The sequence below is a fragment of the Botryllus schlosseri genome, chromosome 2 (genome assembly GCF_051294905.1).
Source record: "Botryllus schlosseri isolate E-star chromosome 2, Bs_hap1, whole genome shotgun sequence".
Classification (NCBI taxonomy): domain Eukaryota; kingdom Metazoa; phylum Chordata; class Ascidiacea; order Stolidobranchia; family Styelidae; genus Botryllus; species Botryllus schlosseri.
Window position 1 is genome coordinate 11470750 of NC_137237.1, and position 131323 is coordinate 11602072.

The following is a 131323-nucleotide window of genomic DNA, read 5'->3' on the forward strand; positions in this document are numbered from 1 at the left end:
TAAATTATTCTGCAACGAATCCAGTATCAGAAGCCATAATCGGGTGTAAGTTTTTCCATTATTTACCACCCGCGTCTTTTTCTATCGCAGGCCAGCAATCACCAGCACGACCCAACCGCCGCACGTGATAGCCGAACCAGGCGACGGCCTGCTATTTACCGAGAGGGTCACAGAGGCGTCGTTGCAAGACAGTAACAAGATCATCCTGAAGTTTTCCAAATCGGGGAGTTCCGACGGTGACCAAAGCGTGAGTTGGATATTTTGGAATTGGGGATGAGGAGGTTTTTCTTGTGACAGGGAGGGCATGTGTGTGACATGTTGAGTAGGGCTGGGCACAATGATTCTAGTCTGAATCGAGTATAAATTCTAACGAGTCGAGTAGTGACAGATGACTTTATCGAGTACTGAAATTATACGCTCCTTCCCACTAAAACTTAATTAATCAGCAAGAATTATAGCTTCAATGCCATTTCCACTGCGGAACACCTAATTGATCGCATCCTAGAATACGAAGCATGTAGTACAAAGCTACGAACATTGGTATAAATGAGATATCTGTGAAGTAGTGTACAACCCACAGCATCGTTATTAAGAGTCAATGAAACAGGTACGCTCGAGAAAATGCCAAGTTATCTTTAATCTGATGTAGAACTGGCGTTATATTCCTTGTGGTCGCATATGAGGTACAAGTCTGAACTTTCGCATCTTTTATATTGTCATGGCGTCATCATGAGTGGTGCTCGAATACACGACTCGAAGCCTTATGCTCGATTCAGAATTCAATCACTCAGGTACTCGATTTACCTAAGAGCTCAGCTGAAATGAACCTGATTATAAGCTTAACTGGAAAACTGGAAAGTAGTAAGTGGCGGTCTAAGCAGCGAGATTGCAAAAAATTAGCATTTTGATCTCGTAACGAATATCACTTGTGACCAACTTGCAACGAACGACATCATAATGCCCGAGTAGAAAATCGGCCGGGTATTCCCTTCATCTCCTCATTTCGACGAAAGTAAGTGCCATGTAATTTCATTACATCACGCCTGGTCTTGCAATCGACCAACTGCGTCGTGTGGCTGATGATGCAATTTGAGGCGGTGACATCATTTACTGCTCAGTATTACTAGCGACGTATTTCGCTCAGATGGACATGCCGCACATATTCGCGAACAGCGTCGACACGTTCATGAAATTGCGATACATCGAAAAGTTTGCGAGATGCAAGGTCTGCGGCTTCGCGACGCCCGTCGACACCGTTTCGAACACGGACGCGCTGAAAGCGCACGTCATGGAGCATTCGCTGAAGGAACTTTTGCAAGCCGGCTGCAGTCCGAAACAATTATGAAAATAGTACTTGATCTCTCCACACGTGTTCCATTCTGCGAGTATTTTGCCTAGGCGCAAATCGTCTGACCTACGCCTCGTAATACATCTTTATAGCGGCTTCTTTACGTATTGTCGTACTGCTACGTGTGCCTTCGATATCGGTACAGGCCTGATTGGGTAGTGGCTTCTACAAACTCTACTGCCCGTTTTCATCCATTACTTCGAAACCGACTGATTTTTTTGCCAATTTGATCATTTCCTTGTATTTCTAATTCTATAACTTTCGCATATTTGAACGATTGAAGCGGTGCAGTACGTCGCCGCTTCGGAGTTTAGTCGATTTATGCATCTGCTTCTATGATATTTGAATATTAAATTATAAACCTATTGGCGATTCCGCCGCGGATATGTACTTCGTATTGTGTAATTGTAGCGTACATGGGTGTTTCAGGATAGGATTGTTTGAAGCGCTGGGACATCGACAGATTTTGCTGCGTCGACATCAATTTCGTCAAGGGGAAGTTCATCATGGTTCTAGTGCGCAATAGCAATGCGTTATGTTGAAATAGATTTTCCAACGTCTGCTTAGCGTTTGCACAGGCCTAAGTCGCACGGGACTTGACTCGGTCGCAATATTTTATCCCCTCGTTATATTACGCGGGCTGCACACGCACCCTTAATTGGATGCAAGTCGATCGAATCGTATTATCCGTATCCAATACCATGCCCCTATTGGTATCTATTCCTGATAAACCCATAAGCTAACGAAACATGTAATTTAATTCATTGTAAGAAGTTTAAATGCCGATGCGAAGTGTTCAGGCAATTATACTCCTGGTTTTCAGTCGACGATACACGCGCGAATATAGAAAAGAACAAACGGCAAATACCTGAGCTCTCAAGTATCGTGCTGGTTTAGTCTGACAAAGGGCCGTTCGCCGTAGAATGCGCATCATCACATTGGTATTGCACCGATTACATTACAACAACAGATAGGCTACTATTGTCATTCTTAGGGATGCAGATGATGGAACTCCAGCAACTCGTCAGTTGGCTTCTGACACAACGGAATCCATGGAACTATCATGAAAGTGGAAGAAATTAATCTGTTTTGTAGAGAACCTTTTTTATGAATATATTTATGAAGTTGCGCAGTTAAATTCTGACGACTATTTCGGTTTAAATTCCAGCGACGGATTGTAACCAAGGATGGGCGATACTGGAAGTTCTTGTCTTACATAATAATGTGACGCGCGGTCACTATGTGAAGTAATCTCTTATTGGACCTACTTGCTAACGTCATGTGATTGTAGGTCCTCGTTATTTTGTTCTAACTATACGTTTGCTTTCGGCTCTTAATCCGGTCTATGCTATGTAAACAGCAGCCTTTCCAACTGAATTGTAGTCACTTGATGGAATCTACTCCAGTCTCAATCTGGGACAGAAACACTTTCCCATTAATTTTGCAAAGAAAAGTAAATTTTCACGGAGAACCCGGAATTTCCGGAGACAGCAGAAGGCCCCGTTCATATTTATATCTGGCTATTACTGTAGTGAAAGGAGCTGCGTGTCCGATAGTACACTATATACAGCGAGTCCGTCTGCTACGGATAGCGGCTTACAATATACTAAACTGGCAGGAGCTGATACGAACGTCCTTCGTAGTTCTTGACTGGCAGTTCAGTAGACGACAATTGCCTTTCCATCATAATTGTATCATGTATTGTACGAAGAGTCACATTCAGTCGCAAGAGGAAAAATTATCACGGAACTGTGATCTGTTCTACAGCCTTATGGAGACTACATGCCAGTCTCGGTCCTTCTGATACTCTCTAAATCATTATTCCAATCAAGGTTAGAATATGAATATGGCATCATCCGTTGGGGGCTGCCAGTGATAGCGCACTGAAGCCACTGCAAAAACTACAACGTCAGGTCCTCCGTATCATAGACACGGGCCCCAAGATGTGTGTCCAACAAATCATTGGTCAAAAGATTCGCTGTCCTAAGCATAAAAGATATATGCCGAAACTAGAAATTCCCAAGTAGGCTATTTGTATCAGTGCCACTGCCCCGAAAACTTCAATGACTTCTTTACCTCGGTATCACAAGTGCATAAGTAGCCTACCTAGTCCACATCGTCCTAGACAAAAACGATCATCACTCTATCTAACATACCGGATCTGATTTGTGGAACAGTATCTCGCCGCCGTCGCTGGCAATCCAACAGTCATCGAGCATGCCCAAGTCCTATATCTATAGCCATTGTCCACATTAAAGTCGAAATACAATCAATTTCTATTGAATCTAGTTAGCCCTGAAATGGCGCCGTTGCACCTGTGCTCCTCGACGTCATGAATGGCGTCCTAGAAGGCGGCCCGGTGCCCCCTGAGTGGCTCGAGAGCGAAATCGTCCCAATCTACAAGAAAGGCGCTGCGAGTGACCCAGCGAACTACAGAGGCATCTCCCTGATGCAGAACGCTGCCAAGTTGTTCGGCCGAGTATTGCTCCTTCGCATGCGTGAGCAACTCTCTACCAAGCTCCTGAATGCTCAGAATGGATTTCGACCATCTCGCGGTACTACAGAGCACATCCTAGTTAGCCCTGCGCCATTGGTGGAAGGCTGCAAGGGGGCGGGAAAATGTGAGGTGATTAGCTATACAAAACATGATCGAATGGATGTACTAAACCCAGATTCCGAAATAAGCTCGAAACGAGAGACACAGACGGACCGACCTAGCCTCACCATTGATAACGCAATTCATCCCAAGTAGCTTAGAATTCATTATAATATAACTGATATTAATCGAATGCGACTGTCACACTGATTCCGAAAATATAAATACTTATCAACTTCTCAGGGTATTCGGCGGTAGCATAACATTGCGCTTGCTTACTTACCAATCAAGAACGCGGATAGCTATGGCGTTGTTTGTAATAGTGAACGTCGCATCCGCAACAATTCATTTCGCGCCGTAGATCAGGAAGGCAAGGTGTGTTTGAAATCTGAGTTTTGAAATGGGCGTCGCCGTGTCTGCTATGCTCTTTGACTAATCAACGTATCGCACAATTCAAGATTTCGAGTCGGGTAAATAGAACTAGCGAGTGATGATTTTAAAAAGAGGGGGTCCGATCCTAAACCCGAAGACGGCATTGTCTTTACCTCCCAAAGACATGTTTACACTGCCACAAGAATAATTATTTTGGCCGTGTTGAAAATTCACCAACAAGTCGCTACAATATTGATCAATTCAGTACAAAAATAAATATTTGGCAAAGAGCCGTATCTTATATCCAAAACAGCGATATATGGCATGCGAGTCATAGGTTCCACACCTACTGCGTAATGCAACCGCACGCGGGAAACATCCAGAAAGGCGCCTCTTGCAACAAGGTAAGCGCCCGCGACTGCTAACAAAATATCGAATACCCCCGTGAGCATTTGCGAACGATTTTTAAGAAGTAAAATTTATTTCGTCGAGTCGAAGGAAATGTTGACTTGCGCGAATAAAATCCAGATTTCACGAACTCCCAAACGTTCACACGAGAACTAGTCCCGAAACTACCACCGCCCTTTTTCGAGAATACAGCGCGCGCCACGGTCGCCGCTGGGTACAACAACACCATTCAAATCTCAACAGAGAAAGGGCATAAAATATATATAGTCTGTATAGCCAACAAGGATTGGAAACTCGATAAAACACGCTGATATAGCTGGCGTGCGATATTCCCGATGTAGACATTGCGATCCCGCCGCCCGAGCGCCGCCGTCTGGGCCGGTTCAAACTCTCGCCAGAGCGAACTTATCCCATATGTCGAACTGCAGGTTCACGTTGACACGGCCGACCGGCGAGACTACCCGCAGGACCGCATCGGGGAGTCCCCGCGCCATCTAAAACGCACAGAGGTTCTTACCACATCGGCCGAAAAAATCGAACCACGGCCCGTCGACATTCATACCGAAACGGTAAGAACCGGCGCGCACCATTGCGCCAGTCTTTAAAACCAGCGCGTTTCACGACTCCATGCCGTTCGAGTCAGGATTTTCGTCGGCAGGCTTCGACGAATTTTGGTTCCCGCGTCCCAAGGCCTGATTCTCGGCCGCAAGCCTGCAAGTCACAAACGCGAGTTGAAATCTAGCCACACGCTCATGCCGTCATACCATACCTCTCAATTTCACGTTTCAACTCTTCTTTCTCGCCGTCAAGCACCTGTACTTTCGCTTCGAGCGCCCTGGATTTTTCCAACAACAATCGGTTCGTTTTCGACATACTCTCCTGTTAAAAACAATATTACGATACAGAATTGTATGACATACTCATATTGAAAGAAACCCGAATATTTTCGGCTGAAAACTAGTAGACTACGAATGTTGATATACGAAGTTATATAATTCTATACCTGCAATTGGTTGAATTTATTCTCCAGGTCCATATGTTCTTGAAGTAATTCTTCGCGTGTCATCGTGTTCAGGCTTTCCTCGTGCACTCTCTCGTAAGTTTCGGTAAAATCCTGAAAATCGATAACTGTCATAGTTACTCCTCGCTTCTCTATAATTGATGTATTCGCGGCGGGCAGCTTGGGATTTTGTTTGTTGCACGCGCGTGCATGACCTTCCAACGTAATTGTATGTAACTCGCGTTCAACGACACACACTTGATTTCTTAAAAATCGTTATGTAATAATGACAGGGTGCTGACAAAATACGACGATTCTTCCAAGTGTATTTTTACGTTCGAATACTGTAGGGCAGGAGAATACGGCTTAGCACTTCAAGGCCTGCGAGCGCCACGATATTCTCAATGAGATACTTGCGTCGAAAATTTGCGAAAATAACAACCACGTACTTGTGATATAAACTCGGAAACCATGTGTGGCGAATCAGTATACGCTGTAATTTGTTCGTCGGCGGCGCTATCGTCTTGGTCGTCACTACAGGATTCGCCTTCGTCCGTACCGGTGGCGGTGTTAAAATTACTGAAATCTGCGATTTTTTCGAAGCACGATCAATTAAACTGCAGACAATATCCGAGAAACGTCTACAAAACAATGCGATACTTACCGGAAGGCTCGAACCGCCCGTCGTAGGGGTCGTGTTCATTCATCAAATACTGCGTCGTGTTGTAAGGCGCGACCGGGCGGCCTGAAACAATTCGATTGACGAGAATTGCTTGCAAGATTAACAGCCGAAAGTACTCACCCTTTTCTTTCATTTCCTGCCGTATCCTAACAGCCTTGGATTTCTCTCTTTCTTCCAAAGCTTTGCGCTCCTAGAAATAATTCGTCGGATATTAATGTTTGTTCGATTGCGAACAAATGTACTGCTGGATCGGGGTATCTTGGATATCCCCGAGCTGGATCTACTCACCTCCCAAGATAGTTTGTTGTAGGGTTTCCACTTGCGTTTTTTCTTCGAGGGCTTTCGGCGATGCGCTTTTTTCTGTTGACTGCTGGCAATGGTTTGACCGGGTTGTTCCTTCGTCCACGGACCAGTCATACCCTGACATCCTATAAAATTGCGGAAATGAATAGACTTAGCATACTATCTTATTACGATGTCGCTAACCAACCATTCTCCGAGTCAACATCCAAGTTCGGACTTCCCAGCGAAGAGGTCATGACTTCAGCGGCCATCATTATAATATATATAACTAACAAAATACTCCTTGATGACGGAGCGAGATGGGTAAGAACGATGAAATGCTACAGTGCGTGCGTCGCATGGCTATGCGGTAATAGAGTACACACAACAGAAAAAGGCGCGATCGATGAAGCGACAGTCTCATTTCAAGCCCTGTGATGCTCTCCATTTCCGCATCGGCGAGCAATTCGGTAAACGATCTCAACAAACTAATTTAGCTAACACAAGTCAATATCCATAATACGACTAAATTATGAATTGCTGCCTCTTGAGATTGTGTCGCTATTGCATTTATCGCGAACACAGAACCAACTCTTTTCCCTGGCTAAGTCCTGTGACGCCTCTCTACGTAAGGGTATTGTGCTGAAGTAATCCTAATCCATTTTGACCTCCCTTTTTCAGGTCCAGTTATAGACTATAATTGATAGATAGGCGCGCGAGATCAACGCGCAAACCGACCCAAGGAGCCGCTTGGCTGAAATCTGCCGTTGCAGATACGTTCATTAGTTAAATAGTGAAAAGCTTCGGTATTAGAAAAAGAGTGTTTCGCATCGTTAGTTCTCTCGTTCTCGCCGGCGTGTTTTCCATCGCAGCCGGCCATGCCCAGAACACGCCCGAATATAACAGATCAACAAAGAATCGAGTCGTGCATGCCGTCGACAACTTTTTGCAAAATTCGTAATAACAACGACTGCACACATTATATGGCGTACGGTTTTGGTTACCGGTCTACCCTGTCAGACAACCAAGTGTAGATATAAAGGGAATTACATGTAATAAAATCTACAGAGCGTCTTCGATTATGTCTGCGTTTCAAGTCTAAATACAACGAGTCTCTACTTGAAGAGCTTTTTGGAGGTACAGAATTGTATATTGGAGTATCTACTCGTCTCGTCGGTCCTTCTTATAAGCTATTTCTAGCTCATTTTGTTTCTTTATCGGTTCTTTTTTTATATACAACAAACAAAAGAACGAACGAATTAACCGAAATACCAGAATTGCATAACGATGCAGTCTTCGCTGCATACACACCGCGGTGCTAACGTCTGACTGTGACTTCGCATGATTATCGTAGTATATGACATTATTATTATCTGTGTAACGGCTGTCTGGTAGTAAATCTGATGACATAAACACCATAGCTTTACATATATAGGCAACGATAGCATGATCGAGTTTTTGATGTTTAGTATGGCGTTTAATTTATCGGACAAAACTTGACCAAATATTATGCATATTTTATTCTAAAGTAAAAATATTTCGTGTGGTTTCTATTCCAACAATGCGATTTGTGTATAATAACTCTGTAGGTTTGTTTGCATAGAGTCAAGTTGTAGTAGTGTGTACCTGTTTGATGCGGGTGTGATCAGACTATAGTTGACCTTCACGATCGATCATTCCTATCTGATACAGAATACTGAAAGTGCATGCATATTTTCTGTACCCCCATCATTGCCGTCGGTTTGTTATGTATTTTAGTTGGTTGAAAATAAAGACTCTCTCTCTCTCTCTCTCTCTCTCTCTCTCTCTCTCTCTCTCTCTGTGTGTGTGTGTATGTTCAGACATATTTTATTACCATATTTTGGGAATCTGAAAAGAGGACACTTTTCAAAATTTTCCGACTTACAATACCGGAGTAAAATCCGGAAGAGTTTGTAGTTGGTTGACTAAGAAAGGCCCACTTTTCGGCTCAACTCCCGAAATATCCGCTGAAACGTTACTTCAGTACTCATTTCCTACATCTGAGTCGAATTTTCACATATATTTAATCAGAAATTTCAAAAAGGGGTGATTCGGGCGTCCTCCGAGGACACCTTTTAAAAAGAGGATAAATCCTCTTAAAAGAGGACGTGGTAACCCTATTTTAGTGCAACAGTTGACGGGAAAGAATCGGCGATAATAGTGTCATTCAATCAAATGTATCTCCAACATTTAGATGCATCAGAGTTGTAGGCTATATCTGAATCCATTCGAAACGTTGAGTTTTCCTAATCTTTTTCCTTTCTATGGCATCATGAATCCCTACATTCGAATATACCATACAACAGCAACGCTGTTACAGTAGAGGTGTTGGGCTGGAGCGCAATCGAACGAGACTGTTTACTTTCGATTGCAATATCATAGCATATATTTCAGGCTTTTCTTTATGATTGCTGTTTCTACCACCTCGTAGATCAGTGGTTCCCAACCTTTTTTAGACACGCGCCCCCTTTATGATAGTGAAGAATTTCGCGCCCCCAACCGGGATCCTAGCAACCTCAACAGATTGTTTGATGGCGTATGGAAGGTTATGAATGTGAGAGAATTAAAAAATATGAAATGCGGTCTATATATAGAGAAACCCGCGTGAATTGGAGGTAAATCGCGCAGCGCGCGAAGATTTTATTCAGTTGACCGCTTCTTCGTGCCCCCTTCAGATGCTTTCACGCCCCCAGGTTGGGAACCACTGTCGTAGATAATGCTCTTAGTTCCATTGAAGACAGGGCTAGACGCCTTGACCCTATCTATGGAGGAACGGAAGTACGATGCGATCGTACCATGTGACCCGTAACGCATTTGTACAATATTTCCAATCCACTTCTTATACTATAGAGATCCTACAATCTCTATACTGATACCACCGTAGTTTGCTAAACCTATACGATACTAGACGTAGACGTTCGAATTGACCAATAAAAATATAAGACCGTTTTCTATACAGGCGCCAAGTAAACAGCATGGGACACTAATGAACGACTACATTTAATTTCACGTTAACGCCAATAAATTATTTGTTTTGGCAGGGCTCAGAAAGTAAATGTTGGTGTGACAAGTGACACGGTGACTGTGAAATAAATGCAAGGTGATCCGGGGGGGGGGGGGTAGCTCCGAGCCCGATGGGTCAATATTTTAATGCAATATTGCAATGCATTTTCAATTAGGCATTGCGTGCTTCCACGATGTCTTCATAATTTATGGTTTAACTTATGATGGGGGCCTGCGGCTGCCACACTGCGGTCACACCTGTATTAATTGTTATATTGTTTGTCCTCTGTAAATCCAACGCTAATAATAATACTAAGGGGGTCAAGTGTAGAATAAGGCAGGTGATGGAAGAAGACTCAGGAAGAGTTATGTTGATGACCTCTTTAGTCAACACAAGATTCCCAGTAATGTTTTTTTAAATCGGCTGTTTTCAATTCCGGCAATTCAACTTTAATGATTTGTAAATAGTGTCCTCCTTTCCAGAATATGGTTTCAACCCAAATCTAGTAGTGCTGTTTTGTTTCAAATTCAAGCCAAATGTAATATGGAATCTTGAGATTCACAATACATTAGCTATACGGTACCGGTACTTTCGTTTCATCTCGACATATTTACGTTATTTTAGTTTTGACTTTTGAGCGGTTAGCCTACTGCCTGCTGCCTAATGATAACGTATTGATGGAAATATTATTAATTTAGATATTTCCTATTCAATAATGGATGCAGAAGAGACAAAAGATATTGACGTGAACCCTCTAGAAGTACTGCTGTACGTAAAATGTTGTAGTATTGATATTGTTAGCAAACCACTCGAGCAAAAGTTTCTTCCTGAAGGATATAGTAATCTACCAGTCATAAGAAGTGTATCTGGTGTTGTGGCGAAAACCGGTGCATCAGTCAAACGATTTAAACAGGGTGATGAAGTTGCCGGACTACTACCACTTGATTTGGCTAAAACACTGCACGGTATCAGATTCACATCTATACCTGAGGAATATCTTATTCACAAACCATCGAGGCTTGGATGGGAGATCTCTGCGTGTTGCCTACTAGATGGGCTCACCGCGTACACCGCTCTTCACTATCAAGCTCACATAAGACCTGGTGATACATTGCTATTATGCAACGGATCTGACTCGACTGGAGTAATAATGGCCCAATTAGCGAAACATTGGGGGGCCAAAGTTCTTGTTACGGCTGTTAACGAGGAAGAAGCACAGATTTTGCGGATGATATCAAGTGACACGCCACAAGTGTTTGGAGGGCATCAGCTTCTTCACAACTTCGTCATGGATGAAACTGGCGGATTAGGCATCGACTGCATCATCGACAATGGTACATTGTGCAAAAACGTTGCCGACTCTTACGACGATGACTTTTCAAAGCCCACAAAACACGATATCATATCATGTTTAGCTGTGGGCGGCAGATGGGTCACGAATCAAAGCGATCTACAGATTGACCCTCCGGATTCGGAGGTGCTGCACATGAAAGGTGCAAGCATTTGCCATCTGTTTCCTGAAATGTGGATTCTATCAACGTTCCAACAGGGAAGGTATCTACACGTGTTGGAGGACATTCTTGATAAAGCTTGCAGCGGTGTTATTCGACCTCACTTGATGACTGTTTTGCCGAGCTCGGAAGTTCAGTCCCGCAGCGACTTATTTCCTTCGAAAAGTTCCATCGTAATCAAACTATAAATGTCTTTGAACAGAGCAGTGTTGTGATGGTTCGAGTACCTGTGATTGTTTTTAATTGAGCTGACTTGACTCGAGTCACTGCTATAAAATAACTCGCTATACATCGGACTCGACATAGCAGAAGTGTGACAAATTTTCAAATTAAATTTGAAGTCGTCAAATATTTTACTTTGCAAATCATTATGAACGTCGCACTCGCAGTCACACTAAAAATGGTCACGTCATCAATACCAATTTCCTCTATTTACTGAATTCCATGTACGTTGTCGAAATGATTCCATCAGCAGCACGTTCGTCGCACCCTAACTTTGTCATGATGGCTTTGATTGGCATCATATTATCATAACAACCATCATTTATAACTTACTCTTTGTAATTTAGAAATAGAATGGCACTTGGTTAGGCATGATCTGGCTTATATATGCATCTGTATCTGCATCTGTATCGAACCAAATAAATTGAAAATAGCCTATTTGGTGACATGGAGAAGTAAAATTTGAAATGACTGGACTTGCCTCGAGTCAAAATTTGCAGTGACCAGAAGGATGTGACTTGATCCCAACACTGGAACAGAGATATATTTATTATAAAATTGATTAATACTCTCTTGAATATTGATTTGAAACAACTAACATTTCTCACTTGAACCCATGCAAATTTCAACTCCTTCAAAACTATAATGTTGCAAAGTTTGTTTATAGACTGTATTCGAAATATGTTGGGTGCAAAAATACCCTGTGTATATGTGTTCAATTAGGGATGTGTAAATATGCCTCACCACCTCATCAACTTGAAATGACTCAGTAACAACAAGAATTATGAAAGATATTATTTGATGTGAGGAGATGGTAAGCTAATTCTGCCTCATCAACAGTGACGACCATTATGCTGACACAACCAATATATTTTATTAAGATTTACATATGACTATTTCGTCATTGTTATAATACGTGCAATGCAATTGACATATCATTGTCGTAGTGATAATGACTTGAAATTTCAATTTCTTGATGATATTCTTCTTTTTTTATTGCAGTTTGATCTCATACGAAGTATAGGCTATAGATCGTCCACTCATATTGGGGAATCATTAAATGTCTTTATCGGATGAATGGACGGTTGTTGACCGAAGATCCAAAAGACGGGTCAAGGTTCCTTCAAAATGTCATCTTGAAAACTCACTTCCCATTAAGGACGAATCTTTTGTGTTCTCTGACCTGAAGAGGGAATTTGAAAAAGTCGAGAAAGCTAAATGTGAACTCGGTGCGAATGGTTATAGCAAATCATGCTTTGATGCATTGGTAGAAGCACTTCGCCAATTGAAAAAATCTTTCCCTATCCATGAACTTATCTGCTACGGACTTGGTAGCATCTCAAATAGTTATACTTCAAGAATACAATATGCCATGCTCTTACTGCTCAAGGATAAAATCCAGTCTTTGATGGTAACTCCATTATCGTGTCATTCTTACGACCCTGCGTTCTGTAACTTGGACCGTGCTATAATGAAAGGTGAAGTATGGACTCGAGTTGAATGGTTCACACAAATTTCAACTGATTCGCATCATTTCAGAGCATGGTATTGAGGTTATAGCGAGTAACGAGGAAGGAAAGAGAAAGGTGGACGATCTGACAAGGAAATTATCAATATTCTACATGATACACTGCGACAAATTGTTATACGAAAATCTGCTTAGTCACAATAGTGACGAGGGACATGGCCAACTTGTCATCATTGGCAATTCGTTTAACTCCATGGTGGAACGCGCGATTGGGAATGATGTTAAGAATAATTTCAAACGCATACATGACGCTGTCGACAGTCTCAAAGTTAAGGAAATAACTTTTCCTTTGTGGAGTCGTGATAGTACAGTGTTCAACGACACTTGCATACATTATTTTCCCAGTAATGATCCAAGTTGATTTCAATCTAGGTTTAATATGTTGATGTGACAGTTAAGGTAATTATTTGACAAAACTGCCGAGTGCTCTACAAATAGCGACGATGGGGACTTTGATTTCGAGATTCCGGGTGAGTGTTGAAACTTTCGGTTTTACTATTGGAATGGAAATGAACCAACTTCAATAACTTAATTGGATTGGACAAAGGCATACAAATTTACAGACACACTATTGATTGAATCTGAGGTGCCTGACAAGGTTTCAGAGACACACAATAAGATTTAGTAACTGCAACGTTCTTTAGGTAATCACTCTATACTAATAGATTTGTCCGACCTAGAAATCAAAGACTACAGTTGAGGTGCTGGAAGAAATCGACAAGAGTATACTACATATCGAAAAATTCCGCAGGGCTAATCAGGAGTTACGTCAAAAAGTAACTTGCCATCTATTTCTGTAACAATAACAGGAATATCTATCAACGCTTTTGCCTTTGCAGGTCATTGGAAAGCTCATATTATATTCCGTTATCATATATATCGCTGGTGCGTTTTCTCTATATTTCTTCTTCATGCCGCAAGAATGGTCATACAGAATTTACGGATTGCTACCCTTCCTATTTTTTCCTTTTCTGTAAGTATTGCATTTATATGGCGACGTACGTATGTGATGTCTCTGTAGAAGTTTATTTTTCAGCTTTGATCCGATCGATTAACAAAAATAAGTTATAATATTTTTGTAAATATTGATATTTTTGTGAAGTCTACCTAGCAACAAGGACTCAAATTAGAGCAAATTATGGATGAACAGATTTGTTTCCAGTCTTGTATTATTTTATTCCTTTGTGTATCAGATTATGTCCGTTGCAGCATATTATCCACGCCACAGGTGTCCTGTTGCGCATTAGTGCAACCTGTGGCCCGCTGGAAAATTTTGTGCCGTCTGTGAAGAAGTGACATTTTGTAATGGTCTGTAGACTGCAAGATCAATTTCTAATCTACCTTGGTCTGGTACTTTTGAGCTGAGCTCAAGTTGCCTAAGAGAAGGTTCAAAATCGCACTCAAATATTGTTTTGCTCATGGTTATTTGACAAAATTTATTAAATAACTATAATATTTTGTATGTACCACTCTCCATTTAAAGGTATTCGCGATTTATATTTGGAGTCCTGTGGCTAATTTAATTGATATTCATCATTCCTGATTCCTAATTAGACTATTACGAGAAAGCCTAGGTGAAGCCCATGGTTTCACGGACCTTGTTGATATCTGGTCTGTTTGTCAAAAATGTTGCACACATCTGTGCTTATGCCTTTTCATCTTGGTCTGTTGTAAAACGTCTCTTTAGGGCAATTACATCTTCAAATAGTTGTCCAGGGTTTTGACTGAATGGCCTATATGCACACGGTTGTTTTTTGCGACTGGTGGTAGTAAAATCATTTGTTGATTTGCAGGACATTTTGAAATAATTTGAAATCTTCCTTTTTGCAGCGTCTACATATTGAAACGCGCACTACACTGGTTTTTTGTTCGGAAAATCTCACAAAATGGTGGGTTTATTGTTACAAATTCATGTTGATTGACTGTCTGACGTACATAATACCAATTTTGCAGAGGAAGAACTGCAAAGATTACGGGATAAACGCAAGGACATTGTGAGTTCATGTGGGTGTTTGTATATCGCCCTGTCGTGATTCCAAATCATCATTTCGGCAGCTTGAAAACGTAATGGAAACCGAGACTTACAAGAAAGCAAAAGAAATTCTAGAGAAGTTCGATCCTGAGACAAAGAAGAAGATGGAGGAAGAAAAAAAGAAGGAAGAAGAGAAACAGCAACCGAATCCGTCTACACCTCCATCGGGTATGTTATAGCTTGTAAGCAGCGACATGGCCGATGTAAAAAGGTGAGCCAGACGCTGTGATTTCGTCTATTGTCACTATGTTGACCGTGGCTTAGCATCCTGGCTATAAACACCCCCTAATTTAACTTAATTGACTGTCGCTGACGTCAGTGGGACGAGACTCCCGCTACAATGTTCACTACAAGCAGAGTTGGCCAGTGACGAAGTACTTCTGTTCCTTCGGAGTACTCAAGTAGGTTAAAACTACATAACCTTTAAGCTTTTGTAAAGTAGAAAGTAGTTTTGGAATATGCTGCTATCATGTTTATGAGTGAAATTGTCATATTGACTTGGGCCCAGGGGTTCTCAGCCGTTCTTTGCCCGTTGCCCATTTTCCAGTTTGGAAATGTTCTCTGGCCCACCTCTTATCCTAGAGTCATAGTGCCGTTCAAGACGTGGTCATCGCTTGCGCCGATATGTCTATTTCTCTAAAATCAGCGCATTTTTCTCTTACTCATCATTACAAATGTAGACCTTCATATTAATGAAATCGCGCGTAACGCGAAGAAAATTTTCAAGTTGAGTAATTCTCCTCCAACAAACAAACGACCAAAGCAATTTGGGCCCTTATGAGCTCCCAACAATTGGGAGTTTTAGGTGCGGCAGTTACGGTCCTGGTAGATCGTAAAACTCTTGTGTGCATTAATATGGCTGCTGTTCCACTCACGTCGCGAAACCCAATAATCTAATCCCTGCATCCACTGTGTGATTGCGGTTTTAGTTTCACTATGGTTCGAATTGGGGCTGGGCCAGCTTCAAACAATACTTTGGTGAAAGGGATACAGCACGGATGTGGAGAAAGAATATTTCAATGTTCCAGCTGTACAATGTAGGCCTACATATAGTATGTCCTGTATCTACTGAAGTTGCGATGTCAGAACATTTAATCCAATGGTACAATCATTCCATGTGACTCTTACATTATGTACAATGATTTCAAGGCGGGAAGTATTAAACCGACTCCAAACATTAATGTGCTGCTCTAAATCCTCAATGCATTACGATTCGTTTCGGTGGTGCCGTATACTTCGATAAAAAAGTTGAATTGATAATAAATTGCGATTATGGCTATTTTCATGTTACAATAATACGACCTGCCAAGGTACCGTAAATCTACATCAAATACACTTCTGTCCGAGTTTAATGCTCAGTGCACACCCCTTTCAACTGTATACGACCCTGCTGGAATACTTGGTCACTTCAGCACTAACTTCAAGTTAATGAATAATCGTAGTTATTTTCGTTGCCTTTATTAGCCGTAGGTTGCCGTAGCCGGGGAAAAAAGCCTCCGTTTCCCCACCCATTTTCGACTTGTCGATTGTGACTCCATACGTGCCATTACGTCCCATCAGAGTAGGATAAAAAACTTAATGTAGCCTATGTATAATTTGATAATGTGAATATATTTTTGAGCGGATAACATAACAAATATAACCAAAGTTCCACTAGTTCTACAATCTTCCAAATAGCTCTGTGGCCCACCTCAAATGCTCCTGTGGCCCACCCTTTGAGAACCCCTGGACTAGGCAAACTAGCCTCTCTACAATCTACATGACGTTTCCTGATTCTATTTCGTGCGAATGATAAAGTAGCTACTTTCGATAGCTACTAAAAGTATGCGATGTCTTGACAAAATCTACACTTTGAAACTACTCCCTTCAGTCCGTTTAAGATCTTCATCTTCGACTTCCACTTGAGATAGTTTCGATGACATGTCTTGGAAATCGCCACTTCTGCTTGTGATAGATCAGAAATATATGACGTTGCTTCTACCTCTACTCGCGTACCAACACTGACTACTTCGACCACCTCTGCATCGAGGTCATCGTCCTAATTGGTACGACCTCACGTTCTGTTTTATAGGTCTGCGTAGGAGGCAAGTTGCAGGTCGCTCCCCGCAGCCCGGGTCACCCCAGTCGGGGAACTCGCAAAGTAGCCCGAGGCCAATGCCAGAGCAAGGGGGCAGCCCGCGAAATGGTAAGCTGGCATAGTTTTACAAAAGTACACTCGGATATTGACTCTTCTACCGTTCCCAGGCCATCCCGGACCGTCTCAAATGCCTATTGTCTTGCCAAGGCCTGTTCTGCCTCTGAACAAATCAAATTTGGACAAGATCATGGATTACATGATTGGAGATGGAGCAAATCAGAGGTATGTCGTCTATTAGAACGCACTGAATTGCTAAGCACCGTCAAATGGAGACTGTATGCTGGAATTTCTATGACCGCGAACACTGAACAGGCATGACAATGCATCGTGCAGTATCCAGACGCATCATCGAAAGCACTAATTCTTTCCAAGTGTGATTGCTTCTTTACAATACTGAACCACCCCGTCCGTTGGGTGGTGTAGAATTGGAAGATTTTGAAATCAGGATCGACAAAATTTTTGGAAGCTTCGAAGGTTTTACAAGCTCACCGATATCTCAAATCTCAATCTTGGCCGCTTGGTGGACATAGATTCTTATAACACAGGGGTTCTCAACATTGGTGGATCGCGAGATGCTATCAAACTCAGATTTGGGTTGGGGTCTAAAAGATCTATGTAGACAACCGACATTATCAGTACGAAGCAACAGGTCTGTTACTTGAACACCAGCAGTATACACTGAACTTGAATGCTGCCAGCAAACAATTGATGTTGTTGAAACTTTTCTCTATTCTTGCCAAGCTTTAGCATGGACAGGCAGTTCCAACCAGAAATGTAAAAAAGTACTACAATTCGAAAATTATTTGCAACAATGCCTAATTTATATACTTGGAAAATTTTGTCAAACTCAAGCTTTAAGTGTCAGAAAATGTCTATATTTTTCATTTTCGATTGCAAAATCTTCCGTTGTTCAGGTAAACATTTAATCGCCTCGGTCATTACCTATGCACATCGTATTCAACTACTATATACAATATGCGTATATGCTTAGAAGGCAGTTACAGTACGGGCTCTTCGTACCTGGACAACTTTGTAAATACTAGCAGTAGCATACTAGTATATTTCAATGAATCCCAACACTGACGGAGTTATTGGCATATTGTTTCGCCCGCTGTGCTTACTCGGTTCGTTACATTCAGGTATGCATTGATCTGCCGACACTGTGCTAATCATAACGGAATGGCTCTCAAAGAGGAGTTTCAATATTTAGGTGGGTGATTGCCAATTGTTATAAGACTACCCTCGCTCGTTTCATCCTCACTTCCTCGCAGCTTTTCGATGTGCTTACTGCCGCTATTTTAATCCTGCCCGGAAGCAACGACCAAATGCTCCGCCACTGCCTGCTAGTACTCCGAGGCGGCCGTCAGAGGCCTCCAAGCCTCAAAGTGACAGCAATTCTGATGGCGATGATGAGCTTAACAAACCGGACACGGAAGGCTCTGCAGTTCAGGATGCGAGAGAGGAAGCAAGCCGGGATCCCGTGGCATCAGGTTTTTAAACAGTCGATACCGTAGTTTCATGGTGTTTCTATCATATTTTGAACTTTTATTTCAGATGAGAAAGGTGACAATGTCCGGGCCGAATCGTCGGAATCGTAACTTCGTGTTGTTCTTTGTGTGCTGTCACATATCTTGCTGAATTTTTTCGTTATTGAAATTCTTGATTTTTCTGCCCCCCTCCTTGTGGATATCCTCCGGAAGTACAAATAATATTTATGCCGGAAAAGCGATTTGATCACATGTAACTCTGGATCAGGGGTTGGGTTTCTAAAAGGGATGTTTTGCGCTGCAAAAATCCGAGCGTAAATTAATACATCCATGTGTCTATTTTACATGGATATGCGGGATCATCGGAAACTGCCACCAATGCCCGCATAAGACGTTCAATCGGTTTACAACCAACCAATCACCGAATAAAGTAAGATATCAGCAAGTCATGAACTGAACTCCTGTACAACTGAGATCATGAAATACGATACTTGCTGTGAAAGGGAAATGCCTTGCAGGATATTATTTCTTGATTCTGTCTCTGGGAAAATTGAAGTGCTATTACTCTGACATGGTGTATCGTGATGCCTGTAAATCGGACCAGCGTAAACGACAACTTGTTGCCTAGGGTTACCATATTTTGGAGATCTAAAAAGAGGACACTTTTTCAGACTAGCAAAACCGGAATAGAATTCTCAAAAAATGGTAAATGCAGTTACTAAAAAAAAAGAAAGTCAACTTTCCACTTCGCTCCTGAGATACCTGCCGGAGCGTCACTTCGGTGCTAATTTACAGCATCTCAGTCGAATTTTGCTGTATGACCAAATTCTCAAAAAGAGGACAAAAGGGCGTCATCCGAGGACACTTAAAAAAAAAGACAAAAAAAAAAGACAAAACTTCTTGAGAGGACGTGTGGTAACCCTATTGTTGCCAGAAAACATCCTCTTCTGCAGAATGGGCATTTGAAATACCGTGCCTCTCTTCCAGGGAAACAAATATAATTGTAGAACGGCTGCGTTCTGAGACCCTGTGCAAGTGCTTGGGTATATAATGATACATACGCATTAGTTTATTTAATATCCACATCTGGATTGACTACCAACCGACTACAGTTGTCCACGCAAGAGCTCCCAACCAGGCACCCAAGGACTAAAAAAGCACCGTTGCAGACTCATAACGAACACTACGGTTTCTTTGTATGTCATGCACCACAACGGTGCAAGCTAGAAACTATATACAGCTATACTTTCTCGTAAGCCTGCACCAATCATGTAAACCTAATATTCCGTTGATCACTGGCTCTCCAGTCTCCACATTTACCAGAAATCAAAGCTACTCTTACCAATAGTCTATCCCGACTGCAGTATCCTGCCACACCAACACTAAATCTGTTTTTTCGTATTTTTATTCACTTCAGTAAAGCGTTTGTATAAGCGTATGCTCATTCCCTCTTCAATGCCTCGTCCTCTTTGGCCAATGCGGATAAAAGCTCCTTGGTCTTGGCTTGGATTCTCTCCTCTCGGCGTCTTCTCGCCTCCTTGTTCTTCTGTCGACGAGCCTCGGCTTGATCGCTGCAAAATGCTCACAATTTAATACTGGAGAGTGGGAGGGTTCATATCGTGCGACTTACTAGAACATCTTGGCTCTGGATTTTCTGGCTTTCTCTTTATGAATGTGTTCCATTAGAACTCGCTTGTTTTTGAAGCCATTACCCTTCACCTTCAAGTAGAGTTCGTGGTACCTGGGTAGCAGACAAATTTGTGACATGTAACGATTTGTTAGTCAGTATGCTTTTATTCATCTCACCAACAAACACGGCATGTAAATTGGTATGGATTGGGAGACGACGGGGGACCGGAATGTCTTGGATTCACCAAATCTTACGTTACTTATGAAAGACGCATTGAACTAAAATACATCTTCAATATGCATTTCGGAATTGTGACAAATGCAAATTACTAGGATAAGGAAATATTCAATTCTTCAGTAATATCTTGAATGAAATTATAATTTTGTATTGGCGTTGCTGGAGTAACCATCTAGCAACGCCAAGTACTTTCAGGATAATCTAGTAAACTAGTGTTATGATGGAAAATTGTATTAGCATTGCTGCATCTATTGATTGTACAATGTACATGTACATGACAAAAAGTCACAACCGTGTGTGTTGACACTTATAATGGAGTTGTGTGATGCCATTCAGTGTGTATAATCTGTGTATTATATTGCCAGACAATTTGGTAAAGTCTATCTACTTTCAGAGCCAAATACAGGCTTGCGGCAATATCCATTTTTTTGCGGCCAACTGTAACAAGGAAAGATCTAACATTGGGCCGTAAAATCATGAATTGTGACCCTGGCGGTTGGTTCAGTTCAAAATTCAGTTACAGTACTGTTACAGTATTGAGATTGTCCTATTGCAATCAAGTGTGAAATGGTGCAACCTTGAGACTGTAAAATCCGAATACCAGTTGGTCAGCACAAGCTTCAGTCTTTAGATAAACCACTTTATATATTTCAGTGGCTGCTAGCAACAAATGATATACAATTGAACATGGATACATGCATCATATGGACGTTATCTTTCTGTGATTTCCTCGGTGACGGTGACAATATTGATTGAATCGAAGATAATATAAACTGTCTGTATAGTAAATGTTACTTACATATGCTTGTCAATTTTTTTTGATTCTCTGTATTTCCTCAAGAGCCGTCTCAGAACACGCATACGCCTGATCCAGATGACCTTTTGCGGCATACGCGCATTCGCAGTACCCTTCCTTTTACCTGATAAGATACGTTAAAACATATAACGTAAACTATGCAAAATCGCTTCACTAATGATCACTAACCTCTTCCACAATGTCTACCCTTGCGTCTTGCGATCGTGTTCTTCCTTACACGAGCACGGGAATGGACAGCAACGGGCTTTCGGATAATAAGACCATCCTTTATTAATTTCCGTACATTCTGACCTGAAGACGATCTTTTCGAGTTGATTTACTTCATATTAAATGCAATGTAACTTACGAGAATTGGCATTCGAAATCATAGAGGTTTCGTTCGGGTCGAGCCATACCTTGTTTTTGCCACATTTCATGACAACGGAGGCCAACCGTTTCTGCAGTCTTAGGGTACTGAAAAATATATTTGCTGATTATAGTTTGCCATCCAAAAATGAGCACTCGTAATGTATTCACGACTCTTACATATAAATCAGCACAACTCATGCTGTACTATAGAAGTATTTACAAATCATCCTCTTGATCAGATAAAGATGTCGAAAACAAACGTTTTTCAAGCGTAGAAGACTTTTAAAATACGCCATCGCATTTCCAAGCACTGTATCACATCGCTAGCGCACAATCATTCAATTATTTTCTAATGCGAAATCGAATTTTCTCACCTCATGACTGCTTATTCTGTCGCGTCCACGCTGAAAAGAACGAAGTCGGCGATCAACGCGTCATACATAGCGCCATCAGCTGACAGGATATATGTCTACTGATAGGGATAAATTAATGTATTTATAAACCGCAGATAGACACCGCACCATGAGTCTTAATCATAATCATCGTTCATCAGATTATATTTTCATCTACCCAAAACACACACAATGTGCAATGCGATATACAAGACACAATGCGACGTAATGAACAGATAGGGGGCACCGAACGACCTCGCCTACGGACAAATGCAGCATTAGGGTGGGGTGAAAATGACTTCATTGGTTTATTAACAATTTTATCAGTTCAATACACCACAAAAAAATGCGATACAATGAAAAGAAAGGAAGATGTCGAAGCGACTAGGAGTTGTCTATGGAATCGGACACCCACCCACCCACACACCCACTTTTTTTTCAAATCTTGAAAAGGGGATTCTTAAATTCCGACAAATGGTCTAAAACAGGGGTGGGCAAACTACGGCCCGCAACACCGTTTTGTGCGGCCCGCGAGAGTCTGAAGAAACTTATTACAAATATTGATAAAAAACGTACTAAAAATCGAATTAATGCAGGGACGTGATTAAATTTTTTCTTAGTATACTTCACCGTGATAATTCTAAGGCAGTGCATGGTTCTCAAACTGGGGTGGGCGCGGAGTGAAAACATCTGAAGGGGGTCGCGAAGCTGAGCGCAACTGAAATTGTTTTTCGCGCTTCGCGCGATTTACATTCAATTCATAGTTATTGCTCTATATTTATTCTGAATTTCATATTTCAAAATCTCTCATCCACAGTCGTAACCTTTCATGCCATAAAACTATCGGCTATGTTTGCTAGCATCCGAGTGTGTCCCGTTTTGTGATATGACGATAAGTGGGGCGCGAAATCTTTCACCATCATAAGGGGAGCGTGTCTTAAAAAGAACCACTGTTCTTAGTTAAATATATACTATATTATTTCTTATATTTAATTTCTTGCGCGACAGCCCGATCTCAAGGCCCACGAAGTTTGAAGGGTTACAACTGCTAAATATCATAGAAATCCTAAACGACATTGACATAATTCGGATCACGACTCACGAGTGTAATTTCAGATTGGTCACTCCAGTTTTAATCATTTCAGTGATGTGCTTATAAAAAATGATTTGCGCGTGTCTTAATTAGGTAGATTCGTTCTCTGTACGCGTAGAATTGGGGTATTTATATTTTATCTACACATATAGTAGAAGCGTGTTTGAAGCTACCGTGGTTATGATGCTGTCAGCATTGTGTGGCCTGGAACTGAACCAAAAGCGGAATTACTAAATCTATGAACAGATCGCTCTTCACAGATTCAAATTTCAATCTTGTTCTAAGATTCGGGATAACCGACTTTCATCTCTATAGTTTTGACAAATTGGTTTTTGAGGTCGGCCAGCCTATGAAATCTCGTCACTGTTTCTGACGTGTGTACGATATCATCAAAGCAATCTTTGGTTTGTTTTAAATAACCATATATATTATCTCCATGTCCTCACTACATAATCAAACACCAATATTGCGTTTTGGTTTGTAATCTTAATTTCATATAGTGCGGCCCGCAAATGGATTCATATGTTGAATGCGGCCCGCGAGCTCAAAAGTTTGCCCACCCCTGGTCTAAAACTTCAATAAAAATTGATTTTAGGGGATTGCCCCATTTCCAGCCGGCAACCATCCAATTTCTGCGCGAGAGGGGGTAAAAGTGCCCATCTCGACAACCGCTGGTCGTAGAGTCATGATATATAGCTCAAAAGCTACCAAAACGTCATGTTTCTAACTTTCTATCTGTATTAAGAAGAAAGTTTTCTCTATTGTGAACACAAAACGAGCTACAGCCAAAAACACTAAAATTATGAAGCGGGTAAACGACGGGAGTAACTATGGTACATGTTAATGTGGTTTAGGCTACATAAGAACAGCTAAGTAAATCAAGCTCATCAATCAAGCAAGCAAGCAGGTTTATTATTATTTTCATCGTTTCAAAACATCACAAGACTGCGGTACCATGAAAACATAGGAAGGTGTCGAAACAACTTGGGGTAGCCTTTAAGATCAGACACTCGCACCTTAGCCTAGGTGAAGTAAAAGAGGCATTATGTAAAAGCTAACTGTTTAAGACCTGTTACTCCATCTATTTTTAGAACAGGCCCGCGGGTGAGTCATCTGGTCCTTGCGGGCTACCTGTAGGGTTACCCAGGGTCGTAACAGCACTTCGTCAGACTCCCCCAAATGTTCGTCTTGGGCCCCCCATAGGGTGATAAACCTACCTACATTGGCTGTCCATTCAGTGTGTCAAATTTTTATAATTCGATGACTGAATCGGTCAATAATATCGGGAATTGCATATCTATTGCTATTAATTTCTTGTCCTCTTTGCTCACGTTATCAGATTTACTGGTAGAGCTGAATGAGGTGGCTTGGAAACTGTAGGGCCCGTAAATAGTAATTAAACATATTCGGGCGGGCGGACCCGTTAGTATGACTTCGTTTCATGATGTCATTTCGTGATCTCCTGTCTGTTATATCAAAAAATACAGAATCGCCCAAACGTAGCCTACTAAACTAACGATACACACGATATCAAATTGGTATTTCTTCACTGGCATATAATTTTTCCCTGCGGAATGGCATTTGTCTTCTGAGGTTCAGATTGCCAAGACAGGAACATTCGGCTCCAGTCATTTAGGCGCCTATGGCCAATTAAACCTATATGTATTTTGCATATATAACGAAGTTTTCGGTCAGCGTAAGGGCAGTCCTTTTAGCCCAGGTTTTCCCGCTGCCGATCGTTCTGGCACACTTCTTGGAGTCGCATGTTACATGTACTAACTAAAACCTTATATGTCCCACCGATATGTCCATTTCGATAAATCTTGCGTATTTTGTCTTGGGGAGAGTACCAAATAATTAAGAAACTTGGCAACTCGAAATCGCGAGCAGCGCGAAAATTTTTGAAAAAGTTCCATAAATTTTTGAAAAATACTGTATAATTTATGCTCATTCGCGAAATAATTTTGGGCCCCCTTCGAGCTCGCCCCCCCCCCCAATTGGGGGGTTTGGAGTGCGGCAGTTACGGTCCTGGGGTTACCATACGTTAGGGTACCATATTTGGGGAATCTGAAAAATCTGAAAAGAGGACACTTTGCCAGGATTTTCAGGCTTGCAAAACCGGAGGAGAATTCTCAAAAAATGGTAAATTTTTCCCACTTTGTGGTTGGTTGACTAAAAATAAAGGTCAACTTTCTCACTCGGTGCCCAAAATAATGTTTTTCTTGACTGACTACAAAAAAAGGTCAGCTTTCCGCTCAGCTCCCGTAATACCCGCCGGGGTGTCCTCTTTTCAGATTTCCAAAATATGGAAACCCGAGCTACCTGGGGCCCGTGGGCACCGCATTGGTGACCTCTGATCTAGAATATGGCTGTGGAAGGAGATCCTTAGTGGTCGTCGAACCCCCTTGAGTAAGGTGGCTGGACACAGTCGTAACGCAAGCCCGGACCCCTGTAGGCCATACTGGTTTCCGCCCAGGGCTTGACAAGTTTCATAAGATCGTAGGTAGTCCAATAGACATCCGACCGCGCCCATGCTCCGATACCCTCTAATGCAAGGGTCTGGTAGCTTTTTCAACCGAAGAGCCATATTGACCGAATATTTTCAAATGTAGCTCCCAAAGAGCCATACATGTCAATCAACTGTCACGTCACAATTAAAAACTCGTGACGTATTGGTAGCACTAATATATGGGATTCTGTGCACCATATTTTTGCCCACAGGCCGGACATGCGTATGTGTAGCCAAACATGGTCACTACAGCAGTAATTACCCACTGCAGGGTGTGATACGTCCGTGACGCGGAGTTATAGGGAGGCAAGTGCGGCAGTGCCTCACATGTCGTCAGGGATGAGTGAGGGAAATTGTGAAACCTTAAATGTGGTATTTTTTATCGATGTTTATGAATGATCAGATTTTGAACATTTCTATTCCCAAAATCACGGAATTTCCATATTCGATCATTGTTCGTAAATAAAGCGCCAAAGGATAGTTGAGGTACAGACTAGCCACATTCGGACCAAGTCACCTGTGATAGATCAACTCATCGTAAATTTTTCATCGCTGATATTATTCAAATGAAATTCTCCAACTGATTCCGAAAATCAAAATATTGATCGACTTCTAAAGTATTGATCGCTACACACCTACATTTTACGGCGGTTCTAGAAAGCTATACTTACGTTACCAATCAAGAACTTGAATAGCTATGCGTTGTTTTTGAATTGAATTTTTGTAATTGTTATTTTCACTTCAAAGGAAGTTTATTCATCGGCGTAGATCAGGAAGACCATGTGTATTTGAAAACTGCATTGTCCTACAAGCGTCGCCATCAAGGTATCAATCAAGGTATCCTGCAAACCAAGATTTCAAGAAGCGCGATTGCGGGTAGATCGAATACGCTAGTGGGGTAAGTCGCCGGGACTAGCCTACTTCATCTCGGAGTCAAAAGCGCACAAGTACAGCACACGCGCGCGTCAACGAAGAACAACTACCGTATGATCAGGACGGAATACAAGAAAACGCATTGCTCTATCAAGTATGTCGGACCCAAATTGTAGAACAGCATCTCGCCGGCTATCCGACAGTCTTCAAGCATGTCCGCATTCAAGTCGAGCATACAAGCAATTTCTTCTAAATGAATACTGGCCAGCCTTCAGGATTACCGGACCACAACCTAACATCGACCTCGTCTTCCGCTACATGCCACCTCCTTTTGTCGCTTGCGTCTTATTGTAGTCTCTGCATTACTTTTCATTTAGTGTGCATGCCTCTTTTTTACGTCACCTAGGTGGGTGTCTGATCTTAAAGGCTACTCCAAGTTGTTTCGACACCTTCCTATCTTTTCATTGTATCGCACTCTTGTGATGTTTCGAAATGATGAAAATATTATTAAAACTGATTGATTGATTCCTTTTTTAAACTAAGATTTTTTATAGCCAGACTGTATAGAGCAGTGGTTCTCATCCTTTTTTTAGACATCACGGCCCCCTTTATGATAGTGAAAAATTTCGCGCTCCATTATCGATCGTAATATTACAAAATGCAACCGGGATGCTAACTACCCCAACAGATTGTTTGATGGCATGGAAGGTTATGACTGTTGATGAGAGAATTCAAAAATATGAAATTCGGTCTATATATAGATAAACACGCGTGAATTGAAGGTAAATCGCGCAAACCGCGAAAAAATTTTCAGTTGACCGTTTCTTCGCGCCCCCCTTCGGATGCTTTCACGCCCCCAAGGGGGGCGCGTCCCCCAGGTTGAGAACCACTGGTATAGAGTCAAGTGTACCTGTTTGATGCTGGTGTGATCAGACTAGTTGACCTTCACGGTGGTATTGAATGATCATTCCTATCTGATACCAAATACTGTGCAATGTGCATGCATATTTTCTGTACCACCGTCATTGCCGTCTGTTATTAATGTATTTTGGTTGGATGAATATAAAGACTCTCCCTCTCGTGTGGTGCAAGCTGGACCGTAACTACCGCTCCCCGAGCTCGAAGGGGGCCCAAAATTATTTCGTGAATTAGCATAAATTATAGAGTTTTTTTTAGGACATTTGTGCAACTTCAAATATAAAAATTCCCCGCGCCGTGATTGGCATTGGGACGCAACAATGCTGTCTGGCGAAACGAGAGAGTAGCTCAAGAGAACAAGAGCCAGACAGCATTGTTCAGCATTGTTGCGTCCCAATGCCAATCTCGATAACAATGAAAAATTCGAGGCTGATTGTGGGAGTTCCAGGACCACGAGCGGAATAAAATTTATATTTTCGTAATCAGCGCAGAGTCAGCTTTCGATTGATACCCGTTTTACCAAATTTAATGCTCGGCAAGCCGGTCAAAAATGACCGTCAAATTGCCTGTAGCCAAATGGAAATTGTGACGTGATACAATTTCACTGAGGCGTGAGATTTGCCTGTGTCGACACCATATAGGACACTATGGTGATATTCACTGTTCATCTTCTTGATTAGTAAGTAGCTTGGTAGTATTGGCGTTAAAATGTAGGCGTGTTGCGCAACGTTATGTTACCGTCGAATAATTTGAGAATTGAGAAGTCGATCAATATTTAAATTTTCGGTATCAGTGCGACAGTTACATTCGATTATTATAAATTATTATAAATTTTACAATTTTCTTTTACTCATCCTGATGACAGGTGATGCATTTCCTCACTTGCGTTCTCTGACCCCACGTCACTGACGTATCACACCTCACAATGGGTATGTGCTGCTGTAGTGACCACGCTTAGCTCCAACTACGCATGTGGTCATGGGTCCTCAAATTAAAAAGGAGCACCAAGACGAGCCTACGATCTCGTATAACTGACGAAAGTGTATTCACACATTTACTGTTGTCTACATCTGTCGCAGATGGTACTTATTTTAAGTTTAGAGCCATATCATATGGCTTTCACTGTAATACAATTAAAAAGATGTAGGCTAACTTGCAAAAGATCTATGCGACTCAAGTTGCGCATGCTCAAATAAGGCAACCAGCATGAGTAGTAAAACTTTTTACAGAGAAAATGTGACGCCCATTACGAATCCCATGTAGTGAGTTCGATGCTGTGATGACATCACAAATTTTCAATTGAATTTTCAATTGTGACGTAACAGTGGATTGACATGTATGGCTCTTTGGGAGTTAAAATTGAAAATATAGGGCTAATATGGCTCTTTGGACGATAAAGGTTTCCGACCGCAGATTCCAACGGGTAGGCTACGTCCGCCCGAATATGTTTAATTATTATTTACGGGTCCTACAGTTTCAGCTCTACCGGAAAATCTGATTACGTGAGCAGAGAGGATAAAAAATTGAGAGCAACATATATGCAATTCCCGATCATATCGACCCAATCCAATCATGAATTGCTGAGATCTTTCTTCGTCGTCCCTTTTTAGACGCTATTTCCTGCATCTTTCTTTCTTTCTTTCTTTCTTTCTTTCTTTCTTCATCTTTTAGTGTATTTTTGTCGCCGCCGTAAGAACAGCGACACGGGAAACGAGGAGCGCATAATATATGAGAATAACCTCCGACTTGAACACTGGCCGCCTGCGTAGATAGCGCCGACGCTTATCACTACGATATATCCCCAATCTCAGTCACAATTTTCTTGTCGAGACAAAATTTTCAAATATATCAAATCTGATCCATTCAATGGATATGAACATTTAATCCGATACTATCGTAAAACAGCAGATCATATTAAAATTTCACAGCATGTGATCGCCGAAGCCGTATCAGTTAGTGAGGAATAGTGATATTGGGCACAGAAGAATAGCTTGCTTCGAACAACAACAACAATATGTTTAAACTGAAATCAATTTCAGCATTTCAAAATGCTTTACTAAGCGTTCTTCCGAAATTTCAAATCATGTCGCGGGCCGCAAAATATTAACTCGCGGGCCGCGTGTTGGTGACTCCTGTCTTAAACAATGTTTTGAACAAATTCCCTTTGTATTTTTTCTAAAATTATATGATTATGTCATAATTGTCAAAATATTTTCGAAAAAAACATGTATAGTATGAACGGTGGGACGATGTTAACATGATCGCTTTAAATTCACTTTTGTTTTAAATAGAACCCTATAGGTACAACTAAATCGGTAGATCAGGAATCATATATAAATATCGGCATGGAGAATCATTTCCCTCCTCGTTAGGAATATATAGAACATAGATACATTGATATATATATAATAATTATCGCCCTGGCGTAAAACGACCAGTGGCGCGACCGAAACACGATGAATTCCAACACAAAACAACTCTGGTAATATAAAGTGTGGGATATCTATTTAAGTTAAAGCTTCCAAAGAATAATACCGACATCGTTTGCGTATTATAATTAGAAAAATCTGCAGCAAAGATCTCAATTATAAATTTATATATGACATAGGACGCGCCAAGCTCATGGCCTGGCCAATAGTTAGGCCTACTTGATGGTCAGGGATTACGTGATATGCGAATATAGACGACTTTGTGTGTATTCCAAATCAGTCGTAAATCTTGACAAATGACTTAGCGTAAAATGAATCGAGTCGTTATATAGGTACAATATGAACAATGAGCAATTTATATGACAAAAGCTACGCTTTCGCTTACATGATTCTATATTCAGTCACCCTTATTCACTAGCCGCACCAAGTACTTCAACAATAGCTGAAGAATAAATGAATCTCGTCCCTTTGTTGGTTTGCCTTTATCTTCACTCCCCGCATTGGCAACTAGCTAAACAGATCGAACGGACTCTCGCTGCCATGTGATCTATCAACATTTGATGCTTGTCAAGAATTAGCTGTTATGTAGTGATTTAGAGAGAATCGCTGCTTCATGGACCATATATATAGGCTTCTAAATTTCGATCAATTTGCCAGGTTGTCGATATCAGTAGTCGGAAACCGTACACGACTCGTATATAAATCTCAGCAAGGCTACAACAATCCATTGAGCCTCGGAAAAAGACAGAGGAGAAGAGATGGCGGAAAATGTTAAAGTTGCAGTTCGAGTTCGTCCATTCATATCCTTTTTACATTGGAAACCTGTTAAGGATTACACATCCAATCGCCTCTTTATCCTTACGCTGTTATTTCGTTCTGTACAGTTATACAGTGCCATATCGAGTATGTTGTAGGCTTGTAGCTTAGTAAAATGAAAGTTGCATATTTAGACTGTTTCTCCTAATTTCCATTACAAAGGCCATATACTATATGTGTGTGCTGGACATTGTCCTGCTGCTAATACTCGATTGTATGGTAATCGACTGAATCGCTGATATATTGGAATCGATGCGATACCTGTATCATGGTTTATGCGTGTGTGATGTGAGTTCGACATCGATCGGAGTCTGCATGCATAGTTGCAATTTCGATTCTCAAGAAATCCGGTCTTCCAGTTAAAGTTACAGAGTCGCTACAATAAACAGAATAAGTTGTGGGTGAGTCGTAAATGGACTTCGTTAGCTTGTTAGACGTTGCAAACAGAGGCGGTAAAATCAGAAGTCATAACTGGAGTCATTGCTGTATTGTGATCTCCTAGTCACATGAGTCTAGAATTGAAACGCAGATATTACGCAACACCAGCTAAGTTCCTTAACTGTGAACACAATCAGAGGGAGAAAGACAGGAAAGCCACTTTGGTAATTGGTATGGAGGGTAAGAATTTGCTATTAACTCGCAAATACCCACTGTGTCGATCAGTTGATTACTTTCTCCAGGCAATACAACGCGCATCAAGGACCCAGCGAGTGGGGAAGAACGAAAGTTCAACTTCGACTTTAGCTACTGGTCACATGATGGGTTCAAGGAGCGTCCTGATGGATACCTGGAAAAGTCCGCGTCGTCCAGTAAATATGCTGACCAGGTCATAAATTCTTGAATTTAGCTTTCTTCCTGGCGTATAGTGAATCGCCAAATCGCGTGAATTACCCTCGAATATAAGGGCTAGAAACATACATGTGTATTCCTATATCTCATAATAGTGAGCCATAGCGGTTAGGTCCATGATGCGATTCTCGCATCAACAGTTGTCATTTTCTTACGTAAAATAGTCCGAATCTGGGGACGTAAAGCAGTGCGGATTAAACAATAATTATTGACTGAAACAATGTCCCGCTGCGCAACTCCGTCCGCTGCCTGGTCGCATTATTACATCACAATAGGAATGCGGTATCGGTATAGCGCAGTTTTTCGTTAAGCTGGGATTTTCTGCATCATTGCGTATAATTGAAGATTTGAAAACGATTTCGAAGGGGATAGCAGTAAGCAGTAAACTTACCTGGAAAAGTTTGCGGAGTTAAATTGTCGAGTCAATTTTCAAGTCATTTTGAACTTCTCAATCACACTGAGAACTAACACCTTAATCATCAATGCTAACCCCCCTTTGTTCTTGATTCCATTTCTATTTACGTTTTTGATATGACTAATTCCATCATAGGTGAAATCACAAAGAGAGCACTTCCGACATGCACCTACTATAGCCGTCATAATGACCTTGACCGGCAATATTATATCACTATACAAGAATAGACAAAATGCATTCATATTGTTCATGTAGATGTGGTTTCCCGAAGTTGAAATATACCCATACGTGTATCACACATCTTGGCTGTATATGTGACATTGCAAATCTGATTTATGAACAATAATGGGCAATAGGTTTGGAATAACAATATCCTAAGTATGCGGTTCCGGAAGTCGGTCATTGTTTTCAAATGCGCGTGTTCAGGTCAGAATAGATTCAGGACATAGGGATGCTTGCAACCTCAAACGTACATGCATTTAACATTATGTCGAATGGTAAAAAACTTGTGTTTCACTGACAACAAAAGTCGGTCGTTTCTGGTTCACCCTGATAAAAGGTGCAACAAATTTCTCATACACCCTGAAATCATTGTCATCACTATTACCTTCACATACAGCATCTCAGTCAAGAAGCATTGCCGACAGTCTTACAATGAATTATATTACCGTAATGTTTTGCTTGGAGTATACCCTGGGAGTAGTAGGCCTATATTTAGGCTTACCATATTTTGGAAATCTAAAAAGAGGACACTTTTTCAGAAATTTGAGACTTGCAAAACCGGAGAAGAATTCACAAAAACCGGTTAATTTTTCCCACTTTGTGATCGGTTGACTAAAATAAAAAAAAAGGTCACCCAGAGCTAAATTAACCGTTTTTAACACCGAAATACCCGTTAGAACGTCAGTTCTGTGCTAATTTACGCCATATCACTCGCAATTTGCTCTAAATCTGACCTACATTTTCAAAAAAGAGGACAAAATCTCAAAAAAGAGGACAAAAGGCCGTCCTCCGAGGACACTTTCAAAAAAGTCAAAAAAGAGGACAAATCCTCTTAAAAGAGGACGTATGGTAACCCTACCTATCTTCATATCGGATTACTAGTTTCGAAACAGCATGACAGCCATGTTTGACGCGTTTAAGCGCTAGCCCGCGCATTAGCACATTAAGACGCAAATGTCCTGAATTGAAAATATCGAGATGACAGATTTCGCAGACTCGGAAAGGGTCGCTCACATATTCATTTGTGTGCCTTGGAGTCGACTTTTATCAAAATACACCAGCCAAGGCTGTGTCAACAAAAAGAGTTCGTGTATCATCTAAAAATAGTACATTAAACGCTCTCGTATTCGACATTCCGTGCTGGTGACGTCATATTTTGTGTTACGATTGTTGATATACGCTGTTCCTTTGAATTCTCTACTAGTTGGTGACGATTACCCCTGACGAGTGTCAGCCGAAAATATTCGGGTTCATTTCAATATGAATATACTATTCAATTGTATATTGAAGTTCTATACCTCCAAGAAGCTGTTCAAATATCTAGTGTTAACTTGAAATTGAATTAAATAACGTGACTTGAATCGAGTCACTATCAAAATCGGCGTAACTCGACTTGGAAAGATTTGAAATGAATTGGCTCCAAGGTAATGACTTGATCACATCACTGGCGCACACCGCATAAAACTCGATCAACAAGGAGAAACATTCTGGTGGTGTAAGTGCTTTCAGTGTGTTTGAGAATCTATAACGCTGCCTTCTAGACACGTGTGTTCGAAGATCTTGGAAAAGGAATATTGAGTAACGCATGGGAAGGTTACAACGCTACATTATTCGCATATGGCCAGACTGGCTCCGGAAAGTCATACAGTATTGTTGGCTATGGAGCCAACAAAGGTGAGTAGGGTCATTTGGCTACAATTAATTTGATATAAGATATTGTATCAGTACTATTAGTATTACCAATCTTCAATGTTATTACTATTTTTACGAAATATATATTTATATTGCAAGTTTCAACGGCAACTTCATTTTTTGTCTTCCAACAAAACAGGCATTGTACCGGTTTTCGCCGATAAACTATTTTCTGAGATCTCCGCAAAACAAGGCGGCGAAGCAAATTACGAGGTAATTACTTTCGTTGCGTTGCATATGTCATGATATATATTGGGAATGTCAATTTTCTGGCTGAAAACGACCGAGGGTATTTCAGGTTGAATACAGCATGCTGGAGATATACAGTGAACAGGCAAGAGATTTGTTGAATCCTGCCACAATAAAATTGAAGGGAGGCCTGAAAGTACGGGAGAATCCGACGAGAGGCTTCTACGGTGAGGTTACATAATAGTCCTAATGTATTTGCAGCTTTCATACTTTGTTAGGTAATTGATAATACTATAGTCGCTTGACATCATAACGCGTGGACAAGTATGCAACTATAGTTTATACAATCTCTACAATACAGTGGTTCCTGGTTCGTAACCTTGTTCCCTTTGAGACAGGGCCATAACAACACTTCGTCAGCCCCCCCCCCAAACGTTGGTCTTGGGCCCCCCATACGGTGATAAACCAAACCCCCCTAAGGCTATACGCTGCTCACCGCTACTTATCTACTACATTGGGTGTCCGTTTAGTGAGTCAGCTTTTCTCGCCTAAACGCGCAAAGCTCGAGAAATTTCTGTATTTCATGGCTGAATCGGTCAATATGATCGGGAATTGCATATATATTGCTATCAATTTTTATCCGCGCTCTGCTCACGTTATCTGCTTTACCGGTAGAGTTGAATGAGCTGTGTTTGAAAATCAATCAATCAATCAATAATAATTAAACATCTCTGGGTGTATACCCGTTGGCAGGAACGAAACAGCACTTCGTCAGCCCCCCCAAAAAACTTGAGTATTGGGCTCCCACGGGGTGACAAACTGATCCCCCCATCACGTTGTTCGCTTTCGCCACGAAATTACAGTTGTATTGTTATGTTCGATAATTCATGATAAAATCGGTCATTAAGATCGGTAATTGCGTATATATTGCTATCAATTTCTTGTCCTCTCTGCTCACGTAATCAGATTTACCGACAGAGCTGAGTGAGGTGTCTTTGAAACTGTAGAGCCCGTAAATAATAATTGATCATGTTCGGGCGGGCGGACCCGTTTGTATTGCATCGTTACATGTTGTTATTCCGTGACCTCCTGTCTGGGCAAACGTACTAAACTGAAAGATCACACGATTTCAGATTGTAATTCCTCACTGGCATATAAGTTTTTCCTCCGGGATGGTATTTGTCTTGTGAGGCTCAGATTGCCAAGATAGGAACATTCGGTGGCAGTCATTTAGGCGCCTATATGGACAATTGGACATATATGCATTTTGTATATATAACGAAGTTTTCGGTCAGTATAAGGGCAGTCATTTACGGCAAAGGTTTCCCGCTGCCGATCGTTCTGGCACACTTCTTGGAGTCGCATGTCACATGACATGACCTAAAACATTACATGTCTTGGTGCGTCGTGGCGCGGTAATCGCCAACGCCGATATGCCCATTTCTATAAATCTTGCGTATTTTTTCTTAGGGGAAGAGTACCCAATAATCAAGATATTTGGCGACTTGAAATCGCGAAAAAATTTCAAAAAAGTTGCATAAATTTTCAAAAAATACTCTATAATTTATGCTAATTCACGAAATAATTTTGGGGGGTTTGGGGTGCGGCAGTTACGGCCCTGCTTTGAGATGCAAGTTAATAAATGCCAGCCTGCACCTTGGAAAGTGATATCGTATTGCTAGGCCAAAACACAACAGCGTGATACCAATTTATTAATTACAAATGACCAGCTGGCTCAGACTGGCTCGGGTTATAGGAATCACAGTTATAATGAAACTGTAATTGCGACTTAATGAAAGCGACTGATGTCACTATGCACAAGTATAGGAAGATTGGAGGGGGGCATGGGCGAAGCATTACGAACTTATTATGTCACAATTAAATGTATAGGCTATCGATTGACGGTTGTTAATGTGTGGTGATACGGTTTGTCTCCACCTGCATGGGCTCTCAGGTGTTTGAAATCAGGCTGGTATGACGTCAAAGCAGTGCGGAGCAGTTTTTTTAAGTGCTATTAAGCATTTTATGATGATTTCAGCTCGGTAAATCTGTCTTCGTAGGGTAACTCGTGTCAAAGTTTTGGTGTTTGGTTTCGTAATGACGTTTCAAGTTACTAGATTTGTAATGTATAGCAAAATGGCGAAACGCATGGGTAGGCTACTTACGGTTGTTCAAAAATAACTTTTTATTCCAAATTTCACTCGCTTAGTGATAAAAATGGTATAAATTTCAAGTTAAGATTTCATGGCATTTACTGGTCGGAATTGACCCAAATTTGGTGTGTAGCGTTTTTTTAGACAACCTGACGATTTTATAACCACTGATGAGTTACGCTGGCTGTCAAATCCCATAGGACATCCCACGACAAAAGATTACCATAATTTCTGAACTTACGGCTTACCACATCGTGACAGTTGAGGGACTGCAAACTGTTGCGGTGGAAAACTATAATGATATCGAAGCAAGAATGGCCGAAGGGACGAAAAATCGCACGGTTGCGGCCACGAACATGAACGCAACGAGCAGGTATATAGTTTGCGAGTTACCGGCGAATGATTTTAGAGTCACGCTGCATACAAACTGTTCATGGTTTAACAGTCGAGCACACACGATCGTGGGCATCAAGTTTGTGCAAAAGAGTAAGAATAGCGCTGGTGAGGAGATGTCGAAAACGTCCATCATCAACCTGGTGGATCTTGCTGGAAGGTGAATAATAAATGTTACAAAATATATCCACTCTATATCACAGAAATAATCCAAATCGTTTACGTCGCGCGCAGGTTCATACTAAAATGATTGGATCCCTCTGCATATGTGGTTCTCAAAATGTAGTACGCGTATACCATTATGGTGGTACGCGAGAGCTTTTTAGGTGGTACGCGAAGAGTGCCTCACCTCAGATTGGCGAGCTTCTGCATAACAAACAGTTGCAATGATCTCATTTAATGGCGCTTTCTTGCTATGCATTAGTGTTGCAGTATAGTGCTAACAATAAGCACCGGTACATTATACTAACATAAATAATTCAGGTGGTATACACTGTGTAGTGGAAACAAGTTAGTGGTACGCCGTGCGGTGAAAATAGATTAGTGGTACGCGATTAGAAAAAGTTTGATAATCACTGCTCTACATCGTCGTCAGTTCAGCCCTCAGCAGTGCCCGACCAACATCGTATCTTAAAGCCGATACCGATAAACCGATATCTAGCGCCTTCATTCGATACATTCAGCAGACATTAAAGCAAATATGGCATCTAGCTTAAGGCGCATTTCCAAGACTTCAGAGCATTTAATTGAAGAGCTCTTCTACCGGTGTTGAATGGACATTTACAGTGTTACTCCCACTTCTACTTGAATAGCAATGGAATACTTGACACTTATGCCTGCAAGTGATATGAAATATGAAATATACCGATAATCCCATTCCAGCAGTCGCAGATTGTAGTTCCCAGATTCCCTACTACCATACTATGACTTCACGAAAATAGCCGGTGTTTTTGCCTTTAATGGTCGATGCCGGACTTCTTTCAAAGGTCTTTAGTTATAACTTATATAATGCATATTACTTGAACCGAAGGGATGTACAGATGATGATACCCGAAGGCCGTAAAAATTATGCATCATTACTGGTCAATGATATATATTCTTTGATCTAAAAGACAAGGTTCGGGAACCGTTTCCGTCAAAAGAGCCATTTCAGCTCTATTATATATTCAATTGGATCCATATAACAATTTCAATCAACTACGGCTTTACAATTTCTGGCGTCATGGTGGCACAACATCGAAGTTGATTATACATGGAATCCGTTGTGTTCGTCATATTTTATGTCTTTATTATCCCGCTCTTGACAATGTGTTGTCAGTGACATGTTTGTTCTAAATTAATTTTGCTTTAAATCAGGGGTGTCGAACATCCGGCCCGCAAAGCAATTCTGAGTAGATTGAAATATGATTACATTATCCAGCATATTTATAAGAAATGCTTAAATTTTTCGTAAGAAATACTTCCGTTAAATATTCCCTTTAGACCGGAAATGTCCAATATATGATCAATTGTTCATAGGCCACATGGTAACCATCCGACAGAGGTCTTGTGGTTTCACTACATTTGCTATTTAAGAACAAATCTCTGACGCCCAATTCCGAGAAGGCACTAAGTGCTCGCACAGAGTTCAGAGTGTTATGGATAAATGGACAAAAACTAGTCATTCCCATAAGCGAAACGCCACCGCGAAACCGTAATATGCAGGATACATAGAGAATACAATTGTTACACAGGTTTTGTGGTCGCTCTCAACCCGAATCGCGATTTAATATATAGCGGTATTCAAATGGCCTATCACCGTATTTCTTTTGACAATTCGGTTGTTTGCGAAAGAAGGTGTTGCTTGAGCGTCTACGGTACGTAATATAATGCAATATACAAATATAGGCTTGATAAGAAAGTATTCAGCGACAAACAAGGGAATGTACTGTAACATTGTGGTCCGCCCGCGAGCGATTTGAAGGTTTGAATCCGGCCCGCGACGCAAGTTGAGTTTGACACCCCTGCTTTAAATGCAACCTTAGTTATATCATATGTCATACATTGGGTAGTATAGTATGAATTGGGATCAATGGATACATTCGAGAATGAAGCTAAACTGTAAAACGCAAAAAAACTATTCCTCCCTCTTTTTCTGTTTGCATGTGCAATTGTGCATTTATAAGACCAAATCAGCAATTCGCATATGTAGGCGTACAATCGCACGCGCCTGTTTTTATCCGAAAAGGAATTAATCAATATTTCCCAGTGAACGAGTGTCGGGCACAGGCGCAACTGGCGATCGCTTGAAAGAAGGTGCTGCGATCAATCTCTCGCTGTCTATGCTTGGAAATGTTATATCAGGTATCAGGAATTAAGAAAATGATGTCGATTTTGTTGGTTCGGTTCGAATATATATTTCAATTCTAGCTTTGGCCGAAAGATCATCGTCCGGCAAAAAAGTTCGTGTGCCGTTCAGAGACTCGGTGCTGACGAAACTATTGAAAAATGCCCTCGGTGGTAACTCGAAGACTGTAATGATAGCGGCTCTCAGCCCTGCGGACATCAATTACGGAGAAACACTATCCACATTAAGGTGATCCCGGTACACCTATCAACAGCAATTTCGCAATTTCCTCATCACCTTTTAAAATTTCTCTAAATTCTACACTAACCCGGGGATACCTAATATTTCATTGACTCTCTTCGTGATTACGCGAGCTACAACGAAATGGATTTCTCAAAGTCAGGAGACAAGTATCAACGTCCAACGTCCATATCTCGTTACAGAAATTCGCAGGTTCACAAAGGCGATGGCGCACGTAACGGTTAACCGCCAGTCACTGTTCAGTGTTCACCTACAAATGATTTATACAGCACAGAAATCTCTGGGCATATATGGGCACCTATAGGTGCCGTGTATTATGTCATTTCCCATTTGCATGCAATATATGTCGTACAGATACGCCGACAGGGCCAAACAAATCAAAACGGTAGCAAAAGTGAACGAGGACCCAACAGCTAAGCTCATTCGGGAATTGGAAGAAGAAAATTCCCGCCTGAAAGCCCTACTCCAGCAGGTATATGAGTAGCTGTACTAGCAAGATCTTAAGCTGAATTTTGTCAGCGTTATATTTCTGGTATCCTACACATCACGAATTCTTTCAGCAATCTTAAGTTGGGGATTGGCATAAATCGACTCGATTGAATCGTCTTACTTCATACCTGAATGTGTAGCTCTACGTACAGTCGTACAGTGGTGCACGGCAATCTGAAATCAGAATTGCATTTGATTGATGCCGATCGAATCAAGAATAACAGTCTGATTTTACAACGATCTGCAGGGTGGAGCTGCGACAGTGGCCGCTGCAGTCGCGACGGACGAAGAGGAATTGACCGAGAAAGAAAAAGAGCAAATGAGAAAAGAATACGAAGAGCTGATGAATGCGGCCGTTCAGGAAAACGAGAGAAAAATGAAAGACATGGAAAAAACTTGGGAGGAAAAATTACGGACAGCGCACGAGATGGTAAAGCTTTCATAATTGTTAGTTATATGTATGTGTGCATTTGTAGCCGCGTTGAGTCTCCGAATTAAAATGGAACTCCAGAACCACGGGAAAACCTTACGATTCATAGCTCTGCGGAAAATATGCGTATGAGGTGTCAGCAAATCACTTCAACTTGTACAGATGTACACGGTGCAGTATTTCGATGCTCAGTCTATATACTTGTCGTTCAATGTCGGTTACATAGCGTCCCCTGACGAAGCCTAAATTCACAGTTTCACAGTTTCACTCCAGTCTACCTCTAGGCTTATACAATTACTATCAAAGAAACAGGACTTTATTAATAATATGATCCGTTGTTATCAGTATGGAGATAAGCAAAATGAAGAAATAAGGAAAAAGATGAAAACCACGCCCCACTTGGGCAATCTAAACGCAGACCCGCAAATGTCGAATGTCATAATCCACCTGATCGAAAAAGGAAAAGAATATCTGGTTGGGAAGCCGGGAGAAAAAACGGACATAGCCATGTCGGGAGCTGGGTAAATTCTATATATCAATCACTATTTTCTTAGTAGCATATATGTTATATGAGATGCGCTATCTCTCTGGAGCGGAAGTGTTCATTATTTGGCTGGCTATACGACCATCGGATGCAGATGTCGCCGTGACATACCAACTTAAGCAAACTAATAAATAAGGCCAACATTTTCGCTCCATTCTAATTATACCACACTTGCATATTACCACACTTCTGACTGAAATAAAAAAGTCAAAAATACCTCGTACCTAATTATTCCGCATTGTCACTTTTTTGCTGTTAGTTTGGGTTTTACTTTGGTCCTAATCGACTTAATATAATGTCAATATCGCTATTTCTCTCATTACAACCAATGGCGATTCTTAACTGGGGTTCATCAAACGAACCCCAGGGGTTCGTTGAGCCAGTCCCAGGTGTTTGGCGGAGGTCAATACACACACCAGACTAATATCTTTTGAGATGAAACGCCGTTCCGGTCTTGGTCATCATTGGTTCCAGGGATTTATATGCGATGAGTAGTCGAATTGGGACTGTCGTGATGGACGTCTTGTGTAGTGGTGTACTCAGGGGAGGTGGGGTAGGGTGACATCAAAGCCATCTCCATTTGAAACACCGATTTAAAGGTTAATACATTTTTGTGGCCCAAATTCCGTACATGCTATAGCGCCCTCTAAAAGGGTTCAAAATGTGGTATGAATGCAGGGTTATCCATGTGACAAAAATCGCACGCAGCTCGTAAAAAGATATCAAATAGCATAAATCTTCGCCAAAATAAGATATTGTTAATGTTGATTGCCGAAACAATTTTCAGCTCCCTCCAAGCCTCCAGAATTCCGGGCATTTAGGCATATGCTGTCCGAGAAAGTCCGGACGTATGGTAACCCTTCTGTAACCGATAGTTATTATTAGCTGATTTCCAATTTGTTTCAGCTTTTCAACCGAAGCATATACGTTGACTTTTTCACGTAATGTTCTCTCGTTCTTAACGCACTCCATCAGTCATGTGGTGGATATTTGTTTTTGTGATTAAGTGAAAATTTGGGTTTCGCCTTTTTTCACCTTGCGGACCTGTAAAATTTCAAAATATATTTGGCGGACAGGTGGACCATAAAAAATTAAAATCCACCCCAAATGTAATGTATGCAGCCGTTTGTCTGCGGATGGTACTACTGCGGCAGGGGCCAACCTTTTTTGCTATTGACGGTCGCATTTCGATTACTTATATGGCATACGGCCGCATTCCATGACATAGTCGCAATGAACTATTGGACACCAAATACCCATGTTAAACTGTCCAGTGTCCATGTCCATTTCTAGTGAACTCCTGACTAATCTACTTTTTCATATCGTCTTACTATACGCACCGAAATTGCTACATAGTGGTCATGTTATGAATAATGACTTAGGTCGGTTATGGTCGCGCCAGGCGCGAAAATTTTTTCAGATTCACTAATGAATTTCGTCATTAATATTCGTAGTTTCACATATTACCATCAAATATTTATCCTTTCTCAGCCAAAGCGGCCAGATTCATCGGTAGAGTTGAAGGAAGGGTAGTTTGCGAAATTTTAGGGCAAGTTATAAATGATGATGCATCTTCGGGTGGGTCAATTGTTAGTAAAGTCACTTTGTGGCGAGTTGTTTTTTCTTGACCTCCCATCAGGATTGTCGGTAAAGTGGAAAGATATCAACTCCCAAACGCACCAGAAACAAATTCTTTCATGAGGAGAGCACGATTCCACGTTGGTATTTCTATGTGGCCGGGGGCGGGAACCTATGGCTCGCGAGCCATATTTGGCTCTTTTGGGTGTAAGATAGGGCCTTTTGCCAAATTTTGATTTTATTTCCTAATTTTTCAATATTGCAGCAACTTGTTAGTAAATTTGGTTGGGCTGGGGGCTCGGACCCCCTTTTCAAAATCCTCAAATTTAAGTTGGAAAAGATGTAGCTTGCAAAAGATATGTAACTCATGTTTCGCATGCTCAAATAAGGCAACCAGCATGATTAGTAAGAGATGTCATATGGCGCATAAGAAGAATCACATGTAGTGAGTTCGAATTAGTGCAACCATGACGTCACGAAATTTCAATTTTGACGTAAAAGTTGATTGACATGTATTGCTGTTTGATGGTTAGAGTTAGATCGAAAATATAGGGTCAATATGGCTCTTTGGACGAAAAAGGTTCCCCTGCAGTATACGGGGTGCATCATTTTGCTCCGCTGTTCGCATCTGTACTGTTGGGCTCAGATTACAAATGGCGGCAAGACTATATTAAAATAGAAAAATTAAGTCGTACTGAATCGCGGCTAGCGCGAAGAAAATTTCAAGAATAATTAAAATATCTCCAAAATTCGTGAGTCAATTCGTAAATTCAACTTTCATGTCGACGGCCGCCAACACATACTAATTGAATTACATGTCCATGTCCACGACCGCAAAAATTTCCTTCTACAGGTTGGCCACAGGTTGGCAACAGGCAAGTGACATTTTGCGGGTTTTGTTTGTAATTAAATACGTTTATGATGTAATTCATGTAATTTTACGGTAGTGCCTGCTCAGTATACCGAGTAGAGGTAAAATTGATGTGCCCTGATAAACATTGGCTAATTTCACGCCAAAGGACGTGGATTAACCGAACGCGCCAACTCGAATAATATTCTTTTCTTCGACAATATCCAGAGATGAAGCGTTTTGGAGTAAGACTAAGCACCTTGTCGAGCTATCTTGCTCATTTCTCAATACATCCAGAGGTAGCTTACTACGAGTACAATGCGCCGCACGAAAATACTTGGCTATCGACCAAATTAATGATTCTAAAACGAATGATCGTACTATTTGCGTGCTTTAGCGAGTCAGCTCGTACTTAGCGAACCGCCCGCATGTCGTCATCGGAGCCAACTTGAACTTGAAGTCAAATCGAACATGTTTCCGGGCCAATTTTACCTCACGAAATTCTGCATCAGTTTATAATTTGCCGTTTCATTTATTTTACCAATGGACAAGCCCCGCATCTTGAAATTAAGGTATAAAATCTTAATATACCTCGCGGACCGGCGGTTGAGAACCACTGGATTAGAGTACGAGTTCGCCAGAGTAGAAGTCAAGAACCAGTGGTATAACCCATTTCAGTGGTTCTCAAGCTGTGGTACGCGAGGAGTAGCCTATACTGTGAGTAATGTCACACCCAAAATTGACGAGGTCCTGCATAATAAACACTTTACAATATCTCTTTAAATGGTGTTTCATTATTGTCCATTTGTGTTGTGGTATAGTAGGCTTTTAAAAAGGAATAACCAATGAACACCGGTATATTCATGTAACATTAGTAATTCAGGTGGTACGCCATGTGATGTAAAACAAGTGAGTGGTACGCGATGGGTAAAAGTTTTGGAAACACTGGATATAATTAGTTTTGCTGGGCGGGATACTGAGAGGTTCGCGATCGACTTAGTGAGCAGGCCTGCTTTAGAATATGTTCTCGTACATTTGAAGTCGCTACAATGCAACCTATCGCACCACCATTCATCCTCGACTTGCCATCACAACTCTATATTTTTACAGCATCGAAGAAGATCACGCCATCCTGCAATATGTAGGTGACAACAACGTCTTCATCAAAATTGCTGATCCAGATGCAAAAGTTCGTTTCAACGGAGAGTTACTTGTTCATGGTGATTCCGTGCAACTTCGACACAACGATAGGTGATCACAATATATGAACTATATGGCAGCCGGGAAAAATATCGATTGTCAAAACCGCGCGACATTCAAAATAACGATTAATTCAAAATACTGAGTTATTCAAAGTTCGGGTTTGAGGTTAGATTAGGGTATGGTCATTGGTCATGTTAGGGTTGGGCTTGGGTTCTGGCTCGTGATATTTTGAATTAATCGCTAACATAATAGTCGGTCTTTTAGCATTCGCTGCTTTAAACCCGATTCGATCCATACATATAAATATGTATAGGTGGTCAGTAAAGAAATACTACTATTGCCAAGATAGCGTAATGGTGTAGCACCCGGCTTCTTGACGGTAGGTCGTGGGTTTGATCCCCGACCGTGTAAGACCGAAAACCTGATTGTAACGTTTAGGGTTGAAATTGAACAAATCGGTGTTTTAAAACATGTTTTAAACAAATGCCTTTAAATTTTTTTTTTCAAACGTCTAATTATGCCATATTGTGTAAATACTTTCGAAAAAATATGAAGTGTGAGCCTATGGACGATTTGCACCCAATATAGTCGACGTACACGATGGGGGGTGGCAGCTACTCTCGGAATCGTCGTCGGTCCAACAGTTATAGCATGTAGATTGTAGCTATAGATCATTGGTACGGAATGGGTGTTCTGATGATGAAGACCGCCGACAGTAAAAATGCTGCATAACGATTTAGTCCTGGTTAAAAATATTTTTGGTCTGTTTATGACAGTGGTCGGAAACCCTTTTCGTCGAAGGAGCCATATTTACCCTATATTTTCAATTGATAATGTCAATCTATTGTGACGTCACAACCAAATATTGTGACGTCACCGTTAAAACTGAAAACAAAAACAATAAAAAAAAAACAGATTTTATACATGGGCCATGCTTTAAACATGTTTGTTTTAAATTGATTTTTTGTTTTAATTGCAACCCTGGTATCCAGGACTTCCCCGCTTGGCGCTCAGCACTACCGGGTTAGCCTGGAGGCGAGGTGCAAGACTTAGAAAGCCTTACAAGGCTGTATATGCACCTTCCCTGTCCAGCGGCATATGCACATCATGCATTCATGGTATACATATGAGCAGATCGTGAGTATGTATATCCATGAGTCGTTGTATATGCCGCAAAAACATCAAAGACAGAAATATACAACGTCCTACCCTAATTTTTTTAAAGTACCCAAGTAGGTTTTGCTTACTATCACTCTCCTTGATCAAGTGGTTGTGATTTGAGACTAATTTTACTTCACAGTATTCATGGCCTAGAATACATGGATATATTCGGAAATCGCTAATTCTACTTGCTCTTGAGTGGAAATTTACGATGTTACTTCTACTTTTATTTGAGTACAATCGATGACTACTATGACTACCTCTGTATATCAGTATTAATAGTTAGTAATCCTATTAGTATCCGACCTACATAGGCCTACATAGACGGCAATGCATAAAATAGAATGTCACGGTGATATGATTACAGTATTTTTCATTATTGCGATCATTCGTCTCATCACTCACTTCTGATCTTCGGAATATATATGTGCTTCACTTTGTATGTGCCAGTTCAGCTTATAGCATCGATGAAACTTGGTGATATCAACGCATTCGTGATCGTAAAGCCGTGCAGCAGTAAAGTCGCCGAGAATATTTTCACCTCTCCATAACGTTTCTTGTATCCCGTCGGTCGCTAGTAATTGGCATCAAAAGGTGGCTCATAATATAGTCACCAATACATTCCAACAGGCTTCTGTTTGGCTCTTCTCATTTATACGTCTTCGCCGATCCCGTCCAGAACAATGCATCGCCCCAGACTTTGTCTGAGGTAACCTACGAAATGGCCCAGGACGAGATCTCAACATGCATTGGACTGAGTTCAGCGGAGGAAAAATCGAAAGGTTTGCTAAAAACTAGCAAGACTATCAAAGCTATAGGTGTAGACGACTCGGATTAATCGCCGTAATGCGTTTATACAGATGAAGCCGTTATCAGAGAAACGTTGGCCGAATTGCGACCCGCGGTGGATGAAGCAAACTCCATAAGCGAAGCCTTGGATCAGAAAGTGAAGTTCGACGTTCTTGTAGTACCCCCGCAATACCGAGGTGTGGACAGCGGTAATACCGAGGTAAAAAGGGGAAAGTTGCTTTTTTAGCCGCGGTCGATGGCGTGAGTATAAAAACTGACTTATTTTAGGTCATGGTGAGGATGAGCCATTTGGAAAACGGAATGTCTTGGGTATGGACGAAAGAAGAATTTACCAACAGAAAATTCATCATGCAAGAGTTGTACGAAGATACCGAACCGGGTCAGAAACCCAGCCAGGTTGGTCACAATAGCATACTGCTAGGGTTGCATTTTAAACAGGAGGTGTTTTAAACAATTGTTTTGAGCAGTTAAATAAATATATCACAATATCTGTATATACTGTCGAAAAACATAGAGTATGAGCCTCATGACGACTCGCACTAGACATAGTCGATGTAGCCTATATACCAGGGGTGGGCAATTATTTTCCTACGCGGGCCAAATGAGAACTAGAAAATACCTTGGCGGGCGTAGTGAAATTTTTTAGCTATATTCTCCAGTGTATTTTAAATTTATTTCTAAATTACATTGTTAATAAATGCTGCTGAGTGAATGTGTTGATGTTAGGTAATGAGAAAGTGGCGGTTAATTAAAAAATATCTATTCGCCGTCATGATTCGAAGTAATGTTAAACATGATGCATTTTTAACTCTCTTTAGAACTCTATCCACGTTCTTCTATTAAGACACTAAAACAGTGGTCCTCAAACTTTTTTTAGACACTCCCCCATTTATAATAGTGAAAAATTTCGCGCCGACCCCTCTATCATGATATCACAGCATATTAAAAAGAGTAACCAGCATAGTAGCAATCTCGACGGATAGTTTGATGGCATGGAAGGTTATGGTTGTTGATGAGAGATTTCTGTAATATCAAAGTCGGACAATAAACAGAGCAATAAAGTATAAGCTGGGGTTAAATGGCGCGGAACGCGAAAATTTTTTTCATTCATCTTCAGCTTCGCGCCTCCCTCCAGATGCATTCACGCCCATCAGTTCGAGAAACCACTGCACTGAAATGTATATGGGATAGTACAAAGCTTGTCTTGGTTGCTGCATTCCGAACAGTGTGCAGCTCAAATAGTCTTGATGTCGAGCGAAGTTTTCTTAAATTCAACCTCCCCTGACCGAGTGTTTCGTGCTCGGCAAAAACTTAAAGGACGGGTTTACCCCAAACTCCAGTTTACAAATATTTAGTGCTCTAAACCTTCTTCGAATTTCAGATTTCGGCTTTCACTTTTTGATAGGTCCGCTCATCTTTTATGGGTGATAGATATATGATGAGTCATATAGTAATCGCGAGCACCGATTGACTTGTTTTTCGAATTAAGGATTTGGAAACGCCTCACGTAACAATTTGAAACACGTAGCCTATACCCGTATAATGCGTAATGTGACAATGGCACCAAAGAAGGTTTGACTTAAACTATATTGAAATAGTGATTTCTTGTGAATATAATTGTTAGTCATACTTTGCCACATTGCCTTTATTTTGAATCTGGATTACGCATGCGAGGTATGTATAAGCAGCGTAATCGTGGCATATGAATGAACAGGCTTCAAAGTAAACGAATTAGGCTACCTGTTTAGTTGATACAGCCTATGGTTTTAGTCCATGCTTCAACATTCAAAAAGCAGGTTTAATGTTATGAATTCCAAGCAACCTTTCGCGGGCCGCACAGAATGGCTTCGCGGGCCGCACTTTGCCCAGGCCTGCTATGTACGATATGGTGGTAACCCGCGAAATCGTGGTCAGTTCAACAGTTTTAGCAAGTACTTATACATCACTGGGACGGAATGGACAGAGGTGGTCAGCAACGAAGTACTTCTACTTTTTTGAAGTACTCAGATTGTTTTCCTCTACTTCTAGTACTTACTCAAGTAAAACTAATTTTTCACTACTTTCACTTCTACTTCGTAATATTTTGTGATTTACGTACTTGCATTCGCTATTTGCAGTTCGTGAAAGAGAAGTGTTATATATTTCCAATGAGAGAGAGAGAGAGAGAGAGAGAGAATGAGACTTTTCTCACGGAGTTTACCCACAATAATTTGACTATCACAAAAGCGCGAAATAGACATTGAGAGACAAGTACGATGTTTTCGCGAAAGTGTTGGTCAGTATCATTCAGGTAGCAGGTTTCTTTCATACCGTATATTGTCGCTCCATAGGACATGTTTCATCACAGTCAATATGGCTCAGAAAAAGATTTCGAACTATCTAACCGTAATCTAGCATTCTAGCCGCACAGCGAGTGTTCAATTAGGGAAATAATGGTACTTGACTTTTTAGCGTTAGAGCGTCAACAACTGTTGAAAATGTATCGACAAAATACATAAAGTATTATGTTCGTCGTTATCCAAATATTGTAGTTGTATTTCTCTTATGCATGGTATCGGTCCAGACAGGTCTTCTAATTAACCTGAGTTCTTTTGTCCGGAGTACATGCACGTAGAGGAGGCTTAAAATTAAAATTTACATCCCAATTTTCAATATCGTGAGTTACATTAGCAGCGATGTTACCGACAAAACAACTTCAACATGGGCTGCCCTCAACTGCCGTTACGGGCTTCTCCAACTTCTCCAGTCGGCGGGAGTAACATAGAAAAATGAAGTAGGCCTTCTTGGCGGGCCGGATTCCTGAATCGATATTTTCATCGCGTATTTATCCACGTATACAAAGAATATATCGTATTTAACTATAGGCTCATCTTCGCCACGTGGTCTGCGTAAGCGGTGTCTTATAAAAAAAGCCTGTGGGCCGTGCTACAAGTTGGTAAATACGGAATAGAAAACAAAGAGTATCGGCCTGGTGTAAAATGACCAATGTAGTCGAAACATCAAGAATATCAAAAAATACAATATCGCATTTTATGTAAACTGTAAGTTTAAAGCGTAGAGACCAAAACAGCATTCAATGAATTTATTACCGCAATGTACGTGTACGTGCATATAGCTCTTGAAGTTAATAAGACATCTACATCTGTGGTCGAACAAATTTGTCAACAAGTTCATTGATCTCTGGCTGCATGTCGGATGTAGAAACCCTTGGTAAGAACTACAGAAAAACCTACGTTCACTATAATTTACGTATAGGCAGCAAGTAGTGGGCAATTGCGGCAGACTGTGACCGCGGGCTACATTATCATGTAAGAAGGGAAACTGTCCGCGGGCCGCTGAAATCCCGTCACTGGTTGTATGTTTTTGGTATTCATGGCGTTTCTCGACGATTTACACCTGGCCAATTTTCTTCATTTTTATTCCGTAACTGCCGACTTGTAAGCTTTTATGAGACACCGCTTACATGGATGAGATGACGAGGAGGAGCCTGGATAAACCTCCAACACTTAGGTACCAATTGTGGAGTCGACCTCGGTCGGACTCGAACCCGCAACGCATCGATGTTGCCGCTGTGGATTATACCACTACGTTTTCTCGCTACGGGCTGTATCTTGCCTGCCCCTGATGTAGAACCTATGCTTCCAGCGACGAGTTTTACGGCTAAGAAACCATTCATTCAATCAATCCTCTTGGTATGTATGGTATCTGTTTTCAGGAAAACAACCCGTTCGTTGAGGGGACGTCGGAAGACGTATTGATCGGATCGGCTGTAGTTTCTCCGCGATGCCTCACTTACATGATTGGCATGAGACAACAATTCACTATAATTGGGTACGGGGGCGAAACCGTAGGAGTCCTGAATGTAACGAACGTCTTCAATGTCGAGTGGCGGTTGCGTCCGATTAATTTTAATTCGTTGTTCACAGGGCGGTCTCATTCCGTTCAACTTTAAAGGGAAAGAGATCAAGGAAGACGACGAGACCGATTATATTGACGACCCGAGGGATCTGCTAGGAAAAACCTACAAAGTCAAAGTGAACATAGAAAGTGCTCGAGGTCTTCCAAAGCGATTTAAGGTTAGCCATATCTTGCCACAGTATTGCAGGTATTGGAATATGTTAATACTAGCTGTCGATATCTATATATTGAGACGACGTGACCAGTGACCACATGGGTACACTGTGCATAACCACATGGCACGGATAAAAAGGTACTGCTGTGAAAACACTGCCGTTTGGAGGCAGGAAGCTGTTGAAGTGTTGATTCGTGGAGGCCATAATCGAAACGAAGGGTATACGGATAATGTAGTATTAGGCCACATCTCACTTTCGATCTATTTGTTGTTGGACAATCAAATTTTGAAAACTGTCGTAGTCCGCATAAAATATCCTGGCGCGCCAGAAAATGTTCGCGGGATTTAACCTCCATGCCCCTGAAGTAGGCTACGCAGTCACGGTAAAAACTTATCATTGGACCATGCTCATCGCATTTCATTCACAACGTCCGGAGTTTCGTCATGTTTTATAAATCGTAATGTTATTGCATTATTTGCAGGAGGTGTTTGTCAAGTACGACATGTTCCTCGAATCGGGCAAAAAAACAAAAGTCGTGAGCGGGACAACTAATCCAGATTTTGGATTCGCCGCGACCCATCAATTCAAGCCAGTAACGGCGGAGTTGCTTTCGTGGTTGAAAAATGGAAACTTGATATGTAGCTCATTAGAACACGAATACGAAGACAATGTGCCGGATTTCTGTATATTTAGTTCAGGTATGGGGGAAGCAACAGGAGGTGGTGGTTGCCGCGCGACGACTACTCACTACGAAACAATTGAGCAAAACGGCCTCGCTTGCCGCTACGGCTGCTCAGCTGAAACAGTCTCAGTCCAAGTGGAAGGTATAGCATAGCATGGAAATTGTTGTATAATCACGGTAGAATGTATATTCTATAGAATGTCAACACTGTACCGTACAAAGCTTCGCATAGACTTAGCCTTCCATAAAAGCTATCACATGATTCACATCCCGGTCAAACTACATGTTCCGCAAAATCTGTGCAGTGTGCAGTTGTGTGCAAAACTTGCCTGCTTTGCACTATAATAAAATACAAGAAAGTGTCTACAATTCTATATGCGTAGGCCGAACTGTCTTCACTGGCAGTAGTAGCGGCAATATTCTGTATCGTTTCTCTATACAAAGTGCACCATGCTTATTCGTCGTTTTTAAATATCATTGTATTTGCACCTAGGAAGTTACCAATGATAAAGTGATGCGGGGAATTCTACAGCGAAGATGTGATAATTTGGGAGACAAACTGGTATGTGAGAAGGTTATTTCCAAACAAAATACATAACAAACAGACGACCATGATGGTGGTACAGAAAATATGCATGCGCAGTATTCGGTACCAGATATGAATGATCGATACGACCTTGAAGGTCAACTAGTGTGATCAAACCTACATTAAACAGGTAGAAGTTCAAGGCAAGATCGGGCTATTGCTGACCTTTTCTGAAAGCCCCATGAAAGTTGAAAATTAGTAGAAATTCAAAGTACGATTTCTAATGCAACTTCAAAATAATCAAAAATTCATATCCATCCCAATTCGGCTAAAATGATCAAATTCCTTTTGTTCAACTCCAAACCGTATTCCATGCCAAAATTGCCCATAGTCATCGTCAGTGAATATAGCCAAAGTAGCGAAACTGTTGTGAACATAAATTTTATAGCATCGAGTAAGGAAGATGATTGAAGCTCTTGAAGACAAGAAGGTGAAGACCGTTAAAATAGCGTCTGTGAAGAAAGTTCTTGATAGCCAGCCCGATTCTGACGCTCTTGATCAAATGATCCAGTAAGTGATTCAACTGACAACAATAATGTTTACTTGACTGCTACCTATATATAATCTCCTTGCGGTCGGCAACGTGCTTATTTATTAAATTCAATTTCGCAGGAAAATAATGGAAGCCAACAAAGACAATGGAGATTCCAGCCAAAAATCACAAGCATGTCATATAATGTAGATTTTTGTATCTGATGTAATCTACAGCTCACAGAATGTCGCATATTCTGGCATAAATGTGTCTTTTTGTGATTCATGTATTATAGCCTATGTATGTAAGATATATCCATGGTTGCCATACCGTCCTTATTTCAGCGATTTGTCCTTATTTCTGATTTGTGTCGTTAATTTGTCTTATTTGCAATGAGGCCGGGATTAGGACTGGGGAGAGATTTTTAGTAATCAGCTTGCCAACGATGCCGCGAACAGATGTTGGAAACTATACACTACCTTCGAGTCAGAGGTCGAGTTACTCTATTCCCGAAAGTGACTCGAGTCAAGTCAAGTCACGCAATTCTTGGAGGTGACTATATAGAGTAAAGTCAAATCAGGTGAGGTCAAAATAAAGTCAATTCAAGTAGAGTTGTCAAAGTAAGAGCAGAGTAAAATAGGAGAAAATTATACCGATTAAGTAATTGCATTTTGCAAGATGAATGAAGTAATGACTGACTAAGTTGCTATTTATTGTGGATCGATAAATTGATATAAATTTAATTATGATTGCAAAAGGGCGTTGCAACTACGGTTGCATTTAAAACGCTTTGTTTAAAACATTTAATAAACAGTGCTTTGAACAAATGCCTTTAAAACATTGTTTTTTTTTCAAACGTTGTCTAATTTATACCGTAATTGTGTAAATACGTCCGAAAAGCCATGTAGTATGAACCTACGGACGATTTGCACCCATAATGGTCGACGTATACGATGTGGGGTGGCTGGAACCCTCGAAATCGTCACCGGTTCAACAGTTTTAGCAAGTAGATATAGATCAGTGGTCGGGAACCTATGGCTCGAAACCATATATGGCTCTTTTGGGTATAAGATATGGCTATTTGACATATTTTAAAGTTTTTCCTTAATCTTATCAATATTGAAGCAACTTGTTAGTAAATTTTCATAACGGCCAGAATAATTATTCACGTGACAGCATAAACATATATTCGAGAGGTCAAGACAGTGACGTATCCAGGGTCACCGGCTCGAACCCCTCTATAAAATCCTCAGATTTAAGTTGCTGTAGCCCCGATGTACCCGACATCGCGCGTCGCGTAATCTTGGATAGTACCATACGTTGATTGATGAAAGAGAATAGCAGACATGGAGACGCCTATATGACAATCTAGTTTTCGAATGTACATTGTCTTCCTGATCTACACCGAGAAATGAACTGCCTTGGAAGTGACATTCCTATTTCAAATTCAAATTACAAACAACGCTTCGATATCTACGTTCTTGATTGTTAAGTAGCTTTCTAGTACTGCCGTTAAAATGTAGGCGTGTAGTGCAACATCTGTGTTACCACCGAATACTTTGAGAATTGAGAAGTCGATCAATATTTAGATTTTCGGAAGCAGTGCTATAGTTTTTATATTAGATTAATATCAGTCAATATAAATTCAGAACTATTTACGATGAATTGCGCTATCACAGGATGATTAGTAGCCTCCGAGTTTTTACAGAGAAAATATGGCGCTCACCATGATCTTTGATCTCGGAACACCTCGGATACTAAAAATAACAGCAACGCATCAGAGTAGCACTTCGCGGGCGGGTGAGGTAGCGTATTGGTGAACGTTGGCACCATCCAAACAGGCGGCCTGGGTTCGATTCCCGCCGTCAGAGGTTATTTTGGGCTCCCCGTCCCACGTGTCGCTGTTCCTTACGGCAAATTCTATGACCGGAATAACCATACGCGGATCAGTCCAAGTTAAAGCTCTGGTGATAGTATCGTTGGCGTGAGCAATGGCATCACCGCTTCCGTAGTGATGTCCTCCGGCTGCGATGGCTTTTGCAGCTGCGTTGTTTCCGACATTAAGGTTAATTCCGCCCAATGATATACATCATCGATTCCATCCATGTGCAATGTGCATGCCCGCGAAGAGGTCACCAAATCTTCCTTCGCCTCCGTTGGTGGTAATCAATGACATATTTCAAAGGATATCATTGGTGACGTGATAAAAATGATCAGCATCAGTTAATAAATATGTTCATCATTTCAAAACAGCACAAAGCAGCGATAAAATGAAAAGATAGGAAGGTGACGAAACGACTTGAAGTAGTCTTTGAAATCAGACACCCATCTGGGCCTAGACGACGTAAAAAAGAGGCATGCACTTGCACACTGAATGATAAGTAAAGCAGAGAATGCATAAGGCAAGCGACCAAATGAGGCGAGATTGATATGATAGGTCGGGGTCTGGTAATCTGACTAGTATCCATTTAGAACAGTGGTTCTCAACCTGGGGGCGTGAAAGCATCTGAAGGGGGGCGCGAAGAAGCGGTCAACTGAAAAATTTTTTGGCGCTCTGCACGATTTACCTCCAATTCAAGCGTGTATCTCTATACAGAGACCGAATTTCATATTTTTGAATTATCTCATCAACAGTCATTATCTTCCATGCCATCAAACAATCTGTTTGGCTTGCTAGCATCCCGGTTGGATTTCGTGATATGACGATACAGGGGCGCGAAATTTTTACTATCATGAACGGGTGTGTCTGAAAAAGGTTGAGAACCACTGGTTTAGAAGAAAGTGCTTCTATTTCGACTTGAATGTGGACACTGGACAATGGGGACATGCTAGACTGGCGAGATGCTGTTCCACGAGTGAAGCTCGGCATACTTGATAGAACGATGCGTTTTCTTGTATTCCGTCCTGACCACATGATAGTTGTTCTTCGAGGACGCGCGAGTGGCATCAATCATCACACGAACACACAATGTACAATGCGATATACAAGACACCAGAGGTGGTCAGTAACGAAGTATTTCTACTTTTTTGAAGTACTCAAGTAGATTCCCTCCACTTACTCAAGTAGATTATCTCTACTTACTCAAGTAGATCTGATTTTCTCTACTTCTACATCTACTTCGTAATATTTTGTGACCTACTTACTTACTTTTCACTATTTTCAGTTTGGAAAGTAGAAGTAGTTTAATCCCCCAATACGAAAGATAGCCTGAGGAATTTCGGGGCTGTTTTCACGGAGTACCAACATTTAATATTCATAAAAGTCAAGTAAAGCTCACAAATTTTGTTGCACTTTGCGTATAGTAGTGATGGAGCGACAAATATGTTTTCACGAAATCATCAGTGAATGTAATTTAGGTACCGCATTGCTTGGTTCCACTCACACCGCATTGTCGCCCATATAAAATATTTGGTTCTCATATACCTAGTACCCTCTGTTACACGGTGAACACTGTATGAAATTCGAGAGAATGGTTGTAAAAGAAGTGTGTTATGACGAGGCATATATTTTATTAAAGTTTATTTGAACTTATATGGAACAAATGAATTTAACACAACCAAAATTTGACGCGTAAGCGTAAAGAAAATGGTAGAATTGTAGAGTGGAGTATTCTGAACTTGAAGTTATTAATGTAGAATACGTGTACCAACAATACTTGCCAGAAACAAACAAAGTTGACGAGTGGAATAAGTTGTCGGCCATTTTAAATAAAGCGGAGTTTGAGGTCGACAGCGGTAGCCTATGATTCACGGCAACCACATATTTCAAAATAACGGTTAGCGCTTGATGTGATGCGAATTCAGGAAGTTATAAGGAGTCAAATTTCATAATCGCTGCCATACGGTAAACTCGATACCAAAGAGATGCGATTACAATAACTACTCACGGCACATCAGTAAAGGAAGCTGATTGTTAGGCCGCCGATGTCACAAACTACTGTTATGATCATTTATGGATCAAATACGGTAAGACGAGTTTGAATAAAATGCATTGATCACAAATCAAACACCATCCCATCTTAACGCCTTTTTAAACTCCGCAATTTTGCAACTATTCGGTGAAAGAAAACATAAAGTTAACTCGACGTTGAATTTCAATAAATTCACCTCAGGAAAATCAACAATAGTCCAGGATTCTAAACTCGCACTAAATTCGGGTGATCAACGCCGTGTGTTAACAATCGTTGGCATATGATGTCGCATGTATTTGACACAGCGCGCAAGAATATATGTATTCTGGTTTCGCCCGTACAATGAAGATACAAATTATTCGTGCGGTACTCTCTATGCTATAATCCAGTTTAGGAGAGCCTCGAATGAATTTCGTGTGCGCATAATGAAACAACAGCGCCCGCTGGCGACCTAAAGAAATATATGAACAAAAGTCGCCCTTTTAATAAAAAAGGGGGGCTATTTGTGATGCGCTAGGTCGTCGCTTCGACCAATTATGGGCCAGCCAAGCTAAGGTCGTACAGGGTATGCCTCTGACGCCTAAAAATACTAGGATCCCGGAGTTCCAGCTAGGCTTCGCATGAAAACCCGAATTGAAGAATTCTTGTTGTTAGACGTTGTTGTGTGTGGGTTGCTGAGTAAGCTTGTAAAAGGACTGACAACCCAAAGGTAATGTATTTCCCTGAGCGGGGGAAAGGTGATTGCAGCGAGCGAGGTACTGCAATGTATTGGGTTGGCACAAAATCAAAAAGGGCGACCGATGCTTCTATCCAAATAAGGAGCCGAGGCCGAATCGTGACACTTAGTCATTTCTGCTCGTGCACGAAGTCGTTATAATGGGTCATTTATAATGATGAGGGAGATTAACTCGCACACGAAGCTGTGCCATTTTGGTAGCTGATAGAGCCGAAAACAATTAGTTAATGGCCGCGGCTGCAGCACGAACTGTGATTCATAAAAAGATTAAAAAGAAAATAACTCATCACGAACTGGGCCCGAAACTTATAGCCAGCTCTTGGCAGGGAAGTCCTTGTTTGTTTTTGAAACAGAAATGCATATAAGCAGCCTCGAATCACCATCTATCCAGTCCAATTCGGACTCCAACACGAAGCGGAGGAATTGAAGCTTAGACAGACCGCATCTATAGATGCGTATACGCACGGACGAGACTGGCATTGTTGCACCGAGGTTACGTCATTGAAGATCAGAGCGTATGTAAATCTAAGTTTATTCAGTATTTGATTCAAGATAAATGACCAATTAATTTGTCCTACACCCAGTTGGCAAAGTGTAGTGACTTTGCATCATCATGCAATCATGCATACTTCGAAAATTCAATTTGGCTTGAATGATGACTTGACGGTACTTGGCTGGGCTCGGGTCAAAATGTGTAATGTCTCAAGGTGACTCGTGACTCGAAGGTAGTGGTTTGATCTCCACACTGTTCTGAGGTCACAAGAGTTTATGGTTATAGCTATTCTGGAACACAGTGCAACTGTATAAAAAGTGATAGTCGTTTTGAATTCAAATAAAGGGAACGCTGAAAGACAGAGAGGGTCCGAATTATATGACAATTGCTAAAGAAAAGAAAAACTGACTTATGGATGATATCAGCAGAGGTGGTCAAATTAGTCAAGAAAGCTACTCAAGTAGAAGTAGAAGCAGTGACGGAAAATCTACTCAAGTACAAGTATAGAAGTACTTCTTCAATAAGCCACCTAAAACTACTTGAAGTAGAAGTAGAATTAACTGACTTTAAATCTACTCAAGTAAGTAAGTAGTTTTGAAAACACTCTTAATTCGTTCGCATGGACTGTCAAAAGCTGCGAATTGAGCTATGCGGCACGTGCAGGGAGCTTGATTCGTATTGATGCATCCCAGGAGGTATCAATTTTCGACATAATAAGTTTTGTTTCGCATCATGGGATGCAAATTATAGTATTGATATGAAGATGCAATACTTATCCTTTGTTTACTAGAGCATCCCGTTTTTAGAGAATATCATGGGATGGCGCCCTACCCCATATTATAAGGCCCCAAGTTTAGGCGAAGAGCAATACGTAGAAAATATATCGGATACGGTTACATCACCTTGCGTGATGATTATACGTTAAAAACAAATATTGTGGATCGCACAAAGTTATATTTAGTGTAGGCTAGTTTTATTTTCGGAAAATGGAGGCATGCTAACATCTATGAAAGTAAAAGTATGATACTCGCAATTAAAATGAAATACAAATACCACTTCTAAAAAGCGGATAATATATTTCCTGTATTTTGTCCACAAAGCTTAAAAGGTCATCTGCTAAAACAGGTGTAACGTTCAAAAAAGCTGGATTTTGTCAGATTATCAAGACACGTAAGGGGCTGCTAGATTACAATATGATAGGTAATTGCTAGATTGCGAAACGGTAGTTTCAAATGTTGTGGTGGGCCATATTTACTGTGATGAAATATTTGATAAGGGCGACAATGCGGTGTGAGAGGAACCAAGCAATCCGGTACCTAAATTACATTCACTGATACTTTCATGAAAACATATTTGTCACTCCATTACTACTATGCGCGAAGCGCAATAAAATTCCTGGGCTTTACTTGACTCTTATGAATATTAAATGTTGGTACTCCATGAAAACAGCCGCGGAATTCCTCAAGTTATCGTTCGTATTGGGGGATTAGACTACTTCTACTTGACAAACTGAAAATAGCGAAAAGTAAGTAAGTAGATCACAAAATATCACGAAGTAGAAGTAGAAGTAGAGAAAATCAGATCTACTTGAATAAGTACCAGAAGTAGAGGAAAACTACTTGAGTAATTCCAAAAAGTAGAAGTACTTCGTTGCTGACCACCTCTGGATATCAGTCATATTCTGTTGTAATTCGAATGGGTGATGACATATGAAATCCTTCGCGAATATTGCCGTTTGTTCCCAAACATGCGCGTTATATAGTCCTATAGTCGCCATGGATGAAACAAAGAAGGCTACACCATATTAACACGTTTTATCGATAGTATTCAAAACGGATCATGCTTAACGGTATTGATCCATATCTGCAGAAACCCGCTCGAATAATCAATACGAAAAGTATGTAATTCATTTACGCGAAAATTTTAGTAGGACAGTTAGTATAGTTTAATTAAAGTCCAGAGATACTAATGTCTAGAGATATAAAAGCAGGAAATGACGAGTGCTTATGCCGCGTTTAGTCAATCAGTTTTAATAATATTTTCATCATTTCAAAACACCACGAAACTGCGATCCAGGGCAGCCGTACTAACTATCCTGTCGCGTGTAGTAATTGGCTGCGACAGATTTGGCGAGATGGAAGTGTCTAGTTGAAAGTGAGCCTGACTCCAGTCAAGATTTGAATATGCCGAAAAACACTCTATTATTTCGTGTAAGCTTACATGGGCCGAACTAGGACCAAGAATTAGTGAGGATGAAAAATAATCACTAGCAGCGATAAAGTTTCCGTAGGGTATGTTGCGGCGTTGTAAATGTGTAGTATCGCAGTGCGTCAATAAATATGTGCCGTTCGCTGTGCATATTCATGCCGACAATAAGGCGGGTGCCTTTGTACCTAGATATTCCATGGTTTTGTCAGCATTTTAGAGCATTCTTGTTTAGCGTTTTTGAGGACGATTTACTTCGCTGACGTAAGATGAAACGCACTAACTCAAAAATAGCTTCAGAAATATACCCACTTGTCGCATTAAATAATAACAAGGACAAAGTCAAATTGGATTTATTATTGGTACTGCAAGCAGGCGACTCGAACCAGGCTTGGACAACTAAATAATTCTAGTCGTCTAATCTCACGGAAATAGAGCGAAATGCCAGTAATATAATTCTAATCTAATTTGGAAAAAGCTGCGTAGCTCTAATTCTAATTTTAACATAATTTGAAAAAGCTGCGTAGCTCTAATTCTAATTTTAACATAATTTGGAAAAGCTGTGTAGCTCTAAATCTCATCTAATTCGGAAAAGCTGAAAATTTTCTAGTTGTCTGGGTCTGACTCGAAATGAAAATATATTTACCTATATCTGAACGTCACAAGCGCTACTATTCCGGCAAGGTCAATACACTGAATACCATTCTGATCTGGACGTCAATGCCCCTGTGGAGACGCTGTAAATGGTCGTGGAGCAGCGAGTCAGTTCGTTGGCTACTATGTCCATTTTGTGTTGTCACATATATCGGGCCTTGTGTCGATTTTACGTCGTAGCGCTGAAGCGCCAGTATAGTTGCCGACTATCTAATCGCAAACAACAATGTCAACGGATTTCAAATTGCTACATCGATACCTTTGGTGCTAGACCTTGGAGAAGATCGATTAATATTCCAAAAGTTTAGGGCTACTATTGTGATTAATAAACATCGATACCTTGGTCACTAGCTAGGATTAATAAAGAAGTATAATGTAACCGGAATTATTAGGACTATAACATTAGGAATACTTCAGGCCAGTACTGCTAATATAAAGACCTTAGAAAAGTAACCCATGGTTGAACTTATCCACACATTCGTTTTTCGAAACTGATGTGTCGATGATGGAAAATGACACTCGCCCAAAACCCGCTTTGTCCGCGTATTCACTTTACGAAGTGAATGCGCCTGACGAACGCCATTTTGTCGCATTGCAATCATTACGTGTACGAACTATGAAAGTTTACTGTATTGGCAAAAATCAATCTGCAAAAGGGTATTTTCATGTGAGGGTTTACTATGACGTATTATTGCAACGTGACCCCTATCTTTCTTATATTGTTCAAGTACTGCATTTACCTAATCTTTGACATCTACCATCATATTGCTTTAAGATGACGCTAACATGTCTTAGATATAGGTATAAGTTATGAACATTTAATATGAGAATAGTTGGTTGTTACTGCAGTAATTTAACAGCGAGTACTACAACTGTAGGTATTAATAAGGCGTCATAACTGACCCCGCCCCTATACTAGTGTCAGGACCCTTCACCCCAACGGGACAAAAGTTTGAAAATTTGATGTGTAATGGACCATAGGACAATAGAAACATGGGTATTTAAAGACCTCTTGGGGTAAGGCATTGGAGCATATGTGAGTTCGAAATTCGCGATAAGCCTAGTCTATTGCCTATGAAGCACGATATATACGAATGAATAAAAAAGCTTAAGCACACCAATACTGGAAATTAAGGAATATAGCATGATTACAATTACGATATTGGTTCACATATGACTATTATAAGTGAGATGGTATCATTTTGTGCTTATCTGGGACTGTGTCGTATGCATGTTAAGTGTTAGCTATACCATCAGTTTGCTTTACCAAGAATGGCGCCACCATTTTTTTTCATGTATGCGAGCTTTTACAGTGAGCCGAAGCATGACTGATATATGTATGCATATCTATGCCATGTATGATGTCCACATGAATTGTACACTCAGTTGTAGTATCCAATTATTGCATATAAAGACGACATCGGTGCGTCCGCTAGTTTCGGCGAACTTGTGACTCTATGCCAAGTAAATCCGCCAGTCTGAAACAGAGCCCCAAACGAAGCATCCAGTAGCAGACTATATCCAGAAAACCGGACATTGACGGAGGCATTGCGGAAGGGTTTGACGTATTTTGAGATTGAAGGGTGATGTTCCGATGTCCCTCTGAAAAATCTTGACATGCTATTGATTGGGTCGGCTGCTTGCCGCAGTTGCATAGTATACAGAAATAAAGCAGTGCGATGAAATAGGAGCGACTGCTAACCGAAATTGCAATGTATACATAAAATGAAGAAGCTCGATTAAATTTGCTGGAATCGCTCCATAAAGCCGATGAGCTAAAATGGAAAGAGCCAAGAACATAGAGGTATTGCATTCGGAATATCGTTACAACGAACCCTCAACAAACCCCGCGTTCTGTTGGACTTGGAATGCCCGATCTCCGAATCGACAGCACGCAAGTAGGCTACTTGATGACCCTAAGTAGTAACGACTCAAACAAGGGGTCGGTTCCTGGACTAATTGCGGTTTGATATCTGCATCTGGAAGATTGGGGAACTCTTATAAACAAGGTGGTCGGCAAATTGGTCAACTTGAACTCTGTGTGGTATTGTTTTTTTGTGGCATCGATTGGCATATTTCTTGTATATTATATGCATGTATATTGTCGGCAGGAAATACCGTCACATTTATGGTGTAAACACACCTTGGAGTATTGAACTGTTATTAATCGTGCATAAATATGAATAGGTTAAATCTTGACTCGTGTTGTGATTGACGTACGTTCCGTGTGCCAACTTAACCGAGTTTTGCATAGATACTTTATTGCTGTCGGCATGATAATTATTGGAGTATGTTGGTTGAATTAAGCCAAGGGGCTTGTCTATTGTATGAATAGTTTGAGCCGCTGGACCTTCCAAGGTCACTGCTTCGTTCGATCAATCTACAACCAAGGCTTCAATCAACGTCGACAAAACCGGGTTGTATAAGGGGTGTGGAAAAATGTGGAAAAGCCAGGAGATGGGGTTGAGCTCTGTGAAGTAAATCGAACCAAGTGTGGAATACTTGCATGGCAAGCGCCATGAAGCTACACTATAATCAAATGGAGGCACCAACTGGTCTTCTGGGGCTCAGCGTCATTTCTTGGCAATTTCAGTGGACGGGGGAGAGTCTGAAGACGAACACATCGATTACCTCCTTACTATCTGCGAACGCCAATCTATGAAAAGAAAAGATCGTCGAAGGATCACAACTGGGGTTTTCTGCGCCGACACGGGAAGCGTCCTCAAATTGAAAAACGTCGTAGAAACCTAATACCCGCCAAGCTGGGAGGAGCGGCAATCTATAGACACGAAACTACGTGATATAGGTGACTCCTCCCACGTTGACTCCTTAGTAATAATCAATTTCAACGGACTATCGGCTCCATTTGCGATCGAGAAAGGAGACCTCTCGATATTGTAGGTCTAAAATGGATTGATCATGTACAACAATTACCAAACATAGCGACTGAATTTGAATCTCCGCCTAATGCAAACGAAGAGTTGTCTTTAGTAACGCTTCATGACGGGATCTCGTGTGATCAACGGGACGGAACCAAAGTCGGAAGCAGTCTTCGCGACACTGTAACCGATGATGGGTTGATGGAAGCTGCAAATCAGATAAGCGTCGAGCCGGTACGTTGTCTGTGTCGCCGCAGGCCGTTGCCGCTGGCGCAAGTGTCGAGATGGTAATCACCACTGGCGCGAAATGTGTCGAGTCAGGAATCCCTGCTGGCACCAATCATAAATACGCCGATCTTACGACGGCAACTGTCTTAACTTGTTTCCCAAGAGGTCAAAAATACGGGAAATCCCTAGTGTTGGGTCAGGTAGCCCCTGCTGGCACTAGTCGAGAAAGTGTCGGGTCAGTTAGCACTGCTGGCACTAACCAAAGATGTGTCGAGTCAGGAATCCCTGACGGCACCATTCAGTAGACGTCGAGCGTGGAATGCCCGCTGGCGTAAATAAGGACCTGCACGAGAAAACTGGTCCTGAAAGCTCTCGTGGATGCACTTGTCCGAATAACTGTAACAATTCGGCCCATAGCCTCCATGCGACAGCAACAGAAGACGTCGAGCGTGGAATGCCCGCTGGCGCAAAAGAGGACCTGCACGAGAAAACTGGTCCTGAAAGCTCTCGTGGATGCACTTGTCCGAATAACTGTAACAATTCGGCCCATAGCTTGCATGCGACAGCAACAGTAGACGTCGAGCGTGGAATGCCCGCCGGCGTAAATAAGGACCTGCACGAGAAAACTGGTCCTGAATGCTCTCGTGGATGCACTTGTCCGAATAACTGTAATGATTCGGCCCATAGATGCATGACGACAGCCACAGTTATGAGTAATTTCCCAAACAAAGCAGCTGTTACCGGCTAACCGGACACATGTCCGGTCATGACCGGCAAGGAGTCTGGGGATTTTAAGATGCACGTCTCCCCAGAAACGGGCCCCGGCGGCGACCGAATCCGCCGGCGTGACGGTAGGCGTGGGCACACGCCGAGATCAGAGGTCAGATTGAATAGGTTGGGAATCCCCGCTGACAACGAAGAACCTCGCCCTCTCTCCACCAACACCAAAACCCCGTTCATCACGAGATTCGCATTGGGCCAATAACTGGCCCAATTACTATGTAGCCTAACCTTACAACAAGACACCAGTCCCAGCGTGAAGACGGAACTCGAAAGTCTCTGTGCACAATCGGTAGCACTGGCGAAACTGTCATACAAACCTCCTGACTTTTGACTGGCCTAGAAAATATCGCCATTCCTGAAGGAGTCTTGACAGCCGTTTATGATCCATTTGCTTCCGAACTTGATAGCCTGCGGGGCCAACTCAGCTCCCCCCAATCCATGAAATACCAATGCGACATCGGACGTAAGGACCCATCGACTAAGCCTTTCGTTTCTGGCCCTTATAACCCGACGCGGGAGGGTCAGGCGAAGGCACTAAAGGAAGCAATAGATATAATACCTTATTTTGGTAGTATTGAACAAGGTTTTGCCGAATGAAAATTGGCTATTTTTGTTGTTCATGAGAAAATGAATGAATCACTACAAGACAAGGCGAGTCGCACTCGATAGTAGCAAGACGGACGTCAGAGGTAAACCCCCATCCCAAGAAGTGTACATGATCGCTTACTACAGTCCGACGTGGGTAACTCCAGCGGCGAAAGACTATGATCCTAGCACTACAGCGCTGAAACATCTGCCACCCCTAACAATACAATGGCGGATGAAAGCGAGGCTGGTGCAAGTAAGACGATCGAAATCGATGGCTAACAAAAAGGGGGAGTATAAAACTGACAAACCAATTGATGCGACTTATGGGAAGTAACAGTTGCAAACTCTTCGCGCGCGAAACCAAACCGACGGAATGGTGGAACACCTACAACGACGCGAGTGCATCCGGTCACCACTGCGAAGGCTCTGCAGAACTCCACGGAAGACGGCAGGACCGACATCGGAACGGACTACCAAAACCCGGACCACAACCGTAAGGTAAGTACCGAAACAACTGTTTTTTATTCAACAGGAGACGACAAAGGCGACTCGTCCTCGAAGAGTGTCGAACTAATGAATACTGCCTTGGAGTCAACGATGGCTAACGCATCACCGCAGCCTGGGCAGAAAAACCGAAGTTTGGGAACACCCGCTCCTGAGTATTCCCGAATATCAAGAACCACCGTGGGGAAGACAACCACAGATTTCGTTGACCACAACTATACTCGGTGGCTGCACGAACTGGTGATGATGGAAGAAATTTGAGACAAGCAAAACTGGAGAAGAATTCTCAAAAACAGAGCTGAAATCACCACTTTTCCCTCCGAAATACCCGCCGGAGCTTCACTTCTGCGCTAATTTGCGGCATATCACTCGCAATTTCCTCTAAATCTGACCTAAATTTTCAAAAAAGAGGACAAAATCTCAAAAAAGAGGACAAAAGGGCGTCCTCTGAGGACACTTTCAAAAAAGTCAAAAAAGAGGACAAATCCTCTTAAAAGAGGACGTATGGTAAGCCTAATATAAGGTAAGAGAAATATCCTTGATCGATAGAATGATTATGGAAGGTGCAAAACTGATACCTATCATGGAACCAGTGGTTGTAATATTGGTGGCAACAGGGTTGATAGCTCTGGTGATTGTGTTATGGGTAGGTTGTATAAGGTGTCGTCGACGTAGAACCTTAAGTCGTATGAGGAACACGAGGAGACGAAACGGAACAAGTCAATGGATGGCGATAAGTGTAATATGGAACACAACGGAGAATGACAAAATTTGAAGGTAAGAGATAGTTCTTAAAATTTGAGTGTAAATACAGGATATACGTAGTTTGTATAGGAAAGTAGTAAAATGTGATGTGATAATTTTAGAAAATTGTTAAGTAACCTTGTGATAGGTATCAGGAATACAAAAATAATCCCGGCGATGCATTGTTTGCGATTGGTTTCAAGTGAAGTATTTTACGTAATGGGAGTAGACGGAAAAAACAGAAACCTCGTAACTAGGAATATGCTAAGTCATGGTAAACTAGTAATGTAACGTAAGAAATTAAGAAAGACAGAGTATCGTTTATATATGGTATCAAGTGAAGTATTTTACATAATGGGAGTAAACGGAAAAAACTGAAACCTCGTAACTAGAAATATGCTGAGTGATGAAATATTAATTCGAGAGAATAGTAAAAGAAAAAGGTTGACGTGTAATGGTACTTAGTCAATAAAGTGATCACCATGAACGGGTAATGTTGGTGTATAGTTTACTAGTTCCAAATATTTCATGACTGTAAATATGGCCCACCATAATGTTGGAAACTACCGTTTCTCAATCCAGCAATTACCTATCATATCGTAACCTATCAGAGGTGGTCAGTAACGAGGTACTTCTACTTTTACGAAGTACTCAAGTAGTTTCCCTCTACTTACTCAAGTAGATCTGATTTTCGCTACTTCTACTTCTACTTCGTAATATTTTGTGATCTACTTACTTACTTTTCGCTATTTTCAGTTTGTCGAGTAGAAGTAGTTTAATACTATAATAAGGAAGATAGGCTGAGGAATTTCGGGGCTGTTTTCACGGAGTATCAACATTTAGTTTTCATAAAAATTGAGTTAAAGCTCAGAATTTTGGTCGCGCTTCGCGCTCAGTGGATACTGAGTAACCAGTATGATTTCACGAAAGTATCAGTGAATATAATTTAGGTAGCTGGTTGGCGTTCACACCGCATTGTCGCCCTTCGCCCATATGAAATATTTCATCACAGTATATATGGCTCATCATAACGTTTGAAACTGATGTTCAGCATTTACTTATCATATCGTAATCTAGCAGTCCATGGCGTGTCCTAATCTGGAAAAGGAGACTCTGACTTTTTTAGTTTTAGAGCTGTTTTAGCATACCACCTTTGAAACTTTCTGGACAAAAGACATGAAATACATTTTCCGCTTTTAGAAGTAGTATGTATATTTCATTTTCAATTCCCTTTATCATATACTTTTGAGTTCTAATTAATATCAGTTCTTTTTCTGGATACCATATACATGTTGATTGTTGAAGTGTAAAAGCAAGTGTAGTAATGCCTTCAATTTCCAGAAATAAATCTACACAATATGGCATTTTTACGATCCACCATACTTTTTATTAATGTTTACTAATCTCGCAAAGTGTTTACACCGTATGCTATACAACTTCTCCGTATTGTTCTTCGACTAAACTACGGGCCTTATAATATGTGGGAGTGCCCCATACTATGGTATTTTCTAAAACGTGCTGCTCGAGTAAACATTGGATTAGTATCGCATTTCCATATCAATATTATCATTTTCATTCCATGATGCGGACGAATGCTTATGCTGTCGAAAATCGGATACATCCTGGTATGCATCAATATGAATCAAGCTCGGCCCCTGTCGCATAGCTCAATTTGCAGCTTTTGACAATCCATGCGAACGAAATACGATCGTTTTCACAACTACTTACTTACTTGAGTAGATTTAAAGTCAGGAAATTCTACTTCTACTCCAAGTAGTTTTGGGGTGCTTATGGAAAAGTACTTCTACTCGTACTTGAGTAGATTTTTTCTTCGCTACTTCTACTTCTACTTGAGTAGCCTTCTTGACTACTTTGACCACCTCTGTAACCTATAATCCCATTACGTGTCTTGCTAATCGGGAAAACCCAGCTTTTTGACCGTTACACCTATTTTAGCAGATCACCTTTGAAGCTTTATGGACAATAAAGACATGAAATATATTTTCCGCCTTTTAGAACTGGTATTTGTATTTCACTTTCAATTGCGAGTATCATACTTCGAGTTCTAATTACTTTCAGTTCTTTTGTCCGCAGAATATACATGTTGAAGCATAAAAGCAAGTGTAGTAATGCCTCTATTTTCTGAAACTACAGCTACACTAAATATAACTTTTACGATCCACAATATTTGTCATTAACGTATACTAATCGCGCAAAGTGATGAAACTGCCCGATACACACTTCTACGTATTGCTCGCCGCCTAAACTTGGGGCCTTGTAAAATGGGATAGGGCGCCATGCCATGATCTTCTCTGAAAACGGGGTCTTCTAGTAAAGAAAGTGTTAGTATCGCATTTTCATATCAATACTATAATTTGCATCCCATGATGCTGAACAATGCTTATTCTGTCGAAAATCATGCATGCATCAATACGAATGCATCAATACGAATCAAGCGTCAAAAATATCGATCTAGCCCCTAGCCATAAATCTAGCGATTTTCTAGCGATTTTTTTTCAGAAATATCGAGTAAAAATCAGTTTTTCGAAACAAACATCATGCGCGTTTACCCATTTGACACATATCTTGCACGTCCGCACACATCGTCGATCTGTGTTCAGATTGCGTTCATGTATATGAACGTTTACTGGCATTTCTAATTTCTGGTCATGAGGGTGAAGTTAGCCATAACTTTTCCAGCCATAGGGTTCTAAAGTGTCATGTGCGGTAAACTGGTTAAGATGCTGAGTAACTGAAGCCCAACACTTTAATATCAAGCACGAACATTCTCCCTGAATGCAATGCTTTACACTAGGTTTTATACCTAAATTATAAACGCCCACACCGGACGAATATAGGATCTACACCCTCCCCTAAAACCCGAATTCGCAAGCTTCTATAAGGGCAGCTGGATCCCAGACTGATAAATATTTTCTAACGGACTTTTGCGGGCAGATGTCATACCTAATAAATGATACATGAGCTGGGTGGATGGGGAAGTAGTAAAATAATTGGCTGGTCAGCCGCTACAAGCAAAGTGGTCTGTAGGCTATATTGGCTATGGTTAGCGGGTTGGTCCTAGGAATATTTTCCTGATGTTGCTACCTATAGTGGCTGGCAAACCCGGTTCAAGTCGTGTTGCGTCGGGTCAAGTCGCATGTAGGGTTGGGACTTCGGGATCAAATTTGAAATCCCGGGATCGGGATTTCCCGGGATTTGCGCTTCTCAATCCCGGGATTTCCCGGGATTAACAAAGTAGTAAAATTCACATACAAGCTACACACACAACATTTATTCCTTGTAGTATTGACGCAGAAACATGCTCCCGTGAATACGTATGAAACCCAGCGACCGAAGGCCACCCGGATAATGAGCGTATAAATTCATGTAGCTCCCGCCTGTTTCGTGTAGAAATTGGTTCGTCAAACGTGATCCAAAAACGTCCAATGTTGCGTTTCATTGCCATAAGATCTTCTTCCACACACTTACGGATTTATTTGCTGTGCTCGATTACCAAGTCACGGACCCGTTTGTGACATCTTGACAAGTCATAGCCATAAGCTTGAAGGCCCGACCAATTCACTCACTTTGGGTAATTGAATAAATGTTAACCCGTCCACATGCAGCAGTTAACTGGTTAAGAAGTTCATCGAGGCGAGGCTTATGCGATTTATTTTATAGGAATCGATCTTCCTCATTTTCATTTTTGGCTGATCTTTCTTTCACTTGTCCGATTGAATCATTCTTGGTTTAATTACTATCATTTGTACAGACCTTAAATGCGTTATCAGTCCCTTTGTGCTAGACACTGAAGCTCTCAAAACGTCTTGACACAAGTTGCATTTGGCTTTTTATGTAGATTTATAAAACAAACAGTTTTGCCAAACATGTTATTTTCTCTTCGCATTGACATCTTCGAAATTCGCTATTATTCGACCTGTATTTCACCTCCACAGCATCGTCCTTGTGACTTTCCGATACTCAGTTACACTATAGATAACTAACCTACGGATAGATGGGCAACACGTGATTCACGGTCGAGAGCCCAGATGCCGTCAGATTTGTTGTCGCTTCATAGCATGAAGCGGCAGGTTATTGGCCAGATTGATGATTGGTGCAGATAGGATATAGGGCAATCACAACAGGTTATTTAGTGATACAGTACACAGGCACTGGCGCGGCTATCATTGCATTAATATCAGGAGGATATTTCATGAGCAAAATAAGTCATGATATTCACTCTATTATTAATTGGTTTCAATATTGATTTCGGCTGAGATTTCCTTGAACTATTTTGGTTTGTATAATCATTAGTGCGGCCATGTTTTGATATGTCAAAATCGTAGTAGTACAAAAGTTGCCTATTTCTGAGCCAAAAACGTTTTTTGATGCTTAACTACTTCGTTAGGACAGCTATAGTTCCTACCAGAAATGAAGATCTAAGAAGTTGGCTACAATTTTAACATTATGTGGTCAAAAAAAAAACGCCCTAATAATCAGAGATAGGTTTTAGTATGTATTGCTAAATAAAGACAATATGTTTTCATAATCCAGTCATAATTGATATGGAATAATTATATTTCGAATTACTGACTGAGGATATCATGTGTGCGTAGGGCTTGGCACAATGATTCTCGAATCTTAACATAATATGATTGCGGTGGAGGATACATCAACGAGTCACGACTGGAGCTATTTCACTTCAAAGTCAGCTGTCATAAAATAATCCAGTTTTTGGGCAACATAGTCTTCTTGCTTTGCATGTTGATACTGCCTAGCCATGCAAAGATTCCTCCTATGTAAAAAAGAGGTAAACCAACACTATGGCTGAAACCTTGACGTTGGTGTGTTGGCTTTTGTCCAATATCAGCTGGCAGTCCACTTCGCAATGGTGACATATCAAACTGACACATATATCCTCAGTATTTATTATTTTCAATATTTAATATTATATTATGTATATTAGGCCTATTCAATCGACTTTCGCTTGGGTATTGGGGATGCATCGTAGGGCTTTGCCGATCTTTTCATTGCGTTTGATTGGGTGACATGATGGATGTCGTACGCTAGCTGTGAAATATCCGGATTTGTCCGTCTTCTCCCCATTTGTCTCTGCAATCACAATCCCAGTCAATAATCTAACGCAGGGGTGGGCAAACTACGGCCCGCGGGCCGCATGCTGCCCGCAACACCGTTCTGTGCGGCCCGCGAGAGTCTAAATAAACTTTTTAAAAATATTGATACAATGCGTACTAAAAATAGAATTAATGCAGGGACTTGATCAACTTTTTCTTAGTGTATTTCACCTTGATAATTCTTAGACAGTGCATCTGAAGAGGCGCGCGCAGCTGAGCTCGACTGAAAAATGCCTCTAGCACATCTTGCGTGAACGTTCCAAGGGCCAACTTGGGCATTTCTTCGATGAGACGATCGCATAGACCCACCATATTCCGTGACGTGAAAATTAGGCCTTCCATTGTGGGTTTTGCCATCATTCGTTTTGGCTCACCACGACTTGGAAGCATATTTCTAAATTACATGATGACCCGAAAATACCTCGAATAATAACTATGAGGAACTGACCTTCCAACTCAATAATCGATCCGCAAATTCACCCAGCCATGCAATTCTTTCATCGTCCAGGCTGCATATCGGATAACTAATGCGGCATGTGCCGACATTGATTATTGAACCATCTGTTTTAGGTCATAAAATCAAGCCCCTTGTTATATAAGTGAAAATTCGTTACTCATACCTTTCCATCATCAGAACAAAATCAGATGTACCGGTTGCTCCCATCCCTTTCAAACAATTTCCAACTTTGTGACTCAATACACCCGTAGCCAAACTGACATTCATCTGGCATGAAAAACGGTCACATTTCAGCCCAGTGAATGATTGCAAGCGCATCATCTATACCAGTGCTTCTCAACCTATTTCAGTTCGCATCCCACTTTCCATCTAAATTTCATTGCGTGGCCCACCACACACCCTTTCGCGACAAACGTTCAAACCACTACAGACAATAGAGCGAATAGCTGTGGGACTCATGCACTTTGGGACCAAAAACACATTTTCTCCATAAGGCTGTATTGAGTTTAGTCCGAAAGTGCACGAGCCCCGCAGGCCCGTCAATTACATGTTCCAGAATCATCATCCAAAAGTGGAAGAAAACGTTGAAAATATTGACATTTTTCGACTTGGTCTTCGTGGTAGAGAACAGATCTACAAATTGGGATCTATCATCGTTTCTTAAAATGTCTTCGCGGCCCAAGTGGGCCGCAGCCAACCGGTTGAAAAGCACTGATCTCGACCAGAGGTGTCAAACATATTTTTTGCCTACTTTAGATCGTGGATTTAAATTAACATGGGCCAATGTAAATCCGGACTGGTAAAGTGACAGGCTGCGCGACTCCACGACAAACAGTTTTTGGATATCCGTCCATAATAAACCTTGCCCTCTCCCATTCATGTTCATGTATCGAGATCCCTCTGCTTTCGATGAATAGAGAGTTCCGTGTGGCTGTTAGGATCCTAAGAATATATCGGGTATGGAATTTCGGGACTGTTTTCACATGGTAGGCCTACTAACATTTAATTTTCATAAGTCAAGTAATACCCAAAATTTTCGTTGCGCTTCGCGCGCAGTAGATACGGCGTGACAAATATGTTTAAACGAAAGTATCACAGTAAGTATACCCCCCCCCCCACCATAACATTTGATACTATCGTTTCGCAATCTAGCAGTAACATGACGTGTCCAAATCCGGAAAAGTGAACCTTTACTTTTTTTAACGTTAGACTTAGACCTGTTCTAGCAGACCACCGTTGAAACTTTCTGGACAAACGACACATTATATATTACCGCTTTTTTTGTATTTTTCTTCAAATTACGGGCATTATTGTCATTGTTTCAGTTATTGTGTAAACATTTTGAAAACATACGAACTGCCATATTTTTAATTAACGTTTACTAATCGCGCAAAGTGTTGAAGCCGTATCCGACACAACTTGTCACCAATGCTCATTGACTAAACTAGGCGCCTTATAATATGGGGGAGGGCACCATGCCATGATATTCTCTAAAACGGGGTGTTCAAGTAAACAAAGAATTAGTAGCACATTCCATATCAATACTATCATTTACATCCCATGATATGGACGACTGCCTATTCTGTCAAAAATTGACCCCGCCTGCGATGCATCAATATGAATCAAGCTCTTTACTCCTTCCTCATAGCTTTTGGCAGTCCATGCGAACGAATTACGATAGTTTTCAAAACTACTTACTTGAGTAGCTTTAAAGTCAGTCAATTCTAATTCTACTCCAAGTAGTTTTAGGTTGCTTATGGAAGAAGTACTTCTACTCATACTTGAGTAGATTTTTTCATCGCTACTTGTACTTCTACTTGAGTAGCTTTCTTGACTACTTTGACCACCTCTGGTAGTGCTCATCGTACTACAATATAATATGATCTAAAATTATCAGGTAAAGCTACCTTGAGGAGATGCTGAGGATCGGAGCATAGAAAAATTGGCCTTTCAGGAGCCTACGGATTTGGATCAGTAAAGAGTCCATCTGATGGAATCTTCTTTGTCCCAGCAATAACCTGGGCCTAATTTTCACGTCACGGAATATGGTGGGTCTATGCGATCGTCTCATCGAAGAAATGCCCAAGTTGGCCCTTGGAACGTTCACGCAAGATGTGCTAGAGGCATTTTTTGGAAATTTAGTAAGATACTTAAACGTAATAAGGCGTTAGATTATTGACTGGGATTGTGATTGCAGAGACAAATGGGGAGAAGACGGACAAATCCGGATATTCCACAGCTAGCGTACGACATCCATCATGTCACCCAATCAAAGGCAATGAAAAGATCGGCAAAGCCCTACGATGCATCCCCAATACCCAAGCGAAAGTCGATTGAATAATATATATAAGATAATATTAAATATTGAAAATAATAAATACTGAGGATGTATGTGTCAGTTTGATATGTCACCATTGCGAAGTGGACTGCCAGCTAATATTGGACAAAAGCCAACACACCAACGTCAAGGTTTCAGCCATAGTGTTGGTTTACCTCTTTTTTACATAGGAGGAATCTTTGCATGGCTAGGCAGTATCAACATGCAAAGCAAGAAGACTATGTTGCCCAAAAACTGGATTATTTTATGACAGCTGACTTCGAAGTGAAATAGCTCCAGTTGTGACTCGTTGATGCATCCTCCACCGCAATCATATTATGTTCAGATTCGAGAATCATTGTGCCAAGCCCTACGCACACATGATATCCTCAGTAATTCGAAATATAATTATTCCATATTAATTATGCATGGATTATGAAAACATATTCTCTTTATTTAGCAATACATACTAAAACCTATCTCTGATTATTAGGGCGTTTTTTTGACCACATAATGTTAAAATTGTAGCTAACTTCTTATCTTCATTTCTGGTAGGAACTATAGCTGTCCTAACGAAGTAGTTTAGCATCGAAAAACGTTTTTGGCTCAGAAATAGGCAAGTTTTTACCACTACGATTTTGACAAATTTTGACATGTCAAAAAATGGCCGCTCTAATGATTATACAAACCAAAATAGTTCAAGGAAATCTCAGCCGAAGTCAATATTGAAACCAATTAATAATAGAGTGAATATCATGACTTATTTTGCTCATGAAATATCCTCCTGATATTAATGCAATGATAGCCGCGCCAGTGCCTGTGTACTGTATCACTAAATAACCTGTTGTGATTGCCCTATATCCTATCTGCACCAAACATCAATCTGGCCAATAACCTGCCGCTTCATGCTATGAAGCGACAACAAATCTGACGGCATCTGGGCTCTCGACCGTGAATCACGTGTTGCCCATCTATCCGTAGGTTAGTTATCTATAGTTACACTGCTACGATTCGTAGACTACGACGGAAGTGATTGTGTAGTTCATTGTTATGACATAGTTGACTTTAATATCAAATAATTGTGAATTGTTTTAGACGATCAGCAGAGTTTGTGACAGTGCTTTATTACCAAAATAAGAGATATGGCGCTACGTAAGCCTTGGAAAATGTTGTTTACAAATCCCGGGATTTCATTGGGATCGGGATTTCCCGGGGTCCCAACGCTAGTCGCATGTCGTGTATACATTGCAGAAGTGCGTCAAGTCGCATGTCGTGTTCGAGTAGGGGAGATGTGGTACCGATGGATCAAAAATTGGAAAATGTTCGCTGGCCCCAAAATGTTCAGCCGAAAACAGTAGATCTTTTGCTGGCTCAGCACTTTGATACAAGCTCTTATACCTATCGCGCACATATACATGAATATCCGTCTTTTCAAAAAATATTTATGGACGTTTAAAATTTGTTGCTCGAACGTGTCATCGGTCCCCACCCGGTGGGTCCAATGGCACACGACCCGGGGACCTGTGACACATACCCTAAAAAACTCAGATGCGACAACCTTTCTTGCTCACTATTATAATCTAAGCTACAGCAAGCCAAAGAAGAATTTTCGGTCGCAACCATCAAAAAATAGATATTGACTCAAATGTTGTCATAAAATCACGTTTCGAATTAGGCTCGGACTTATAAATTTGAGGGTACATACATATTGCCCGAAAATCGACAGTGTGACTTCCAAAGACCTCGTTATAGCGATAAAACATCATATTCAATTATTACATAAAGATTTTCTGTACGTAGTCATGTTTCATTTGTTTCATGATTAGTATGCTTGATTATTTTGCTTGATTTGGCTATTGTATCATCGGTCCCCACCCTACTAATTTTGTACATGAATCGAAAAAAATTTCACTCAAGGAAAGAACTGAAAAAAATAATAGGTTCCATTATATAGCCTGATACAAGCCCTAGAATTCACAATAAAAATGATTGCTGGTTTGTTCGTGTTGAAGGTTACAAAGAAAAATGGATATGTCGATCTAAATTTAGTTTACACCCACCAAAACAAAAAACATCTGTGAATTTTTTTGTATGTGAGGAAAGATGTTGCCAGCATGCAATTGTAGAAAACTTCACGGAGTGTAATCATGGAATTATCATAGAGAATTTTCAAAGTATTTTCGGTCCCAGTTTTCCATCGGTACCACATCTCCCCTACTCCAACACAGTTTAGGAAAGTCAAGCGCCTTTCCAGTTTCCAAGGTATATCGCATCACGTATTCACAGACGAATAGAGAAAGGCACTTGTTTATCTAATATCTAGGAGTCTTTTCACCTCATATCTCCGTACAACGGCAGTTCGTGTCACGCATATATAGTGAGTGGTTGTGCCTGCAAACCTATAGTCAGTGCATGGTCAGTGGTCACGCAGAGCGATCATTGCGTAGAGAGATCTGTTTTTATCGAAATATACTACACGTTTTGTCTCACTTAGAGATTACTCTTACGTAGCCTATTATAGGGTTGCCATACGTCATCCTTTACGAGGTTTTTGAGAATGTCCTCCGAGGACGCCCCTAAATGTCCTCCTTTACAGCTTTTAAAGCTAAGATAATGGGGAGATTCGAGTGAAAATGGGCATAAATGACGCTAAATAAGAAATTCGTGGTTCGATCGAGAATAACCAACTTTTTTTTTAGTCAAAACCATGAATTTGAAGTACAAAGTGTGGAAGTCGGGAGTCGAACGAAAGTGATGATCTTTTTTTTAGTCAACGCACCAAATTTTACAGCAAAAATTGAGAGATCGGCTGTTTTCAGATTTGATCAATTAACTTTTCTGATCCAATTCCAAAATATGGTAACCCTAACATATTAGAACTATGAACTAGAAATAAGCAGAGGTGGTCAGTAACGAAGTACTTCTACTTTTTGAAGTACTTGAAGTAGATTTTGCGTACTCGTACTACTTATTAAGTAGTTATGATTTTAGACTATTTCTACTTCTACTTGTCAGGGTCGATTCCTCAGATCGTGGTCAGATTATTATGTAATCACTGAATAAGTAATCAGTGATCAGACCATATCACATCATGCATTCGACGGATGCTGATTCACTGTCAATCTGTAAATCAATGATTCGTGACGCATTTGACGCCGGTACCTAGGAAACGGCGTTGGGCCGTTTGCTACGTCATTATGCAGTCGCTGAATTTTGCAATGTGCGCCTGTGCGGTGCTTACTTCAGAATGTTATCAAGTACGGAAACGTCTCCGCTGTCCCATAATTTCGAACACGAATTTGTAATTCTTTGACTCTGGTTGTTGGCTTGTAGAAACTGCATGCTTGCACTGTATTACACTCATAATACTTTCCTCGGTTCAGTTTAACGACTTTTGCGTAAAATCTGTTTTGCGCTAGCCTAGCCGATTGGAGGCAGGAATCCCTTCTAATTTCCCGAGGCTGTGATGGTCTATCAGTCTCCTTATTTTCACAATAATTAATAACCCTATTATGTATGCGCAATACCCATGAGAGTGCAAATGTAAAATTCTCGGAACGTTTGCTACTGGTACTCATTTTAGTTACAAAATATTTATGTTGAAGAGCGACCACGCAAGGTAGTAGACAGTCTCAAAACCGCCATTCGGGTTTCAGGATAGCAACTGCTAGATGACAACAATATAATTCTCGAATACCTCCAGTTACAATGCCACCTGATACATCCCGTAACTGTAGGCCTACCACCGAACGCCGCAAATTATGGTGTAATATCACTGATCACTAAGTTAATCCACCAACTTTCGTTGATTAACTTTTAACCAATGATTACCAGTGACCACGATCTGTGGAGCACAATCGTGATCAAATATAGGTGCTAATCAATGATCAGGCGTTAACCAACATCTGAGGAATCGACCCTCAGTTTTCCGTTTTTCAGGCAAACATATCCGTAAAATACTTACTTACTTGTGAACTGCCACTCCTCATTCTACTTGAGTAGAAATCCCGGTGGTACTTCTACTTCTACTTGAGTAGTGACGGTGACGACTTTGACCACCTCTGGAAAGAAGATAAGTGATTTTCGTGTGAGTTATAAGTGATTCGTGACAGACGAATAAAATATAGCTGAGAAGAATTTATTGATATTCTGGTTCAATTTAACACCTTCAGGAAGTAATGCAGATTTAGGGCTTTTTTATCGCTTTATATGAATAATACCTTCATCAATGTATATTGTATATATATCATTGGCTACATCTAGCGATTTTTAACACCGGTTTTAGCGATTTTCTTCCATCCGGAGCAGGCGACACCGCAGAATCGGGGAAATACCCCGGTACAACTACTCAGCAGAGATGAGCACGGATTAGGATTAGGTTTTGAAAAAACAGGATTTGTGAAATTTTGTCGGATTTGGATTGGATTTGGATTAGACATTTTTTTCAGAACGGATTAGGATTTGGATTGGATTTAACTATTTTCTGGGAGATTGAAATGTCGTGTGGCGAATGGCGACAAACTTTATTCAGATCAGTTATTAATGTACTTATGGTTACTAAGTTATCTTGAATCAAGTGAATGGTTGGTTGTGAAAGAAGATTTTCGAATCATTCCATTGCATAAATTAGTTTTTTTTTCCGAATTTCCAGTTGGAATCGGATTAGGATTGGACATGGACTTGAATATGAAAAAGTTATGGATTAGGTTTTGGATTTGGATTTGAAGGTTCGGATTTGGATTGGATTAGGACATAGAAATTTCAAATCCGCTCATCTCTGCTACTCAGCTCAGTGCAGCTGCAGACCGTTGTGGCTCTATCTTTTACTATGGTAATGGTTCTATTAGAATTTTTGGCTTAAATGACAGTACTCAGTCACTGCAGCAACGGCAGGCAGTTTAGCAACCATCTGTCAAGTTGTGTGGCTTTTGTTTTCTAGAACATTGTTTCTTAATCTGGGTTTTAATGAACCCCAGGTATTCGGTGAGTCGGTCTCAGACTCAGCAGACAGAGGTCGGTTTTCATATTGTTGGTTGGTTGGTTGGTTACTTACAACGTATTCTGAGCGAATAAGCCAATTGCGCGATTAAACGAGTATATATGAAAACGACGAAATGCAGTAAAAATTATATGAGAGTCGCCTAACCAATTTTAAAACTCGTAATCACTGGTCAACTGCGTGAACTTCAAATATTTCCAGACTGGACTGGACTGGACATCTGGACTGACTGACTATTACAACATAGGCTACAACTAACGAAATATTGTGACTAATGAAGATTAAATTAAGACCGATTTCTTTTATGGATAGCCAGCTATAAAATCGCTGATAGACGTATAGGTAGGCCACACCTGTATGGAATCGTCCTATGTGCTCACGCAATTCTTTATTTATGTATTTTTTATGAAATTACTTCAACTTGGAGAATCATTGCTGCTCACCTGTTATATTAGGAAAACGTACCGAGATTTCAGTAGGGGGCCTACATGCTATATAATTGTTGACAAACATGCCCGCATTTCGGCCTTTTCAAAGCGTTCTCTCGACTATGGCTTTATATTTCAGTCAAAACAAAAAATTACGTGTTCACATATCCATTTAGGGCAGGGCCGGCCAACCTTTTCAGCCAAAGGGCCACATTCGATTGACGAACTGTTGCGCGGGCCACTAGCCGCGCGAAGCGCGAAAATTTTCTGAAGTTCGCAGGTCAATAATATTGTCACCTGACTATATTGCGGGCCTGTTGTATATCGCTGGGCTCAGTTTGCAAGGACTGGGCTATTGGCGTCTGGACATATCGATATCGAAAGTTTCGACCAACATGCGTCAATCATTTTGTGCCTAGGTTTCATAGTCGAAGGTCCTTCTGAGAGTGCAAACGCAAAGTCGCGTATGTTGAACGACACTCTGTCTCGTAATCGCGAATATAGTTAGATTAAATCTTATACATTAGGCGTTCTTTCATTTTCACAAAGGTGCAACAATATTAAAAGCAAGAAATCGAGTGACAACATGTTGCGCGAAGCGTGTAGAAAATTTTTACTTTTGATAAATCTATCGCAAATTATTCTGATTTATTGTAGTGTACGAAGATCTACCAATATGTGACTGGCTCATGGATCAGCCAATGCTTCGGAACTGATATTTTAGTCATCACATCTCAAGTGTTGCGGCCAGACTAATCAAATTTTTGATTGGCCTCACAAGTTCACAATCTGTGCAATCCATTTTTGATAACATTAGAAATTTCGGAAATTACCTCGCGGGCCACTCAAAACCCTCTCGCGGGCCACATGTGGCCCGCGGGCCACGGGTTGGCCGGCCCTGATTTAGGGGCAAATGGCAATAAGATTTTCATTGTTCTTATCATGGAATAGGATTTGGAAGGAGACATCTATAACTTTTTGTGAAAACTGTGTTTCAAAAAACCGGGCGTTTTGTAAGTCAATGAGCTGTTCTTATGCAAAACGATTACTTATTGATAAGACTTCCTAATAGATTGACTACCCTACCCACCTATATTTGTTTACATCCGATCCTGAGAAGTATTGTTGAAGTGTAAGTGTAATTCCAGACATAGCCGCCCGGTTATGATGTGGACATTATACCCTTCACATCGGCAATGCCATAATTGGTTTCATGGAGATGGTCACATGTGCTATCACCCTGCACCTGCTGAAAACGTTAGACCGCTTTCACGTTGCATCTGCTTGTGTGTATGCCTTATCTCCAATATTACATGTTTTTTTAGTTCAAAAATCTGAGAGTCTCGCGGCTCATCTGCCAGTATGGAATCGGTGTCCAAGGCACGCAGGATCACGCCGACTTGATCGCCAGTTGCACGCGGTCACGCCGTCACGGGTCGTTGATTTCATTAAAAAAAGTAAAAAAATAAAATAAAAAATTGAAAAAAAGTCAATGTTCTCAGCCACCCCAAATGCTATATTCCAGTTAGTATGTGGTATATAATGTTTTGACCAAAACCTCTAGCCAGGATCTGTTGATTACTGTCTGTTGGTAAAGTACTTGCACCTTACCAGTTGCTGACCATTAGCATCTGATCTCCTCTCACTGGCTTAACACAGTCATTTGAAGTCAGTATCCTTGCTTGTCACGCCGCTAAGTTGACTCTGTCACGCGAAAAAAGCTTCTATCACGCAGGATTTATTTCAAAAAAAGGACGGAGATTCCAATCAGCCTCATCTGAGAATCTGTGACGGCACACAGTTTGGGAATCACTGCTATTGGCACTAACACTAATTTACATCAAGTTTCTGTCATCACACCGGTACTGCATGCTAGTTGCGGCACATCTGTGCGTGCCTAGCTATTGTTTACACTAATCTGTCTATGATGGAAATTGAAATAATTCTGTATTAATATTGCAATATCGATATAATTCAAGTGTTATATTACCAATGAAATGTTATCGGTGGTTTAGCCCTTGCATATTATTTTACTTTGTAGTCCGATCCAGAAATGAATAAGCCTACCATTCGATCCGGAAATGAATCCCATTTATCTTTTCTAAATCTCATCTTGTATCGCACGCTTCAGTTACCTGCCATCAAGATTGTACCTGTATAGTAGGCCCATAGCTGACGAAATTACTGAATCACACATTCAACAGTATCATATATACAACAACCAAGTTTGTAGGAAAATTTAATATGAGTTTGAGTCTAGATTCAGTCCACCAGCTTGTTATGTTTCAGAGCATGGTTGAATCAAATATATTTTCATTTATTTACAATATGTGTGTCAGTTTATAACATGATTGATATAATATGATATAATAATATGTAATTAAAATATAGTCCGTGAAGTAAGTTCTTTATATTGGTTCCACATACGCAAGACTGATATATCCTTCTCTCCTCCCCACTCTCCAATATACATGATTCTCCTTTCTTATAGGCCAGTCCGGATTTACAAATATCACCTTGAAAAGAAGACATAATTTCGATTGCATTTCAATAAATGATTACCAGCGACGTAGCCAGAGAGGAGGGGGATCGAAACCCCTCCCATTACAAACTTGAAACCCAGTTCTTTTAAAATGCAAGTTGTATATCCAACATTGGTTGCTCATTTGCAACTCAGCATTTTTTTGGTTGGCTACGCATTTGCATATTGATTGAGATATTTCTGTTTTGAAATGTAGGGTAATGTCTGTGAAATAAATAATGTTGAGCGGGGATTTTGACTTGCCTGGACAACAAATACAATCATCAACTAACATAAATGGACAAACAAGGTACCATACCGATAGCAATGTATATTTATATGCATATTTTCTGCTCAGTTTCAGTTCGAACAATTACGATCTTGAAAGATGAACGATTCTAAATTAAGGACTGACTTTTAAAAATTGCTGAAAAACTAATAATTCTCATTTCGAATTGTTAGGGTTGGACATTCGGAATTTTCAGCGCCGATGTCAGAGAGTCAACGTTACAGGACCTTTGAAAACTTCCCGAACAAAGATATCATCTTAAAGTTATACAATTCTGGCTTTTATTATACTGATGTGGAAGACAACACTATTTGCCACAGGTTTGTTTGGTGCCTGAGAACTTAACAACGATGTATACTGTATCATTTGTTTGGAAATTACCACTACAGGGATCTGAGATAGTCCTACTGATTTAGTGTCTGACTCATCAGTCGCCTGACTGACTCAGTTACATGCTGATATGTGTTCTGAACCGGAGTCAGTTCATTGAATTGCAAGTCTGTGTTGCTGTTTTATTACCAGACCATTTGATTACCATGCAGATGCAGCGTCAGCATATCGACGTGGCAAGATGATGATGATCCAGGAATGTTTCATGAAATCGGTTGTCCTTACAACACTGGGGCAGTAAAATCAAAAATTTTACCAGTACCATCCATTATTGATGAACCAATCGAGGACACTGAAGGAACAGTAAGTTATCACAAAGTATTAAATATGTGATCTGATTAATTGTGTTGCCCGTTTGCAGGCTCCACTCGTGCCAACCATACTGGAACCGGCGCAAAGTGAGTGCAAAGTGCTTCTTAACTTGTTACTTGATAATCACAGATCTATATCCGGAATTTTAGGTGCGGAGTCTGCCGGCATGGCTTCCGCTAATCGCGTGAGTAAGAGTTCTTTCTGCTGTATGCTTCAGCCATGTTTGAGGCCGAGTTCTGTTCAATGTGGTACATAATTCGGAGTTGATATGATGAACAGTGAACACTTCAAACAACGAGCAACACTGTTATCTTTCTGGTGTGAGGGCATCGGAGTCAAAGCCTGGTGTTTGAACGTTTATTTCACTAGTGGGTCGGAACCAAAGCTGTGAATCTTGATTTGAAGTAATCCCAATTTTATTGATAGGAGTCGTGAAGGGCAGGGAAAAATTGAGTACCTGACTGATTCGATTTTAAGTTGATTATCAAGCCTTGCAACAGCTGTGACTGAAGTCCCATAAAGATTTTGCAAGATTGTGCAATGTACACGTACAGCCCGTGATGTCGGCAGAAGTGGATTTTGTGCTGGTCTGAAGCTTTCAGAGTTGATATGATTGAAATTGTTGGTATGAGAATTCTTTCCATTTGAATGGAGCCTTATATTATGCTGGGAGTTCTGTCAAATGATAAATCGTTTTGAGTAATTTGCATGTACTTTTTTCCTCCAGCCTTACGCAGTGGATTCGCGATTCCCGTTTGGCCCGATATACGTGCAGAGTCACGCCGCTATGATGAAAGCTATCAACCCACGCAAGGAGGAAGATCGTAGGTTAGCTTCATGACAAACAGGATAATATTGCAGCTCTTTGGAAATTACTACCGTGTTGTCCTGATCTGTAGATACACATTCACCTTCAACGACGCTTGGAAGCGGAACACCAACGATGTTTTGCCGTACAAAGAGCTTGCCGCAAATGGATTTTTCTATTTGGGCAATCTGAAGCGGACGCAATGCTTTTCTTGTCTTGAAGTCATCGGACATTGGTATCGTAGCGACGTGAAATGCATCCATAAGATTCACGGGGAAAACTCGGAACATTGCAGGTTCGTCGAAAAATCCACTCTTGTCGTGTTCATTTCTTGTCACTGGTGCCAGTAAAAATTGGGCTTTTGCCATGATGTATCATCTCAGTGCATAACAGAACTGGTTTCATAGAACTGGTTAGGACTTTGGTTTTAGTGAGAGACGAGGAAATGTGACCACGAGTGTTGGTAGCATGCTCCGTTAGGCTGTATGAGTTTGGACCAAGGTTGTAGAGTCCGGAGTTTCGTTGGATTTTCTATTGATGGATTCTGGAGTGGGAGTCACAGAAACCTTTGAACACCAGTTAGAATCGGGGTTTGTGGAAACACCTTGTGGCTGGATTCCGGGGTAGCTAAAACGCTCCGATTCCAATTTCAACTACCTTAAAATCGAACCAAATATTCTAAAATGTTACTAAAAAGTGCAGTTGCAATTATGGTAGTTCGAGTCGTGTAGGTGTTTCACGTGTGCAAACTTTCACAGCTTAATTTCTTTCTGCGAGCACATTTTTTTAAATTCGGAAAATAGATGAAAATAACCCGATAATTGATAATAAGTAAAATGCAATAAACGTTCCTCAGTAGATTTAAAGGGATGTCGGAGTTTTGTGAAGAAAATATTAAGGGTCGGTGTGTTTCAAGTTCCCAGAGTAGGTATATTGATAATGTCTGGAGTCTGTGGTAAAGTGAACCGACTCCACAGCACTGGTTCGTATGCTTACTCTTACTGCGACTACCAAACATGAAATTTCGTGCAGAATGGCACGAGGTCAAGACCCAACGAACGTGCCATCTCGAATTCACCATTCTTCCGATAACGACGTCGGAACGTCGTCATCACAGCATCGTACTCTCGACAACTCGAATTTATTGCCGAGAACATTGCTGACTCCGGCTCGAACTGATTTCGACTTGACCAACACGCCGCACGAACACAATTCCATACAATTGTCAGTAAATTCTGTCGAAGTATCAACGAGCGCCTCAGAAAAGGAGCAAGAACAGGACGATCGTCGACTGTTTTCAAACTCATCTGCGGGCTCGCTACAAATATCGCCGTATCCCGGCGCTGGTCCTGAAACAAACTACTTGCCGCACACGGCCCGCGGGCGACTTGCTAGCTCCGGCGAAAAGCTACCGGTTCAGGTTGCTGATGAGTCATCTGAGCCACACTACTCGTTTGAAAATACTGCGCCGTCGCGCAGTAGCTCGCAATATGTTGGACCAGCGCGTCCGTATCAAGGGGAGGAGGACAGACCGCAAAGCGCTACTGTAATACGTCAAGACACGGAGGAAGGCGTCCGGCACATGGAAACGGAGATTGTGGAGTCTCCGTTTCAGTGCGATGCGCCCCAATACCCTGAGATGCGTGATATAGACGCTAGACGGGAGAGTTTCGCAGCCTGGTGGACGAACAGTGATGTCTCGAACACGGAGGATATGGCACATGCCGGTTTCTATTGTTTCGGTGAGTTTTGGGCAGAGGCATTCAAAGTCTGTGCTCATCGTATATTTCTGCTCCAGTACAAGTAGAAGTAGTGATTTCCGAGTAAGAACAAAAGGTAGTAGGTGTTCCAGGTATACTTTTGGCTAAATTATGGAAAGCAGTGAAATAGATTGCTATTCAAGTACAAGTGCAAGATGTAGAGATTTCCATAAGTATTCTAGGCCTAGTTTTGCCTTAAGCACTGAAAACTGAAGTACTCAAGTACGAGTGCAGGTAGTGGTTTCTGATTATGATCCGCTTGAAGAAGTAATAGCAAGCACTTCAAAGTACTTTTAACCAACCAACTCCGGTTTTTGGCTGCGATTTTTCCACACCTTGAAACTTCCTCAAGACTCTTATCACATTTTCAGATTGCAATAGCACAAAGTGCTGGTACTGCGGAGCCGTCAAACGCGGATGGCGGCCCGGCGACGACCCGTGGGAAGTTCACGCCGAGCTGTTTCCACAGTGCGTGCCCGGATCGCGTTACGGTTCCTGCGCGTTTCGAGTTCATGCTTTTTATTGTTTCGACAGCTGCGAATATCTACTGAGCAAGAAAGGCGTCGAATTTGTCGAGGACGTCCGCAGCAGAATGCCGCCGTCGCCGCCGGTTTCGTTCTTACCGCCGGCTACGCCTTCACCACCCCACTCGCCTATCTACAGAGTCCCTTCTCCGAACATGTCGTTTGGATCGTTTGACGAATCGCCGTATTCGTCTCTGGAGACTTACGGGGTAAGGGTTAGCGCTCGATTTGCGTGCCATTTGCTGTCGCGGTTGTTTCGAATTTACGACCGCAGTGCCGCGAGTGTCCGTGTCTGTGCGTGGTCGGAAAGCAGATGCGTCGTCCAATGTAGCCAGCTAGGTGCATTTGCCAGTGAAGGCAGGCGTTCGAAGTACACAAGACAATATATCACATTGTTACCTTATCACTAAAAGCTTGTCGATTGACTCTCATCAGCCAAGTTGGCCGGCCCAAGAAACCATCGTTAGTACTCAGAAGGAGTAACGGTAAACTCCACTCAAGTAGAAGTAGCTGTTCCCAAGTACGTAAAAAGTAAGTATTCTAGAACTAGTTTGCCTAGATAACTGAAACAGTAAAAATCGAGTCCACTTGCTTCAAAAACTAGAAGTAATTTGAATAGTAAAACCATGCAAGTCAACGGTAAAGTAGGGAAAAGGCAATACGAGTCGCGTGTCAGTAAAGTTGTTTGAGTACTCCGTTACGGACCATCTCTGTCGCATATCTCCCAGTACCATGGCGGAGCTGCTCAGCCAGTGGCGGTTATCGACCCACGGGAAGTTATGGAGAAAAGGAAAAGATTACTGGAATCCTCCCTCGACTCTGAGTTGACTATGGCGGCTATGGAAATGGGCTTCGAACTGCCGATGATAAAAAGGTCAGTGTCTAAGAGCGTCACGGTACTGAAAGATCTATCGTGATGATCCGTCTCGACCGCAGGGTCCTGAAGAGTAAGATACGGCGTACGGACATCACCTATCCCAATCCCACAGCTTTACTGGACGATTTGCTGAACCCGCCAGCGGATTTGGACCCTGACTCGGACGACGAGGACGGCGATCCTGTCGGGTATGTATACTATGAATGAGTGAATTGTCAGCAGCCGAAGTAGTTCGATGCGCAAACTTTATTGCACTTTCAGAAACGTAGCGGGTGCTTCTGCGGCGTCCGAAGTCGAGACGCAGGTAAGTCGCTAATTTCCCGGTCGTCGACGTGTGTTGCTAGTTGTGGTAAGCGTGCGCTTGCAAGATACATGTGATTTCGGATTGTAGTGTCGCGCAACGTATTGAAATGCTGGAAAAACTCACAAGCAAGGAGGCAATGGCTCAAATGTTGTGATTCGTGGCGGAAATACCCTTTCGCATGCTGAACACACCTCGGTTTAAGCATTAGTGTGTTTGCTGTTCAATGTGCTCGTTACGGCTGCTCAAAAAAACTTTTGGTTCTGATTTCACTGGCTATGTGATAAAATTGTTAGGCTGGCTAAAACAACGCTGCTCACCAAATTTAACTCCATTCCAACCAGTAGAAGCGAGGTTCTTGCAGTTGAAAGTTTTAAATTTACTATTTACTGGCGTTCACTGCTGAAGAGAGCCAGTCGAAAGCTTCCAGTGGAATAAATTTAACAATATGAACGTATTGTTTGCTGCAATAAATTTACTATATAAAAAAAATTCAAATTTTCTGCCGACCACATAAAATTGTTAGGCTGTCAGTAGAGACGATGCTCACAAAATTTGGCTCAATTCCAACCAGTAGAAGCGAAGTTACTGCAGTAGAAAAATTTCTAATTCCATGATTTTATAATGAATAATTAAAAAGTTAGCCACCGTAAATACTATTTTACTCGAATCCAAATTGTTCTACTGTAATAAGTTCGCTTCTACGGGTTGCAATTGAGCCAAATTTAGTTTGCATCGTCTCTACCAACAGCCTGACAATTTTATGGGGTCGGCAGAAAATTTGAATTTCTTTCATTTATTTTTTAGATAATAAATTCAATACTTTCTACTGCAAGAGCCTCGCTTGTAATGGTTGGAATTGAGCCAAATTTGGTGTGCAGGGTTGTTTTAGCCAACCCAACAATTTTATCACGTAGCCTGTGAAATCTGAAGAAGTTTATTTTGAACAGCCCTAGTGTTCATACTACTGCAAAGTCACCGAAATGTGACTGGTGCGGATTGAAATTCAGGTCGAAGGGAAACTTTTTAAATACTGTTATGAAGCCCCGGCTCGATTATGACTGCGTGAAACAACAATGGCATGAGATCTCGTGACATTTTAGAGGGTAAAAGGCGCTTTTCGCATGAGGCTTCCGTTTATAGCCCTGTCGTCGGTCAGCCCTGGGTTGGAGATTCTATGCCTTTTGTGTTGCAGGCAAGCGGACAGAACGCGCCGAGAATGGACATCGAACTGCCGTCTGACCCGCAAGAGATGACGGAAAAGTTGCGGGAAATCGAGAATGAAAAACGCTGCAAAGTCTGTCTCGATCGCGACGCGGTCGTTCTGTTCATTCCGTGCAAACATCTTTGCACGTGCGTTGACTGTGCTCAGGCGTTGAGAACTTGTCCGTTGTGTCGGAAGCGGATTCAAAAGTCCATGAAAACGTATTCTACTTGATATGACGATTCGTACCTACTCGAAGGGCTACTTGTTGGTGTTCGCCGCGCATTGCAGCGGCGCGGAAATGTCTGAAATTATAGATAACTAACCTACGGTAGGTTAGTTATATAAAGTGAAATCAAATATGCTGCGAACGATATGCAACTTCACCTCTATATTTTATCCTCAAAATTTTTTACGCTCATTACTTATGTTAGATCACGGTAAACTGGTTCATATGATGGGTGTGGTTGGATTTCCTCAGTAGTGCGTTCAATTCACAGTATGAGGTCGATAGGGACGGGGTGGGTTCGAGTTCAATGCAGGTGTCATGAATGACAGGTCTATGTAACAAAATTTTAGTAGGAAGGTTCGCCGAAACCTGAATTATATCCGGTGCGGAAAGGCAAGAAATTGAGATTGGGGAGAATGTAAGTTTCGTGACGTCGCGTGAAGTAACCAACCAATATGACGCAGTGTTGGGATGACTCGAGTCATGACTTGACTCGAGTCAGACTCGAGTCACCTTTTCCGTATGACTTGACTTGACTCGAGTCACTTTGCTAAAATGACTTGACTTGACTCGGCGTATCAGAAATGTGGATTGACTCGTGACTCGGAGCAAAATTCACGAGTCAATTTCAAGTCATCAATTATTAATCGGTGTCGATAAAAATCACTTTATCTTGCATATGTTCGGATTGTTCGCGAAACGCTGATGCAAGCCGTGAGAGGACTTATAATTCAATGATGGTACGTTTTACTGATCCTCCATTGTTCTCTCACAAATAAATTTACCGCAAACGAACTGATCGAAGCTTACAGCTTACGCTATCGATAACAAATATAGTAAAGTAATTTACAGCAAAATGTCTATTTCTGTTCTATGTTCTTATCTAACAAAACCTCTTGCTTTATAGAAATTGAATTCGAATATAGTTTATATAGTCGATCCTCAACCTTTGGCGCAGGCTCGAATTGTATCATATCAATTTTTAAATGGGGATAATGTATTGCATCTTATCAATTCCTTTCTCTATTCTCTATTTTGGCTGGTAACTGTGAACTGAGACTATGCAATTACTTACGTAGTTAGCAGTTCTTCGTATATGTTAGCGATGCAGCGCCTTCTTCCGTGTGTATTTATCTCTATATTCGTTCATAGCTTCAAAATCAATGACCACTCAATCTGTATTTCAGACAGCTAGCAAACTGCAATGACGTAATCATGCCTCATACTTAGAAAAGGCTACTTGACTTGAATTGTGACTTGACTCGTGACTTGACTTGACTTGACTCGACTTGACTCGAGTCACCTCCAAAAATCGAGTGACTTGACTTGACTCGAGTCACCTTCGAAAATCGATTGACTTGACTTGACTCGAGTCAAAATGTGCAATGACTCGTGACTCGAAGGTAGTGACTTGATCCCAACACTGATATGACGTCGTATACATGAGGCATCGAGGGCGACAACACAGTGAGATCAAAACGAAAAGTCACTAAAGATTGTAGTTACGATTTCATCCTTCATTTCAAATTCCTTGCTTTGGGTTAGCTTCACTACGCGTGGAGTATGGTGAAGATATGAGGAAAGGGTTGTAACCAAGTCAATCGAGTCATTTTCAACTCGTCTCCACCGCGTCCACGTCACAGCGTTGAGAGTAATAGTGTCTACCGCTCATTATCGAGTTTAAGTTCAGTTCAACACGCTCTTTCGGAGCTCTTGGTGACATCGAAGGCCTACACCCTACATTCGTAGTATAGGCCTACTCATTTTCTGACTCTTAACATGTTTGTTTATTTTTACAGATTGAAGACAGTTTCTGAGACCATTTCTCAAGTACCGTCCCTGATACACGAGGCTTGCCTTAATTAATATAGAATCACCCAAGTCAAGCGCAATGACTCGAGTACAAGACGAGTCAATACACAAAGTGACTCATGTCGGGTCGAGCAGAGTCAATATTCATTTTTTGACAAAATGACTCGAGTCATTACAACCCCGGTAATACCATCATGGTATAAAGTCGAGACATGTCCCCACTGCCGCAGTTCGTAATGACTTATTGCTGTGCGAGATGTTGTCTGGCATTCATGGAGTCTCGTCATCAAAGTTAATTTTACAATTGGGCGATATACGGAGTCGCAATATAGCTTTTACAACAGCTTAGGGGAGACCGGGGACAATTGTAACACTTTTCGTATTTTCCAACATTACGTGTTTTTCTCATGGAAATTTCACTTCCAAAGTTTTTTATAAAGAAGCCAACAACTCGATAGTTGATATGAAAACTAAATTGGAACTCAATCAACAATCAATCATAGAAATTATGGGTCGCAAAAATCGCTGCTCAAATGTTACAATCGCCCCGTACCCAGGGGCAATTGTACCACCCTTGCGGGGCAATTGTAACAGTATTATTTATAACTAAACACAAACTAAATGAACAACGAAAACGGAAGCACTAATTGTAATATTGCATGAAACTAAAGGCAGAGACGTTTGAACGCTTCTAGGCTACGCCCCATCGCATTTATGGCATCTGAATGCAATAGCACCCTTCGTGTCTTGTTCAAGATTAAAGTGTACAAGAGACACATTCATTCCATCATCTCCCTACACATATTCGGCCTCTTTTACCAAGGTTCTGCTGTTCAGCGGGCATAATGAGTTGGTCATTCGGTCACCTGCGAAGGTGCGAAACCGACCTGGCTAACATATCTTGGTTGAATGGGCCGATGATAGTATAGTAAAACGAGGACGCAACATTGTGTGGCGTCAAAGCTATAATGACATTTATCTGTGCTGTAGAAAATTAACATAAATTGTTCACATCAAATATCAAAATGTAAGTGGGCCATGATCAAAGTCAGAGGACGAGAATTAAGCCATGACTATTGAAGTTCGACACACCAAAAGTCGATCAATATGAGAAAGGGTGGTTGAATCACGAAAATAACCGAACCGTCAGATTCACATCACCACTATTGTATGGCCGTTTCGACAGATGATAATGTTAGAATTGGTATCGCAAGGCAGTATCTGTTCTGGTGAACTTCTGGCTGTTGCAAGATTATTCTGCAGTAGATGAATGGTAATACCAACATATGAACAAAGACATTCAGAATTGATAACATTATGTAACGGGGCAAAAGTAACAGAGTGTTACGATTGCCCCTGACACGCTCAACCATGATTAGTGTCTCAGTATGGTACCTTCCCGGCGATGCAAGTCCTATTCTTTCTATCACCACGGTGGACTATAGTAACATTGTTCCAGCTACACATATTACGTTGAAACTACTTGAGGTACTATTCGTCTAGACAAATTATTCCAGACCAGAAAAACTTTACTCAAGGGTCAAAAATTTCGTTTTTTGCAAATTATTCCGGAGTTTCGCATCGTAGCTCAACGTAACTCCAGGTATAATAGGAGAGATAACTACTGCATGCACACTTGAAATATCAAGCTGATTTCTCCATCCTACTAGCGGTGAGGACGATTGTTACATTTGCCCCTAGTTACATTTGTCCCCGGTCTCCCCTACATTCCAAATATATTTGAATCTCGAAGGTCGACAGTACCGGCGAAAGACCTTACTTATACAATCTGCAGTCAAGGATCACGTCAATACAACGCTTATAACTACTTTCTGGCTACAATTCACCGCAAAGCAATAAATTGCTCTGCGTTTCTAATGTTGCTTTACTACGCGGCTTCCGCGATAGCATGGTCGTTGAATTCGCACAATATTGTTGCTCTTCACTACGTTTCAACTATAGGGTTACCATACGTCCTCCTTTTTCCGGTTTTCGAAAATGTCCTCCGAGGACGCCTAAATGTCCTCATTTTTGAGATTTTGTCCTCTTTTTTGATAATTTTGGTTCAATATAGTGCATAAATTCGACTGAGATACAGTAAATCAGCACTGAAGTAACACTCCTGCGCTTATTTAGGGATGGGAGCTGGGCCGGAAAGTTTACCTTGTTTTTAGTCAACCATAACCACAAAGTGGTGAAAAATCTACCATTTTTTCCGAATTTTACTCCACAATTCTAAGTCTTAAAATTTTGAAAAAGTGTCCCCCTTTTCCCGATTTTCTGAAAATTTTGAAAAAGTGTCCCCCTTTTCCCGATCCCAAATATGGTAACCCTAGTTTCAACAGCTTGCAAAAACCATTCAAAACTAAAATGGTTCGGAAGAAGGTGCAAATGGAATAAAATATATCACGTTTCGATTTTGGTATGGAAGAGAGGTTTTGTGATCCACCAAATATTCCAATAGGTCCGTCACGGAGGGGACGAGTAACAAGGCATTTATAGGTCATATCGTCACCTCCAGTCAAGTTTGTTTAACGAATCAATAAAGTCTGTCTGTCTGTCTGTAAGTTCATGTTTTAGCTTAATCCAACGTATATAAGATTAGGCCAATCACTCGCCATGAAACTGCGCAGACCCTGTGTCGTATCAATAACAGTGTTAGGATCAAGTCACTGCCTTCGAGTCACGAGTCATTACAGATTTTGACTCGAGTCAAGTCAAGTCAATCGATTTTTGAAGGTGACTTGAGTCAAGTCGAGTCACTCAATTTTTGGAGGTGACTCGAGTCAAGTCGAGTCAAGTCAAGTCACGAGTCAAGTCACAATTCAAGTCAAATTGAATTTTCGACCTATGAGTGATGATTCAAAGTCGCAACATTTTGCCAGCTGTGTGAAAGACCGATAAATTAGCAATTTATCTTGAAACAAATAACGAATATAAAGTTACATTTACATGCAAAAAGGCGTTGTATCGCACACACCACGTAGAACTTATAATAAAATACGTGAGTAACTGTATAGTTACCGGCTGCAGTCTGTTATTATCAGCCTAAATCAATGATATAAATAGCCAAAATATAGGATCGAATACGAAACCTCGGGAAGTTTAAACAAATTGATATGGTTACAATACACTACCCATATACACGTCCGTGAGAATATAAACGCATAAACTATGTTCGATTTAAATCATACAAGAGGGTTGGTAAAGGTGAGCACAGCACAATGCAAGCGCTGAGCCATTTAAGAAACAGAGATACGTTGCTATTAATCTACTACTACTACAGTAACAATTGAATAGCATATTCATATTGAAATGAACCCCAATATTTTCGGCTGACACTCGTCAGGGGTAATCGTCAGCAACTAGTAGAGAACTGGAAAGAACATTGTATATCAACAATCGTATCACAAAATGTGACGTCACCAGCATGGAATTTAGAATGAGAGAGCGTTAAATGTACTATTTTAGGTTGGTGCATTTTGATGAAAGTCGACTCCATGGCTACGGTGACGTAAGCTGTGATCATTACGTTTGCGGCCAATTTATTTGTGATGTAACAAGCGAGGACCATTGAAACGTACAATAAGTGAATGACTGGTTGTTCTCACAAGTGCTACCGACGTATCGCGAATAATCTTTGTACACATGAATTCATACAGTGACTTAGTCGACACCATTTACTTATTGATGACTTGAAATTGACTCGTAAATTTTGCTCCGAGTCACGAGTCAATCCACATTTTTGAAGCGCCGAGTCAAGTCAAGTCATTTTTGCAAAGTGACTCGAGTCAAGTCAAGTCATACGAAAAAGTTACTCGAGTCATCCCAACACTGATCAATAATACTATCAGCGACCATTTTATGTATAGCCTACTATAGGCGTAGATTCAAAGGTGAAAGCCACACCTTATTCTTCTTCATCATTATCTCTTTTCCATAAACATCATTTACAGTTATCGACTGGACGACGGTATACACTGTTTCGTGCGGTTGTAATTTTGCAACGTAATTCGCGGGCATAAATCCTGTTTTCCCGTTGCATTGACCCTGAATAACATGGAACGAAAATCAATCGAAGATCTTGGGTTCAAATTAAACCACGCGACTTGTTCGTCTGTAGACTGTTGTGTGCTGTGTAGGCCTAATGCAGTTTTATAGATATTTTAACTAAAAGTCTCCAATTCATATCAGTCCACCCAACATTGAAATCGCTCACAAAGCCGTGTTCACTGCTCATAGCAAGGAAGCGTAGCGACACGATTAGAGATGACTAATATGGTAACTCTTGAAACCACCTCTGAAATCCTGCTCCCCGGTCAGTGGCCAATGGCCATCATATAAATGCTTAGCATCCGGATTATATGGAATAAGTGAGCTATGTAGGTGGCATGCTTGACATAAAATTGGTTGTTAGAGACAAGATTTCAAATTATTGGAGAAATAAGAACTTTATTATAGATTCCGATTCCGTTGTTGTTGATGGCATTTGTATTGGGCACGAGCAGCCGTCTTCATAATTTGCGGAGTAGCGTACTACGTAATGAAACACTGGCGCGTTGTGCATATAAAGACAATGACTCAAAATTCATGACTCTGAAATTCAGATCCATATTATGCCCAATCAAATCCAAGAAAATGTAATCTATTTCTGACTGCGATAAGTTGGGCGCAACAAACGAACTGTTCTATTCGATTACTTGGCGATCATTCAATATCATCGCCAAATTACATACACATTTGGTAGAAAGATAAGACCAGTCACTATCATCCAATAAATATGGCGACTTAGTTTAATGTATAAACAACGTACCACCCACCAACTTTCATCTTTATCTTTGGTGACGCGAATTTTATCCCCGGGTCTGCTCGGATTAAAAAAAATCGATTCGTTTGGAGCTTGTTTACACTGTGGTTAACAGTGGCTCGTGAACTGGTTCGAACACTTACTTCAAGGTTAGGTCATCCTTTTCTGTTCCCTTGAACTTGTAAAGGGCGACATAAGTATTCGGGTGGTTTGGAGAAGCTTGCTGAAATGAGTAATACGGAAAAAATTCAGAAGAGATCGTCGAACCTCTACAAAGTTATGGTTCGTGCGATCACGAACTATTATGAAAGGTTCTTTTTGAACACCAACGTGAACACATCACATCACGTCACATCATGTCATAGGCATAATGCTAATTCAAACACAACTAAATATTTTACCTTCCTGTCTATGCATGAGACGGTTGCCGAAAAAGTTATAGTCAATTAGTCATAAATCAGAGTAGCCTGGTGCCTGTGGCATATGGGGCAAAGTGTTATATCGTGATCTTTACACCAACTTATCTGTGAAAGCCTAAAATATGTGGGGTTATCGATCTACAAGGGTCCTTTATTGGTACCCATAATATGGGATGGTGTGAACGTGATATTCACGTTCGCGCTCTGTGTCTTAACCTCACAAATTTAGAGGTTCACGTTCTCAAACGAACCTTGGCAGGTTCTTCACTGTGAACATTTTTCATATATTACAATTTTCACTTCATTATAACATCTTTGGTTGAAATTTATTGCATTTCAACTGCGGGCCACTCTATGCATGGCGCTGACAGCATAAAAAAAATCAACACTAGACGAGCATGCTGCACCTCGAAAATCTCAAAAATTTTACTTGCTTTATTGCAAAAGTTGGCTCGAAATAACCAGCCTTCTGTTTGTGAATACTTACCGTCTCTCTGCTGTGAGCTTGACCCGCAATGACACAACATCAAGAGCGAAATGCAATACATGTAGTCAACGAATGATGCTTATTGAACCTATATCGTTGTCGCTTGCTATCGTTGTCTAATGTAAAAAATCCAGCAGGTGTACGGTGACTTCAAATGTTTATTGTATCATAAAAATAAAATCCGTGCGGATGTGGTGTCAGCTATGCTGCTGTATCACTTGTTAACGTGGTAATATCGGCAACAAGTATAGAAACCTGTTTTACATTCTGCTCAATATCAACGTTGCAATACTCAGACGACGAATACATTATCCGGTATGACCTAGACCAGGGGTTATCAACCTTTGTTTGGTTGCGGCCCATTTTCCGGCTTGAAAATGTTATGTGGGCCCCTCTTATCCTACAGTGATAGCTCTGTTCAATGCATGGTAAGCGCTGGCGCCGATATGCCGAGTTCTCTAAAATATGCGCATTATTATACATATTCAAATGGTGTTGCAGTGTAGACCTTTAAGGACATGAAATCACTACATGCGCGACGAAAATTCTCAAGTCGAACAAACCTCCTCCAACTAACGAACAGCGAAATATATTTGGGCCTTCGACCTCCCACTAATTTGGGGTTTGGGGTGTGGAAGTTACGGCCTTAGTAGATCACGTAACGCTTGAGTACATCATGGCCGTCCAATGGTCTACTCACATCGCAACCCAGCTATATATTCCCCGCATCCACTGTGTGGTTGGGGTTTTAGTTCCACTAAGGTGGGGGATAACATAACCATTCTGGACCAGCTTCAGACAATTCTTTGGTGAATGGGATGGGCCTTACACAGAGATGTGAAGAAATAATTTTTTATTATGTCAACTTTACAATGTACAATTGTACAGTATATCTTGTGCTCACTGCAGTTGCGCTGTCAGAACATTCAATCCAATGATACAATCAATTCAAGTCACTCTAACATTATGTAAAGGTACAATGACTTCAACGCCGACTGCAATGATTAATGTGCTGCGATAAATGTCTCATCGATCAGAGCTGGATGAAATGTAGCCTACGTATAATTCGATAATATGATTATATTTTTGAGCGTTTGACATAAAAATATAACTAAAATTTTACTAATTCTACAATTTTCCAAATAGTTCTGTGGTCCATATCAAAATGCCCTGCAATTGGCCCACAGTTTGAGAACCGCTGGCCTAGACCGTTCAGGGGTAAGCTTAAATTCCCTTGCAAGTCCTCGTCAAAATTGTTGGCAAAGCGACGGAATATTTTGATTTTACGGGATTATTATACCGTTTGATTGCCCCAGTTGATAGATTTGCCGACGTTGAAAACGTCAATTTGTGCTTCAGCATAATAGTGACCCGAGTCGTCGCTGTATAGGCTATCGTGTACACTGTACAGTAATATAGGCCATCACTTCAATGTAGGGTTGAAATTACCATAATGACGTCTCGTGACGTCATGAGGTTCACGTTCACGTTCACACAGAACCTCTGAGAGGTTCACACCATCACTAGTACCCAGTATTAGTGATCTTCGGAGCCCAGTAACAACATTGCACCACTGCATCCAAATATAAAAAAATCGAGTTACTGTGGGGAGATAAAGGCTCATGATTTTGACCTAGCCCGATTTTGGACCAACACGTTGCTGAGGTAAAAGTCAGTTCAAGCGTGAAAAGCGCGACATTTAACAAAAACTTTCGGGAATCACTATAATCTTTCACGATCTTGGTTTTCTGTTGCACTTCTTGTCTCAGCATCACCTCGATGTAGCGAGTGTTGGGAAGTTTGAATTCAGGAAATTTTAACCAATATTCAGATTTCGGAGAAATTCTGATATTTCTCCAAAAACGTTCACATGGTAGGACCTACACAGTACACATTCGGCTATACGGCATTTCATTCTCAATATCAAGTTGTTAGTCGTGTTTCAGCACAAGAGGATTTTTTAACGGTAAGACCCACAGGAATAGACTACTTCAATCTTCCATTGCGATCCCATCATGTTTCTTGACAAAACGATCGATCAGACCGCTTATGATTTCGTCTTGTTCGTTACATGTCTTTATAGATTTATATATACATTCTCACAGTAATGAGAGAATTCGATATGGTAAATCAATAGTATATTGACCTATTTTGAAGTCAGCATGCTCAGCTATGTATCATTCAATACATTAGTTGTTGCTGCTAAAACTGCTACGGACTCCAAAATGTCACAAAACGAGAGGAATTCTGACACAAGGATAAAGTTACCTTTCTCGTATTCGGTGATCCAAAACCTGCGTCTAAAAGTTGTAATAAAATCCACTTAGATAGGTGTGTAATCGTAACCAATGTTTCAAACTGCGTTTATTCGCAATTTCATGTTTCATTGCATGTGAATAAAGATACAGCTGAATACTCGATGCAAGAAACGACCACACTTCAAATATGAGGCTATAGAAATCACACAATCATCGGTAGTTTACGGCATCAAATGACTACATTACATATATTTTATAAATTTTGAACAACACAGCGTAGGCCTTCATAGGTCCGCGTATAATCACTAGTAAGTCATGCTATCAGGCCAGGATCTTCTGGAAATGAGAATATGGTAGAGGTAAAATTGAGTTGGCCATATTGTAATGATAACCTTTATAGCCGCCAGGTCTCTTATTTATTCCAGTAGTCAGATGTACTCGCAATTTTATGCAACATCACATTATCAACAAATCTATGCGAATATTACCGGAAATTCCCTCTTCGTGGCCACATTTCGCAATTGGCACATCCGAAGATCCAGTAAGTCCGTGTTCGGCGCCTGATAGCTTGTCCGTCATACTTATGGCTGTGAATAAAAAATATGACGGGCTATTGCAAAGTACACTAACCGGTGATTTAATTTTAAAGTAGGTGGCAGATGGCCAATAAACACGTCATGCTTCATTCCTACCTTCTCCCAGTCTCAGCACCTTCAATTCTTGCAACACTTTATAATCATGGTGAACTTCACCTGTGAAGATGCAGCAAGTGCCCTCGTGATACATTGATTAACAATGGTTGCAATAGCCTACGAGTTACTTTCCAAATCAACACTTAATTGTCGAAAATTAACATGCTGTGACAATTACATTATGCCTGCGACATGATCAGGGCATGGTAGGGTATGGTATGGAACGACAATTTTCCATGCTCCATACTTGCCTTACTCTCTCAATACCATATAATTGCAATTTTCCATACCATACCAACATTGTTCCATACCATACTTGATACATATTCCATACTTTCAAATACTTCAATATCATAAGTATAGTACCTTCTCTAGCACCTATATTATTGATATTTCGGATGTCATTTTTGCTTAAACTAGCCATGATGCGAATCTAATTCCTGGTGATAGTTTTACAGAGTCTGTTTTGGTGAGGTGCCGTGTACGTCTACTCTGCAGATTCCGCGAGCAAAATGAGATAGTCAGCAGATTGCTATATTGGACAGTCCATAAAAGGGACGGGTAACATACGGCCCGCGACGAGATTTTGTCCGGCTCGCGGACAGTTTCCCGTCTTGCTTGATAATGTGGCCCGCGGTCCCAGTCTGCCGAGATTCCCCACTATTTGCCTAAACGTCCAATTTTAGTGACTGTATTATATAGGTGTGCGCACTGTGCAGCGTGCGAGAGTGGAGCTTACGCGTAAGTTCGTCGAAGCGAGAAGACTTTCATTATCGGCATTTACGATGTACTCAACCCCAATGAATTGAAATCTTGGTAAATTTTGGGTACTGGGCTTATCAAACGCTTTAAAATCCTAATTAAGGATTGCACCGTGGTTTAGTTGATCAAAGAGAAGCAGACACGGCGGCGCTTGTATGACAATGCTGTTCTCAAATCCACATTGTATTGTCATTATCGGCGAGAAATGGCTCTGAAGTGACATATTTCTGTCGATAAGATACATTCATTAAATGACGCGAAACAATAACTTCATATTGTTAATTTATTCGCTAAAAGCTTTTCGACAGACCCTCATCAGTAGCGAAACGTCAGTGATAGGGTGAATCAAATTCGAAAATGTAAGAACTATTTTGTCTGTATGACGTAATAATAACAAAAACAAACAACTAGTAGACGGACTAGTTGTTTGTTTTTTGTTATTATTACGTCATACAGACAAAATAGTTCTTACATTTTCGAATTTGATTCACCCTATCACTGACGTTTCGCTACTGATGAGGGTCAGTCGAAAAGCTTTCAGCGAATAAATTAACAATATGAAGTTATTGTTTCGCGTTATTCTGAAGTTCTGTACCACAAATCACTTAATCATTAAATACGATTTATTCCTTGTATATATGCGCGAATAATGTATCCATTCAGCAATCCGGCCCGCCAAGTACTTAATTTTTCTATATCCGGCACTCTGACCGGAGAAGTTGCCCGCCCCTGCTCCATAAGAATATCATCACATTTCCGGTACATTGGCATGAGGCGCATGCAAGTTTGAAGTAAATACTCGCAAAATAATTTATAACATAGGCGCACCCATAAAATGTCCCAGCTACAGGCGATCAATACTGCAGCGATCTGCGTGATTATAAGTACAGTATTTGGTTGAGGTTAGCGTGGCGAGAATTTCAAACTATATCTACCCCACTCCCTGATCTATAATCCTGATGTGAGATCGTTTGAAATATGACCAATAAGATATCTCGCTATGTAAATAGTATAAATGTGCGGACAATATTTCAGAAGAAATGTAATTATCAATCACATTGAGCAATTAGTACGTTGCATCATGATTGCTTGTAAGCGGTCGTCACTCAAGGAATGAGGTAATTGGAGTAGCCCACATTACCAATTATTGCGTCACACGATAGACTTTGCTCGGAGACGTCGTGTCTAGACTCAATAGAATATCTGATCAACATTACTGTTGTCATGATTACGTCACAAAATCATGTCATTCCAAGTGCCCCTAAAACTGTTGCACAAACGTGTATTTGTTCCTACACAGCATTAAATAGTTCGCGTTCACAGTTCACACATAACAAAAGCGATCGTATTCCGTGAACAGCGATCAACGTACGGTTCATGAAGCTTGCACAGATCACAATAAAATGTATAAAACACCTAAGTATGGAAGTATTGAAATGTCGTTCCATACCATAGATTAAAATCTCCCGTTCCATACCATACTTGCATTGCTCCATATTCCATACCAAAATATCGATCCACACCATACCATACTTCCATACCATACCATACCATGCCCTGGACATGATCCATGGATCGCAATGACAAGCTCACTAAATTTAATTAACTGACCTTCCGTCGGCGACAATTGAGATTTTCCTTCGGATTTTCGTGAGAAGCTGGCCATTCCAAACTGAAAAAGTCGCGTTCGTTAGATAGATTGCGAACTACCGGTATATCGCTCAAGCATTCCCATTAGATCTCTTCGGTAGATCACGAGAACATTACAGCAGACCACGCAGTCAGGTTAATCATAGGCTCTTAGAGGGCAAATAGGCGAAACGACGATATCGACATTAATAATGGCCAAGATTAGGGCGAAGTACATCCCAAACTAACAGCACAAATGTGTGATAATTCGAAATGAGCTACGTGCTGACCTTCCAAGTCAGCAGATGCGAAAGTGTCGACTAATCGAATAATTTAAAGGTGGGACGGGAATGTTGACCTTTTCAGTCGGCAGGGTTGTAGGTCACGGTGACATCTGCTTCCAAAAGGTAGTTAGCAATACGCCAATATTGAGCACCTCTGAACAATTATTGCCGAAGGAGCATGATGAGCGAGTAAAATGTAATTTAAACGAAATGAAGAATCAGATGAAACAATGCTAGCGGTAGCCTACTCTATAGTACAGTGGTCGGGAACCTTTTGTCCGAAGAGCCATATTGACCCCATATTTTCCATCTTAACTTCCAAAGAGCCATACGTTTTAATCAATACGTCACAATATAAAAATTGTGACGTCATCGTAGCGCAAATTCGTCGATTTTCGTCAGTTATACGAGATCGTAGGTTCGTCTTGACCAGGGCCGGCCAACCCGTGGCCCGCGAGAAGGTTTTGAGTGGCCCGCGAGATAATTTCCGAAATTTCTAATGTTATCAAAAATGGATTGCACAGATTATGAACTTGTGAGGCCAACCGAAATTTGGTTTAGTCTGGCCGCAACACTTGATATGTTATGACTAAAATATCAGTTCCGACGCATTGGCAGATCCATGAGTCAGTCACATATTGATAGATCTTCGTATACTACAATAAACAGAATGGTGGGCGATAGATTTATCAAAAGTAAACATTTTCTACACGCTTCGCGCAACATGTTGTCACTCGATTTCTTGATTTTAATATTGTTGCCCCTTTGTGAAAATCTAAGAACTCCTAATGTATCAGATTGAATCTAAATATAATCGCGATTACGAGACAGAGTGTCGTTTAACATATGCGGCTTTGCGTTTGCACTCGCAGAAAGACTGTCGACTATGAAACCTAGGCACAAAATGATTGACGCATGTTGGTCGAAACTTTTGATATCGAAATGTCCAGACGCCGATAGCCCAGTCCTTGCAAACTGAGCCCAGCGATATACAGCAGGCCCGCAATCAATGTTCCCTCTAATTTTTGCCGAGTCTGCGCACACTCACCAATACACTGCGCAGACCCTTGGACAACAGTGCGTAACGGTGGAAAAAAAGATCATCACTTCGGATTTTTTGTGCGCAACTTCGATTTTCTGTGCGCAGAGACTGTGCCAGCACTGCGCATTTGCGCACGTGCGCAGCTTAGAGGGAACATTGCCCAAAATATAGTCAGGTGAAAATATTATTGACCTGTGAACTAGGAAAAATATTCGCGCCTCGCGCGGCTAGTGGCCCGCGCAACAGTTCGACAATCGAATGTGGCCCTTTGGCTGAAAAGGTTGGCCAGCCCTGGTCTTGACGATATGACCTTACCTGTCTACTAGATTTTGAACATTTTTACTACGAAAATCACGCAACTTACCTATTTATTGTTCGAAAATATAGCATGAAAGGGGAGGTAAGGCATTGGTGAGGCACAGCCGGGATTAGCATAGCGCAATTCATCGTAAATATCACAGAATTTATAATATTGATAACACTGGTTTTCACATAGTTTTTGGCATGCAAAGTGAGAGTGGGTTTGGTGGTTCTGAAGGGCGCTGATTGCGAAGATGACCTTAGTTTCATCAGATTGGCTCTTATTCTGGAGATAACCCATGGGGAAGACATGAGGGTTCTTCATAGTCAATTATTATATATTGAAGTGCAGTATAAAATTAGAAAAAACTACGATTTTCTTCTTGCGAAGCGAAATATTCAATGGTAAATTCAGTAATTTTGGACTTTTTAGGGGTATAAGATCGAATCTCTAATCAGTAATGTGATATTCGTAATCGGCAACCTCAAAAACCCCAGAAACGGCTCTTAGACCGAAGTCGCGATTATATTTATTCGTATCGCATATTTCATTTCATGTATTCATGCGGAATAAAATATTTCAAAAAAAAATTGAATGTAATAGCCACACCGATTCCGATTCGATTTCTCAATTCTCATAGCATTCGGCGGTAACACAACGTTGTGCCACACGCCTACATTTGAACAGCAACTACAAAGCTACTTTGTCAATCAAGAACGTGGATCACTATGGCGTTGTTTGTAATTTGAATTTGTAATTGTGAATATCACTTCCACGGAGTTCATTTCTCGCCGTAGATCAGGAAGACAATGCGTATTTGAAGACTGCATTGTCATACAGGCGTCGCCAGGTCTGCTATTCTCATTGAGCAATCAACGCATCGTGCAATCCGAGATTTCGTGGCGCAGGCGAGACAGCAACTTAGATTTGAGGATTTTGAAACGGGGTCCGAGCCCTTAACCCTGAATACGCCACTGTATTCACCTCTCAAAGACATGGTTATACTGCCGCAAGAATAATTATACTGGTCGTGCTGAAGATTTAATAACAAGTTGCTGCAATGTTGATAAATTATGCAAAAAATTAGAATTTTCGCAAAGAGCCATACTTTATGCCCAAAAGAGCCATATATGGCTCGCGAGCCATAGGTTCCCGACCACTGCTATAGTAGATATATAGCAGTGTTGTGTGATGAGTGACAAGTCATTTCGAGTCATTGCACATTTTGACTCGAATCAAGTCATATCGCTCAATTTTTGAAGGTGACTCGAGTCAAGTCGAGTCAAGTCGAGTCACGAGGAGTCAAGTCACAATTCCAGTCAACTTGCCTTTTCGAAGTATGAGGCATGATTACGTTATTGCATTTTGCTAGCTGTTTGAAATACAGATTGAGCGGTCATTGATTTTGAACCGATGAACGAATACAGAGTTCTTTAATATACACGCAAGAAGGCCTTTGTACCACTCACATATACGAAGACCTGTTGAACCACGTAAGCAATTGCATAGTCTCAGTTTATGCTTACCAGTTAAAATAGAGAATATCGGATAAAAACGAATTGATAAGATGCAATACAGTAGCCACCCACATCTACATATTCATGCGATACAATTAGAGCCTGCGCCAATGCTTAACGAGTATATAAACTATATTTGAATTCAATTTAAATAAAACAAGGGGCTTGACTGTGATAAGAACAGAGAACAGAGATATATATTTGCTACTTAATTACTTTAAAACTAGTTTACGACAACGTAACTCATGTATGCTACGATCAGTTCGTTTGTGGTCAATTTATTTGTGAGAGAACATTGTAGGCTCAGTAAAACGCACAATCATTGAAAGATTGGTCGCTCTCACAGCTAACACCAGGGTTTCGCGAACAGTTCGAACACATGCAAGATACAGTGATTTTTGTCGACGCCGATTACTTGATGACTTGAAATTGACTCGTGATTTTTGCTCCGAGTCACGAATCAATCCACATTTATGAGACACCGCGTCTAATCAAGTCAAGTCATACGAGAACGGCGACTCGAGTCTGTCTCGAGTCAAGTCATGACTCGAGTCATCCCAACACTGATATAAAGTGTTGGTGGGCGGGAGATAAGGTAGACACTACATTGAGACCACAAGAAGTATATGGTGGTCGTATATACTAGGGTTACCATGTTTAGGGGATCCTAAAAGATGACCCTTTTTCTAAATTTTCAGACTTACATTACTAGAGTCAGATCCTGAAAAAATGGTAAGCTCAAGTACAGAAAAACCCGTCTGACCGTCACTTGGCCGCGGATTTCCTATATCTCAGTCCACGTGCATTTAACCAAAATTCTCAAAAAAGAGGACTTATAGGCGTCCTCCGAGGACACTTTCAAAAAAGTCAAAAAAGAAGACAAATCCCCCTTAAATAAGGAGGTATGGTAACCCTAGTATATACTTATTCGGGTATTGATTGTATAAGTAGTAGTTACGATGGCATTAACAGCAATGCAACCCTACGAAAGTCACTAGTTTCCCAATCTTTCTCCATCGTTGTTGATGTTCTGACATTGCCCACCGTTGTCCTCCCCGTCAAAATCGACTATCTGTAAATTGCTTGCGACTTAATTCAGGCCTAATATCTGCAATAAGTGAAGGTAAGAACCAAATGCTGTCAATAACTTGAGAAATATATTGTTAAAATACTAATTTCCGGCATAGAAATGCAGGATAAATGAAAATGACAAAGCCAAGATGAGGAATTCTAGACAAGTGACCATCCATGCAGGCGTCACGATAGCACATGGTTCATTTGACGCAAACGGAAATATACAGTTACGTGGGGATTGTATTTCGCTGAGCTTCAACACACTTTGAATAACATTGGTTTTTGAAATGCAACACTATAAACTTCTCACCGTTGGTCGTCCTTCGCACGGGGCAATCTGATTTGCACACCTCTCGTGAATATTGACTTTGCATGTTTTACATCGGAATCCTTGACGTTTGTAATCTACATGTATTGAACGTTCATCAGTAGGCTAACACAGTAACACTGAACGAGCAAAATCGATAGGCTGCCTCCAAGAGCTGTATGGGAGTTTAATATATCCTCGATTTTTCTAGACGCCGGCCGAGGCATTGCTATTGCATCAAGATGCAAGCCTGACATTACAACCCCATGTTCATCAAATTTCAATTGTGATGTAGTCAGAGTCAGGCCGATTGATCTCAGGACGTCACTGAACCGTATTGATATTCTAGTGTTTGTCATTCCCCACACATATTTACTGCTATGGATCGATGAGCTGTATCATAAATGAGATCGAGTACCAAGTCAACATAACATCAGTATCCCACGAGTCGGACAGTTATGCTGCATAGTATAGTCGACATGATACAGCGAATGCTGTAAGTTTGGACGATGGTTAGAAATGATACCATTCAGGGACGCAATCAATTCGCATTTCCAATATATTTCCGAGGGAATTAAGAACATGAGCGACGACGAATCTCCTGTCTATAGGCTCCCGTCAATCAATTCAAGAGTACGACAGAAATCTAGTCGAGTTGAAGCACCAATAGAGAAGTCGCTAATTCGGCGTGGAATAATGACCACGTTAAATCGATACGGAATCCTAAAAGTAGAGTAAACAAACAAAATGCCACTTTCGCGAAAAAAGGAATTCAGAAACCCCACCTTTATTCAAATCCATCCCTCCGGAATCCAAAATCTTGATTCAACACATCGAGAAATTGGTCCGTGGACATATGAGCATGCGACACTTCGGCATGCGACAATTGGGCATGTAACACATGAGCTATGATCATGTGGGTTAAATTACGGGTTAGGGTTAGGCTTGGGGTTAGGATGTATATAGGGGTTAATTTTAGGACTATGTTTCGGGTTAGGGTAGGTTTTTGGTTTATAAAGTCACATGCTGACGTGACGCATGCTGAAGGGTCCCATGCTGAACTGTCGTTTTCCATTGTTTCGCTTGCTCATATGTCGGGCAACCCGAGAAACTATATACTACTTTGTCGCGCTTGGAGGGGCTCGCACGCAGCATTGATGAACAGCATTATGATTAGGACTGGATGCGGAACGGCTTAACTATATTTTCGAGATTTGTAATTGGATACGGATTTCACCCTATCCCCACCTTCGGATGTTTTCGTATTTTGTCTCATGCAGACCGTTTTACGTAGTAGAAGCATGTTTTAGTTGCTTCACCGTATTGCGAGATAGAGCTCAAAAAGATGCAATAAATTCGATGATAGACACACGAATTTGAAAATCCTTGGATTTTACATCACGTAACCGCGTTAGGATAATTTCGGATTTTTAAATTGAAAAATTCTAGTAGGCGGATAGGATTCGAATTCACAATCCCAATATATTTTCAGTCGGAGCGTATTGGGACTCTCCAACGGCAGATTTCGCTCATCTATGGGACTCTGGCTCACAGTCGGTATTTTTTAACATTATGTAAATGACTAGATTCTTATAACACGAAAAAAGTATGGATGCCGAAGGACTTCAAGTCCATGATGACTGTTGAAGAACGGTTGAATTACCATTTAGTGTCATGCTTGGACTCCACCATGGTGTTTTCAGTCTGCGTCTACGCTAAGATATAATAATATCAGACGTTGCGGGAAAGCTTATTTGCTGACGAATATATATAGCACCTTGATTCGATACGTATTGCCACGGACCAATATCATATGAGGTCGCGAAAATCGGGAGTAAGCGTTAATATTTACCGAGGAGTAACAATCGCTGACAGGAATCGCAGAAGGTTGGCTTCTTGAACGAACAAAACAAAAGCACATGGCCATTTATATTTTCCACGCGTGCATCCGTGTTTGATCGTCGATTGAATAGCGCTGAAACTGCAACGATATATAAATATTTACTGAATAGTATAACATACGGAAGTACATATAGACTACTCGACGTAAAACTGAAGGGTTCAAGTTCAAGTTCAAGCTTATTCATAAAATTTCATCACTTCAAAACATCTCAAGACTGCAATACAACGAATGATAGGAAGATGCCGAAACGACTAGGAGAAGTCTTAAGATCAGACACCCACCTGGAACTAGGCGATGTAAAGAGGAGGCATGCACACTGAATGAAAGTAAAAGAAGATAATATAAAGTGGCAAGCGATAAAATCAGGTGGCAAGTGACGGAAGGCGAGATGGATACGTCAGGTCGTGGACTGGATGACTGGTATTCATTCAGCAGAAACTGCTTGAATTTCGACTTGAATGTGGACACGCCCAACGACTGTCGGATAGCCGGCGAGATACTGTTCCGCACTTCAGGTCCGGCATATTTGATAAAGCGATGATCTTTTTTGTCAACCATATGATAGTTGGACGACGTGGATGCGGGTGTGCCGTACCGTACTTATGCACTTTTGATATCGAGGTTTGAAATCATATAGTGGCCCATATACCGGGTTGTGGTACCCTACAGGCTATTGGTCTTTACAAGAAAAATATGTACTGTACAAACCATCAGGTCAATTAGACAGACCAAGTGGAGGTGGTGATAGCGGCATATAGTGAGGGCAAGGTTGCCATCGACATGAATCAAACACCAAGGACAGCTAAGTATAGCTGATGACAAAAAATAAAGTCAACACATCTGTCGTAATATCCCCTGTTCACGGTCAGTTTCGTTCAGTCCTGATCACCGTCTCATTGTCGGATATAAGGACAGAATTCCCGAAGATAAGGAGGAACTAAGGATACAAGTCAAAAATAAGAACCAATCTGAGAAATAAAGACAATGTTGTTTATCATACATCGTCATCCAAAATCAGGAGAAATCTGAGAAATAAGGACGGTACGACAACCCCTGATATAGTGAATGTGTATACGTGCATTGTGCGTCTTCATAGTCTCTCAGGTTTGGGAGGAGTGAATGAATTTCATTTCGTTTAAATTGATGTTCTTGATTCTTACACTGTAAATCCATGGGTGGAAATAGGTGCATTTCAGGGATAGTGCGAACCCTTTCAAGGTTCAGGTTCGTGTGAACGGGAACCTTTTTGAAGGGTTCTGTGTAAACGCCAACGTGATGTCACGTGACGTCATATTTCTAATACCCACCCTGCATTTCAGCAAAGTGGTGTATTAATGTAAACTATAACTAGCGACGACTGAGGTCACATTAAGACGCAATGCAAAAGTAGTCTACATGGTGTCTTTTCAAACGTCACCAAATGTATCAACTGAGCAATCAAATGCTACAAATATAATCCCATAAAATTAATATCTTCCGTCGCTTTGCCAACAATTTCGATGAGCACTTGCAAGGGAATATAAGCTTACGCCTAAACGGTCTACGCTCGACCGTACAATGTATTCGGCGTTTGACTATTGCTACATTGAGCAGAGTGTAAATGTAAAACGGGTTTCTATTCTTGCTACCGAAATTACCCCATAAACAAGTTATACAGTAGCCAACAACCCAATCGCACGGATTTGGTTTTTATTATACAATAAGCATATCAAATTAAGACGGATCGCTTACGCATGTTAGATTATTTACATCAGTCAACGATGTATTCTTTATATCAATTTCATTGATTGGTTGAATAAGCATGATTCGCTGATTACCTATGTTGCAGTGTTGGGATCAAGTCACTACCTTCGAGTCACAAGTCATCTCGAGTCATTGCACATTTTGACTCGAGTCAAGTCAAGTCAAGTCACGAGTCAAGTCATGTTGCCTTTTCAAAGTACGAGGCATGATTACGTCATTGTATTTTGCTAGGTGTTTGATATACAGATGGAGTGGTGACACATTTTGAATTGACGAACTATCATATAGTTTAGTATACTTACAAAAGGCGTTGTTTCGATCACGCATACGTAGAACTGCTATACTACGGAAGTAACTGTACAGCGTCTGTCCCTAATTATCAGCCGAAATACAAAATAGAATACGAGACCCCCGACAGTATAAATGAATTGATATGATGCAATACACTACCCACCTATACATCCATGAGATACAATTCAGGCCGCCTGTATGTCAATGGGTGACTAGTACATGAGAACTTCGTATTCCTTTACAGCTTTTACAGTTACGCTAATGGACAGGGCCAACTCAAACTCGACTTAAATGACGCGAAATAGGCAATGTGAACGTCCGAACGGTTCATTCGGGAGTCGAGTCAGAGTGATGATCTTTTTTAGTCAACACAACAATATTTCCAGTAAATCATCCAAAATCAGCTTTTTTCAACTAACTCTTATGATTTTTAAAAAGTGTCTTCCATTCCAGATTCCAAAATACGGTAACTCGAAATATAATCGAATTCTATATTAACTTTAAACAAGAAGTTTGGTTAAAGGGGCACTGCACTCTAAAAGTGATGTGGTCTCAAATTGAAGGGAAAAACGAAAAAAACATTTGGCAGCAGCCATTTTTTTCAGAACGCCACCGTAATTTCCTTCATAGCATCGGCTGACAACTATATAAAGTTTGATCTCTTCGTGACTGCTTGAGCGTGAAGTCGCTGTGGAAATTTCAATATATTGCAGCTCTCTTACGGTGGCGTTCTGAAGAAAACGGCTGCGGCCAAAATTTTTATTTCGTTTTGCCCTTCAATTTGAGACCACATCACTTTTAGAGTGCAGTGTCCCTTTAAGGTGAGAATATAGCATAATGAGCAGTCTGTAGAACAGAGATATACATTTTGCTATCAGATTACTTTAAGATGACGACAACGTAAGCTGTATGCTTCGAACGGTCAATTTATATGTGATAGAACAATGGAGGCTCAATAACACGCACGATCATTGAATGATTAGTTGTTCTCACATACACCAGCGTTTCGCGAACAATCCGAACATATGCGAAAGCGATTTTTTTTCGACACCGATCACTTGATGACTCGAAATTGACTTGAAGTAATTTTGAAAAGTGACTCGAGTCAAGTGAAGTCATACGAAAAAGGTGACTCGAGTCTGACTCGAGTCAAGTCACGACTCGAGTCATCCCAACACTGCTCTGTTGTCAATTTCGTTCTTGCTGTTGTGGGATTGTGGGTCACGCTCAGAGCAGAGAGTTACTAAATATTCAGAAACGTAAAGCTGAATATTTCTGGCAAACATTTGTAATAAAGCAAGTACAATTTTTGAAATTGGCAAGGTGCATGCTCGTTTAGTGTTAATTTTCTTATACTGCCTTCGCCGTGCATAGAATGGTCCGAAGTTAAAACGCAAAGAATTTCAACCAAAGATGTTATAATGTAGGGTTGCTATACGTCCCCTTTTAAGAGGATTTGTTCTCTTTTTGAAAGTGTCCTCGCAGGACACCTAAATGCCGCTTTTTGAGAATTTGTCCTCTTTTTTGAAACTTTTGGTTAAATGCACGCGGAAATCGGACTAAGATATAGGAAACAAGCGTTCAAGTAACGGTCCGGCTGGTTTTTCGGGACTTGAGCCAGAAAAATGACCTTCTTTAGTCTACCAACGGAAAATCTCATAGAAAATTTACCATTTTAACATTTCCGGATTTTACTCTAGTATTGTAAGACTAAAAATTTTGAAAAACTGTCCTCTTTTCAGATTTCCAAAATATGGCAAACCTATTATGATGACATGAAAAACTAAAATATGAAAAAGGTAGACAGTGCAGAACCTACAAAGGTTCGTTTGTGAACGTGAACGTCTTGATTTCTGAACCTCACGCACACACAGACTGCGAACGTGAACCGCACGTTTACACCCTCCCTGGTGTATTTGTCATATTTCCATCATGGCGAGGGACGTGAATCAGGCAAACGGCACTTCCAGGTACCAAATTCTGCTATCACATTCATTTCAATGAGTGAAAATGTGTCAAATACACCAATCCGAGTAGAGACATACCCCAGGAATGTATTGGGTTCTTTTACGTGTAACTCATTTTGGGATTTCTTGAGGTGGTAGGCTACACGAAAGCAGAATCCACTACACTCCAGGGATACGTCTCCATAAGAATTGATGGACTTGACTCATATTCACCCATGGTAATTACAAGGTGTGAAATAACAATTTTGAACGTCAAAGTGCCTTTTACCTCATTTACACCATATGCTCGCCTGAAATCGGAAAAATTCTATGGCCGATACCCTCACCCCAACCGCAGTGGCGAGATAGCGCAGTGGTATAATCCGCGGCTGCAACACCAATGGGCTGAGTGTTCGAGTCCGACCAAGGTCGACTTCAGAATTCCTATATCCAAGTGTTGGAGGTTTATCTAGGCTACTCCTCGCAGCCTCATCCGCGTAAGCGGTGTCTAACAAAAAGCCTAGAAGTGGGCCGTGCTATAAGCCGGCAGTTACGGAATAAAACTGAAGATTATCGGCCTGGTGTAAATGACCATAGTAGTCTATAAACACCTCAAAACAAACAAACAAACTCCAACCGCATTTTCATTACTATTGGAATGACAGTCTAAGGAGCAATAGGATTAATGAATAAACGACTAATCGACGTAATCGTGCCTACGAAAGTCCCATAAATACATTCGCAAGATGGGAACAGTGGGAAGTCTCATTGAATTTCTAACTCCCACGGCGCCGGTACTCTGAATGGGAGTGGCGCTGGCAACAAAACCACCGAGTGAATCGGTGCGAGGATTTCGGTAGTATTTAGGGTTCATGATTTGTCACGTTCTATACGATTGCGAGTGGCGCAGTGTGCTTAGCGACACCGTCACGAGGCCACTGATTATTGGTGAGAGAGAGAGAGAGAGAGAGAGAGAGAAAGAGAGAGAGAGAGAGACCGAAACACGAATGTCGGCAGCAAAGATAAAGTTGAGAGAGACTGATATTGGAAACGCGCGACTATGGAAGTCGTCCGAAAAATTACAAAGCCAGAGATTCTGAATATTACCAAGTCATTGTCATGGAGCACATTGTCTTAATAGGCGATAAGCACCAACAAATAAACAATACGATTGGCGTCACAGACTATAGCGTATTACCCAATACCTATATTTCGAATGTTTCGATCAGCGCTCAGTTATCTCCCGTACTGAAGTGTATAGGCCTACTCCGTACACTTACCTATTGCATTATGTGAGATGCGATGTCTTATTCCCGAAAAGGAATGAGGTTTGACGCTACCGACCCGATGCGGCATAGCATTCGGGCACGCGGCGACTGAGGCGCTTGCCACGGATTCCATCAGGACCTGCAATTGGACTTTTCATCATTGAGAGCGGGAGGGAAGAACGAATAATATAGCTATTATACGGGGTGCGATTTCACACGCTGTCTATGGACGCGTCTATACTGGCCTTGCGCATTTTCTCGCGATAAATAAATTGCAGATTAGTGGTGGTTTAAATTGTGCACTCCAGCCGTACCGTAGTTCGCCTTTCCAAATGCAGAGAACGAAAGAATGGCGTAAGAGACAAAAGGATAATTCGCGACAGCGTTCAAAGCTCTACCTACATGTATGGTAATTTAGAATATTTTGTTTGTGGTATTCAAGGTGCTTGTAGACTACTATGGTCATTTACACCAGTCCTATTCTCTTCGTTTTTATTTCGTAGCTGCCGACTTGTAGCACGGCCCACTTCTAGGCTTTTATAAGACATCGCTTTCACGGATGGTATATGGCGAGGAAGCAATTTTGAAGTGACGAGCTGTGTTATCGTGGACATTGTAAGCTAGTTCTTTCAATATGAGAGATTGAGCATTATGGCTCCCGGAAAGAATGTTATCAATTTTTCGTGGACATAATGCGATTTATACGTCACATAACTTAGGATTTTTTGACCTCATTGCTCTTTGCCGGACTGTTGTGGGTTGATCACGACTTCATAGATAGGTCATTTTCACTAGTGCGAGTATAGCTTTGTACTACATGTTTCGTATGCTGCGTGCAATACGACTAATTGAGGTTACAAGGCTTCCACGGTCGAAAATACCATCTAAACCAGTGGTTCCCAAACATTTTTTAGCTGCCGTCCCCTTGAACAACGAATAACGTACCAGCGCCCCGACCCCCCATCATATCTAAATAATAGAAAGCGACAGTTCTTCCGGATATATTACAATTACCAATAAGACATATGAAGCTGTTGTACATGTCATCATCATCCTCATCATTATATTGGGTTTGGGATTTTATAAGAACAATCTGAAATCTCCACGTCCGGCTACGTGAAGTAGGTTTCTGCTGTGAGACAGAGCATTTGTCGCAGCACTGAAAGCACGTTCTAACAAATATAATCCGGGAAGGACTATGAGGGAGAATTTAACCCGACTCCAGGGAGAGTATTTCTATTGATTCAATATGTGTATCCAGAGCGATTGATAATGAGAGATGTTGAACTTTCACGTGAGCGCAAAATTATTGTACAACGTAGTCGGCTACTCAATCAGTGAAATCTCAATTTCACGGAATGGACTGATTTATCAAGTAAAGAACTTCTGATTGGAATATATTCTGAAATCAAATTACCCTCCCCTCGTGCAGTTTTTCGAGATGATTGCTGTATACTTCTACGTCAAGATCAGATAGGCCTATATGCGAGCAGGCAAGCTTGAGAATTGGAAACGTTCACGTCTCAGTAAATCTCTCTGATCTATCACGGGCTTATGACCGAATCCAGAAAGTGCCATTTTCACTTTGATCAGATTTCATTTTTACCGTAAAAGGATAAATTCGACTCAGAAAACTTCATGAATATAGGCCTATATTATAATTATAAGCGATATCTTTTCTCGCAACCACATCTATTGTCGAAGGCCAGGATCGCAGCAGTGTGAAAATTCCACGATCGTTTGACACAGGGAGTAAAATTTCGGGAGGCAGTTTCCCTTAAAGTCACCACATCTAACTGTGCAGTAAGTGTTCAAATACATCGTAGTTCTCACCACACAATATACCACGATTTTGGTGATTCTCCCGACGGCTGAATCAGTCCATTGACGGGTCGGGTACAAAAATTGTTAAGTAACAATGGACTTTTCCGGTACAGCTGCTTGAACAGACATACGTCTGGATCGACCATAAACTGCTTTAACATAATCGATTTTGCATTTCTTCATGCGTATTTTGCTGTTTTATTCATCAATCGTTTCAATACTACGCAGCAGATGCCCGTTAAACCTACACAGCCCCCATTTGCTCTTAGCGCACCCTACTGCCCAAATTCTAGCCAGCGCCCGCGCCCCCCAATCGCCCATATCGTGGGCAGCGCTGCCTTCACGCTCGCCGACGCCACCAGGGGGGCGCTGGCGTCCACTTTGGGAACCACTGATCCAAACTATATTTCCGTTGATAAATTAACTGTTGGTGACAAGGACAGTATAGTTTCAGTACTCGAATCGTGCCCGGCCCTGATTATAGCAACACTCGTGAAAATATTTTGTCTGCAGTTCGAGTACGGTGGCTTTCTATAAGGAAAATGACCGTTGCCAAAGATTTTTCACCCTTCCAACTTCAATTTGAGACCACGTCTTATATGGAGCGTAATATATTCAGAACGCAATGAGTTGGTTCAGGTGATCGGAAATTCTATTGGTAAGTGCCGAAAACATTGTTCACAACCGAGGACAAAGTGCCAAATTACGTATTTACGTAAATTCTGCATAGGTTTTTGGTAATTGGCTTTACCAATGCGACTGAAACAAGAAAGCATGTAATGCCTCTAACAATACCACTATACCTGAATAATTCAGAGACAGGTCGAATGGACTATTCGGGTACTACCCCTCAGTGACGTCACAAAGAACACAGTTTCATAAATTTTATACCTATTCAAGACCGCAAGGAAGCAGACCACGACGACAGATACTTGGCAAATTTAGCAATCGTTAAATACGACGTATGGTCGTTAACTAACAATGTCCGTCATTGCTATATGTGAACATTATTCGCTGCATGCAACATGATTTTAAAGCTTAGATAAACGCACTGCGACATTAGTTGACTGGAGTCGATAAGTCATGTTACTGGCATAGTATCAGATGACCGACGTGGCAGAATTTGAATTACACGAGGAGTTTGATTGAAGTAGCCTACTCGTTTGCTAATAGTCAATTACCGATATTCCTGCACTGTCATCGTATTCGTTGGTTTGTGGTGAAAGTAACATTGTACTGCAATATCGATTGCACTCCTTCACTACCCTAATGTGTAATGTACTCGATTCGAACGGCAGGGGCTTAATCGATTGGCCTCTACGATTAATCATATCATAGGCCTTGAACTCGTTTGACCGTTTACAATTCACTAATCCGTTTAGAAATAGATCTTCAATGCTAAAGATACGTCACATGCAGCTTCTCATAAGCTCACAGTAACCATGTTAATGTCAACGATTTGTTTGCATGAATTACAGAAGAGAGAGAGAGAGAGAGAGAGAGAGAGAGAGAGAGAGAATCTTTATTCGTATACATTACATATCAACATTACACTACAAAAATGTAACAGTGAAATGCGACATGCAAGGTAGACGGGAGGCTCGATATGACAAAGTCTTCAGAGCCGAGCCACCCAGGACAGGAGCAATTTGTCCGGATTGCGATGATTTGATGTAAATTGTGCATTAGATTTTGCACATAGTGATGTCACAGATATAGTAACGCTACGCTGAAAACATGACATAAATATAATAATGAATTTATTCTAATCAGAGATTGTGATAGGAATGGTGCAAACACCGGAAAGGTCCGTGTAAACTAGACCTTAACAACCGGTTCGCTGTGAGCATGAACACGAATCTATTAAATGATGTGATGTCACATATATTACTAATTGCATTACATACCATGTATCCAAAGCGTATGTAGACGGGTATCTACAGCAGGGGTGTCAAACTCGTGGACCGCGGGGCGATTCCGGCCTCCATGTCATAGTATATTGCTTGTGAAGGCCATGTGAGTCTGGTTGCTTGGAAGCGAATAGCCAGTGGTTCCCAACCTTTTTCGACCCATCGCCCCCTTTTCAAGCTCAACACCGATCATCGCCCCCCAAATTTTGCGTACCAAAAATGGGCATACAAACTGTAATCACCGGCGGGTTGAATAAAAAAAATAAGAAAAGGTCAATATTTCGGCTCGATGTCGAATTTGACACTTTTGCAACTAAATTTTCGTGGGATGACTAAAAAAGAAAAGGTCAGCCGTTTTGACGCGTCATCGCCCCCTTCGCTATTTTCGCCCCCTGTTGCCCCCTTTGTTCATTTTCGCCCTCCTATATCACCCCCTTCGTCATTTTCGCCCCCCTATAGACCGCCAAATCGTCCCCTGGGGAGCGATATCGCCCACGTTGGGAACCACTGGAATAGACCAAATGCGTAATAGGACCATAAACTATATTTTTCACTTTTACAAAAGGGCAGTCAGTCTCAAAATCGAAAATGAGCAAATAACGCTCATTAACATTACAATCGCACGTTTATCGATCATGTCACGAAATCAAACATCGTCAATCCGCACAAGAACACAGCATTTTCCATGCGAAAACAATCATTTATCATTTTTGTCACTTTCTTCCCACTTTATGGAGGCCGCGATGCTGCATAAATATTGTCTGGAACCGAGTCAGTCGCAATCGTATTACTGCAGGCCCCAGGTTTCACCTCGACTGACGGAACCGAATGAATTCTCATCTACCGAAATTACGAAAGAAACCGCATCGAGGTCAGGTGTATGGCCACAGAAGAACGTTTCTATATGTACTATGTACACAGTGTACAGCCGCGGTTTGCATGTACTCAAATGACATGAGAATTGTTTGAAACGGAAAGATGTGTCATGTACCCTTCCATCCACCAAGTTTCATAAAATTCCAGACGTGTTTCACACTGGGATATATACCCAGTTCATTAGGAATTTAATCGAAGCCAACACCACAAAATGGCGATATAATGAAAAGATAAGAATAAGTCGTAACGACTTGTTGACGGCGATTAATCAGAGTACAAACCTGGTGTACAGATAAGGTAAACAACAACTAAGAAAGAACGTGCTAAGAGACACATGCTTAGTGCGACCATGAAAGGTTGGGCAGCACTCTGTCATAAGAAATCATAGGCTGTACAATTCAGGTACTCGATCTATATGTTAAGGAATCATCTTGCATACCTTTCAGGCATGAATATAATAACTAAAATAAAACCTCAAAGATCCAAAGACAATTGAATTAGTGTCAAAATGATTCCATTATAAATCATGGTGGATTCGATTTGACAAGAAGCGAATGTCCGATCAATAGTAGCGATTGTCAATTGAAAAGAGGTATACTTTACACACAGTACAAAACATTCAGCAACAAATCTGATATAAAAGAATTGTAAGGCACTTAGATCACATTTGCACACAAAACACACTTCCTTGAGTATATATCTCTTACCGCGTTGTGCTACAAATCCAACTGTTCTGAATATTTGGCCAGTGCCGCTCAAGATTCCAACTCCAGTCTGCACTGCCACCCACGCACCTATAGGCTTACACCTGCGGTTGCGTAAGACTACCATAAGTTATTCATCTTGTCAAGGATAATTACCGGTAACGACTCGTTAGCCTGCATAGTGCATATACGGGCTTGGATTTTATTGAACGACTTTGCTGACCGTATTGATCATCATCTCGCAGAGCCTCTCCAATACCCTGCGAGCATATTTCAAAATTTCCCATCAATTATCTTAATTAAAGCCACCTGCTGCATGCTTCCACACCGCTACAAATGTAAGATTATATTGTATCTAACTAACCAATAAGGAAGGAACAATGCAATAATCAATACACTACCTTGGCAATTAACACCTTTGTTTGAGGGTCGTTTATAATCGAGGTGATCACGGTACGAATAAGATTCACAATTGGAGCGTTGTTTGTACTCTGAATACCGGCTGCACTGAAAGGTTAGTCCATGAAACAATCTTCCTCCAACAACTGCGTTTCCGGCGATTGAGAGACCACAGAATAGCCTGTGTGAGATTGACACAAGGGACACGCTGATTTATAGGGTCGTCGTATGAAGATCCGCAATAATTCATCTTGTGCTCGTCCGTCATTTCGTGAATCAATAATCCGTTAACGACAAGTTCAGCGAAATACCGCACGACAACGGGGCTCTTGAAATATTCAAAAGGTGTCAGCGTGATCGTCATTTTATTACTGGATATTCCGCCTATTCCGTCCATGATTACGGTCGTGTCAATCAGGTTCATTAATATTTTCATCGTTTCAAAACATCACAAGACTGCGATACAATGAAAAGATAGGAAGGTGTCGAAACAACTTGGAGTAGCCTTTGATATCAGACACCCAACTTAGCCTGGGCGAAGTAAATAAGAGGCATGCACAGTAGGGATGGTGTGAACCTCTGAAAGGTTCGGGTTCGTGTGAACGCGAACCTTTTTGAAAGGTTCTGTGTGAACACGAACGTGAACCTCGTGACGTCATGTTGCTAATTCCAACGCTATCTTTCAATGAAGTGATAGCCCATATTATTGTACACGATGCCTAGCGAAGACTCGGGCCACATAATGTCGCATTGCTGAAGTACATATTGGCGTTTTAAACGTCGCTAAATGTATCAACCGCGGTTATCAAAGGATATAATAATCTCACAAAATCAATACATTCGTCGTTTTGCCAACAATTTCGACGAGGACTTACCAGGAAATAGAAGCTTACGCCTTAATGGTCTTAGCCAGACCGGACAATGTGTTCGGAATCTGAGTATTGCTACATTGATATTGAGCAGAGTGTAAAACGGGTTTCTATACTCGCTACCGATACCATAAACAACAAGTTATATAGCAGTAGCCAGCACCTTAATCGCACGGATTTGGTTTTAATGATACAGTAAAGATATGAAGTCGAGATTGACCCCATACGCCCGCTCGATTTTTTACATCAGAAAACGATATCAATGTAATTGATTAGTTTAATAGGCATCATTCGCTGACTACGTATATCGCTCGTGATGTTGTGTGATTGCGGGTCAAGCTCACGGCAGAGAGTCACTAATTATTCACAAACGGAAAGCTGGATATTTCGAGAAATTTTTGGTAACAAAAATGCAAGTAAAACTTTTAAGGTTGTCATGGTGCATGCTCGTTTAGTGTTGATTTTTTATGCTGCCAGCGCCATGCATAGAGTGACCCACAGTTGAAATGCAATAAACTTGAACCAAAGATCTTATAATTAAGTGCAAATCACAATTTACCAAAAAGGTTCACAGTGCAGAACCTACCAAGGTTCTGTTGTGAACGCGAACCTCTAAATTTCCGAGGTTCACACACAGAACACGAACGTGAACCTCACGTTCACACCATCCAATGCACAGTGCACACTGAATGGAAAGTAATGAAGAGAATATAATACGCAAGCGACAAAATGAGGTGGCATGTGGCGGAGGGCGAGGTCGATGTTAGGTCGTGGACCGGTAATCCTGAAGACTGGCTAGTATTCATTGAGAAGAAATTGCTTGAATGCGGACATGCTCGACGACTGTCGCATAGCCGGTGAGATGCTGTTCCACAATTGGGGTCCGGCATACTTGGTAGAGCAATGCGTTTTCTTGTAATCAGTCCTGATCATATATGGTAGTTGTTCTTCGTTGACGCGCGTGTGCTGTAGTTGTGCGCTTTTGTCTCCGAGGTGTATGTGTACAGATATTGGCCACGTGCTTGTCAACACCAGGAAGAAAGTAATTTAGTTGTTGTTGTTGTTTGTGGTATTCATGGTGTTTGTCGACTACAATGGTCATTTACACCAGGCCGATATTCGTTATTTTTGACTCCGTAACTTCCGACTTGTAGCAGGGCCCACTTCTATTGGCTTTTATAAGACACCGCTTACACGGATGGTATAAGGCGAGGAAAGAATTTTGAAGTGACGAGCTGTGTTATCGTGGACATCGCAAGCTAGTTCTTTCAATAACTGAGGTCAATTTTTGACGTGTAGTGCGCATGTCATCGCCGATATTTTCTATGTTCGAATATTGTGGCATGTTAATTCGACGCAGAAAAAAAGAGTGATCCGTCTGGTCAACCGACAGACACAAGGATTTTGTTTATAAAGGTCGCTCTACAGACTATCGCAAACCTATATATTGTCGCATTTCTAAGTGCCGTATGCGCATGCGCGGAGTCTCCCCACAGCAGTACAATGAAATCAATATGAAGTCAGTCTGTTGTGACATTCAACTGTGGAAATGCAACATTTGAGGCGAAGTTCGACAACCTTTCGCTCACCTCCTGTATAGATTCCAGTGTAGCGCGTGAACTCGGCCGGAGTGCAGTTCAACGAAATCATCCCCCACAGTGCGTAAACTGTGATGTAACACAACAATGGTAGCCCGATATAGCCCAGGGATCGGGAACCAATGGCTCGCGAGCCATATATGGCTCTTTAGGAGATATTGTATGGCTATTTGAAAAATTCCTGATTTACCACTTAATTCGCAGCTTATTTGTGATAAATTCTTTTTGTAAATTTTGATAACGATCTAAATCATTCAGCTTGTGGTAGCTCAGACAAGTCTTTCTAGAGTCACAAAGTGGCACAGGGGATCTGAACCGCCTTACCCCTCGGAACCCAAAATCCTAAAATTTATGTCAAATATTGTGAGCTGATAATTGCTTACTTAACAGCCCAATATAATAGTTTTTCTTTCTACAATGGTGAAAACAACTTCAATTTTTTAGGGGTGTTCATCTGACAAATCTCATCAGTCTGGTCTGGTCGATAATTTGTACAGTTTGAATAATTTGTATAGATGCAAAATCAAAGTCGCTATTGCTCAGACAACCATGCAAAGGGATGGTGTGAACCTGTGAAAGGTTCAGGTTCGTGTGAACGCGAACCTTTTTGAAAGGTTCTGTGTGAACGCGAACGTGAACCTCATGACGTCACGTGACGTCATATTGATAATTCCTACCCTATATTTCAGTGAAGTGATATATATTAATGTAGGCCTACACGATACCCAGCGCCGAGTCGGGCCTCATAATGTCACAAGGCTGAAGTACATACTGACTTTTTAACCGTCGCCAAATGTATCAACTGCGAAGCAATCAAACGATATAATTATCCCACAAAATCATTATCTTCCGTCATTTTGCCAACAAATTCGACGAGGACTGACATGGGAATATAATCATACGCCTTAACGGTCTAGGCCAGACCGGACAATGTATTTGGAGTCTGAGTTTTCCTACGTTGATATTAAGCAGCGTGTAAAACGGGTTTTACCCCATTAACAAGTTATACTGCAGTGGCCAACACTTCAATCGCACTATTTGGTTTTAATGATACAATAAACATATGAAATCGAGAGGGACCCCGTACGCTTGCTAGATTTATTACATCCGACACCGATATCAAGTTCATTAATTGGTTGATAAGCATCAATCGCTTTTCGGTCTTGATATTAAGTGATTGCGGGTCAAGCTCATAGCAGAGAGTCACTAAGGATTGTAACAAAGCCAGTAAATTTTTTGAGATTGTCCGGGTGCATGCTCGTTTAGTGTTGATTTTTTAATGCTACCAGCGTCATGCATATAGTGGCCGCAGTTATAATGCAATAAATTTCAATCAAAGATGTTATAGAATGATGTGAAAATCGTAATAAATGAAAAAGGTTCACAGTGCAGAACCTATCAAGGTTCGTTTGAGAACGTGAACCTCTGAATTGCCAAGGTTCACACCCAGAACGCGAACGTGAACCTCACGTTCACACCAACCCTGATGCAGCATAATAATTCGCTGTACCTCACATCGTGCGCACATTGATCGTGCGCGCATTGATATAAATTGATATGAAGAGTGCACCGTCATATAATATAAAAAGTCTAGCTGTCTATCTTGATTAGATATGGTAATTGTATCATAAAAAAAGACAAATCCGTCTGATTTGGGTGTTAGCTGATGTATAACTTGTAATATCTGTAACAAGTATAGAAACCGGTTTTCACTAAGATCAATATCATTGTAGCAACAGTCTCACGCCTTAAGAATACAATTGCCGGTTCAACCTAGACCGTTAAGGGCGTAAGATTATATCCCATTGTGAGTCTTCGTCTAAATCAGTGGTTCCCAACGTGGGCGATATCGCCCCACAGGGGGCGATTTTGCGGCCTAGGGGGCGAAAATGACGAAGGGTGCGATAGGGGGGCGAAAATAGGCAAAGGGGGCGACAGGGGGCGAAAATATCGAAGGGGGCAATAGGGGGGCGATGACGCGCTAAAACGGCTATATTGGAGTCAAGTCGGAGAAAAGACCTTTTTTTTCTAGTCAAACCACGGAAATTTAGTTGCAAAAGTGTAAAATTCGACAACGAGCCGAAAAGTTGACCTTTTTTTTAGTCAACTCGCCGATGATTACAAATTGGCCTATGGCCATTTGCCATGTGTGGCCCGAGTCGTCGCTAGGTATCATGTACATAACACGGAAATGTAGGGTTCGAATTAGCAATATGACGTCACTTGACGTCATAGGTAGAGGTACGTGCACGCGTTCGCGTTTACATTGAACCTCTCAAAAAGGTTCTCGTTCCCACGAACCAGAATCTTCAGGGGTTCAAACCATCTCTGGCAATATTGCAACAAATCATCAACGAAGGCATATCTAAAAGCTATGCTAATGTTACTGGTACAGAGTTTGAGAATTTGGCAAGCTGCCACTTCAAATTAGAATCAATACGCCACAAGGGGTCGCGGGTGTCGTGTATCAATCTAGGAAAACTAAAGCAATGTTACGAGCCACAGACAGAAAAAATGTAGCGAGAACGGATGGATAGGATGGACGATATATGTTGATGATATGTAGGCTAACTGTTGAAACTGGTGACACGGAATGAAATCAGCTATAACAGGAAAGTCAAACTCAATTTAGGTCTCGAACTGGATTCAATCTTTTTATCGCTTGCGGGCCGGACCAGTTTAATGATGTCAACATGTTTCCTGCAAATGCATATCGATATTATTATTATTATTAAATATTCGAGGCTTACAATGCCACCTGTCACCTTGTACACCACGGCATAGACATTTGTATAGTTCAGTATCACTGACTTTTTATATTTCAGTATCTTCGACTTTTTGGAATTCTTTCTCCAACTTCGCATAGCCTTTATTGCAGATGTCCGAATTCGGGTCTCTGCTGTCCACTTTTTACATCGTGGATTATACTGAGTCTCTGACAGGGTTGTAACCAAGTCAAGGGGTTCCGAGTCACCAGTCAATCGCATTTTTACAGTTTTGACTCGAGTCAAGTGGAGTCATTTTCAACTTACCACCGAGTCAAGTCTGAGTCCAAGTCAACTAGTGGAGGGCTGAGTCCGCGTCATAGTGTTTTGACTCGAGTCCGAGCCCAAGTCAGTGTGTTCACTGTTCAGTTTACAGTTCAATCCGGTTCAAACCACTTTTTTCAACTCTGCTCGAGTGATATAGATTGGATCACATTCACAATAGTAATTTTCCTTAGTCGTAAGAGTTTTTGGCCCTATTTTCCAAGTATCAGGACTGATGGACGAAATACCAATACTCTGGTAACTTTACTATTCTTCGAAGTCACAATGGAATGTCTGTCTTGGCCGCCCTAGTCTTGAGTCATATGACTTGGTTCGAGTCATGCACAATAACTCGAGTACAAGTCTTGCCAATACAAAAATTGACTCGAATCGAGTCGAATCATTTTACGCATTTGAGAAAATGACTCGAGTCAAGTCGAGTCACCAAAAAGTCGCGACTCATTAGAACGATGGTCTCTGGGCTATTTCCAAGACAGCGTTAGTGCAGTGGGGTCGGCGATGAGGAGCCCTGGTAAACCCCAGAAACTGCGCCACTCGCCTCCCGTCCATAACAGTATGTGATTTGAGTGAGAAGCTTCACACTCCAGTCCATACATAACACTGGTCAACACATATTTTTAGGCAGACAAAGTAAGAGTGGTTTTGGGGGTTCTGAAGGGCACTGATTCCGAATATGACCTTCGTTTTTTCAAATTGGCTCTTGTTGTGGAGATAACCCATGGGGCTGTTTTGACCAAAATCTCCCATTTTCGCGGTAATGACTAGATATACAATCGGTTTAATGGTGCTATAAAGTTTAGAACTTCAATCTACTTGTTATGTTTTACGCACAGAAGACTATATTAAATCAAAATATACGTAAATAAACTCCAGTCATGTATAGAAGTATTTACCTAGCCAGATAGTCAAATAACGTGGCATTAATTCAATCAGTTTTACGTCAACCACCTATTGTAAATTTGAAATAATCAGTTGGAATACAATATTATTGATATATTTTAAATCGAAATTCTTTTTTGTACGATTTTCGCCTGCAAGCTATTTAGTGCAGTTTCTCTAAAGGTTCCGGCAACGGTCTGACGTAATATGATCAATGGCTCATCTCATCTGCCCTGGTATCTTTCTATTGTTGTTCTGATGTCTTGTTAGAACCTCTCCCCTTGCTAATCAACATGATGATCAGGAAATATATCAAGATGACTGAACAGGAAGTGAACTTTTATGCTCATGTTTGTTCCAAGTTTTCGATATGCTAGGCTTACCATATTTCGGAAATCTGAAATGAGGACACTTTTTCAGAAATTTGAGACTTGCAAAACTGGAGAAGAATTCTCAAAAGCCGGTTAATTTTGCCCACTTTGTGATCGGTTGACTAAAAAAAAATCATCTTTTTCGCTCAGTGCTCAAAATACCGTTTTTCTTTCCGCATTGCTAGGTGGATGACTAAAAAAAAGGTCATTTTTCCGCCCAGAGCTAAAATCACCGTTTTTCACTCTGAAATAACCGCCGGAGCGTCACTTCTGTGCTAATTTAGGGCATATCACTCGCAATTTGCTCTAAATCTGACCTAAATTTTCAAAAAAGAGGACAAAATTTCAAAAAATAGAACAAAAGGGCGTCCTCCGAGGACACTTTCAAAAAAGTCAAAAAAGAGGATAAATCCTCTTAAAAGAGGACGTATGGTAACCCTACGATATGCAGATACGAATTTTCGGACCAACTGTTTGTAGTTGGGTGCTTTGTGATCAGCTAAAAAGTTTTATTTACTACATCTTAGGAGAAATTACATGCTGTGAACTCCTCCTAATGTGAAATTGGAATCTTTCATCGCTATTCGAATATACCAGATACCAGATTTAAGCTTCTCGTTTGATAGGGTTACTAGGTATACCCACTTCGTTGACTCAGTGGAAAATTATCCATTTACCAGCCAAAAGAAATGAGACACATATGAGTAGGTAGTTAAGCCGTTCAATAAGGACAAATTTTATAGATTCATACTCCTCTTTAATCTTGGTAGAATGACCAATTGATGCAGGAGAAGATGAATTTCCGTTTTGGAAAAGTACAATTTTTAGGCTTGACAAACTGCTTTTTTGACAAACAAATATTTCGCATCATGCCATGTTAATATTGATAGAATGACTGAGAATGACATGAGGGTTCTTCATAGTTAATTAGCCATTTATGCGCAGTAAAAAATTAGAAAAAAACTACGATTTTCTTCCCACCAAGTGGAATATTTAAGGGTAAATACAGTAATTTTGGGCTTTTTAGGGGTATAAATATCTTCTGACAGAGAGCCAATCTGACAAAACTAATGTGATATTCGTAATCAGCAACCTCAAAAACCCCAGAAACGGCTCTCAGATGTTCTGCCGTAAATGCTACGAAAAACATCCTTCAAAGCTCTCAAATTACTTTATTGGATTTGAGGATTTATAATCTTGAACTAATCCCTTCAAATAATCAGGATCCTTGGTATTTCCAAGAAATTTAGATGCAACTTCAATGAAAGAGATTCATGTATTTTTTCCAAATTCGCCTTCTTAAAATGAATAAATAGGTCTTTTTTTGTGAGTGTTCTGATTTGAGGTCCAACAAATACACCCTTTATTGTATTAACTCAAATGACGAAACCTTTCGTGCACTCCTTTTGATCAGAGCATTCAAAAAAATTTTCATGAGACCCAGTTTAATATATAATGGCCCAAATACAACATTAGATCTGTCGATAACAGCAGGCCCTGAAACATTTAGTTCAGCTTGATTCAACGTTATACAGCTGCTGATCACCATCACGCTCATGCTGCGAACATTCTTTAGAGTAGACAAACACTCTTCACCGAGAGAATTTTGTTCAACTGTTGACAAAACTTTTGAAGGCAATGGACTTGTGACATCTGGCCCATGAGGAATCGGCCGCATTGCACAAGTCAAATTGGATATTGAATTTTATCGTGACTTTTGACATTGAATCCCAGCAAAAATACACGCGAGAAAAAGCCTAACAATCTTTTCCATGTCCATGTGGCTCTCTCCAAACCATTGGCACACCAAATGCTAAAGATTTTTTTTCAAATGCTTCATAGCCTCAATGTCGCTTTATTTTTCATTCAGTGTGCTGTGTGCATACCTCTTCTTTACATCGCCTAGTCCAGAGGTCTCAAGCTCAAATGTGCTCGCGGGCCAATTTCCTAGTTTTTGATGACGCCGCGGGCCGCAGCTACAATAATAGGGATATTCAATGTATATTCCAAGTAGGCCTTATTTGACGGGACCTTGTCCGACAGGCATTCCACCAACATCGTGGAAATGTAATTTACTATTTTATTATTTACGCTTGTAACGACAAAAAATCGCATATTCATATATTTGAATAAAATTGTTTTTGTACAGGGTATAATTTTTTTAATTAATGAGTTAGAGACATCAGGCGACAGGATGCATCATGACATCGTAAAACTGTCGGTGGACCTATGACGTGCCACACTTCTATGTAGAATATTTTAAAATCTACTGAAGATTGATCTGATATCAGAGCATGTGAGCGCCATAGCCTAATCCTGGTTTTGATCTAGTCGTGATAAGTATATAGACCATTGTTGCTGTCATTGCCCAAGTCAAATTAAATCAGCGTCAGATTTTGCCTTCGATTATTATTGGAATATATCAATGAACTTGAATATAATCATTATTGAGCCATAGTAACAGCATTGGTTCTTAACCTTTTTAGTGATCGTACCCCTTGTGCTTCCAATGAGATTTCTCGTAGCCCCTGTCCATTTTCAACACAACTTCTGATGGTACCTATTAAAGCCCATTCACATAAAATCGCACGTAGCGCGAAGACTATTGTCCAGTTGAACAAATGGGCCAAGAAATATTCCACAGCATATAGGCCAAATTCCACAATGCATCTCGTACACCCTGCTGGGTGCTTCGTACCCCGATGGGGTCTACGGACCCTGGTTAAGGACCCCTGGAATAGAAATGCCCAATCGGCGAAGACTTCATTGGTGTTACAGCTGTAGATCATACTACTACCTTACTTGTCACTAATAATAACATGGATAAAGAGAACAAACAACCCCCAGCATGTAACCAACTATACGCCACGGCGGTCACAGAATGCCAATGGTTGCCATACGGACCTGATCAGATAGCTATATACTCAACGCAACACAAGCTACGACCTTTTGATATATTACTGTTCCCCATGGCAGTTTCATAGATTGTTGCGTCCTCAGGATTACCAAGTCACCGTTCCGAGTCGGAAGTCCTTCTCTGATTTTAACGTTTGACCTGACTTAACTCGAGTTAATTTTATTGCTGATCTTATGCCGCATGGTAGCGTTTGAAAGTGATGTGATAGTGAAGTTTGTTGAGATTTCAGTGATTTTTATATTAGTTTTGGGGTGAAGTATAAGTTCTTATATCTAAAAAAAATTTCATAGCACTTGCATATATTGTTGAATACTTGAAATTCCAAAATGCCGTCGCGGGCCGCACAAAATGCTCTTGCGGGCCGCGTGTTTGAGACCTCTGGCCTAGTCCAAAGTGGGTGTCTGATTTCAAATACTACTCCAAGTCGTTTTGACGCCTTCCTATCTTTTCATTGTATCGCAGTCTTGTGATGTTTTGAAAGGAAGAAAATAATAATAAAGTGATACTGATATCAAAAACTAGGCTTAGAATACTTACTTTTTACATACTTAAAAAAGTTACTTTTACTTCTACTTCAGTAGGAAGTGACGCCGTTACTTCTACTTCTACTTGAGTACCTATGGTAAGTACTTTGACCATCTCTGATGGCGTCACAATGGTTATAGTTATGACCCAACAGCAAGGAATACGTCACGGAACAGGCTGTTTTTAGCACTGAAAAGTAAAACTTTATATCACAGATTATAAAAGATCTTGACGTGATGAAAAAAAAGCGACTTCATAATCGTAATCAGCGTACGTAAATTGACTTGATAGTCATCATTTTGACCAGAAAGCAAAAATCATGTCGACAAGTGTAATCAATAGGGCAAGTTTTTGCAACTTTTGCAACTTTTGTTTGCAGCTTCCTGTAGATACTCAGAATCTATGTACTATGATGTTTTAAGCTGTGTGGAGGGGTTTTATAGTGCAACTTTTTGCAACTTTTCTCTATTTTTCATGTAAATTTTTAATGCATCTTTTATCAAATATTGCGTTAAAATGTAAAGGAATGATTTAAAAACATTCTATAAACTATTTCTAGTATGGCTCTATTCTCTTTGATGTGCAAAACAAAGTTATATGATGGGCTAGCTGCATCTCACTGTTATCTATGACACAATGACTTGTATGCAAGAAGTTCAACTATACCCCTGCCAGGCACGACCATGTCCGAACCATATGTAAATAGATCGTTTTAATAATTCTGTCATAAAAAATTTGAAATAGTGTCCCATTTCATGAGCGCCCAGGCGAGACCGCCGAAAATTACATTTTCACTGAGTCACCGTTTTCTTTTATTGCCTTTATTAAAGTCACCGAGAGTGCTCTGTAATACCTTATGTCAAGTTTGCAGACCTAGGGAGTTTGGGGTGTATTATTTGACTTGTTTTAGGGGGAGCGGTTATCGCTATGCTGTTTCCTTCTTTGGGGAACTGATTCCCGCATTGCGTAATTTCTTGCTATGTGCTGGAAAAATGTAATTTTTGGCGGTTTCACCAGACCCCGCGTTAAATGGCAATGAAGTAACAAATTTGACAGCCCTGCAGGAACTAGGTTATACAACGGAACCTTTCGAGTATCTCATACCCTCAAAATTCAACATAAATTATAAATGCAAATTTGTACTGCAACTTTCGTTAGAATAAAATGCAACTTTCTCGCGATTTTAGTGCAACAAAAACTTGCCGTAATAATCAATAATCGTCAGATTATATTTTCATCTCATCAATACACACACAAGACACAATCGACTTGTCAATCCTTCCTTCGAGTGCTGGAGGTTTATATCGACTAGTCCGCGCCATCCGTTCTGCGTGATGTTTCATTAAATAAAGTCCGGAACGAACGTTGGTCGTGCTATAAATTGGCGTCTCAGGAATCATAATAACTTAATAAGCAATATCGGACTGGTGGAAAATGAATACCAGAGGTGTGCAAAGTAGTCACCGTCGCTACTCAAGTAGAAGTAGAAGTAACGCCGGAATTTCTACTCAAGTAGAAGTAGGAGTGGTGGTTCACAAGTAAGTAAGTAAGTATTCTACGCTTATTTTTGCCTACAAAACTAAAAACTGTCAAGTAGAAGTAGAAGTCGTCTAAAATCATACCTACTTAAAAAGTAGTATGAGTCGGCAAAATCTACTTCAAGTAATTCAAAAAGTAGAAGTACTTCGTTACTGACGACCTCTGATGACTACAGATGTCGAAATACCAATAAAATCTAATTGCGTCGTGTCATCGTTCGGTCCGAGGTTGTGATGGTGGTAACTACTGAAAAAAGGTCGACTCCTTCCGCCAGATCCAAAATATCACGACCCAATTACCCGGGTGATGACGTTTTGTTTAGTTATCCCCTTCTTGCTACTATATGTGGATGAGATGTCGTTACAGAGCCATTGACAGTGGAGGTCCCGGTTTGATTCTTGGCAGTAGCACATTTCGAATCGTCGAAGGTTTATCAGAGGTTGTCAAAGTAGTCATCATCTGCACTCAAGTAGAAGTAGAAGGAGCGATTTAAATTTCTACTCGAGTAGAAGTCGAAGTAGCGATTTACAAGTAAGTACTCTAGGCCTAGTTTTTCACAAAAGACTGAAAACTGTCAAATAGAAGTAGAATTAGTCAGACTCATAACCACTTGTGGAAGTAGTGCATGTGGGCAATATATACTTGCAGTACTTTGAAAAGTGGACGTACTTCGTTACAAACCGCTTCTGCTGAGCTTACACCGGACTTACAACAAAGGCCCAGAGACAGTACTGATCAAGGACGATTTCAAGGAAGAGAATCAAAAGAGCGAGGAAGCCTAAAACAAGAAAGATGAAGACGGAACACTGTTACATCGGAGGTGAGGGGAAGGGGGGGGGGGTGGCGGCGAGATAGCACAGTGGTTTAATCCGCGGCTGCAAAACCAACCCGAAAAGTTGAAGTTAACCAAAGCTGTTGCAAAACAGCGATTTGAACAATATTTCCGGGTACGCCTCCAACATGGTATAAGATTC

The 131323-nt window shown here is 41.0% G+C and overlaps 9 protein-coding genes and 1 long non-coding RNA gene across 16 annotated transcripts in view; 6 read left to right on the top strand and 4 right to left on the bottom strand.

The window, feature by feature from the left end:
* Nucleotides 1-1738, top strand: part of LOC145433530 (uncharacterized) — an 11143-nt gene extending 9405 nt beyond the window's left edge. The window contains exons 19-20 of the mRNA XM_080310649.1: nt 91-247; nt 1145-1738. Coding sequence (XP_080166775.1) covers nt 91-247; nt 1145-1345 — 358 coding nt within the window. The 3' untranslated portion in view covers nt 1346-1738. The remainder of the gene's footprint in view (nt 1-90; nt 248-1144) is intronic.
* A 3040-nt stretch (nt 1739-4778) lies between these two features.
* LOC145433533 (protein HEXIM1-like) lies at nt 4779-7079 on the bottom strand. The gene is made up of 9 exons (XM_080310651.1): nt 6897-7079; nt 6695-6834; nt 6527-6596; nt 6389-6469; nt 6174-6310; nt 5728-5838; nt 5494-5603; nt 5287-5435; nt 4779-5218 (listed from the first exon to the last, which is right to left on the bottom strand). The coding sequence occupies exons 1-8, from the start codon at nt 6961-6963 to the stop codon at nt 5342-5344; spliced, it is 810 nt and encodes a 269-aa protein (XP_080166777.1). The 5' UTR covers nt 6964-7079; the 3' UTR covers nt 4779-5218; nt 5287-5341.
* Nucleotides 7080-10258: 3179 nt separating this feature from the next.
* Nucleotides 10259-12470, top strand: LOC145433535 (ferry endosomal RAB5 effector complex subunit 4-like). Its single transcript, XM_080310653.1, has one exon. It carries the CDS (start codon nt 10429-10431, stop codon nt 11410-11412), a length of 984 nt encoding a protein of 327 aa, XP_080166779.1. The 5' UTR covers nt 10259-10428; the 3' UTR covers nt 11413-12470.
* A 30-nt stretch (nt 12471-12500) lies between these two features.
* LOC145433536 (SRR1-like protein) lies at nt 12501-13346 on the top strand. The gene is made up of 2 exons (XM_080310654.1): nt 12501-12924; nt 12986-13346. The coding sequence occupies exons 1-2, from the start codon at nt 12507-12509 to the stop codon at nt 13333-13335; spliced, it is 768 nt and encodes a 255-aa protein (XP_080166780.1). The 5' UTR covers nt 12501-12506; the 3' UTR covers nt 13336-13346.
* LOC145433534 (endoplasmic reticulum junction formation protein lunapark-B-like) lies at nt 13289-18868 on the top strand. Its single transcript, XM_080310652.1, has 11 exons — nt 13289-13444; nt 13655-13750; nt 13814-13947; nt 14805-14863; nt 14928-14968; nt 15030-15174; nt 17078-17191; nt 17251-17365; nt 18283-18353; nt 18415-18633; nt 18698-18868. Exons 1-11 carry the CDS (start codon nt 13418-13420, stop codon nt 18739-18741), a joined length of 1065 nt encoding a protein of 354 aa, XP_080166778.1. The 5' UTR covers nt 13289-13417; the 3' UTR covers nt 18742-18868.
* A 1151-nt stretch (nt 18869-20019) lies between these two features.
* LOC145433537 (large ribosomal subunit protein eL19-like) lies at nt 20020-22191 on the bottom strand. The gene is made up of 6 exons (XM_080310655.1): nt 22037-22191; nt 21661-21767; nt 21483-21605; nt 21297-21417; nt 20261-20371; nt 20020-20201 (listed from the first exon to the last, which is right to left on the bottom strand). Exons 1-6 carry the CDS (start codon nt 22039-22041, stop codon nt 20072-20074), a joined length of 597 nt encoding a protein of 198 aa, XP_080166781.1. The 5' UTR covers nt 22042-22191; the 3' UTR covers nt 20020-20071.
* Nucleotides 22192-30502: 8311 nt separating this feature from the next.
* On the top strand, nt 30503-52413 carry LOC145433538 (kinesin-like protein KIF28). The gene is made up of 24 exons (XM_080310656.1): nt 30503-30675; nt 31261-31310; nt 31373-31518; nt 33720-33852; nt 34010-34083; nt 34169-34286; nt 36474-36585; nt 36658-36765; nt 38854-38948; nt 39015-39180; nt 39547-39664; nt 39929-40111; nt 40457-40632; nt 44194-44334; nt 46078-46229; nt 46308-46456; nt 46525-46653; nt 49973-50119; nt 50184-50333; nt 50812-50968; nt 51024-51154; nt 51506-51574; nt 51987-52108; nt 52211-52413. The coding sequence occupies exons 1-24, from the start codon at nt 30635-30637 to the stop codon at nt 52278-52280; spliced, it is 2937 nt and encodes a 978-aa protein (XP_080166782.1). The 5' UTR covers nt 30503-30634; the 3' UTR covers nt 52281-52413.
* Nucleotides 52414-70750: 18337 nt separating this feature from the next.
* Nucleotides 70751-74092, bottom strand: LOC145433539 (uncharacterized). The gene is made up of 3 exons (XR_013913127.1): nt 73977-74092; nt 71102-71299; nt 70751-70907 (listed from the first exon to the last, which is right to left on the bottom strand). It is a non-coding gene; the product is annotated as an uncharacterized LOC145433539 (long non-coding RNA).
* A 4470-nt stretch (nt 74093-78562) lies between these two features.
* LOC145433554 (uncharacterized) lies at nt 78563-88575 on the top strand. 4 transcript variants are annotated; one of them, XM_080310683.1, is made up of 14 exons: nt 78563-78687; nt 82115-82261; nt 82484-82634; nt 82693-82729; nt 82793-82827; nt 83371-83471; nt 83543-83746; nt 84484-85193; nt 85583-85679; nt 85746-85944; nt 86464-86609; nt 86672-86800; nt 86874-86916; nt 88109-88575. In XM_080310683.1, the coding sequence occupies exons 2-14, from the start codon at nt 82143-82145 to the stop codon at nt 88349-88351; spliced, it is 2214 nt and encodes a 737-aa protein (XP_080166809.1). In that variant the 5' UTR covers nt 78563-78687; nt 82115-82142; the 3' UTR covers nt 88352-88575. The 4 variants fall into 4 exon arrangements, with proteins under 4 accessions (XP_080166809.1, XP_080166806.1, XP_080166808.1 ...); XM_080310680.1 differs by lacking the exon at nt 78563-78687 and adding an exon at nt 80039-80263; XM_080310682.1 differs by lacking the exon at nt 78563-78687 and adding an exon at nt 80909-80993.
* On the bottom strand, nt 81358-118382 carry LOC145433557 (SH3 and cysteine-rich domain-containing protein 3-like). 4 transcript variants are annotated; one of them, XM_080310685.1, is made up of 12 exons: nt 118206-118381; nt 112901-113027; nt 107590-107718; nt 105741-105835; nt 101195-101255; nt 98822-98881; nt 98618-98716; nt 98140-98171; nt 95109-95188; nt 94979-95023; nt 94068-94208; nt 81358-81647 (listed from the first exon to the last, which is right to left on the bottom strand). In XM_080310685.1, exons 2-11 carry the CDS (start codon nt 113019-113021, stop codon nt 94115-94117), a joined length of 816 nt encoding a protein of 271 aa, XP_080166811.1. In that variant the 5' UTR covers nt 113022-113027; nt 118206-118381; the 3' UTR covers nt 81358-81647; nt 94068-94114. The 4 variants fall into 4 exon arrangements, with proteins under 4 accessions (XP_080166811.1, XP_080166810.1, XP_080166812.1 ...); XM_080310684.1 differs by having other exon boundaries at nt 94972-95023; nt 118206-118372; XM_080310686.1 differs by lacking the exon at nt 94979-95023 and having other exon boundaries at nt 118206-118382.
* Nucleotides 118383-131323: the final 12941 nt, after the last annotated feature.

Bases quoted from the DNA above. Each gene is read 5' to 3' on its own strand.
- LOC145433557 (XM_080310684.1), bottom strand. From the start codon at position 113,021: ATGGAATCCGTGGCAAGCGCCTCAGTCGCCGCGTGCCCGAATGCTATG. The intron at 107,719-112,900 runs GTAAGTGTACGG...ATATCGTTGCAG, and splicing joins CATCTCACATAATGCAATAG to TTTCAGCGCTATTCAATCGA. The intron at 95,024-95,108 runs GTAAGTGTTCGA...TAATCCGAGCAG, and splicing joins AAGGATGACCTAACCTTGAA to ACCCGGGGATAAAATTCGCG.
- LOC145433536 (XM_080310654.1), top strand. From the start codon at position 12,507: ATGTCTTTATCGGATGAATGGACGGTTGTTGACCGAAGATCCAAAAGA. The intron at 12,925-12,985 runs GTGAAGTATGGA...GCATCATTTCAG, and splicing joins GGACCGTGCTATAATGAAAG to AGCATGGTATTGAGGTTATA.
- LOC145433537 (XM_080310655.1), bottom strand. The intron at 21,418-21,482 runs GTTAGTGATCAT...GTATCTTATCAG, and splicing joins GGGTAGACATTGTGGAAGAG to GTAAAAGGAAGGGTACTGCG. The intron at 20,372-21,296 runs GTAAGTAACATT...TCTGCTACCCAG, and splicing joins AAAAAAATTGACAAGCATAT to GTACCACGAACTCTACTTGA.
- LOC145433533 (XM_080310651.1), bottom strand. From the start codon at position 6,963: ATGATGGCCGCTGAAGTCATGACCTCTTCGCTGGGAAGTCCGAACTTG. The intron at 6,470-6,526 runs GTGAGTACTTTC...GAATTGTTTCAG, and splicing joins GCAGGAAATGAAAGAAAAGG to GCCGCCCGGTCGCGCCTTAC. The intron at 5,436-5,493 runs GTATGGTATGAC...TGTGACTTGCAG, and splicing joins TTGAAACGTGAAATTGAGAG to GCTTGCGGCCGAGAATCAGG.
- LOC145433538 (XM_080310656.1), top strand. From the start codon at position 30,635: ATGGCGGAAAATGTTAAAGTTGCAGTTCGAGTTCGTCCATT. The intron at 46,457-46,524 runs GTAAAAAGGGGA...GACTTATTTTAG, and splicing joins TGGACAGCGGTAATACCGAG to GTCATGGTGAGGATGAGCCA. The intron at 50,334-50,811 runs GTTAGCCATATC...CATTATTTGCAG, and splicing joins GTCTTCCAAAGCGATTTAAG to GAGGTGTTTGTCAAGTACGA.
- LOC145433554 (XM_080310680.1), top strand. From the start codon at position 80,166: ATGCAAAACGATTACTTATTGATAAGACTTCCTAATAGATTGACTACC. The intron at 82,262-82,483 runs GTTTGTTTGGTG...ATTACCATGCAG, and splicing joins GACAACACTATTTGCCACAG to ATGCAGCGTCAGCATATCGA. The intron at 85,194-85,582 runs GTGAGTTTTGGG...TCACATTTTCAG, and splicing joins TGCCGGTTTCTATTGTTTCG to ATTGCAATAGCACAAAGTGC.
- LOC145433535 (XM_080310653.1), top strand. From the start codon at position 10,429: ATGGATGCAGAAGAGACAAAAGATATTGACGTGAACCCTCTAGAAGTA.
- LOC145433534 (XM_080310652.1), top strand. From the start codon at position 13,418: ATGGGGACTTTGATTTCGAGATTCCGG. The intron at 13,445-13,654 runs GTGAGTGTTGAA...TGTCCGACCTAG, and splicing joins CTTTGATTTCGAGATTCCGG to AAATCAAAGACTACAGTTGA. The intron at 17,192-17,250 runs GTAAGCTGGCAT...TACCGTTCCCAG, and splicing joins AGGGGGCAGCCCGCGAAATG to GCCATCCCGGACCGTCTCAA.